The sequence below is a fragment of the Xenopus laevis genome, chromosome 5S (assembly GCF_017654675.1).
Source record: "Xenopus laevis strain J_2021 chromosome 5S, Xenopus_laevis_v10.1, whole genome shotgun sequence".
NCBI classification, from domain to species: domain Eukaryota; kingdom Metazoa; phylum Chordata; class Amphibia; order Anura; family Pipidae; genus Xenopus; species Xenopus laevis.
In genome coordinates, this window is record NC_054380.1 from 22,785,090 (window position 1) to 22,929,268 (window position 144,179).

Here is a 144,179-nt window from a genome sequence, read left to right on the forward strand (position 1 = left end):
ATGGCCTACTCTCATTACAATTAGCTGTAGATAGGGCTACATGTAATAGACTGTATAGACCTACGGTGGAAATCTGAAGGGGCTTATAAGAATTGTCCTAGGCTAGTTCATATTAAGGCCAGGCCCTACTGGTGGATTATTTAGCCTTGTTAAAGCTCTGTGTAGGAAACTATTGCAACTGAATTATATTCTTCCCTCTAAGTTCTGTAGTCATGTGAGCAAACACAACATATGAGCCAAGAGGCATTAGATTGTGGAGCTCATAGAAATATTTATCCACAGACTATTAATTAATAGCATGGACCCACCCACCATTCTGCCACAAAGAATCTAAGAGGTCCACACAAAAGGTCCACGTGTGACCCACAAGAAATTATAGGGGACAATATCCTATGGAAAACCACACTGCAAGCACATTTTAACACCCACGGGGGCAGAAGCTTAACTATGGAAGAAAGCTTTACTATTAATTATACAGGCTATTGATCAGTCACTTAGCAAGGCAGTGAAGGCCTTAATATTCTAACATGAATACATTAGTGAGACACTATTATTATTAGTGCTTATAAAATTAGGAATCTCTGAGAATATAATAGATTGGTAAAGGTTGATTAGCAATCCTATGCATTTGTATATTAAAAATACAGCACTGCTTAATATGTTTATGTCTTTATAAACACATGTTAACAAAAATAAATAGTTATTAACTGTACACTGAGCAGTTGCCCTACAGAGCTTACAATTTATATTTAGTAACTGAGGCAAAGGGAGCTCAAGGTCTAAAACCACAAGAACCTGATACAAGTATAGGACCTGTTATCCATCATGCTCGGGACCTGGGGTTTTACGGGAAATGGATCTTTCCATATTTTGGATCTTCAAACCTTAAGTCTACTAGAAAATCATGTTAACATTAAATAAAGCCAAGAAGGATTAATTATATCTTAGTTGGGATCAAGTAAAAGCTACTGTTTTATTATTAAAGAGAAAAAGCTAATCACTTTTAAAAATGTGGATTATTTGGATAAAATGGAGTCTATGGGAGACAACCTTTCCATAATTCTAAACTTTCTGGATAACGGGTTTCCGGATAATGGATCCTATACCTGTACAAAAAGAAACCCAGTTCATCCTAAATGTCTAAGGTCCCATTCTTTCCTGTTTGACCCATTGTTTTCTGTCTCTTCCCCATCTCTGTATATCTGTGATTTTATATCAACTCAGCTCTCTTTGTAGCTTCCTTATAAACTCATTGACTAATCCACAGTTCTACTCCCTGCAAGTCATTGTGTTAGAAGCAATTATCATATAGGTAAATGAAGAAAGCCGTTTCGGTTAACGGAGGTGTTTTATTGCTCCCTTTCAAGTATCTCATAAAATAAAAACGACAGCAAATGTCGAGGGAGATAATGAGTTCCCTGGGAATGAATTTTCTAATGTTTATGGAACTATGTTTGAGAACCCAATATCCCAGTCCAATGAATTTTCATTCAGCGTAGTTACGAAAAAAAAATCAACAATAGCACAGAATTACCATTAAATTTTAATAGCCGTTCCACTGAAAATACGACTGCTGCCAACCTAGCCATCCAAATGGAGCGTCTCTCAAATGCCGGAAACTCGGAAAAGCATGAACATTGTTGGTCTCTGTCTTTAGTTCTCTAGTGATGATTGGTGGAGAGCTCCACTAACCTGTTTAGGGGAGTAGAATGTAGATGCCAGTATGGCATTGAGCCCCCATATATTGTTAAAGTAGGACTACAATTTTTATCATACACTGGGATGGTATACACTAAGGTAAAGCACTGCGTATCTTGTCGGCGCTATATAGATAAATGATGATGATAAATGATGGTATGAAGGCCATTTATGTATGACAAGTATGTCAGGTGGTGGAGCATATTATTGATGATGGAGCTATAATTTTTTCTCTATGTTCCCAGGTTAGCAGGAAAATGGATTTGTGTCCAGATCGTGGGGTAGGAGAAACCATAGGCTGCTATGGGTAACTGCACTGCGGTAGTCTTACAACCATGTTCAAAAATGAGCCCCTTAATCACTTACAGTAATGCAGCTTCTCTGCTTGGAATGGAAGGAAAACAAAATCACTTTATTTTTATTATTTTAATGGCAAGAGGTTGGCTGCTAAAACGTTTAACAAACACCGCTCATCATTCCTGGGTTTTGAAAAAACAATTAAAATAAGACAAGCACATCCACACTCAAGTGATTTTGTACTGGAGGAAAAATATAAATCAAAACAGAAGCAACGTCTCACATTTCCCCCGCTCTGCCCTGTTCCATAAATGTCCTACCGTGTCAGAGACAAGCAAAAGAATAGAAACAGCAAATCTGTGTGATCTCTTTCTCATATTGTTTGCCATGGTTCTGGGTAGTTTGCTTTTTATGTAACCATGGCGATACCAATTAAAATTGTGTTTTGTCTATTGTAAAAAGATCTAGACATCTCTAAGAAGGAAGAAACTTATTTGGGGTTACCTAAGTGGTCACCTTAGCTGGTAAACACACAAGCAGGGCAATTAGAGGATATAGAGAGGAGCCATGCAGACTTGTTTCTCATGTGGGCTTCTGCATGGAATATACAAAGTAAGGAACATTTACTATGAGCAGGGCACTTTGCACACTGCATTGCACATAGGAGAATTTACACATTTCTCTGCACTCCAAAAATGGACACAGAGACCTGCCTTCGGTCCATGAAGACAGTGTTGCCTGCATTTTGCAGTGTTGTATTCCCGAGAGGCATGTGGGGGGTATTTACGTGCATAGCCCTCTCTGCCCATACCCTAGTTTGCATGCCATTCAGTCAGTACTAGATAAGGAGCACCGGTGGGCACAGACCACAGTGGAGGGCTGTATTTACAATCAACTATATGACAGACAGCCTTGCACCCACTGGTGCTGTTCTTTGAACCTCACTCTGGTTTTCATATCTGGCACAAGGTGCAGAGTGCAACCAAGTCCTGGGAACCAAGTGCTTCTTGAATGAACGATGGCACAGAATTGCAACTAGTGATGGTCGAATTTGTGAAACGCCCGTGAAAATTCGGAGAAAAACGGATGCTGGCACCGAAAACGGACATCAGCGTCGGATATAACGGGCACCGGCGTAAAAAACTGACGCCAGCGCCGTTTCGCGAATTTTTCGCCGTTTCGCAAATTTTTTTTTTAGTGTATTACGGTACCTCATTTCCTATGCTTGACTGAAGAACAAGAAGTTCTGTCTTTCCATTAAAGGACTAAAACAAGTTTGGGAGCAACTGATGGCCGGGTCAAAAACCAACAGTATCGAAAGTACAGAAGAGAATGTAAAAGAGTAGTCAAAATACAATCAAAGGTCGGGCAGCAGACTTGGGAGGATCAGGGACAGGTAAGGTCAAGGAACAAGATCAGAAAACTAGAAATGCACCTAGGAGATAGACCTACATTGGGCATCATATATTTGGCAACAATGCACAATGACGTCAGACGCAGCACATTATTCACTGAATAATGCTTGAGGGGAGCAGATGCGGTGGGCATCCCCGCCACACCACCACTGGACCACTAGGTATTCTCACAAGTATAGATGAGGATGCATAAGTGAGTATGTATTTATATTTACCAGTTAATGAGGTAGAGGGGGCCCAAAAATTGTTATGCTTAGGACCCCAGGGCCAGTGAGTTACGTCCCTGCCAAATTAAATCTGCTATCGTTCGTCACCCTGTCCCCTCCCCTTTATTAATGCAAATTTTCGGAGCAATGGGGATTGGCACACAGGAAGTTTAAAAAAATATTGTATCTCCTGCCCATCTCCAGTGTTTCTAAAACAATGTGGGTGTGATTGGGCAGCATGCCGCCCCCTAAAATCTTGCCCCCCTAGGCCCAGGCCTTGGTGGCCTTTCCACAAATCTGGGCCTGACTGTGCATTGATTCAAAGTGTCCATGAATATATCAATTGATCTGGAAACTTTACCTTAGATACACAATATGGGGCGAGCTAGTTAAGTAATAGCCATCATAACTAAAATAAATTGCTCCATATATTGAGGAGAGAAGGATCTAATAACTTCAGTATCCACCACTAAGCGAATTTATTTCCCACTCCCCTCACAGTCATGGGGGCTGCTTCCCCTATAACTACTCTGCCATTATCCAGGGAGTACCTGGCAGCTTATGATTAAAACCATATTATATATAACAGTAGCTAATGAATCCCAGAGAGATCGCTTCCCCGTTGTATGACTGATATGTCTATAGGAACAATCAACTGACCGTTCCACTTGGATCAGTGTAATTGGTATCAAAGTCAGACCACTTCCCATTTGAGGGATAAATTGGTAATAACTCTATGATTAATGCAAGTGGCTCTATCAGAATCATTAGTGAACTTCAGCACTCCATTAAATTGTTCTAAACCAGCAAATACCAAGATAAATGTATTTCCTCTGGGGAAAAAGAAGAACATATAAACAGATACAATCAATCATCCTGACATCCTTGGGAAATATGTTTAAATTGAAGGAAGGAATGGAGAATAGTCGATGGGGAAAAAAACCATATTTCCTATAAAGTATTTGATTTTGTTATTGGTAAAGCAGTGGGATAAACTGCAAAGGTCATGTACCCAATCTAGCAAATCTGTAAAAGAATATATTTTTCCACCTGAAGGATCACAGGCATCTTGCTTTACACCAAACCTCATGCACCCCTGCTTTAAGTTAATAACAGAGGCTGGTTGGTCATCATCTCAACACTTCGGGATTTGTACAGGATTATATGCTCTGCCGACGGTGCAGTCATTTAAATCAAGCATCCAATCAGAGCGCAGAATAACTTGTTTAAAGAAACTAGTCAACTGAATGATGTTTGTATTTCACACATACATTTGTTTTTTTTAAAGGGGCCAAAAGAAATGTATTCAGCGCCTGACATGATTGACTCTGGTAACCTAACCAACAGTATGGTATAAAACATGAACAAACTCTCTGGAATTCTAGACCTATGATCCCCAACCAGTGGATCATGTGCACCGTGTTGCTCACCAACCCCTTGGATGTTGCTCTCAGTGGCCTCAAAGCAGGTGCTTATTTTTGAATTCCAGACTTGGAGACAAGTTTTGGTTGCATAGTGTCAGGCTCTGCTGGGGTCTGATCCTGGGACCTCCTGGCTGCTCACCCTAACTACTGGGCCAGGAGAGCTGTGAGCCAGGTTTAATTTGCTATTTTGCTGGGTCTCAGGTTTAGCTATTTCACCCCAGCATTATTTTTGGCTGACACTGCCCAAGATAAGGTCAGCCCTCTTCACCACCAATGGCTGAGCATTGTCCTAACTTGAGTACAGAGGCTCTGTCCCTAGCTCTTGTCCCCTGCTCTTGCCCCTGTCTGCTCCTTTGCTATGCCTCATCTAGTTTCTATCCTGTTCCTGCTCCATCCCTCTCTGTCCTGCTCTTTTCCAGTCCTTTTTCTGTCTCTACACCCACACTGTCCCATCCATCCTGCCCTATTCCTGTCTCTACTCTCGCACTGTCCCAACTCTTCACCCTGTTCCTGTCTGCACAGCATCAGTCATTGCCTTAAAGACTGATCTTTCCTACCTCTGCCTCCTCAACTCCCCCTACTTATCCCTGACAGACAGAAACCAAACAGAACCTCCTGTAGGTATAGGGGCTACCAAATAGCCAATCATAGCCCTTCTATGGCATCACCAGGGGCATTTTTCATGCTTGTTTTGTTCCCTAAAGTATTTTTATATTTGTGTTGCTCACAGCTAAAAAAAAGGTTGGGGACCCCTGTTCTAGATCCTTCTTCAGGGAAGTTTTGCAGATAATAGTAAGTATGCCCTTATATAACTGCTGCATGCTCTTTGGGTAAGATCTTTAAATTTGGTAGACTGGATGGTGTACATGTACTTGTTTAGAATACCTTTTCCCTGATATTTTTGTATGAAACTGGAACTAATTATATTGGACCTCAAGTTTCTTCTTTACTTCTTTACTACTTTACCACTTGCTACAATCTTACAAACTTTTCTTGGGACCATCCAAACACTTTATTAATCTTGTAGTTCCCTTGACATGGGGAACCCTCTTGCACTGATTTAGTTAAAAAAAAGGCTCCTGCTGAAAAATTTGTTAAGATAAATTGATATTGAAAGCCTTTATGAGCCTTAAAAAGTTCAGGTACTTAGTTCAGGTACCTTATAATTAAGCAAAGTTCCCAGTCCATGTACTACAGAGCAAACCCATCATATTTAGAGCATGCGCCCCTGTGAGAAGGATGAAGATACTTTGCACAGGTATTTGCATTTTTAGGAACCTCAGGAGTCTTATTCCAGCCCAGCTGCACCTGCCAATAATACAGGCCAATGCCTCTCAATGAAGAACATGCCACAGAATAGACAGCTACAAATCAACCTACTGAGACTTACAACATGCAATTGGGGCATTAAAAGCTCAGTATATAAACAGGTCGACAGTAATACAACCAAGGCTAAATGCCATATAATACAGTAGAGGGATATCGAAACAAGGCAAGGATCCTAATCAACAGCCCAGTAGATGCAGAAGTCTGTAGCTTGTCTTCTTAGCTCAAAGGTTAGTGTTAAATAGCTGGGATTCTGCAGCTTCTGAGTTCCAACCAAGATACAGGTGGGTACCATGCAGGCAGTTGGTATGGACAGTGGCATTGGCCTGACTGCATGATGTGTGAGACAAAACAGTTCCATAATACTGAAGGTCATCTGCTGATAAGAACCACTAAGAATAAGGTCCTAGTGTATAAGACCAGCCATACTGTTCTCACTGTTCCCTACATAGAAACAGCTGCCTAAGGATTAAAAGATTTAACTTTCTACTTTCTATAGCCCCTGAATATATTGTCAGTAAAAATGCTTGGCCCTCTACGTTCAAGACTGGCAGAAATGTCATTGCCTGACACAGAAATCAAATCTGCATTGCAATAAAAGCTCATTTTTGAGTCACATTGAGGAGAGAGTTATAAATCTAAGAGTTGTGCATTGTTTGTGGCATAGCTGTACAGATGGATCCCCTGCAGATTTCCAATTATGCCCCATTATGTCCACTGTAACAGTAATGTTTTGCAAACTACTACAAGTTAGAATGATATCAATCACCCTGTCATAGCACCATTGAAGCACTCCTCCTCCCTTGTTATAATGTCGTATGCACTATAGTTCAGCTTGGTTACGCACCACAAAGACGTAAAAGCCATCAGCTCATTTAACGTTTGCCTTAGTTCCATGCCATAGCACTGTGTATTCCTACTGAAAAATTAACTATTAATTTCATTATACAACCCAAAAACCTACTACTGATTTTCTTTTAATTGCATGGGGTACATTTGTACCCATCAAGGTTTAAAAGAAGATAAGTCTACTCATGTCCACACAAACTCAACTCCTCGTTTACATTGCTTAAACGTCCACACAAGGCCTTACAAATCCATAAAGTCCCATAAGAACTTAATCTTATACAAGGTTCCAAAACCGTGGATAGGAATCCCAACCTGAAGTCCAATTAGGGTGCAATTTAAGAAGAAGCCTTACTTGTTCATGAAAACTGTTCTTGTTAGGAAAGAGCAGTAGACAATTTCCCTTTAAGAGATTGTCTCTTTCCAAGGGCACATTGCACCATTTTTGGGTGATAATTGCCTGTAGAGAGGCCCAAGCACTTCCCAATCATCTCACTTGAAGGTTCGATGGTTGTTGACAGGTGTTTTGATAACAGCTACATGTGTGACTTGGCATAGCAATATGTTTGTGAAGATTCTCCATCCAGGTCATGATATGTCTGTAGAAATAAGTTAAATGAACTGGACTGGCTGCGTTTTTATCTTGAAGACGTTTCACCGGTCATCCAACTGGCTTTCTCAATTCAGAATAACTTGAGAATTGAGAAAGCCAGTTGGATGACTGGTGAAATGTCTTCCAGTCCAGTTCATTTGACTTATTGCTACAGATATTGGCATAACCATTTTACCGGCCAATGACATATGGGGGAAATGCAGAGAGAGAGAAACAGAGTCATTATGTTTCAAGGGTGGAGATGTGACTTTTTTAGGTGCTGGCTAGGCTTCAGATTTGGTGAGTAGGCAGTATTTTTTGCTGGTAAATTTGTAATACCAGTCTGAACATGGCTAGTATCTAACCAGCTAGGCTGGTGAAATATTGGCCAGGTGGCAACCCTATTAATATACCGTTAACTCTACTGCAAGACAACACACAATCAAACCAAAAATTGATGGTGGCTCTGTGGGTCAGTCAATATACTCAAACTGAACGCTTGGTGGTCTTACTCATGTTTTCAGAGGAAATTTCTTCTTCCTTTGTACAGACTCCCGATCCTGGGCCATGTAACAACACTACAGGTATGGGATCTATTATCTGGAAACCCGTTATCTAGAAAGCTCCAAATTACAGGGTGTCCATCTCCCACGGACTCCATTTTATGCAAATCATTCGGATTCCTTTTTCTCTGTAATAATAAAACAGTAGCTTGTACTAAGATATAATTATTCTCTAGTAGCCATCCTACTAGTGTTAATTAATATTTAAATTATATTTTAGTAAAATTAGTCAAATTATGGAAAGACTCCTTATCTGGAAAGTCCAGAGCCTTCTGAATAACAGATTCTATACCTGTACATACTAACTAGGTATTTTACAGCTTGCCTTACATAATGCTGATAGATTGGTGGTGAGAGCAAGTAAGCAGAAGGCACCTATAAAAAGGAAAGAGAGTAACAACAGAGAAATACCCTAAATGCATTAACAAATTATGTAGTTTAGGAGTAGAATTAACCTTTCATTTATTATTTCTGACCTTTCTGATATTAACGTTTCTTTCATGAAGGCTAAGATTTTTCATGAATACATATACAATAGATGAGTTAGGTAATCTAACAAATCTCACCAAAAATAAAAACAAAAATGTATAATTCCTGCTTGAGTGTGCAGGTTAAGAATTCATGAGCAGGTCTCAGAGGTTTTTTTGGAACCTGCACATTAAACATACTCTATTTCCTATAAAGCAAGTCATTTTGCTGATAAAGCATTTAAACAATGTTACTGCGGAGAGGAACATGAGGATTCAGTGCCTGATAACAGCGTCTAATACATCATCTGCCTCAGGATATCTTCTTGTTCAAAGGCTTCCGTAATTTCTGACAAAAAGCTGTACAAAAATGGTAAATCTATCATTTGAGTTTTTTTACTAAATTATCATGGAAGTGTTTACATCTTGGCATATTAATGGTATATTAATGGATATTTATATATAATTAGAAGAGAAAAAATTATCTTGTGGTTTGTATCATGAAATCATGAAAGTCAGGAATCAGGAATTGCATTGGGAGACATGTTTTCTCATTGGATTGATTCCAATATAATGTAGGGGAGTAAAAGTAGGGGAGACATTTATGCAAGCTGTTTAACCCATAGCAACTAATCATATGTCTACTTTCAGACAGAAGAACAGTGAACTTTATCTGCCTTTGATCTACTATGGGTTACCACTTATTATACACTAAGGGGCCGATTCACCAAGGGTCGAATATCGAGGGTTAATTAACCCTCGATATTCGACTGGGATTTAAAATCCTTCGACTTCGAATATCGAAGTCGAAGGATTTTAGCGCAAATAGTTCGATCGAACGATTAAATCCTTCGAATCGAACGATTCGAAGGATTTTAATCCAACGATCGAAGGATTATCCTTCGACCAAAAAAACTTAGCCAAGCATATGGGGACCTTCCCCATAGGCTAACATTGAGTTCGGTAGGTTTTAGGTGGCGAACTAGGGGGTCAAAGTTTTTTCTTAAAGAGACAGTACTTCGACTATCGAATGGTCGAATAGTCGAACGATTTTTAGTTTGAATCCTACAATTCAAAGTCGTAGTCGAAGTCGAAGGTCGAAGTAGCCCATTCGATGGTCGAAGTAGCCCAAAAAACACTTTTTACTTCGAATCCTTCACTCGAAGTTAGTGAATCGGCCCCTAAAATTGCCTTCTCAAATATTAAAATAGTGATAGATGGAGGATATGCAGAGTCAACTCCAGAAACAAGCTCTAATGGGCAGCTATTTTAGCCAGTTCAGTGCCTTAGTAGTAAAAATTGGTCTAGCACAGTGATCCCCAACCAGTGGCTGGTGAGCAACATGTTGCTCTCCAATCTCTTGTATGTTGCTCCTAGTGGCCTTAATGCAAGTGCTTATTTTTGAATTCCAGGTTTGGAGGCAAGTTTTGGTTGCCATGTTTACTGACAACCAAAGCCTCCTTTAGACTGCCATATAGGGTCTACCAATTAGCCAATCACAGCACATTTTTGGCACCCCATAGGAACTTGTTTCATGCTTGTGTTGCTCCTAAACTCTTTTTACATTTGAATGTGGTTCACGGGATAAAAAGGTTGGGGAACCTTGGTCTAGAATCTTCGAAATTTGACTCTAGACAGATTAAGGTCAATGTTTCAGATATTCATGTTCAAATAAAATGATCTTAATTTCTGAACTCTCTTAAGAGCATGCTACACCTTATGTATAAACATATGGAATATTTTTGGGTATATTTGTTCTGTAGACTTGCTGTACGCGCTCGCTTCTTGTTTTGTCCACCGTTGCGTGTTACATCATCATGCCTTGGCACGAAATTCAAATATTTAAAGGGGCAAATTCTCACTGCCCAATGTAAGGTCTATTTCATAGTTCCTGGGTGCTTTTCTTGTGTGTTCCTGATCTGTTGTTGACCCTGCCTGTCCTTAACTTTATCTAGTTTGCTGCCTGTCCTGACCCTTGACTTTTTATGACTACTCTCTTGGATCCTGTTCTGTATTGCAATATCTGTGTTTTTGACCTGGCCTGTGACCCCAACTATTCCTTTATCTCCTGTATTTGTACCAAATTGTCTGACTGATTGTCTGACTTTTACCGACCCGGCCTGGCTTTCGACAACACTTCATGTTTCCCGTTGTATTACCTCACGCTTGGTTCCCTTGCTCACGCAGAACTCTCTCCTTGGGCCTCTCACGTTAAGACCTAGTGGCATCCGAGTAGTGGAGGGTTTGTCCCGAAGCCAAAGGTGGTTGTTCTAGGCAGAAGAGTGAGCCGCGACCAGATCCTTGGCGTCTGTCCTGAGTTTGGGATATCCTGTGTAACACTTACATTGAGTTTGGGGGGAAAAACTCTTTAAAACCCTTAACTTACTTAAAAAGTTTGCTAGCTATTAATGTATTTTTTGTCTCCTTCCTTTAGACCTGGGCAACCAAAGACTTCCATGGCAAATCCAGAGTTCTTTCTTGCTACGATGAGGAACAAGCAGGTGCTGAGATCACTGCCCTACTGGTGGGCATGCCTTTTGGGATTCTGGGGCCAGTCTGGCTGGAAAGGTCCCAGAGTGTCAATCATGACATTCCAAAATTGTGCATGTTTGAGCAACTCACCACATATTGCTGATGTATCATTACTTGATAAAGGGCCTTGCCCGAAACATGTTGTACAAATAAAATTATTTGCAGTTGAGTGCCTGGCTCTACTTCCTTTACACTGATTGACCTGCCTAATCTGGACTAAGGCAGAGCTTTAAGGCACATTAAGGCATAATTGGAACCAGTATACATATACAAGATTATCCATATAGTCACAAGTCATGGACATGGTTTCACTGGAAATGCTTGACTTGCATATCAGTCGTTAGTCCTTATTTGGTCCTTATTTCAGTTTGACCTTCTTAGCCTAAATAAGCTTTGGCCACATGCAGCTCTGTAATTGTACATCCTATCACGTATAAGAGTGTTGGTTCTATTAGGCATATGAAAGAAGCTGAATTTTCTAAGCCTTGCTTTGTGGAAATATATACATCATTTGCATCTGCAAAATCAGCCGCAGCTGTGTAGCCGTTTTCTTGACTTCTGACCAAGTACTGGGCTAGAAACAGATTTCTGCCTCATAAGACTTTGCAACAAATAAAAATGACTAGAATAAAAGAATAATCCTTCAAATCAGTTTGCATTTTTATATGATATAAGGTGCTTTGCATAAACTGATTAAACTATTCCCATTGGAAAGGTTGGATTAAGATCTCTGCGCTGTTAGAGGACATCAAGTTCCTCCAGTATAATTCAATGTCCTAAACAGCCTGGTTGGCAGCTACATGAAAGTATGAGAGCGCAACCAATATTTAAGTTCTAGTTTTAATCTAAATAGGTAAGTTTCTTATATACAACCCTTGCATAATGTAAATAACCTATTTGAGGGTAGTTCCCAAGTCTACCCAAGCATAAAGTTATAACTGGGTGGTATTAAGTTTAAATATCCCATATGACCTCTCCATAATAGAATCAGAGAAAAATATTATATACTAGTCCTGTTGGGTTGCCCTGCAATTAAAGGTACTGCTCTTGAAGAATTGACAGCTGGACTAAATATAGTGCTTGGGTTTTATGACGGTGCCAGCCTAGGGTAGATACAATCTGGACAGATGGACAATTAACAGGCAAGTGGAGCACTAGACTTTATATACCAGCTTGTGGACTGAACAGATGCACCTGAAGATAAACACACAACATCTGTTTGGTTTAGAAGAAGAAGAAGAAGACATTGCTTGGCTGGAAGGTGTGGAGCAATAAAGTTGCAAGGGCAGATGGGCCATAATTTGGATTATTCATTGAGTTCTGAAATGTTTTGTAGGGGTACAATGGGGAATTAGGTTCATATAACCTTATTCGCTAATTAATAATGTGTTTTCCTCGCACACATTTCCCAGGACATTCAATTTCAAGGCATCATATAGATTCCAAGGCCATTAATAATAAACACGGAGGCCCATCGTCTTCAGATGCAAAACCACATGTTTTCAGGAAAGATGAGCACAATTGCATAAAACAGCCCATGCTGAAGGACATAAAGTGGGCAACAAAGCGAGCATTGAGAGACATGCTCTTGAGGTATAAGAGAAATAGAGGTGTAGAATAGAAGTGTATACAAAATTCCACAAGGCCATAGCATGGATTTTACTTCCAAGAATGAGTGTTACCTATAACTGCAGCTCAGTAACAAATATTGTGGACATATAAGTGCTTGCAGGATGCTAGATGCCTCTATACATTTTGCCACCTGGCAGCTCAATTACCAAAGCCAAATAGATGTCTATTTTTATAGATGCCTAATACAAGATCATGCATGTATGGGCGAGGTGTTTCCTATTCCTTTGCTTTGACCATTACACAACTATTGATGCCGTCTGCAGATACAGAGCACGATGATTGTTGTTTGTGAAGACTCTTCATCAGGTCTTATGGAACCAATAAACTAAAGTAGGGTTGTCCAAAAATACAGCATTCTGCCCAGAATCCATGCAAACTGTCTCCACAAACTACTGTGCCAGCTGTTAGATACCAACTATTAAACGTACGTGCAATTAAATCAATATTATTATTATTATTATTGTTGTTGTTCAGCATTAAATAAGGACTTGCTGAAATGAATGTAGAGGGCATGGTGGCACCATTGAATAGGTCTCTTGTGAGTACCAGGCATTTTCTGTTTTTGAATTGTGCAAAAAAAATACAGAATAGTGGTGATTTATTTAAAGATGTGCTTTTCATTGGGTGACCAGTAAATTTTACAGTTGTACAAGAAATGTATATGAACACTAAGGATGATGAGTTGCACCCCGTTTGTGAATCATTTTTACAAGGATTAATGGTGCATGAAATTGATATGATCGTTTTTGACCTCCTGCTTTAAATAAAAGAGTGATATATAAGACTATATGACATTTAAAATCACGTAGAGCGAGAGCTTGTGATATTTCTGGGTACAGCAGGAGCATTTTTATATCCGCTTCTAAGGAAGATGCTGATCAGTAATGGCATTACCTACACGCCTGGCACTGTGTTAAAGCTGAATCATTGTGATAGAAATGCACACACTGAGCTTAAACACATTTTATTGGGAGTAGTAAACAGGAAGTAGCCAAAATAACCAATATATAAAGTAACATGTATGGAGCTGTCACAACTCAACTCCAATAAGGATTAATTATATCTTATTTGGGATCAAGTACAAGGTATTGTTTTATTATTACAGAGAAAAAGGAAATAATTTTTTTTAAAATGTTGATTATTTGATTTAAATGAGGTTTCTGGATAAATGGGTTGAAGATAATGGATTCTGTGTAAATATAGATACATAAAATCTGCATTTCAGAGGCCATGAAGGAGGGTTGATATCCTCATGGTATATAAAGTATATATAGACTCTAGAGCAGGGGTCTACAGCCTTTTTTTTAACCGTGAGCTACATTCAAATGTAAAAATTATTGGGGAGCAACACAAGCATCCTAAATGTTCCAGGGGTACCAAATAAGGGCCATATAGGGACCAAATAAGGACTGGCAGCTTACAGGAGAATGAGGCTCTGTTTGGCAGTATAACTGGTTATAAATGCAACCAAAAGCCTCCAAGCCTCAAATTCAAAAATAAGCACCTGCTTTGAGGACCCTGGGAGTAACATCCGAAGGGTTGGTGAGCTGAGCAACATGAGCCACTGGTTAGGGATCACTACTCTAGAGTAACATTACAGTAACAGTACAGTGTTATCCATCATTTACTATGTGGTGGGCTACTTTCCAACAAACCATAATTTTACGGGTCCGATTATAATGGTGACGTATAATATGCTATAGACTATGCTGGATGCTAATAAATCTCTTGGAGAGCTACTTATGATATGTGTGCATCCAGTAGGATGCCATTGTACAAAAGAATTGTAGGGGGTGTAAGGGGTCAATCATCCCTATAATGAAGAAGTGTAAGCCAAACCCTGGGAGAGGGATGGGTTTCCAGTTGACCCAAGGGTAGTAATAGTTGTCTATGTTCCCTAATATACAGAAGGAGAAGCAGCACGTGGTTATGTCTCCACTCCAACCTCAACAAGGTTTTTGTAGATGTTGCTGTAGAGCCTGGGGGATGTAGGCTTCAGTAAGAAGAAGATTGCCTCTCTAGCTATAGTTAAGTTAGAGGATAAAGGGCCCTGTGAAGCTAATGGCATGTTCTAGGAGTATTAGGCAGACAGTGTGAGCTAATGAGAGTAACGTTGTGCTCCCCTGAGGAGGCTTAGTGAGGGATAGATCCACAGGTGACACTCACCAGATTGTAAGGACTCAAGTGGATAGGACTCAGACAAAAATTCCTGTTTGCCCTTAAAGTACCCTTTTTTGTAAACTGGAGCAGCCACATGTGGTGTGAGCAATATTGTTTGTGAGTACAATGTGTTATTGAGCCACAAAAGGACAGGGCTGGATTTATTAACTGGGTTCCCCTAGGCTGGATCCGGGTCGTCGCCCCTCCCCTTCCCTGTCCGAGTCTACATCTGTGCGTCCCCTCCTTGACGCCGTCCTGGTTCACCTCCCCTCCCTGTTTTTTGCATGGATATGTGCATGTGAACATCTGCGCACAGTCACATCCGGAGCAGCACTGAGACTGGTGTCTCTAGTGCTAGACTTGAACCCAAATGCGGCTGGGCAGCATGCCACCCCTGAAATTCTGTGCCCTAGGCCGGGCCTATGTGGCCTTGCCACAAATCTAGGCCTGACAAAGGAAGGACCTCTGTGGTCAATAAACCTACTGTTCCTGTTGAAGAACCACCGGCACCTAAGTTTCTTTGTGAAGGTAAATGTGTTGAGAGTTACAGTTCAGCCTTCCTGCAAAACTTCTGCCAGGGCCCAGCTGAGGTGAAGCATTGGATATAGCTGTGCAGTAACCTTGATATCTCAATTGTACATGTAAAAAATATGTAAAATAATAAAGGAAATGTACGTTTAATGGCATAACCCCCATTGGCACTGAGAATTTTTGCAACAACCTGTAAATCAGTTCATAATTAAATCTCCCTTCCATTTTCAAAGCATAAACTTCTTTAAAGAGGCTTTGTTTTCTCTCAATGTGTCTCTTTTTTCAGACACTGTTAACATACTGTACAGTGGTGCTTGAAAGTTTGTGATCCCTTTAAATTCTCTATATTTTTATATAAAATTGACCTAAAACATCATCTGGTTTTCAAACAAGTCCTATTGGAGGATTGTGCTCCTCCGAGTTGATGTGCAGGACTGATCAACAGTTACCCCAAATGTTTAGTTGTACTTAATGCTGCAGAAGGGGGTCACACCAAATACATGACCAAATATAATAATTTTTGTTTCATTTGTTGGAGATGGAGTTATCTTTAATGGTAGACCACTTCTGGGTAGGGTGACAACAGTCTTGAGTTTCCTCCATTTGTGCACAATCTGTCTGACTGTTGATTGGTGGTGTCCAAGCTCTTTAAAAAATAGTCTTTTCCAGCTTTATGGGCATCAACAACTCTTTTTCTGAGGTCCTCAGACACTTCTTTTGTTGGAGCCGTGATACTCATCCACAAATGTTTTGTATGTGTGATCAGGCTTTGCTGGATCCCCTGTTCTTTAACTAAAACACGATCTCTCACTCACACCTGATTGTCATTCCATTGACTAAAAACACCAGACTCTGATTTCACCTTCAAATGATATGGTAATCCTAAAGATTCACTTATTTTTGCCACGCGTAGAAATGTTATTGGATATTTTTTTCCAATAAATACATGAGCAAATGTAATCTTTTTGTTTTAATTTTGGATTCGGCCAAACCCCCAAATCCTTTGCCAAAGATTCGGCCGAATACCGAAACAAATCTGAATCCAAATTTGCATATGCAAATTCGGGCGGGGAAGGGGAAAACATTGTTTATTTTCTTGTTTTGTGACAAAACATCATGAGATTTCCCTCCCCGCCCCTAATTTGCACATGCAAATTTGGATTCAGATTCGGTTCTACCAGACAGAAGCATTCGGCCGAATCCGAATCCTGCTGAAAAAGGCCGAATCCCGAACCAAATCCTGGATTCAGTGCATCCCTATTTTAATTGTATAAGGGCTCTTACAGACGGGCATTTTTACCTGCGCTCCTCTGCGTTCCGGTTTCATGCGCTCACCCGCAGGGGAGCACAGGAGTAGACACACTGAATTCTTTTCAATGTGACTGTACTTACACAGACGCATGTAAGCTTATATGCGTCTGTGTGAGTACAGCCCCATTGAAAAGAATTCAGTGCATCTACTCCTGTGCTCCCCTGCGGGTGAGCGCATGAAACCGGAACGTAGGCGAGCACAGCGGAGCGCAGCTAAAAACGCTCGTCTATAAGAGGTTTTCTTCATCTACTTTTAGAACTTGTTTGAAAATCAGAATATGTTGTAGGTCACATTCATATAAGAATCTAGAAAATTTTAAAGAGTTCACAAGCTTTCAAGCACCACTGTATATGTGTTAATATTTTTATTTCAGCAAAGTGACAGTCCCATTGTGGAACCAAATGTAGCTGCCAGGCGTCAAACTAAAGCAGAATGTTTCTCTGCAGTAATGATCTTCGATAATAGAAGAGCTTTGAGTCACCCTGGATACAGTCATTGAGTCGGACACGTGCAACTTCATTAACGCCTATCGCCCAATGCAAACAGTTAATTTATACAGAACATATTGATTTCTGCACGGAAATATTTCCATGAACCCTTGAGCCTCGGCAAACCTTGTTATTGTGATAAGCCACATGGCAGCGATTCCTGGTAGAGCCCAACTGCCCCACGTATTGCTCTGTAGTTGCATGTGGAAACAAAACCACACAAAGATTGCAAAAGTACTTTAACCCACTGGAATATCAGCATCTTGCACTGGTAAATAAGCAAATAGCACAGGTAGGAACTTTCCTTATTCTTTCTATTACTACTTTTTACAAAAATGGGCTTTTGCAACATGAAAAGGCTACTGCTATATACTTTAGCTTTAATATTGCTGTGTTATTTTCTGCCTCATTATATGATTTAGTGTGTGTCTAGCGTACTTACATAGTTCTGTTTACTTTGCCTTAGCTAAGCCTCCTTATCTCCTCTGCTGTCATTGTTTCTTTAGCTACAGGCATCTCTGAGCTTTACAAACAGGGTAACTGGTCCTATTTTGTCATGTGGGACCCTGAATCTGGAATTATTGTGGTCACATATTGAGTGCAGGTTCAGGGTCCACAGTGTAATGCATTTTCCTGAATTGCTGCTCCACCTGTATGTGCACCATGAATATGGTACTGCCAGCATTTGGCACAGTCTCTTTGATGGGCGGATGAACGCACTTCGATTCATGACCCCCACACGTCCCCTAATGTGCACACTATTCAGACATGCAAGTTAGGGAGTGTTTGAAGGTGCAGATCCCAACAGAGCCCTAGTCTTACCTCCTGGCCTCTGGGATGAAGGACGAGGCTGCTTTGTGTGCCGAGTGCAACCAGACACCCGATACAAGAGGAATATTCCTTAGTGCTCTAGCACTTGCATCAGGGGTCACATTAAATGACCCCTTATATCTAGAATCTATTTGCATAAGTACAGAGGAAGCAAACCCTATGGCTGCAGGGAAAGGTTTCCTGGGTGTGTCCTTTGTTGCTGGGCCTGTGGGTGACTTGCAGTGCATGTAAAATTGTGATTTACCCACATTTTTTTTGCATTGCAGATAACCTGCAACTTCAAGTGTGCTGCAGCTCATCCAAGATTTGCTGGGGGAGGCTTGGGCCACCATAGTTACGCCACTGCTACAATCCCTGCCATATTTCAAGACATGACCTCCGTTGCTTTCCATTTGAGCCATATCATATAAGTGACAGGAAACAGATTCCCTCACCAAAAGCACAAAGAGACCAGAACTTCTTCCAGAACCTCTGATTTATACAATATAACCCATTGTACAAGGGAAAAAGATGCTGCCGGTTTCCCTTTGAAGGAGTAACTTTTATCACTGTACAACAGTGTTGGACTGGGACACCAGGGGCCCACCAAAAACCCTTGGACCAGGGGCCCACCCAAACACCTTTAGACCAGGGGCCCACTCTGTGAGACATTTATAAGAACCGTCACATTTCCTTGGAACATTCTGTATTTTGAATTAATAATAAAGGGAATCCTTGCCTAAAAGGACAATTAGTGGAAAAAGAACAATGGAAATAAAGAGAAGGACAAAAAGTGACGGCAAATGGATCAAGTTGAGTGATGTAAATTTGATATGATGTCTCAGTGATGCAGTTGATACAGAACATGATGGAACTGAGGGCTCCTCAGCTTCAGAGCTTCAAATTGTGACTGTATTCCCATTTCAATTCTCTACAGAGACAGCTTGAAAAATGATACCTGCCTGGATTTCATCTGACTTAATGAGCCATGTCCACCTCCCCCAAGTCCTCTACATTAAAGGGGCAGAACACCCCCTTGTTAAACTTGAGCTAAATAAATTGGGATGCAATTTTCTTCTCTAGGCTTTTATTGCATTGAGAATCTTAATTGCGCATTGTGAACCTTTAACACCTGCTCTGGAGTGTAGTTAAATATTTTGTCCCGAAAAATGGTTTGCGATTGCAAAATTTTTATTACATACACTGCAAACATTCGCAAAAGCAATTTGGTCACAAACTTTGCAAGGAAGTCGTTGAGGTCTTTAATAGGTCAAAAAATCGTGCAAACATGGTCGCTAACATTTACAGGTGTTTGCAAATGTTTTTTGCTCTAACAAAACATATTACATCCCCCATTAGATTTTTCTTCAAAACAGACACAACAAAGAGGGAAAGAAGAAGAAGGTTATCTACAGGTAATGTAATTTTCTACCTCGCATGAACCAAACATGAAGTGGTTTCAGTTTGTCTGTTTGTTCTGTTTAGCTCAAGAAATTACAAAACCATTAGATGTAGAAATAAAAAAATTATAAGTTAGTGGTTGAAAGACCTTTCCAACCCTCCAAACTGAGCCTGTTTCTATCTATCCAGATCTACTTCTTAATCGAACTGATAGCACCAATTTCTTCTTCTGAAAAATTGCCCGGGATTTGGCCAAAAATACTTTCTTCTGCATTTCTAGGTAAAACATTCCAATTTGTTTGTTCTGCTAAAGGCAAAATACATGTAAACCTAATGTTTCAAAAAACTTTTAACCCAAACTGTTTGTAACGGCTGAAGCCTACATGTGAACTATGAGTTGCATTTGAGGCCTGAAACAAAGGAACATGAGGACACCGGGTGTGTGGAGCATCAATCACATAGCGCTGGCAGGTGTTAGATGGAGGTCATCAACTTATGCTGAAAGTTGGCCAAATGTAAAGACAGGTCAACCTCTGATTGGAAGACACCAAAGTCAATTAACTGCCCAACCTAGAAATGCAAAGGTGACACTGCCCTATGGTCAATATGATCAGTGTAGTATGTACATTTGTGGTCAACTTGCACTTCCATTCGATAATAATTCCCTCAACGTGTGTGTGCCATCTTAAAGAGCGAAGCCAGTCTGGTGTCACCAAAAGGCAGAGATCATATGTGAGTTGTTCATGAATAAACTTATGTCTTATTTTACATGGACAGGAATATACATTGCATGGCAAGGAGAAGGGATATAAATCAGCAGATTAATATATAAAGAAGAAGAAAAAAATCACTGTCTGGCCATGGGGGGAAAAAACTGTTGATGATTTATTTGGCCTTTTATATAAAGTGCTTTAAACACAGAGATTTAATTCTTCATTTAAAGAAGGGAAAACGCTTTGTTGATGCACAGCGGAGAGGGGGGTACTTTATTCATTATAATACACAAGCTTTAGTGAGTCATATGGCAAAAATGACATCACTACTCGCCGTTTATAACTGATGACATCACTAGTCACCGTTTATAAGGATATCGTTTACAAGATGTTTATGGCTTTTGTGTATTATATAGATATAATATAGAAAAGCCATGGATATCTTGTAAATTATATCCTTATAAATGGTGAGTTCTGATGTCATCAGTTATAAACGGTGAGTTCTGATGTCATTTCAGAGGCCTGAAAGGCCTCCTGTTTTTATATGAAACTCCTCGGTAATTTATAATACTTTATTCATTATCTATTTCCAAAGTAGGTGGTGCACATTCTCTGGAAAGCAGAGGAACTTCAAGTACCATGATCCTTCACTTCTAGTAATGAGCGATATCTGTCGCCAGGTTTCACTGGGAAAATTACACCTATAGACTCTAAAACATATATTGCTTACACATGCAACTCGGTAAAAAATGTCAGTCTCTTAGGTATTCCTTGCCGATCCCTTCACAGTCACTCAGCTGTAAATGAAAGTCCAGAGCATGTATATATGTATCCCCTAGGGGATGTATATAAGGAGATCAGCGCCTGTGGCAACAGAAATTAGAAACAAGCATAGCGTAATATGTTCAATTAAAGGGAATATCACTCTGTGCGTATACAAAAAAGATTTCTCAGAGGTGTGCTCCCCTTTTTTTTGGGCAGCTATTGGTTCGAGAAAGAGAAAGAAAAAATGGATCCAAGTGAATATAAAAACAAGAGGTAACCTTCCTTGTATAAAAAAGGTGCAATCCGATAGTGAAGCGCCTCCACACTATGTATAAAATGCCTACTTACAAACCACTACTGTGGCGTTGTGCATATCAAAAGAATTCTTTCCGATCCTTGGGTAATACGCATTCAGTCCCACAAAGTTTGAGTGTGCTCCCTTGGGGCGGTCCTGCCGATTCTTTTGGACTCCCCTGTGGTGCCTCTCCTGGGTCCAAAGCGTACCCCAAACGTACCTAACGCGTTTCGCTGTTGTTATGGTCAGCTTCCTCAGAGGTATAATCCGTGTGAGTTCCTATTTCATCTTTTAAAGGTCTGTTCCGGTGCTGTATCATGGCTCCTGCTCCCACTTCCGGTCCGTGCGTTCCACTTGATGCGTTCCAGCGTGCTCACTTCCCCTCCAGCGCATCCGATGTTGAATTTTTCCTCATTTCACAGAATTTACATGATCGATCATACTGTCCTTCTCATGCTGGTGATTATAACAGTTTGGTCCCACAATCCTCATCTATTGCAAGTATCTATCTCAACAGGATATTATGCAAATACTTTATACTCACATTCACCACCATGTAATAGTAATAACAGGGGCTTCTGGGAGGTGTAGTTCCTTCTGAGTCCCCTTCTGTCTTTTGTTTTTACTGCTTTTTTCTTTTTTTCATATCTTTCTCATGTGTGGCTAAATGTTGTTATTCCCTTATTGCCTCCCTTTTTTTAAAAGTTTTTAACCCTTTAGTTCCCAGTTAGAAGTTTCCTTAGAATGTTTCTATTGAAAAGTGCCCTCAATGAAATATAACTCGTGTTATGACTCTAGTTTTTTCTCCTTTTCATCTACCACTCTCTTTCTTTTGTTTTCTGTGTTTTTTCTTTCGGTGTTTTTTCATTTTTAGTTTTCATAAAAACGCCCTTAAATTTATATCTATATTTAACCCTTGTGGGGTGAGGGTCTGTATTTTATAAATCCATTTGCTCTCCTCTTGTAGTGTTTTCTTTGTTAGATCCCCCCCTCTCCAATCCCTTTTTACTGTGCTTATGCCCCAAAATCTTAAATCCTTAGCTTTCTGATTGTGATATTCCTTGAAATGTCTTGACACACTGTGATTTGTCACCCCCTTTTCTATGTTTCTCACATGTTCATTAATTCTCTCCCTTAACTTTCTGTTTGTCTTTCCGATGTATTGGAGACCACAGGGGCATTCTAGACAGTATATTAAATTTTGTGTCGTGCACTTGATACAGTGTTCAATATTGTGTTCCCTTTTTGTGACGTTTGATATAAATTGTATCTTTTTCTTTCCATACTTGCAAGCTTTGCATAGTGCACATGGAAAGAAACCTTTCCATTCCCCTTTTTGTTTCTTATTTTGTGTTTTATCTGTTGGGATGAAGTTACGTACTAGCATTTGACTTAAGTTATTCGCTCTCTTATATATTACTTTGGGTTTTTGTGGGATTTTTCCTTTTAGTAGTTCGTCCCCCTCTAGGATGTTCCAATGTCTGTTCAGAATTCTTTTTATTTCTTGTGCTCCCGTGGTATAGGTAGTTATGAATGACAAGCCTACTTGTTCGTCGGTTGTTACTTTTTTGCTCTTTTCTTTTAGTAAGTCTGTCCTTTCTATTTCTTTTAGTTTCTCCCTTGATTTTAGGATAAGTTTATTTTTGTATCCTCTTTGTTTGAATCTCTCGGATACATAATCCAATTGATTTTCTAACTCCACGGGATTGGAGCAGTTTTTCTTTAGTCGACAAAATTGTCCATATGGGATATTTTTAAGCCAAGTGGGATTGTGGTTGCTAGTGTTTAATACATAGTTACAGACATCAACCTTTTTGAAATAGGTTCTGAAGTCTAGAAGGTCGTTGTTCTTACTTTTGTTTATTTCTAGGTCTAGGAAATTGATCGTTTCTTGACTATAAGAAAATGTAAACTCTAAATTTAGGTCATTTTTATTTATATCATTAACAAATTTTATCATTTCTGATTCGGTTCCTTGCCATAAAAAGACTATGTCATCTATGAAGCGTCGCCATAGGACGAGGTCGCCCCCCAGCTTCGATATTATGTTATGCTGTTCCCAGTACCCCAGGAACAGATTTGCATAGCTGGGGGCGAACCTCGTTCCCATGGCGGTCCCCCATATCTGCACATAATATTTATCCCCGAACCAGAAATAGTTATGGTTTAATATGTAGGAGATGGCCTCTATTACAAATTCCTTCTGATTTGTTGGCAAGGTTGGATCTCTTTCTAAATAGTGCGATACTGCTCTTATTCCCAGTCCATGTTGTATCGATGTGTACAACGCCTTAATGTCCAATGTACACAGAAAGGTCTCCTGTTTTATTCTCACTTGTTGTAGGTCTCTAATTGCTTGGGTTGAATCTTTTAAATAACTAGGCAGGCTACCTACATAATTTTGTAGTATTTTATCTACATACTCTGACATGTTACATGATATCGAATTTATGCCAGACACAATCGGTCTGCCCGGTGGATTTTGCATGTCTTTGTGTATTTTAGGCAAACAATAGAAGACTGGGATTTTAGGGTTTTTTGTATATAGGTATTCCCTTTCCCTAGCATCTAGAATGTCCTCCTGGGCCGCTTTATCGATTATTGTTTTTATTTTCTTATTGAAGGTTTCTGTGGGATCCCCTGTTAACAATCGATAAGTATTACTATCCGAAATTAGGTCCAGACTTTTGTTCTATACTTATCGGTATCCATCACTACCAAGCCGCCCCCCTTATCGGCCGGCTTGATTGTGATGTTGGTGTTGTTTTTTAAACTTTCTAAGGCCTCTTTTTCTTTTTTTGTAATATTGTACTTTATTGGCTTTTTTACCCATTTTTTTTGTAGTGTGTTTAGATCTCGTTTGATCAAATTTTCATATAATTGAATATAAGGGCCCTTCTCATCCTTCGGAATGTATTCTGACTTTTTCTTCAAACCCGTATGGTAGTATCGGGGTTGTTCGGATCTGTTTTGTAGGGGAGGGTTTCTGTTTATGATCTCACTATTTGTAAATGCTCTGTTTAGGCTCAATTTCCTAATGTGTTTTTCCGCATCCACGAACAGGTCAAACCCATTGGGCCTGCTGGTGGGTGCGAATGTCAACCCCTTGTTTAGGATATTTTGTTCATGTATCGATAATGTTATACTGCTGAGATTAAAAATTCCTATTTGTTTCATGTCTCTACTTGTCTTCTCCAGTCGTTTAGATTTTGTGCCTCCCTTTTTTCCTCTCTTTCTTTCCTGTGTTTTGATTTCCATGTTTCCTTTCCTTGATATCTTTCCCATTGTCGAATTTGCCCCTCCTCTCTGTGATAGTGCTGCCCCCCCGAATGGTTGTTCTGGTGTCTGTCCCTCACTATTCCTCCTGGTGTTTGTGGATACCAATAACCCTGTTCTTTCCAGATAAAATACTACAAAATTATGTAGGTAGCCTGCCTAGTTATTTAAAAGATTCAACCCAAGCAATTAGAGACCTACAACAAGTGAGAATAAAACAGGAGACCTTTCTGTGTACATTGGACGTTAAGGCGTTGTACACATCGATACAACATGGACTGGGAATAAGAGCAGTATCGCACTATTTAGAAAGAGATCCAACCTTGCCAACAAATCAGAAGGAATTTGTAATAGAGGCCATCTCCTACATATTAAACCATAACTATTTCTGGTTCGGGGATTAATATTATGTGCAGATATGGGGGACCGCCATGGGAACGAGGTTCGCCCCCAGCTATGCAAATCTGTTCCTGGGGTACTGGGAACAGCATAACATAATACCGAAGCTGGGGGGCGACCTCGTCCTATGGCGACGCTTCATAGATGACATAGTCTTTTTATGGCAAGGAACCGAATCAGAAATGATAAAATTTGTTAATGATATAAATAAAAATGACCTAAATTTAGAGTTTACATTTTCTTATAGTCAAGAAACGATCAATTTCCTAGACCTAGAAATAAACAAAAGTAAGAACAACGACCTTCTAGACTTCAGAACCTATTTCAAAAAGGTTGATGTCTGTAACTATGTATTAAACACTAGCAACCACAATCCCACTTGGCTTAAAAATATCCCATATGGACAATTTTGTCGACTAAAGAAAAACTGCTCCAATCCCGTGGAGTTAGAAAATCAATTGGATTATGTATCCGAGAGATTCAAACAAAGAGGATACAAAAATAAACTTATCCAAAAATCAAGGGAGAAACTAAAAGAAATAGAAAGGACAGACTTACTAAAAGAAAAGAGCAAAAAAGTAACAACCGACGAACAAGTAGGCTTGTCATTCATAACTACCTATACCACGGGAGCACAAGAAATAAAAAGAATTCTGAACAGACATTGGAACATCCTAGAGGGGGACGAACTACTAAAAGGAAAAATCCCACAAAAACCCAAAGTAATATATAAGAGAGCGAATAACTTAAGTCAAATGCTAGTACGTAACTTCATCCCAACAGATAAAACACAAAATAAGAAACAAAAAGGGGAATGGAAAGGTTTCTTTCCATGTGCACTATGCAAAGCTTGCAAGTATGGAAAGAAAAAGATACAATTTATATCAAACGTCACAAAAAGGGAACACAATATTGAACACTGTATCAAGTGCACGACACAAAATGTAATATACTGTCTAGAATGCCCCTGTGGTCTCCAATACATCGGAAAGACAAACAGAAAGTTAAGGGAGAGAATTAATGAACATGTGAGAAACATAGAAAAGGGGGTGACAAATCACAGTGTGTCAAGACATTTCAAGGAATATCACAATCAGAAAGCTAAGGATTTAAGATTTTGGGGCATAAGCACAGTAAAAAGGGATTGGAGAGGGGGGGATCTAACAAAGAAAACACTACAAGAGGAGAGCAAATGGATTTATAAAATACAGACCCTCACCCCACAAGGGTTAAATATAGATATAAATTTAAGGGCGTTTTTATGAAAACTAAAAATGAAAAAACACCGAAAGAAAAAACACAGAAAACAAAAGAAAGAGAGTGGTAGATGAAAAGGAGAAAAAACTAGAGTCATAACACGAGTTATATTTCATTGAGGGCACTTTTCAATAGAAACACTCTAAGGAAACTTCTAACTGGGAACTAAAGGGTTAAAAACTTTTAAAAAAGGGAGGCAATAAGGGAATAACAACATTTAGCCACACATGAGAAAGATATGAAAAAAAGAAAAAAGCAGTAAAAACAAAAGACAGAAGGGGACTCAGAAGGAACTACACCTCCCAGAAGCCCCTGTTATTACTATTACATGGTGGTGAATGTGAGTATAAAGTATTTGCATAATATCCTGTTGAGATAGATACTTGCAATAGATGAGGATTGTGGGACCAAACTGTTATAATCACCAGCATGAGAAGGACAGTATGATCGATCATGTAAATTCTGTGAAATGAGGAAAAATTCAACATCGGATGCGCTGGAGGGGAAGTGAGCACGCTGGAACGCATCAAGTGGAACGCACGGACCGGAAGTGGGAGCAGGAGCCATGATACAGCACCGGAACAGACCTTTAAAAGACGAAATAGGAACTCACACGGATTATACCTCTGAGGAAGCTGACCATAACAACAGCGAAACGCGTTAGGTACGTTTGGGGTACACTTTGGACCCAGGAGAGGCACCACAGGGGAGTCCAAAAGAATCGGCAGGACCGCCCCAAGGGAGCACACTCAAACTTTGTGGGACTGAATGCGTATTACCCAAGAGGGTAAATGTGAGTGTATTTTTTACTTGTTTTTAATTATGTTTTAATAAAAGCGGTATTACACTATCCTCGGTTCCTATTTCTAATCCGGAGTCTGGCAGGAGCGGTGAATTGGAGGAGGGATCGGAAAGAATTCTTTTGATATGCACAACGCCACAGTAGTGGTTTGTAAGTAGGCATTTTTTACATAGTGTGGAGGCGCTTCACTATCGGATTGCACCTTTTTTATACAAGGAAGGTTACCTCTTGTTTTTATATTCACTTGGATCCATTTTTTCTTTCTCTTTCTCGAACCAATAGCTGCCCAAAAAAAAGGGGAGCACACCTCTGAGAAATCTTTTTTGTATACGCACAGAGTGATATTCCCTTTAATTGAACGTATTACGCTATGCTTGTTTCTAATTTCTGTTGCCACAGGCGCTGATCTCCTTATATACATCCCCTAGGGGATACATATATACATGCTCAGGACCTATAGACTCTAATGGAAGGAAAAAATGAAAAACCCTGTGAAACTGAAAAGTCTTTCTGCTGGAGAAGGTATAAGTATCACTGTCACTTTAAATTGAATCCCATTAGTTTCATTTTGCAGAATTTCAGCAGCAGTCCATTACAGCTTTCTGTGTTCTGCCAGCAAATCCCACCGGAGGCTTCAAATTTATTATACAAACTGCGTCTCTAGAAAGCTTCAATATGGGAGGATTGTGCTGCAAGTTTTTTATATGATCAGGTACAGAGGCCCAACACATGCAAAGAAACACTTTATCTGTTTTTGGACATTGTCCCCTACTGGCAGAAACCGATCACTGATACATTTGGTTTTCATTAAAGTCAAGCGAGTTTGTATTTCATTTGTGTGTAATAAACCTGGAATATGTATATACTGTATGTATATATCACATAATATGATCAATTTAATTTCAGTTTTTTAGGGATTATTTATTGTATTGGAAAAGGGAACACAGGGTTGACCTAGATTCATTGTCCTAGGGGCCGATTTATGAGCGCTCATTTCTCCAGATTGTACTTTTTAGTGGAAATGAACAAATATTTCACATACTTATTAATCCACGATTTTTTCATAATTCATCAAATGTAAAGACTATAGAATCTACAAATGCAAAAGTACGGAAAATCACTAATATTTAGGTCATGTCCACAATGACCACACAACCATACCTTTGATGTTCCTCAAGCCATAAATAAGAGTTTTTTCAAGATGTTGTTACTTCTTCATCCAACAGTGAAGGCCTCATCCAGGCTTTCAGCTGTAGAGCAAAGGTCCCTCCAAGGTGGATTCCCCAGGGATCCTCGGCTTGAACGAGTCTACACTGTTGAGTCCCTATACTGGTCAGTTGAATAGCCCCCATTACCTAGAACAGGAGTATTATTTGGCCTACATATAAATGTTACTCACTCTTCACTAGGGCCTTCCCAACATCAGGCTCCTGGCACTTCCCAAGATTGCGCCTGGGGTTGATCCCTGATTGCTGGGGGTTGATCCCTGAAAGCTTGTGCCACATTCTGCTGAATAAATGATCTAAAGGCATTGCCGAATGTATTGTTGTGTTTCCTCCCTATGTGAAATCAAATTCAAAAACCTAACATTTCTACCCCTGTCTTTTATACAACCAGGGGGAGGCCACCTGACCCACTTGTTCCAATGGGGCTTCAGTTGTAAGACTACATTTCTACTCCCCTTTGTTTATTAAAGGAGGGTTAAACCTAAAATATGGTAAAATCACGGTTTTCCTGCCCACTCTTCCACTCTAGAGCAATGGCTTGTGGTACATCAAGGGTATGGTTGTGTGGTCATTGGGAACATGACCTATATTTTAGTGGTTTTCCATTTAGGAACATTAATATGTATGGGGGTTCATTTACTAAGACCCCTGGACACGGGGGGGGGGGTGCATAGAGCCTTGACCCCTGATGTTATCTTTGTTTTGGCGTTTACATGCATCCTATAATCGTTTGTTGCTAAAAGTGCAAGCAGTGGGATTGTGGGGCAGAAACGTGTTACTTTTGCTCTTTTATCTTCAGAAATGTCACCTTGGAACTGGCTCTCTACAGCAGTCGCATCTACTTGACGAATCTATTTCATCCTCAGCCCTGTGTGCTTTGTCACGCTTGCGACATTAAAGGATATTTATCTCTAGTCTAAGCAGTTTTTCAAATAAATGTAAATATTTAATAACTTTACTCCTCACTCACGCGGGCGAATGACACATATTGTGCTTATATTTATGCACGCCGCATGGCATTCTCCATTGCAAAGTGAGTTTTTATTTTAAGAAAATAGGGGAATTAGTCACCGTCACATTTTAATATGTGTATATTGGCTGCTTCTTCTTTCCATTTGCCCTGGGACCCAGGTCTTAAAACTCTTGGTAACAACAAAATTCTCAAACAGGTATGTATTACAGGTGTGGGATCCCTTATCCGGAAACCTGTTATCAAGATAGCTCCAAATTATGGGAAGGCCATCTCCCATAGACTCCATTCAAACAAATAATTAAAATTTTAACAAAATGATTTCTTTTTTCTGTGTAATAATAAAACAGTAGCTTGTACTTGATCCCAACTAAGATATAATTAATCCTATTGGAAGCAAAACAATCCAAGAGGGTTTCATTTATGTTTATATGATTTTTTTAGACGCCTTAAAGTAAGGAAATTATGGACCCCTGGTCTTGAGCATTCTGGATAACAGGTCCCATACTTGTATTACATTGGGGATGTATGCTTTGTTCTATTGATTGTGATTTATTTACCCAACATGGCACAATGGTATTGGTGCAAGAATAGTGGCATCAGTCATCTCTTTGTCTGTCCATAGTACACATTTTGTTTAGTAGTAAACTAAATCTACCCCCAATCTACTGTTTACTGTGCCCCAATATTGGAGCGGTCCCCTGTGCAAAATCTGTTTAATACTTCCATAGCCTAGTGCTACCCTAATACAGTTCTGCACAGCCTACTGTTCTACCAGTGCAACACACCCATAGTCCATTGTGTAGCAAATACTGTGACCCCACAACATACCATGTGCTGAGTACAATGTCCCCAAAATACATTAAAGAGTGCCCAAGAGTACCCACACTGTGCAGTGCACCCCAACTGCAGTGCCTCTTTGGACAAATGTGCTCCAATTCCAGTATGTTATATTATAATGATTAATGAATACTTGTCCCAGTCCAGCCACCAACCAGACTTGTTCCTTCTATGATCCAGTGACCAGGCAGCCGGTTATGTGGTGTCCTGGGCTCCCTTATTCGAATAATACATACCGTGGTCCATATGTTAGGAAGTGTTTGCCACACTGTAGCACCAAATAAACTGCAGTTCCATGAATGCAAGAATGAATGAATTATTATTTTTATTATTATCAGAATTCAGCACAATTATTTAACACTTATTCTCCTCACTCATGACAGTTGGGGTTTTCCCAGACTTTTGGGGATGCTGCACCTTATTGCAGATCTTCAGCAAAGGGGTCAGTCATACTTTCTATTACACTAGGCCCTACATACCCTAGTCCCTGTCCTCCTGGTCCCTAACTGGATGATACTGTTGGAACAAAACAGGAGAAGGCTTGCTATACTCCCCAATATAGCCTCTCCTTGGGAATTCCACTTAGAGTCCTGCAGCAGGGTGTGGGATCCCTTATCCGGAAACCTGTTATCAAGATAGCTCCAAATTATGGGAAGGCCGTCTCCCATAGACTCCATTCAAACAAATAATTCAAATTTTAATAAAATGATTTCCTTTTTCTGTGTAATAATAAAACAGTAGCTTGTACTTGATCCCAACTAAGATATAATTAATCCTATTGGAAGCAAAACAATCCAAGAGGGTTTCATTTATGTTTATATGATTTTTTTAGACGCCTTAAAGTAAGGAAATTATGGACCCCTGGTCTTGAGCATTCTGGATAACAGGTCCCATACTTGTATTACATTGGGGATGTATGCTTTGTTCTATTGATTGTGATTTATTTACCCAACATGGCACAATGGTATTGGTGCAAGAATAGTGGCATCAGTCATCTCTTTGTCTGTCCATAGTACACATTTTGTTTAGTAGTAAACTAAATCTACCCCCAATCTACTGTTTACTGTGCCCCAATATTGGAGCGGTCCCCTGTGCAAAATCTGTTTAATGCTTCCATAGCCTAGTGCTACCCTAATACAGTTCTGCACAGCCTACTGTTCTACCAGTGCAACACACCCATAGTCTGCACCTTATTGCAGATCTTCAGCAAAGGGGTCAGTCATACTTTCTATTACACTAGGCCCTACATACCCTAGTCCCTGTCCTCCTGGTCCCTAACTGGATGATACTGTTGGAACAAAACAGGAGAAGGCTTGCTATACTCCCCAATATAGCCTCTCCTTGGGAATTCCACTTAGAGTCCTGCAGCAGGGTCCCCGTGGGTTACCCGCAAAAAAAGTGGGTACCCTGAGGAATGAGGGTAGGATTTTCAGGTGTGGGTATAGATGTGGGTTGCAGGTCTGTGGGTTGCAGGTCTGCGGGTCTCATCTAAATTTCTTATCGCTCACTCCCGGTTTGGAGCAACATCACTTCCTGTTTGATGGTGGTCAGCGGGTTGCAGGTTGGGTTATTGATAAGGCAGTAGCATGTCCGGGCCGGGTAGAAGATCAAAGTGGGTAAACAAGCGGGTTGCGGTTCAGGTCGCACACTGCGGGTTACGGATTTGGGTCGGGTCCAGGTCTTGGAAATTGGTTCCAGGACTCTAATTCCATTTCCCAACTGCACAGCCTGGTGGCTGAACCAAAAATAACGGTAATTAAAAGCACTTTTCCACTCCTTACAAGCCTACTCAACCTCCTGCAAGTCATGCAGAGCAGCTGGCTGGTTGCTGCATTCAGGAAGCCTACTGCAGAAGGCCAGGCCTATATTTACATTTCTGACATAACAACTACCACATTCCTATAAGATATGCAATATGTAACCATACAACATGCCTCTAATAAATGGCACATGACTTGTATGTTGTGTCTGTTCTCTAAATTTCACATTTCTAATGGGTCAATGTTTTGTGTTCATGAGGGTTTCTGGTAAGATACCCGGCTGGCACCACAATTAATAGTACAGTCACGGCTTATGTTTGGGAACTTGTAAGGGTACCAAGGGGTTAATTTACCAGTGTTACCATGGTTACCCCTGATGCTTCCCAAAGTTGTTTAAAGGTCTTTCTGATTGTCCTCCTGAAGAATAGAAGTCCACACCACTAGTCTAAATAAAGAATTATTTATTTGGTACACTTCCTTACATCAGTTGGTTCACTTCACACTCCAGGGCAAACAGGCATTCACACCACAATTTACTTAAGAAAATTCTCCCACACTTGCTAAGCAAATCTTCTCTTTATGGTTAGGTTCCCCATCTGAGATTTCCAGACACATCCCTTTCCAGGGCTCACCCACCTCTCACTCCTGGCAGCAATCATATACACTACCCCCTGCATAACCCCGGGTAGGAATTTTCTGTGACACCTTCCGGTCCTACCAGTCCATACACTCTATGCCCCTCTGGCCTACTCCAGTTAGGAATTTTCTGTACCCCTCCTTCAGGATGTTCTTTTGCCTCACTATCACTTACACCCTAACTGGCTTATCCTTGGCTCATACGCCACTACCTCCTTGTTGGGGCCACAGCTGCACGAACTAGCCGTTAGCCGTCACTGTCTACATCCATAGTCAAAGAACCCCACCCTGGGTGTGTCCTCTCCTTAAATACCCTTCTTTTCCACTTCCCTCTAGTGGCTGGGGGACGAACTGCACCGAAACACAAAAGTTATCCTTTGCTGCCCTCCTGTGGTGACACTTACAAATTACATTTTAATTTACAAACATTTTACAACTTTCCACAACTAATTCCACAGTTACATTTTTGACCAACACTTGTTCACCATCTCACACACTCATTACACTCAGGTCACAACTCCACATTCACAAGTTTTTTATTCTGTGGCAAATACACCAGCTGGTTTTTAAACCAGACCATTACTCCAGAACTCACTGCACAAAGCAAGACAAAAGCATTCGATCAGGCCTTCAGATCAATTGCTCTCCTATTATAAGCCTGGATCATCGCACTTATTGACAAAAGGACTAATGAGCTGTTGAATAAATCATGTATTGATATTGTCTACTTGCCGTCTCAGCATTTACCCTGTGACCTGTGAAGTGGAGAGAGGAACAAGCAGGGGAGCATAGGATTACAGAGGGGCGTCACTGCAGAACCAACACTGGGACATTCAGCTCCAAACTTAAAAGGAAAGGGACAGGCTCAGGTTCCAGTAAGTTTGGTGCAAACATCATGGATCATGTTTACTACAAAGTGCAAAATACTGGAGCAACTTGCCTTAGTTTTTCCACAATGTACTAGCCAGATATCACTGCATAATTTGGCATGTGCAACCAAGTGTCAGCTATGCAAGAACATTGCCATTGTAACTGGCACATGCAGTTTGCAGCCACACCATTTTCTGTGTCCAATGGTGAAATCACGTGGGCCCTAATACCGTTTTGAACAAGAACTCCAGAAGTGCTGCAATACTTACTCTAAAGACCTTAGCCGCAACTTGCACCCTATTTATGACCCTGCACATGCTCAGTTGTGTCTGTTTTGATGCACTGGAATTCTGGGAGGGGGAATTGAATTGTGGGTAAATAACATAGAAAATTGCATCTGAAAAATTGCTTTGCGCACTGCGCCAAGTAAGTGAATGTCCCTTTGGGATCATGGCTGCAATTATACTGGAATTCTAAGGGGGAATGTTGCATTGTGGGAAAAATACATGGAGAATTGTGTTTAAATTTTTACATTTGCTTTCCTTCTGTAATAATAAAACAGTATCTGGTACTTGATGGTAACTAAGCTGCATGAATTCATATTGCTGGCAAATAATGTTGGGCTAATCTGACCAGTTTCGATTCGCAGAAAATTTGCCAAATGCATTGAAGCCTACGGGCGACAATTTCTTTTGGACGTGCCACAATTTTTTTGGCACGTAACTCATTAGAGTCTATGGGCACCAACTGGAGAAAATTTTCCACTAGTGGCAAAACAATCCTATTGGGTTTATTTCATGTTTAAATGATTTTTAGTAGGAATAAAAGGGTATTGTTGTGGGAAAACATGTTTTTTTTTTCAAAATGCTTCAGTTAATAGTGCTGCTCCAGCAGATTTCTGAACTGAAATCCATTTTTCAAAAGAGCAAACAGATTTTTTTTATGTTTAATTTTGAAATCTGACATGGGGCTAAACATATTGTCAATTTCCCAGCTGCCCCCTTTCATGTGACTTGTGCTCTGATAAACTTCTGTCACTCTGTTCTGCTGCACTGCAAGTAAGAGTGATATCTTCCCCTCCCTTTAATGTAGGTGACCCAAATTACAGAAAGATCCTTTATCGGGAACAGCCCAGGCACCAAGCATTCTGGATAATCCATACCTGTAGCTATTTGCTACTACGGCACAATTAAAAAGCCAACTTGAAACTTTTCTTTTGAGACTGAATTGATTTATTTTCTCCTCCAATAATAAACTCCAGCCTAGAGAGATAATCACATTACTCTGTTAATAAGTCTCAAGCTTTATACAAACAGGAAGTCGTCAGCATAATTACTTCGCAGGTGCCCACAAATTAGCAACAGTGAAGAGAGGACAAAATACAACATGTTGCAGCCTCCCCATTGCCTTGTGCATGTCATTAAATCCTCCCACTCACTGCCTCGGCCAAATAATTCATGGGTTATCCCACAGCGACAAACCAGGTGATTCCGCCATCTCTGCATTAAACTATTTACCAAATTTCACTAGACTGCAGCAAATGTACATAATTCTGAGTGCCGAGAAACAGCAGAAAATGAAGCACAGCCAGTCTGGCTCAATTCCTGTATATATGACTCCGTTTGCTCTGTTTTGCACACTAAACCAGTTCCGTGCTCTTCTTAAAGGAGACCTAAACCCAAAAATACAAGTTTTTCTGCTGAAAGAAACTGGAACTTTCAGCAACTTTTATATATAAATGAAATGCCTATTGACAGCAGTCTGTTTCTGTTCTCTGTCCTGGTGATTCTGACAGCAAACGCTGACTACATTGTTTCAAGAAACAGAAGCAGCAGTGCAGAGACGGGCAGCCAGATACTGCTTTCACTTGCAATTACATTTACAAATTTATATTTAAAGTTTAAAACTGCGTCCTAACGAGAATGTTAACCTGACGCAGGCCCCCCATACACCTATATTGGTACCCACAATTTCAGTACTGTCTGCCTATTGGAGGCATGTTGGTTTTTTCTCACTATACCATGAAATATTTTAATGTGTTTTTTTGTGATTGTTTCCCTTAGCTAGTCAGTCATATTAAGATGCCCTTTACTGGCCTATCAGGATCCATCTGTTTAGTCTTACCTAATGGGCAAAACTTTATCATTACCGATACCCAACGGACAAAACATTTTCGGTACCCATAACCAATGAACAGCACATTATTGTTACCCATAGTCATCGGACATAAGAATGGAACTTTGAGTGCCTTTATAGTAGGATCATAGCAAGTTAAGTCTACCACTTACATCAAGGAACATCTTGCAAATCCTACTAGTACTCTTCTCTTTTATAAGATGAATTTCACTTAACATTTAAAAGGAGCATCCTTCAAATCTGTTGAACTGTATCCTCTTTAGGTCAATGACAGCAGTCCTGGCCTCAGGTCTTCTTGCTGTGACTCGGTGGCTTTTCAGTTTTCTTCCTCCTCAATCCAACCAAGCAAACACTGGATTGGCCTGATGAGGCGCGGGTCAAGCAGCCAGTTAATTAAAGCCTGTGGCAACACATTTATATTCATTATGTTATCAATGATGGGACAGATATCCTCACCCATTTTATTATTCTTTATTTAAATGCCTACATATAATGAATGGATTGATAGTGTGGTAGACACAAAGAAAAAAAGGAAAGTTATCAGGATACATGATGATGATGATGATTTATATAGATTGCAGACATTAAAGTCAGCCTGGTTTAGCAAGGTTGCAGTGTAAATAGTTGTGTTGCAATTACAAAAAAAAGTCTTGAAGGCATCAGGAACATGAGGTTGGTTGGTGAGAACATTGTGCAGATCAGTTTCCATTGATAAGTATGAGCTTTCTAAATATTATAGATAGTAGAAATCGGGAATATACTTTTCTTATTTAATGATGACAATAATTCATACAATAATTCAGTTATAGTATTTCAGCAACCTCCGTGGAACCCCCATGATCTTAGGCAGCAGTTGGCAAACTTCTTCAGTTCAAGTCCCCTTTGGAGGTCCAACCTTTGGTCAGGAATCCCCCGAAATGGTACAGATTTGGGGAAATATCAGTCATTTAGCCACAACTTCAGAAATATCTAGGGTAGCAAATTTATAGTCGCCCCAAATTTTACCCTTACTGACCTTCAAGCTGGGCTCTCAGGGGAGCAAATGGTCATTGTCATCAATGTTCAACTGGCTTTTAGCCTTGAGTCCCCCTTCCCCTATGCCAAGTCCTCCGAGTGGGCTCAGACTCACAGTTTGGAAACCACTGATCTAAGGATAGCACTCAATCCATAAATTTGTAATAACAATCACACACGTGCTTTATATTCCAGAGAGAACTATTACAATATGGGTTATACCCCCAGATCAGTCAGACAATTCACTAACAACCAACATGCAAATATTAAATTCATCTATGCTAAGACCCTGAAAATGTATAAGAAGGTATGAAAGAGTAAGATAAACCCAGGCCAGTCAAGTGCAGAACATTAACAGTACAGTTTCACAAGGAAGCAAAGCAGGGGTGGATTAGGGAGTGACCAAAATGTTCACATTACAAATAAATTCCAACAAATATCAGAAAAGCAAATTATGGAGCTTGAGGAACCATGGTGACTGAGTGGATGGGAGTGTGTGTAAGCACAAATGGAGAGACTAAGCAGAGAGAAAGACTGAGAAACTGGAGTTCATGGACATTACAAAGGGGAAATAGGAGGAAAGACATGATAAGGTTCATATAAGTGTATAAGCGCGTGACAATGATATAATGCAAACAGACTTCATCCCTAGAAAACGTCACAGTGGCCACAACAATGAGGATGTTAATGCTGAATGTTAATACTAACACCATCAGACACCGCAAACCGCTACACCCGCTACCAGGAACGATCCAGCTAATTGGCAGCATGGAACTGAAAACAAGCCTAGAGGCATCTGAAAGTGCAAGCTCATTATAAAACGACTTTGTTTAAACGTAATGAAAATTAGCATTATAACTGGTGAACATTGTTCACCAGCATTAGGTTAAGGACACATTGGGTGTTTTGGGGAGATTTGGTTGCCGACGCTAATCACACGCGGCGATTCATTTTCCGAAGTCGTCCGAACTTTCCTCTTGAGGCAACTTCGGGCGACTTCGGAAAACGAATTGCCGCATGCGATTAGCGCCGGCATCTTTCCATTTTAGCTGGCGCAGAGTCAGGGAAGGCTTTTGGGGAGATTGGTCGCCGCAAAGACGAGGCGATTAGTCGCCAGGCGACCAAATCTCCCCAAAACGCCCAGTGTGACCTAACCCTAAGAGGCAGATCAAACAAACTCAAAAATGTATACTCAAGTAGTTGTTCACCTTCAAATGAACTTTTAGTATTATGTAGGGTGACAATCTACAACAATTTGACTTATGGCCTTCATTTTTCAATAATTTGGGTTTTGAGTTATTTAGCTTTTTATTCAGCAGTTTTTGGGTTTGCAATTTCAGCAGTCTCGTTGCTAGGGTTCCACATTTCCCTAACAACCATGCATTGATTTGAATAAGAGACTGGAATATGAATATCAGAGGCCTGAACAGAAAGAGGAAGAATAAAAAGTAGCAATAACAATAAGAGGCAGATTTACTAAAGTTCGAATGCTAAATTTAAATTTTTTTTTGGCCAAAACTCACAAATTTGAATTTAAAAACCACCAACTCTAATTTGAATTCGAATGTAAGATTTATCACATCTCGACCCTGGAAACAGTTCTAATTTGACTATGCTCCACCTAAAACCTGCCGAGTTCATGTAGAAGTCAATGGCAGAGGTGCCATTGAATTTTTTGAAGATGTTAATAGTAGTGATGAGCCAAATTTTTGCCAAGTTTTTCTTAGAAAATGACACCCATAAACTCCAATGGGGGAAAAATGTCGACAAAAGTCAAATTTTTTTTTTACTATTTTATTATTACAGAGAAAAAGGAAATCATTTTTAAAAACCTGGATTATTTGCTTATAATGGAGTCTATGGGAGACAGCTAGTGATTTGCCAGATGCGAATTCCCCTGTGATTAGCCGCCGGCGAATAAATTTGCGAAACCACCACAACGGGACATTTGCTCATCACTACCCATCATAAGCTGTTAATAATCAGCCACCCATAGAAGTTCAGGTTGGAAAAGCTTCAACCATGTATTATTATACTGTACATTATGTAAAATTGATGAGAGTGATATTCTAAGAACTTTTGCAATTTCCAATCATTATTTATTTTACATTTTCCCCAGGATATTAAGGGAAATGTGTTGCATTAATATGAATTAATTTTGTTTCACCTGCTGGTCAGTTTCCGACCAGTCTGACCACCAAGTAGTCAAGGAAGTTGTCAGGAGAAAGAAAAAGATTCTGCGTAGAAGAGCAGCCTCTTTCTTTTTCCTGAAAGAAAAATCGTGAAAAAATCTAAATCGTACGATTTTTTGGATTTTATGCCCGTAAGACTCAGAAAACCGCAAATTATTCAGACCCAGCGCAGACCATGATATCTTCCAATTGTAAATGACACATCTGCCATTAACTTCTACAAGACCTTGGCAGGTTTGAGATGGAGTATGTTTTTATTCTGACTTTTAACAGCGTTGGGGTGTAATAAATCATGAAAAATTCCCAAAAAATTTTTTTCCCCTTTAAAACTACGACCAGAAAATATCAGACAGGGAAACATGTTTTAAGATGATTAAGTTGTATATTCAGTGTTTCTGTGCTGCACATCTGTGTTGTATGGACTCCACCAACTTCCAACAACAACAATTCATTTGCATTTCTTGCTTTTGCCTCACAAACACCAGTTTTCATGTCACCACACAAGTTTTCTATTGGATTGGGGGATTGGGCCACTCCATAACATCAATCTTGTTGGTGTAGAACCAAGATGTTGCTGGTTTACTGGTGTGTTTGGGCTCATTGTCTTGTTGAATCCCCCATTTCAAGGGCATTTCCTCATTGGCATAAGGCAACATGACCTCTTCAAGTATTTGGATTGAAACTGATCCATGATCCCTGGAATGGGATAAATAGACCCAACACAATAGTATGAGAAACATCCCCATATCATGATGCTTGTGCCTCTGTCTTCACTGGCTTCACTCTGTACTGTGACTTGAATTTAGTTTTGGGGAACGTTTGACAAACTGTCTGTGGCCCCTAGACCCAAAAAGAGCAATCTTGTTTTCATCAGTCCCCAAAATGTTGCACCATTTCTTTTAAGGCCAGTCAATGTGTTCTTTGGCAAACTGTAAGCTTTTCAGCACGTCTTTTTTTAACAATGGGACTTTGTGGGGGCTTCTTGCCGATAGCTTGACTTCACATAGTCTTTTAATTGTAACAGTATCACACAGGGCCGGATCTAGGGGTAGGCAGAAGAGGCACGTGCCTAGGGTGCAACTAAGGGGGGCGCCAAGCACGTATCTCTCTTGCCTATCCCTGGTCCGGACCCTTGTTCTGCATTAACACGCCTCTTTGCTTGCTCTGTGCATGCTCTGCTCTCCCTCTCCCTCACCGGCAGGCAATCGCATACTCGCAGAGTCTTTGCATTTTGTCTATTCTTTTTTCCATTCCAATGGCCCTTTTCTTTCACGTCAGTTTTGGTGCCATTTGAGATCATTCTAGCTGAGCAGCATCATTTTCTGCACTTCTTTATATGTTTTCCCCTTTCCAATCAACTTTTGAATCAAAGTCAGCTGTTTTGCTGAACAATGTCTGGAAGCAGCAATTTGAGTCAGATTATTAGAGAGAAATGCACTATAACCAGCAGCACAACATTTGCTTATTCCTTCATTAAATAAGGGTTAGAATTGACTCCTGTTTATTCACAGAATGAATGAGCTCAATAATTGAACCCCACAGTGCTATTATTTGTAGCGATGAATGATTCAATGACAGAATCAATGACACAGAATCAGCAGCATGGCATGACTGTAATGAATTGTCATGCAGAATTAGAAATTCTACCAAAAACAATGATTGATCAGGTTAGTGATGTTGCACTGCTATTGTTCTGAATACAACTGTATATATATTTGGATGTGGGTGTAACGGGCGCACTGCAGACTTCAAAATGTCATGAAAAATAAAAAATATTTATTGGGTTTGGGACCTTGCTCAAGACAGGGACTGAAACGCTGAAAATAAATATTTTTATTTTTCATGACATTATGAGTGCATCTGTGAACTGTTGTGTCTGCATATATTTTTCAAGACAGCACCTGGGCATGTGAAATCATTACTTTGAGTGCACCATGCATGGGACTATATATATAGTGAATAAAGTACCCCCTCTTGTAAAATATAAGGATATTATAAGTTACCGAGGAGTTTCATGACCATATAAAAACACGAGGCCGAAGGCCGAGTGTTTTTATACAGGTCATGGAACTCCGAGGTAACTTATAATATCCTCATATTTTACAACTGGGGGTACTTTATTAATTATAATACACAAATTTTAGTGAGTCATGTGACAGAAATTACATCACTACTCACCGTTTATAACTGATGACATCACTACTCACCGTTTATAAGGATATATTTTATGGCTTTTGTGTATTATAAATATATACCCAACCCCTTTCTCATATATCTTGCCATGGAGTGTAACATAAAAGTTATTGCACAACATCCAATATGAACAACCTCCATGTTCTGCCATCTCAGCACTGAATGTGAATAAACACTGATTAGGGGGCCCATTTACTTAGCTCGAGTGAAGGAATAGAAGAAAAAAAACTTCGAATTTTTTTTTGGCTACTTCGACCATCAAATTGGCTACTTCGACCTTCGACTAGGACTTTGACTTCGAATAGAAAATTGTTCGTCTATTCGACCATTCGATAGTCGAAGTACTGTCTCTTTAAAAAAAAACTTTGACCACCTAAAACCTACCGAGGTGCCATGTTAGACTATGGGGGAAGGTCCCCATGGGCTTTCTAACAATTTTTAGATTCGAAGGATTTAATCGTTCAACCGAACGATTTTTCGTTCGATCGAACTATTTGCGGTAAATCCTTCGACTTCGATATTCGAAGTCGAAGGATTTACATTTGGCAGTCGAATATCGAGGGTTAATTAACCCTCGATATTCGACCCTATGTAAATCTGCCCCTAAGAGTTATGTAGATCCTGGGCTGCCAATGCTGAGGCTTTTGTTATTGTTACATAACGCCGGCACTTCCATTCTTTTTTGTTTTTTTGCATTAGCCATTCAGCAGCCAGGCCTCTGGAGGAGCCGTCTCATTCCAGCCTTTGACGTCATGGTAAGTTTTTCCAATTTTCCAGCCTTATTAAAGCAGAAGTGGAGTGCAAAATGCCAGCATCCAATTTAAATAAGCAAGCTGACATTTGTGTAAGTACAGGGGGGCAGAGCTGACAAAATGAGAAGCTCATACTATGCTTTATGTTTTTTTTATTTTTCAGCCTGTCACCACAGCTGTGCACCAAGTATATAATGCAATGTCACTGGGCTATGAAAGCAACGGGATTATTCCTTTCCACATATTTCAACTTTCAAGTGTTTCCCATAAAATACCTAATGAACATGCTCTACACACAAAGCATTATTAAGCTGGCATTCTTAAAGGAGTTGTTCACCTTTGAGATAACTGTTAGTATGATGTAGAGAGGGATCTTCTGAGACAATTTGCAATTGGTTTTCATTTTTTATTATTTGTGGTTTTTGAGTTATTTAGCTTCTCATTCAGCAGCTCTCCAGTTTGTAATTTCAGCCATCAGGTGGCCAGGGTCCTAATTTCCCTGTAATTGATGCATGGATTTGAATAAGAGTCTGGAAAATGAATATGAATATAAATAGAAAAATGAGTAATAAAAAGTAACAATAACAATAACATTTTAGCCTCAGTAATTGTTTTAGTGGTCTGTCGGGGTCAGTGACCCTCATCTGAAAGACAGGGCAGGAAGGCAAATAGTTAACTATAATAAACATAAACAATGAAGACCAATTGCGAAGTTGCTTAGGGCTCTTACATATGAGCGTTTTTACCTGCGCTCCCCTGCGTTCCGTTTTTCGGCGTTCAGCCGCAGGGGAGAGCAGGAATAGACACATTTAATTATTTCAAATGGGGCTGTACTCACACAGGCGCATGTAGGCGCCGAACGCAGGAAAAATGCAGCATGTTGCGTCTCAACCTGCGTTCGGCGCCTACATGTGCCTGTGTGAGTACAGCCCCATTTGAAATAATTAAATGCGTCTATTCCTGCGCTCCCCTGCGGCTGAACGCCAAAAAACGGAACGCTGGGGAGCGCAGGTAAAAACGCTCATGTGTAAGAACCTTAAGCTACCAAGACCAAGTCAGCATTTCACCAAAAATTAGACAGATCTTCATAAGGCAGGTTTTTGGTTTGCTGGAAGGATGTCCCCTCTTCTCAGGACGGCTACAAACAACTCAAAATTGATCCCAGGACATTTCCCATTGACTAAAACAGCAATTTGCCAGGTGCCAAATAGTTGAATTTGAGTTCTTAAAGGGCCAGTGTGCGATAAATCTTGAAAATCAAATTCGAATTTTTTTAAAAAAACTCAAATCAAATTTGAACAATTACCTAGTCGAAGTTAACAGTTTTGGCCAAAAAAAAAACTTGAAAATACAAATTCGAAATTTCAATTCGAACCTTGATAAAACTGGCCCTTAGGATTGCTGACACTCTGACCATCAACAGCTGTTGAGACGAAAAGCCTGGTATTAGTTTAAAGCCACTAATATTACAGAAACCCGTTAAAAACAGAAACATAAAAACATTTTTGGGTTTCCTTCCCTTTTAATCAAGCGAATAACACCACTAGTGTGTCACTCATTAGCAAGTAGATGTAGACCAGGGACATTTCTCTGCCCATGAAAGTATCTCTAAACATTTCTGGGATGATCTTGGCAGTCCGTCTCCCTCAGCCTCAGCCTTAAAAGCCCCTGTCACGTTGTGTAAGTGATACTGGAGATACTGTGAGCAAGGTCGGCCTGATCCTGACTTGCGGCTTCACGTCACTGTCGGAGGCAGTTGGGATCCATAAAGACTTTCAGGAGCGGATCAGTTCTAGACTAAGGGGCAGATTTATTAATGGTAAATTTGAATTACAATTTTCGAGTTGTATTTTTGGTCAAAACTCACAAATTCGATTTGGGGAAAATCCAAACACGAATTCGAATTTGAGATTTATCATACCTGGACCCTGGAAACAACTCGAAATCGATAGTACGCCACCTAAAACCTTCTGAGTTTATGTAGTACAGGTCCAGTGACCCATTTGAAGATGTTAATTGCCTTCCTCATATTTTAGTTATTGTCGGAGAAAAGAATCGAATCAAGTTCGGTTCAAGTTCGATTTAAGTTTTCAGGTCGGTAATATTCGTTGGCGTTTTTGAAGTTTTTTCTTAACATACCATTCGAGTTTCCAGGCCATTCAAGGTTGAAAAAAAAACTCTATCACTCCACGTTTGATGTACAGGTATGGAATCCGTTATCCGGAAATCCATTATCCAGAAAGCTCCGAATTACAGAAAAGCCATCTTCCATATACTCTATTTTATCCAAATATTCCAGATTTTTTTTCTGTGTAATAATAAAACAGTAGCTTGTACTTAATCCCAACTAAAATATAATTAATCCCTATTGGAAGCAAAACGAGTTTATTGGTCTTATTTAGGGGCTGATTCACTAACTTCGAGTGAAGGATTCGAAGTAAAAAAACTTCGAATTTCGAAGGTTTTTTTTGGGCTACTTCGACCATCGAATGTGCTACTTCGACCTTCGACTACGACTTCGAAACGAAGGATTCGAACTAAAAATCGTTCGACTATTCGACCATTCGATAGTCGAAGTACTGTCTCTTTAAAAAAAACTTCGACCCCCTAGTTCGGCAGATAAAAGCTACCGAAGTGAATGTTAGCCTATGGAGAAGGTCCCCATAAGCTTGCCTAACTTTTTTTGATCGAAGGATATTCCTTCGATCGTTGGATTAAAATCCTTCGAATCGTTCGATTTGAAGGATTTAATCGTTTGATCGAAGGAATAATCCTTAGATCGTTCGATCGAATTTTCTGCGCTAAATCCTTCGACTTCGATATTCGAAGTCGAAGGATTTCAATTCCTAGTCGAATATCGAGGGTTAATTAACCCTCGATATTCGACCCATAGTGAATCAGCCCCTTAATGTTTAAATGATTTTCTAGTAGACTTAAAGTATGAAGATCCAAATCTTCTATATGATATCCAGAAAGCCCCAGGTCCTGAGAATTCTGGATAACAAGTCCCATACCTGTATATACCCCTTACTGTATTGTTTCTTACACTGATCACTGCCAAAATATTGTTATAAAACTTGATATATATACAGTAATTATAGGTGTATTTATCCCCTGCCGCTGTGCAGTGATCTTTACCCACCAGGCTGATGCCCAAAACTGCAGCAAATCTGTCTGTGCTCCCTTGGTCAGTTCGTGGATCATTGCAGAATTCCTTTCTCTACTGATGATGCTACACATTCATACTTTAGCCATTCAGACCTATATATTGAAGTGAGACATATAAGGATATATATTCAGCAAATGACGATGGTTCGGAAGCACTGGGGGTTCAGCTCTGCGTTGCTGCTGGCTGTGCCGTGTGCATGGGATATATATATATATATATACTGTATATAGCAGTGATTGCATGTGACACATGTCTCTCTGAATCTGGTCATACAAAGACTCAGGCAACACTGACTGATCTATGGGACACTTTCACAGTTTCTAAAGGGCTTGTGGCACCTGTCTGTATAAATTATAAGAATTGACATTATTGGGAGGCCGTGTAGAAGGACTTGGATTTTGTTTGCTCCAGTCTAATCTTTTAGTGGGATTATGAGGTTGACTGTAGTCTTAAAGGAGAACTAAAGCCTAACTAAAGAAGTAGCTAAAAATGTTGTTCATGATATTTTGTGTTTCTGTAAAAGCCCAAGGCAACCACAGCCCTTTAGCAGTAAAGATCTGTGTCTCCAAAGATGCCCCAGTAGCTCCCCATCTTCTTTTCTGCTGATTAACTGCACATGCTCTGTGCTCTGTACTGAGCTTAGGGATCCACTCTCAATATACAGTACACATAGGGGCCCATTCACTAAGTTCGAGTGAAGGAATAGAGGAAAAATAGTTTGATTTTCGAATGTTTTTTTGGCTACTTCGACCATCGAATTGGCTACTTCGACTACGACCTTCGACTTCGAATCGAACGATTCGAACTAAAAATCGTTCAACTATTCGACCATTCGATAATCGAAGTACTGTCTCTTTAAAAATTTCTTCGACCCCCTAGTTCGCCACCTAAAACCTACCGAGGCCAATGTAAGCCTATGGGGAAGGTCCCCATGGGCTTTCCAAGTTTTTTATGATCGAAGGATAATCCTTCGATCGATGGATTAAAATCCTTCGAAACGTTTGATTCGAAGGATTTAATCGTTCGATCAAACGATTATTCCTTCGATCGTTCGATTGAAGGAATTGCGCAAAATCCTTCGACTTCAATAGCCGAAGTCGAAGGATTTTAATTCGCCAGTCGAATATCGAAGGTTAATTAACTCTCGATATTCGACCCTTAATACATCTGCCCCATAGAATAGAAATGTCACAATATAAGGCTGATTAGTAATTAATATAGATAATTACTACATGGCAGCACAGAAACCAGTGCCAATTATTTATCCAATAATACAATTTTTTTTTAAATATTTTTTTTTTCTGTGTAATAATAAAACAGTAGCTTGTACTTGATCCCAACTAAGATAATTAATCCTTATTGGAGGCAAAACCAGCCTATTGGGTTTATTTCATGTTTATATGATTTTCTAGTAGACTTTAGGCATGAAGATCCAAATTATGGAAAGATCCATTAACTTGAAAACCCCAATTCCTGAGCATTCTGGATAAAAGGTCCTATACCTGTAATTTTTTTGTTTTTAGAAAAAAAACCTCTAATTACCTTATTTTGATAAACAGGCCTCTAAGGGGTTGATTTATTGAAGTTCATATTTTTTTTCCCAACTCAAACTTTTTAGAGCTATCATGTATCATGCATGTGAAGAATAGTTTTAAAATACAAATGTTTGCTTTTTTATTCCCCGTAAAAACCACAAAAACCGCTTGAGTTTTTCGTAAAAAAATTTTCTCCATTTGTAAACGCATGAAAATGTTGGATCAAAGGAGGATTTTGGGGTATTCATATTGCAATTCTCATGCTTTTAATGCTTTTTATATTCATGCTTTTTATTAAATAAGAAAAACATTTGTGCTTTTTAAAATTGTTTCTTCATGGCAGAAAAAAAACCTCTAAAACTGGCCAAATTCTTATTATGATAAACAGGGCTTCCCATCTTCCCATTTAAAATGTGGAGACAGGAATGCATGCAGGATTAGTGCCAGTGCTGTAGAAATGATCTTGGTTATTTACCCCTGGAAGTGCCCACCGGGACAGGCCACCTGCACCAAGACTGTTACTGGCCTTTCCCTCCCTTTTATAAAGATGATTTTTATTCTGTATCTCCATATGAAAATGGTATTCATATACTGTATACAGACACACCAGATGCAAGAGCACAAAGGGGTGCAAAAGTGCCAAGGGATAAGTAGAGGGAATTTCATTTTTATTGTCCTTGCACACTGGTATCACTGGGTAAACAGTAGTGAAGTTATCCCTAAGCACCTGGGGGTTCATTTACATCCAAAAGTGCAGTTGCGGTCTTTGCAATCTCCCCGCACTCAGTTGCATGTAAAACCACCTAAAGGTACTTGTGTCCAAATGTGCTCGGTGCACTTCCGTTTATTGTGATTGGCGCCACTCCGTCCTTCCCGCTTTCTGTTGCAACTGCAGGGTTCCCTTTGCACCCAGGCATGGCACACTTGGGGCTAAAGAATGGGGCACAGAAGTCACTAGCACTCTGATCACTGGAAAATGATGCCAGACAGAGTTCCAAAAAATCAAAGTGTTTAATAATGACAATATAATGCAGTGTTGCCCTCCACTGGTAAAACTGGTGTGTTTGCTTCAGAAAATCTACTATAGTTTATATAAACAAGCTGCTGTGTAGCCATGGGGGCAGCCATTCAAGCACAGGATACACAGTAGATAACAGATAAGTACTACTATAGTTTATATAAACAAGCTGCTCTGTAGCCATGGGGCAGCCATTCAAACACAGGATACACAGTAGATAACAGATAAGTACTACTATAGTTTATATAAACAAGCTGCTGTGTAGCTATGGGGGCAGCCATTCAAGCACAGGATACACAGTAGATAACAGATAAGTACTACTATAGTTTATATAAACAAGCTGCTGTGTAGCCATGGGGGCAGCCATTCAAGCACAGGATACACAGTAGATAACAGATAAGCACTATTATAGTTTATATAAACAAGCTGCTGTGTAGTCATGGGGGCAGCCATTCAAGCAAAGGATATACAGTAGATAACAGATAAGCACTACTATAGTTTATATAAACAAGTTGCTGTGTAGCCATGGGTGCAGCCATTCAAACACAGAATACACTGTAGATAACAGATCAGTACTACTATAGTTTAAATAAAGAAGCTCCTGTGTAGACATGGGGGGCAGCCATTCAAGCACAGGATATACAGTAGAAAATATGATTTTCTAGTAGACAAGGTATGAAGCTCCAAATTACAGGAAGATCTGTTATCCAGAAAACCCCAGTTCCTGAGCATTCCAGATAATAGATCCCATACCTGTAGATAGAGAGGTAGGATCCAGCAGGATATTCCCAGGAAAAAGTCCTGGAACTAGGGGTAGGCAGACGAGGCAAGTGTCTAAGGCACATAGGTAAAGGGGTGCCAGTCATGTACCTCTTCTACGATATTAACCTAGTTTGGGCCTTTGTGTTTCCCAATGAATGTCGGAATGTGAATAGGCACTTCTGAGCACGTAACCAGCGGGTTACATAAGGGCACCCGACCCTCTGGATGCGGCACTGCCAGGCAAGCCAGAGAAACACTGGATACAAAAGATAATTATATATATATATATATATATATATATATATATATATATATATATATATATATATATATATATATATATATATATATTTGCTGTTCCCTTTGCAACTGACTGTGCCTCCTCGTTTATTTTATTTCTACACGGCTGTCATCGATTATCTTTATTATTATTATTATTATTAAAATACTGTATCCATTTTCTCCTGATACTGTAAAGGGCAAAATATTTTCTCTTACCTACAAGCAGAAGTGAACTTATGGAAGTGGAATGGCCCCGGCCTCTGAAAATGTCGCTATAGTGCAGGCGATTGGGGAACAGCACCGGATGAGCAGCGAAGAGAAAGTGAAGGAGACGTGAGCAGAAGGTGTGTGTGCGAGTGGGTAGAGGTTCGAGCAGGGGGTGTATAGGATGGAGTGGGGGGACAATAGGGTGCAAGTGGCCTAAGGAAACAACAGCGTTATATCCTGACCTGTATGTGTTACCAATTCTCAATGGTTTTAAAGTTATTTGCAAAGGCAGTATCTGCTTATCCCTTTCTTTTTATGGTACATTATGACAAGGCTTTTTCTCAGCCTGTTGATAAACGTAGACTGAGAAACAGCCTGATGTGTCTGTCCCTGCAGGAATGGATCAGTCTGGGACACACAGAGCAAACATGTGAAAATGATGTGCCAAACCCCCTTACATGTGACTGCGCCCAGCCAAACGCCATGTTTTCCTCTCTCAATAGAACTGACCGGCAGGTGGCATTGTTGTTACACAATTCATTATATTAGCAGATAATAAACTGCTTAACAGAAAACATAAATACTCAGAAAAGCACCCTGAGCAATTATACATGATCTGTACAAGTGTTACATATCCTATAGAGATAAGGAATAAGTCTTGCAGCTAGCCTTAATTACGGGAGATATTAACTGAGTGCAGTACAGCCATCACACTGAATGAAAGCAAGTTTTTAATTTGCTGCATGATAAATTCTTGTAATAGAGTGTAGGGATGTAGCGAACGGCGGAAAAAATGTTCGCGAACATATTCGCGAACTTGCGTCAAAAATGCGAACGGTTCGCGAACGTCGCGAACCCCATAGACTTCAATTGGAAGGCGAATTTTAAAAGCTAGAAAAGACATTTCTGGCCAGAAAAATGATTTTAAAGTTGTTTAAAGGGTGCAACGACCTGGACAGTGGCATGCCAGAGGGGGATCAAGGGCAAAAATGTATCTGAAAAATACATTGTTGACACAGCGCTGCGTTTTGTGCTGTAAAGGGCAGAAATCACACTACGTCACTCAGGTGATGTTTCTGGACACGGAATGTGAAAAAGCTCACACAGCTAGGTGGCACTTGGTTAAAGACTGGGCAAACAATGCCTGCAAGGGCAACGTATACAGTAGTGGATACGGAATATATTATTGCTGCTGTATCACTCAGGTGATGTTTACGGACACAGAATTATTATTGTTATTTAGACAGAATGTGAAAAAGCTCACACAGCTAGGTGGCACTTGCATACCTCCCAACTGTCCCTCTTTTGACCACTCAACCCCCTGTCCCTCTTTTGTACTGGAAAGTCCCTCTTTTCTCTGAACTGAACAGCTAACTTAATTAGCTTTTGGCAAAGAGCTCAGAACAGCTAACAGGTGCAAATAAGATACTTTGTAACAATTCTGACTCTGGTTGGTGCTGGTAGTGGTGAACTACTAGGAGGAGCAGCACACCAGTCCCACTCCCCAACACAGCTAGACTAATAGCACTGGGCTCTTATAGTAGCAAAGTAAAAAAACAAAAAAGAAAATAAAAGCAGTCCTTACAAGGACTATTGGGTTACAGGCAGCAGTCAGCAGATGAGATCAGAAGCAGGACAGCTGCCCACAGCAGCTACATACAGAGCACTGCAGTAGAAGGTAGATTACTAGCCAGCAAAGCTACCTAACCTAAAATGTCCCTCAAATCCCTGCAGAGTTCTGTCCCTACAATACAGAGCAGTATCAAGTAGATTACCAGCCAGCAAAGTTACTATCAACTGTCCCTCAAATCACTAACCAGCTCTCTCCCTACACTAGCTCTTCCAAGCACACACAGGCAGAATGAAAAAACGCTGCAGGGCTTCAGTTTATATATGGAAGGGGAGTGGTCCAGGGGGTGTAGGGGTGGTCCAGGAGGGAGAGCTTCCTGATTGGCTGCCATGTATCTGCTGGTCTGGGGTGAGAGGTCAAAAATAAGCGCCAGCTAAGGCGAACCCAAATTGGCGAACGTCGCGCGACGTTCGCGAACATTCGGCGGACGCGAACAGTCGATGTTCGCGCGAATTAGTTCGCAGGCGAACAGTCCGCGACATCCCTAATAGAGTGTTCTGGACTCACCTAGATATGATACAGACAGTACAGAGAGATCTACAATGAGAACGACACCTCCGTTCCACCTCTGACATGCCCTACCACCCAGACCACCCTGCCACAGCTTTGCAGGGGGTATAAATAGGGGTCACTGCTGACAAATCTGGTTCTGATACAGTAACGGGTTAAAGGGGCGGTTCTCCTTTAACCTAACTTTTAGTATTTTATAGAACGGCAATTGGTCTTTATTATTTCTTTTTTATAGGATTTTTTTTTTTTTAAATTATTTATGTCTTTGCAGCTTTGAAATGGGGGTCACTGAACCCATCTAAAAAATAAATAAGGCTACAAATGTATTGTTATTGCCACTTTTCATTACTCATCTTTCTATTCAGGCCTCTCCTATTCATATTCCAGTCTGTTATTCAAATCAATGTATGGTTGAGTAATTTGGACCCTAGCAACCAGACTGCTGAAATTGCAAACTAGAGAGACGCTGAATAAAAAGCTAAATAACTCAAAAACCACCAATAATAAAAAATGAAAACCAATTGCAGATTGTCTCAGAATACCTCTCTATACATCATACTAACAGTTAATTTAAAGGTGAACAACCATTTTAAAGAAGCACTGGATGAGTTTACAGATGAGCTCTAGATGACGGGGTCTCGGGGCTGCCAGCATTAAATCTATGTGTGAATAATAATATATTCTGTTTGTTTCTTGAAACAACTCAGGGACGTGGCATATTACTGGCATCCAAAGGTTCTTCTCTTGCTGCCAAGTGCGGATGTCTTTTTTATGGAAATGAGTGGCAGCTGCTGATGAATAGAATACCAGGAACAGCACAGTTTGCAGGTTCCATGATTTAGTTGCTATGACAAGTAGTTCAAATTAAATTTTACTTTGCTGAAAGTTGCATATCTGCCTTGCAAATGAAATATAATTACACTTGATAAGGGCAAAGCCAACCAATGAAATCACAATAGGGCTCATTCGTGACCCTGGGGCACAAGGGCAAGAGCACTAAAGGGCACAAGAGCGGTGGCATAACTACTGGGGGTGCCCTCCAGAGAAGTAAGAACTACGCAGCCTCTTTGAACACTCTCTGCTGGTAAGAGAATTCGTATCTAGAGGGGGCCCAGTTGCACATTCTGCACCCAGGTCCGGTCTGGGTTAGTTACGTTACTGCACAAGAGTGTACTCCTCAGAGCTCCTGGGCTAAATGTTCTTTGCACTGAGCACTAGATTTTAGCAAAGAGTGGCATCAGGGGGAGCACCCTAGCCCTGTCTGCATCAATGAGAGCTGTTTCTTCTTCTGCTCTCTACTTTGTACAGGTAGACAAGAGTGGAGGACACCTATGTGTCTATGAAAAAGAGCGACTTTTTGCACAATGCCCCACACAGTGCAAAAATGCAGTTTGCACTTTACACATGATGTAGGTCGATGTGCATGATCCCTATTATTTATAATGCTTTAATATATACATGGAGGCAAATTCTAACAACATTGCTCCTCTTTTTTGATAACTGCACCGGCCAGGGTTCTATTGTGGGCTTCCTCCCTGGACAGTACACACACGCAATAGAGTAAAATCAGGATTTAGAAACTAAAAGATGAACCTCTTGATCTTTTCATGTGTGTGACAACATAGCAGAAGCATGATACAACAGTATTGCCAGTAACACTGCTACTTTTACTATTCCTACGACACAGGAATCATCTCTTGCGGCAAACTGTAGGGGCTAAAATGTATCCATGGCTCCCAGGATTCTGTCCCACCTGCTCTACCAGTTCTGCATTATTTCTTTTTTTTTTCTTTTATGCAAAATTCACAGAATCCACCCTGTCTGGTGTAAGGCGCCAGAGTGAAGAAAACTGGTAATTATTGGTTCATATTATTTATAAACAGGAGGGTTGAATCTAAAAGCAAACTGTAATATAAGGGCAAGGCCAGACGTGGCGTTTTTGCAGCGTTTTTACGTTGCATTTTTAAAAAAGAACAGCCAGGCGTAAATACGCCACTGAAACCACATGCGACCGTCAACATGCGTTTTTCAGCATGAAGGATTCTTTTCCCAACATGCACTTCTCATTGTTTTCATTGTTCTCATTGAGAATTTGGACGCCATATTCAAAACAAACAGTGTGGTTTCAAAACAAACAGTGTGGTTTCAAACGTGCAGATCCCATAGAGTCTATTGATTTGGTAGTTTCTTGACATATTGGCGTTTCTGCTAAAAAACGCCAATACTGGTGTCCTGTGGCTAATTTCAGCTTGCAAGCGCCCTGTTTGAATTGCCATAGTGCGTTTTCCATTCGTTTCAGTGGTAGTGTAGCTTATGCATATTTAAGCCTGGCTGTTCTGTTTTAAAAACGCAACGTAAAAACGTTGCAAAAACGCCACGTCTGGCTTTGCCCTCAGGGGCCTCATTTTCTAGGAAGAAAGGGCTAAGTTCAATTTTGCTGTTTTATTCTGATAAGGCAGCAAAATTCACCACTAAAATGTGTGCCTGTTGCTCGTTGAAGCTGCTTGAACCTGGGAGTAAAAAACGACAATTATATCAATTATGTGGGTGGCACATGGGCATGTACTTGCCAAAACTAGTGCAAGTGGGCACAGTGGGCTCACCACATGGTCAGTGGACGGTGTTACGTACAGACCCAAAAATGTTTAGGGACTAGGGTTGCCATCTTTTCTGGAAAAAAATACCAGCCTTCCTATATATTTATTTTTTTTCCCTATTAATAACATTGGGACCATCATTTATACCGGCCAGGCCAGTAAAATACCGGGCAGGTGGCAACCCTATTAGGGAGCTTAGACTGTAAGCTCCACTGGTGCAGGGACTGATGTAAAAGATCACACAATCTCTGTAATAAATGTAAAATAAAATAAACTGCATACTGCTGTTATATAAATAACGGGTGATAAAGTATGAAATGATGGCTGCGCTTCTGAAGAGCACAGTTTCGCATGGTAATGTTTCGTTAGCAATTGTCATGCAGCTTTTGCTCCCCCTGGTGGGCTTAATGAAACACTCACGCACATCCATCACAGCAGAAACTAAAGGTGGCCATAGACGCACAGATAATATCGTGCAAAACTAATTTTCGTCTGATATTCGTTGCGTGTATGGTGGAAAAAGAGCCGATATCGTCAGAAGACTTGGATATCGGTCGGCTCGTCGATCGAGCTGGACGGAGAATTTTGATCGGGTGCCTTTGAAGGGACCCAAACATCGGCCATTGTTAGTGCTGAATCGTCAGATACAGGTAGAATTCTATTGTTTCTACCTGTATAGCTGACGATTCAGCTCTACACGTGTGTATTGAAACAAACGATCTTTCTTGGAAAGATCTTTTCCAAGAAAGATCGTAATTGTTAAGTCTATGGCCACCTTAACAGAATTCTATTTCACAGACACAACACAGAGATGTGTCACAGGTAAACAGCAAACTGGTTACACTTTCATGTTCTGCCCTTTGCCGGCAAGACTGTAAAATCCCCTTGTGTCGATGAGCAATTATTATAAAACTGGATTAGACACAATCTTCACAATAGCTCGGCTTCAGCCCGTCAATACTATTGATAAGAACAATCTATTGGAAGCATCACTATCAGCTCCTGTGCTAATGAAGGCAGCCATCTATCACAGTTTATGGCACAAGTCTGCGCTCAGCAAGGCCAACTGTAAAAACAATGATGTTGGCGTTAAATAATATTTGCTTTCGAACCTTGACTGCCGTCGAGTTACAGAGCAGAATTCTAAAATCATCCTTCATCTGCCATCTGAATGACCAGGCAATGTCACAATATGGACTGACGGAACAATGTATTGCTTTGTACAGGTATGGGAAACCTCTTATCCAGAATTGCAGAATGACTGTTTCCCATAGACTCCATTTTATCCAAATAATCCAAATTTTTAAAACTGATTTTCTTTTTCTCTGTAATAATAAAACAGGAGCTTGTACTTGATCCCAACGAAGATATAATTAACCCTTATTGGAAGCAAAACCAGCCTATTGGGTTTATTTAATGTTTACATGATTTTCTAGTAGACCTAAGATATGAAGACCCAAATTACAGAAAGATATCTGAGAGACCCCAGGCATTCTGGATAACGGGTCCCATACCTGTACTTTGATTCAAAAAAAAAAGTCTCACTGCAGCATGTGTGCATTTCTTTTGCACATTCGCCAAATATCCTTATAATGTCTACATGATTTTCAAGTAGACTAAAGGTATGAAGATCCAAATTACGGAAAAGACTCCCATGTCCCAAGTATTCTGGATAACAGGTTCCATACCTGTATAATGTAGTTTCAGGAGCTTTATTTTCTTCCCTGTGGTTTTTGGCCTTAAAGGATAAGTAAAGCTTTAGAATGTAAAACTGATGAGAGTGCTACTCTAAGAACTTTTGCAATTTATATTCATTATTTATTTTCTTCTTTTCCCAAGATATAAAGAGAAATATGTACTTTCATTATGAATGAATTTTGTTATAACAGCACCACCTGCTGGTCAGTTTCCAACCAGTCTGAGTCAAGGAAGTTAAACAAAAGATAAATATAGGGACGCACACTCAAAATTTTACATTTTGAGTGTGTAGTCCCTATATTTATCTTTTGTTTGATTATTTTTTGGAGACTTTATATGGGCGGTCTTCATGGGACAAGCACCTCACTATCAAATTGAAATTGGGTGTGCGCCTTCTAAAAAATCTAATTTGAGTCAAGGAAGTTGTCAGGAGAAAAAAAGAGTCTGCTCTGATGTTCTTCTGCTTAGGAATAAAATTAGAAACCTTTCTCAAATCTTTCCTAAGCAGAAGAACCTCAGAGCAGCCTCTTTCTTTCTCCTGACAACTTCCTTGACTACGTGGTGGTCAGACTGGTGGGAAACTGACCAGCAGGTGGTGCTGTTGTAACAAAATTCATTCATATTAACAGTACGTATTTCCCTTAATATCTTGAGGAAAAAAGAAAATAAATAAATGTAAATTACAAAAATTCTTAGAATAACACTTATCAATTTTACATTCACATATTTTATAGTGTTTACTTATCCTTTAACGAACACAACTGGTTAAAGAGCCGTCAAATATGTGAATGTTTTCTTAAATTGTATAAGCAGCCTGTGACGGCAATTCTACTGCTCTGTGTTTACTGTTACAGCGTCGTGCAATATGCTGGCGCTATAAAAATACATGATAATCATAATAATGTCAAGGAAAAAAAAACACTCAACTGTGACCTCTAGTGGTCATTTCCCTAACTGTGCTAGTGAATCTCATGCTTATATAAATGCATTGGGCTCTATCTATCGATATACTGATCTGCATAAAGAGTAACGTAATTCCTTATGTGCATATTGAGTATATAGTGTAGCATCTGCAGGGGGACAAGAATAAACTTGTGTAGTATCCAGTGTACTAAGTAAAACTGTTATACAAAAGTTTCCTTTTCCCTAAAGGGGAGGTTTACCTTTAAAGGGATTCTGTCATGATTTTTATGGTGTCGTTTTTATTTCTAAATTATACTGTTTACACTGCAAATAATTCACTCTACCATGTAACTTAACATTTAATTCCTAACCCAACAAGTGTATATTTAGTTGTAATATTGGTGTGTAGGTGCATCTCAGGTCATTTTGCCTGGTCATGTGCTTTCAGAAAGAGCCAGTGCTGCACTATGGAACTGCTTTGTGACAGGCTATTGTTTCTCCTACTCAATGTAACTGAAAGAGTCGCAGTGGGACTTAGATTATACTATTGAGTGTTGTTCTTATATCTACCAGGCAGCTGTTATCTGGTTACCTTCCCATTGTTCTGCTGATGGGCTGCTGGGGAGGGGGCGACTTGCAGTACAGCAGTTAAGAGTGACTGAAGTTTATCAGAGTACAAGTCACATGACTGGGGGCACCTGAGAAACTGACAATATGTCTAGCCCCATGTCAGAGTTCAAAATTAAATGTAAAAAAAAAAACGTTTGCTCTTTTGAAAAACAGATTTCAGTGCAGAAGTCTGCTGGAGCAGCACTATTAACTGATGTTTGGAAAAAAAGAAAACATGTTTTCCCGTGACAGTATTCCTTTAATTTACATTTAGTATGTTATAGAATGGTTACTTCTAGGCAGCTTCTGAATTAGTCTTCATATTTTTCTAGTTTTGGAATTGGTGCCTCCTTCCAGTTTTCAACTGGGGGTCACTGACCCCATCTAAAAAGCAAATTCTCAGCAAGGCTACAGGCTACTGCATAGTTGTCCAGGGGAATTTGGATCCTAGATACCAGATTGCTGAAATTTTGAACTGCTGAATAAAAAGTTAAGTAATTCAAAAACCACAAATAATAAAAACCAATTGCAAATTGTCTCCAAATATCAAGCTCTACATCATACTAAAAGTTAAAGGTGAACAACCCCTTTAATATCCCTTGTGCCTCAGAGCTGCGGCTTTCTTACATTAGAGACAATGGGGTTGGGGGAGTGGAGAAATTCCTGGGCAACAAGCGACGTCATGTCAAGAGTCGGACCCAGTATTAAGGGCACCAAATGAATCTGCCGTCGCCCCAATACATCACAAGAAGCAAACTCCCTAACTAAAGAAGTAGCTAGAAATGTTGTACATGATGTTTTGTGCTTCTGTACCAGCCCAAGGCAACCAAATCCCTTTAGCAGTAAAGATCTGTGTCTCCAAAGATGCCCCAGTAGCTCCCCATCTTCTTTTCTGCTGATTCACTGCACATGCTCTGTGCTGCTGTCACTTACTGAGCTTAGGGACCCACTCACAATATACAGTACACATAGAATAGAAATGTCACAGTATAAGGCTGATTAGTAATTAATACAGATAATTACTACATGGCAGCACAGAAACCAGTGCAATTAGCATCAGAATTTAATAATCAGCCCTGTAGCATCAGTGCCACTGACACGACTAACAAAATCCAAGATGGCAAACTCCTGTGACAATTTGGAAGTCCTGGATCATTACTACTATAGAGATGCTGAACTTTCAAGCTGGGCCAATAAGTTCTGTTTAAAATAAATATGGCATTTCTATCCATATTCCATAGGGTTTAGTTCTTCTTTAAAGGCATGTTAACCTTTTTTTTTAGCAGTCCCTGTGAAAGTTACACATGCAATTGTCTTGTGTATCAGCTTTTTGCTTCTGTTAGTGTCTATGTTTAGTCTAAATCCATGTTCTGATATACACTCTCTCTAGCTTGGGCTTTTCTATGTAAGAGAGGGGGGCTGAGGTCCCTATTACTGGCAAGTGCTTCTTTGGTGTGTAATAGGGGAGATGAAATAATAAGGGTTGTTGGAGATTGTTCTTGGGACTGACTGGTCTCTATGCCCCAAGCCTCTGTATGGTTCTATCACTTTCCCAATTAATGATCCACCTGAGTTACCCCATGTATGTGCAAACACCTATTGTTGCTATGGAACATAAGCACAGTTACGAAAACTGGGTTTGAGGCAGTTTATGTACCATTTTACGCTCCAGTATATTCATCCCTCTGTAGCAGACGTTTAGTTCCCTGCGCAGACTGGAACGAGTGGCGTCTTATTTGGAGACTGAGGATTCAGGACTTAATACAGTTTTGCCTTTACCTACATAGTTGAATTTATTAAATATAATGTACAATTTGTTTCATATTTACAGCATTATCAGGACAGTCTAATGAAGATTGCAAATAAAAAAAAAAAAAGTAATAATATCTATGTAGAAAAACCAAACTGTTGGGTAGGAACAAACAAAGTGTTCTCATTGGCTTAGAAGAACAATCTCAAATCCATTGATATAATCATAGTGAGCTACTGGGAAGAACTGGTTAAGACCCAAACACTAGCCCTTGTGTTCAATCTTATAAAGATGTTGTTCTGTTTAGGCCTAGAGATCACTAGTCCTGTCCATTTCTCCCCATTTACTCACCCTCCCCCAGGCCAGAGACTGCTTGCACTAATTGTATAGGGTGTGCAGTGTAGCACATACAGCAGCAGTGGGGTTGTCAAACTGTGCCAGGACACAAAGCCTTAAGCTGGCCATAGACGCAAAGATCCGATCATACGAATCCTCGATTCATACGATTTTCTGACCATTTGTGGAGAGTCACGATATTTTTCATCCCATGGAGATCGGTTGTTCAGACGGTCGGGCAGCTTAAAAGATTTCTGTCGGCTGCCGATAATATCTCTGCATGTATTGCCGATTTTCAGTGGGAGACTGTCACCAGCTTTTTTGTACATAAACTTTCATACGATTGCGGTCTGATATGTTCTTTTACTACTTTATTTAAAATGAAGGTTAGTAGCAGGACGGGAGATGGGAAAGTCCGATCGTTCGAACGATCGGATCTTTGCGTCTATGGCCAGCTTTAGCCTATTAACTCTCAGCAACCAATCCCAAGGCTCAATACATAATGAAATCCTGCCACAGTCACTATGAATTCTGCTTTGCATATAAAAGTGCAATACACCGGCATCACTATCGCACAATATAAAGTCAGTTGGCATTGACTGTATGTTTAAAAGAATATGAAACGCTACCTTTGGGGTAAAGACATAAGTAAAACCTACAAACTCTCAGGGGCTCCATAGTAATTTTACAATAAAAAACTAGTTAATATCTCATCCTGCTTAAGACAATTACAGAGCTGCCTGTAATCCCTGTGTGAGTTTATCAGAGTTGGCCTCCAACATTTACATCATAATGGGGGGTCCTAGGAAGATGAGGGCTTCATCAGGCTGTTATGGCCCATCCCCAGCAGGTTCATGGTTGTTGGGCAGCCAATAGGCTGCAGGTTTTCTCAAGCACCTTTTTTTAATGTTCCTTCTTTAGAATCCAGCAAGCTTCTGCCATCACTAATTTTCTTTGTTGTGTCTCTTGTTAGACCAGCCTTCCGCCGACGGCCAAGCTACACAACCTGCTGCAGATACTTTAATAACTTGTCCCATGTCTGTGTGTGTTTATTCACAAGGCTGCGTTCCACACGAGTATGATCTAATAAACTTTATTTCTTAAAAATGACCATATTTCCATTTTTTTTCTTTCCTAGGAAATTAAACTTTTTTTTTTGTGTTTGTTTGTTTACCTACCCTCTACATAATGGTTATTGAATACTCCACAATATATTAAGTCTAGATGTTATGGTACATGCATACACTTTCAGGCTGTTTGATTACCCACTGTCACCAATACATAGAAATGGGGGGGGGGGGTGTGGGGAATAAAGCAATGGAACGGTATGGGGACTGTATAGAATATGCTCAATCAGGAAATCTCTGTATATTCCCAAAATTTATACAAGGTCTACGCTGTCCAAAAAAAATATGAACAGCAATAATGGAGCAACAGTAAACTTTAAAGTAAAGTTACCACCTGCCAGGGTGAGTGAGGGAAGATCCAGACACGGCTTCAGTGCATCTCATAAATATCTCCTACAGAACACGCTGTATATGAATTGTATCTGGATATGAAGACTGATCCAGGGGGGGGGGGCGCGAGAGAAAGGGGGGAAAAAAAAGGAGACAACATTCTAACTTTTTCTAAAGATAAACCAGAAAAATAGCTGGATTAAAGATTAGTGTTTTTCTCTTTCATAGAAAGAACGTAGATACTGGGGACATGAGTACAACTTACAGCGAGTCTATGGTGCACTAACAGGGACACATTCAAGTACAATAAAGTTTTGCTTGAAATAAAAAAAAAACTACAAGATTAAAGCATTAAAATATCTCAATCTGAATAAATGTTTTTAAAAAAAAAAAAAAAAAATGAAAAGAAATGGAGAAGTGCTAGCTCACGTTTAACCATGTTACAAAAAGCAATTGGTACCCATGTCCATGAAGGCAGCAGTGACGACTGTCCGTTTGTAGTTCTACTGCAAACTGATTGTCCGTCTGTAGTACTACTACTGCAAACCGACTGCCTCTCGCTGCTACTCGCAAGAACGCCAGTGGGTGGCGCCTGTACAATTCTGTAGCTTATTTCTCTCCTCTTTCCTCCATCTTGCACAGAGTAATGCTAAAAAAAAAAAAAAGCCCATTCCTTCCTTGTTCTCCTGAGTCAATATACTGCCTCGTCCATCTCTCCCTCTCGTGTTTGGCATGTTGAAATTCACAATATCAACATTAGTCTCGCACCAAAAAATGGGCCATTTTCAATTTTCTCCAAAGAAAAAGTCTAACTGTTTCGAGTGGCAGGACTTTCCCACGGTAAAGGAGTTGGATCAGTTGTGTTGCAAAGTATTTGATTCTATAGGCGGAGCAGAGTCATATAGTGTATCTGTATCATGGGTCGGTTCTCCGGCTAATGTACACGGATTGGACAGTGTTCCGGCCCCGCAGTCACAGAAAAACCTGTGCGAGGAAGAAAAGTGGAGAACACAATTAAGAATGAAATCGAGAGTGCGCACACATGTGTAACAGTATACACACGTTAAAGCACACGCATGTAAAAGCACACCCACCTATCATGTCTAATAAACTCTACATCGTGCCCTTGGTGGCATTTCTTTATGCAGTTGACGCAGATGGCATTGCGGTCGGTGGTGTTGCAGGTGTGACATCTGGAAACAGAAGGAAAAGTCGTTATGTTTCAATTTCACTACAATCTGTCTAAATGGCAGTGAGTTGGGAGTTTTCTAAACTGAGAAGGATCCAAAGGTTTTTGTTTATAACAAGTTGTCTAATTCCAGGCAGTGTCATTCTGTGGCCACTAAAGCAGATAAAGTTCTGTCTTGCATAAAAAAGGGCATTAACTCAAGGGATGAAAACATAATTATGCCTCTTTATAGGTCCCTGGTAAGGCCTCATCTGGAGTATGCAGTGCAGTTTTGGACTCCAGTCCTTAACAGGGATATAAATGAGCTGGAGAGAGTGCAGAGACTAAGAGCAACTAAATTGGTTAGAGGGAGGGAAGACAAATTATGAGGGTAGACTGTCAAGGTTGGGGTTGTTTTCTCTGGAAAAAAAGGCGCTTGCGAGGGGACATGATTACACTTTACAAGTACATTAGAGGACATTATAGACAAATAGCAGGTGACCTTTTAACCCATAAAGTGTATCACTGTACCAGAGGCCAACCCTTCAGACTAGAAGAAAAGAACTTTAATTTGAAGCAACGTAGGGGGTTCTTCACAGTGAGGTCAGCGAGGTTGGGGAATGCACTGCAGGGTGATGTTATGGCTGAATCTGTTAATGCCTTTAAAGGAGAAATCAACCTATGGGGAAAAACCCCCTACCCCACACCCCAGGTAGCAATCCCTCCCCCCCCCCCGTGGAGATGCCCCACACTCCATACTTACCCCTCGGCGCAGATTCTTCCAACGAAGCTCCACACGTTCATCTTCCGGCTCCTCGGTAAGTAGACTGAGAGATCGTCAATTTCCGTGTAATTTGGCACACTGCTCGCAGAAATGCTGATCTCTCAGTCATCTTACAGAGGAGCTGGAAGATGGACGCGTGGAACTTCGCTGGAAGAATCTGTGCTGAGGGGTAAGTATGGAGTATGGGGCATCTCCCCTGGGGGGGAGGAGTAGGTTTTTTTCCCCCACAGGTTGATTTCTCCTTTAAGAGGGACTTGGATCATTTCTTGGACAAACAGAATATCCAAGGCTATTGTGATATAAAATCTATAGTAGTATATGAGTATATATAGTTTGTATGTGTGTATGGATACTGGGTTTCATTTGGAGGGGTTGAACTCGATGGACTTTGGTCTTTTTTCAACCCAACTTAACTATGCAACGGTTTGAGCGGCAATTCTATTCCCTGACAAATAATCAGTATATATAAATACATAGTTATGGGGCCAATTATAATAAGGTGGGGGTTGGGGGCTACAAAAATCTCTTGAAGGGCCAAATGCAGCCCACAGTGCCTAAAGCACAAGAACAGCTGCTTATTTTTCCTGAAGTGCCAACATGAACCGCATACAAGTAAATATATTTGCAGCCAACAACTGCAGCATGGCAGATAGAGTAGGGTTTAGCCTGGCTTTGGCTTTCTTACCGTATGATCTCTACTAATGAAAGATGAACAAGACAGCGGATACTTTACCTGTAGAAGTCGTGCATTGGATAGCTGGTATAACTGGATATCTTGTATAGACACTGGCCTCTGCTCACTGCTTTTTCTATGGCATCTTGATTGTTGGATATTTTATTATCTGTAAGTGGTTTAAACCGATACATATATATTTATATAATTAGCACGGATTTGTGTAATCACTATTTACACAGCATTTTGTTAAGGCAGCCCACAAAAAAACATGGATGCAGGGGCCAGGTCTGCAATTTGTCAGTAATATTATACCTTACTCTAAAGGTGGTCATAACACAGGCAGAATTAAGCCTCTGTCCTTTAGACTGATTCAGCATCTTATCTGCCTGTGCATGGGGACTTCTGAGGCCCCCCCCCCCCCCCGACATATATCTGAATTGGGCTGATATCGATCAGGCAGGTTTGATTTTTCTCTACAATCTAGGACTGCATCTGCTAGTTGTTCTGTTAGTATCCCTCGTCCTGTCGGCGCCTATTCCCATTGTTTTAATCCGATCATCTGGACATAGCATTAGCCAGATTTCTACCTGCCTTTGGTAGGCATATCAAAGGAAAGATCTGGCTTTCTGCAGTCCTTGGAAGATTTATGGCTGACCTGGCTGCTGCCCTTACAGCTGCTATAAATCACGGCTGATCACATAATACTACCCACACACTCTCTGAACCCAAACAGGCAGGAATGCAAGGAGGGAGAACAGTGCAGGCCCCCATGAAGCCAGAGAAACTAACTTCAGCAGTAAAGGCAGCAGCCAGGTCAGCCATAAATTTTCCAAGGTCAGCAGAAAGCCCCAACAAAGTCAGCTGAAATGCACTCACTCCCTCACAAAGAAATAGCAAAATAGCCAGCTATCAGGAGACAGTAGCGCGCACGTAAGAGCTGGTTCAAGTGCTCGTCGCCCTATCGCCTTTTTCAGCAACAGCAGTACAACTGGAAGAGGGATTTCCTGTCATTATTTAGGTGGAAAATTTTTTAAAGATTGTTAACCCTGTCAAGGCCAGATGTGTTGTTAGAGGTGAGTAGAAGGGACTTTTTACATTAATTTTTTTGTGTTACTGGTCCTTTAAGTGTGTGTTTTGATCCAGAACCTACAAAAATGTCCTATTGTATATTAGAGGGTTTTCAGTTTGTTGTCCTATATGACATTTGACTCCGCTTGAAAGGCTTCTGTAACTGCGGCCCCCACAAAGTATTGTTGGACAAACCCCAGCACACTTTATCATTTTATCCAGAAAAACTTAAAATGACACATACACCCAGGTAATAATTCCAATATAGATCTATATGGCTAATACAGCAGACCAGGGCTCACAAGCACTTGCTTTAGCCACCATGTTCTGCCTGGGCAAAGCTGTGGTCATAATGAAACTTGTGCCATATTTATTTCACTGTATTTTTCCAGAGGAGTGAGGAGGAGCGCAGGTGAGCAGTCAATACCTTTCATGGTAACGTTGACCCCAGACGCTAGAAATAACCCTCCAAAGCGATTGTTGAAGATCTGATTCCCTTCTAGCGTTGCTGTGGCGTGATTGGTAATCTCAATACCTGGAAGGATAAAGATGTGGAGTTAAATATGTAGAATGAAATGCTGCAGAACTCCACTGTCAGAACACAAACTACAACCATCCCCTCAATTTGTGTCCAATCTAAATTGTACAAACAGTCTGTGTGAATGTCCAGCAAGAATTCTGCAGACAATTTCCAAAACATCTACTACCAAACAAGGCCCCCTGCTGGACCAGAATCCCAAAGTATGGGAGCGCACTTCCAGGGTCACAGATTGGTCGCTTCAACTTTTCAGTAAAAAATTACTTTTATTTAAACATTGGTTAAAAAAGAATTACATCAGTTTATGGTCTGGCGCGTTTCGTATAGACATACTTCATCGGAGACCTAAACAAACTTCCATCACTTCAACTATTTATACCCACACACGTGACCTTCCCCCCACAATGCAACACTTCAGCTAATTCACTGATTAGTATCACCTATACAAAAAGTCCCTGCTGGACCAATCTAGGGAGAATTGTCATTAATGTAATATTCCTGTCTACATGGAAAAACTTCTGAACTCCGCATGGGACTGCCTTTCATCAGTGTTGTTTATACTATGTTCCCTTAAAGGAGTAGGAAAGCTACTGAGGAAGTTTATTGCCAATAGAATAACCACAATAGTGCAGCTAGAATGCTGTATTTATTCTGCAGAATGCGTTACCATAAAAAAAGCTGTTTGTTTAGGATAGCAGCTGCGATTTAAACTTGGTGTGACATCACTTCCTGCCTGAGTCTCTTCCTACTCACTCATAACTCTGGGATCAGATTACAGCAGGGAGGGGAGGGGGAGAGGAGCATGCTCAAGCCCAAGCCCTAGAGGCTTAAGCTGAAAACAGAAAGTCTGATACTGAAGCCCATGTATACACAATAAAAGGAAAGAAATGTTTATTTTGACAGAAGACTCAGAGCAACATTACTTTGAGGATTTACGAATATATCTATATAGACCTTTCTGCTAATGCTTACTTAACCTTTCATTTTCCTTTAAACAGCAAATATATCTGTACCTCGAACTGTGCCTCAGTGCACACAAGCCATGGAGCCTCGCTCAGGGAAATGAGAGCCAACGTTTTTTAACACTTTTTTTTTTTTTTTTTTGCACACCACAAATGTTCCAATTGTGATAATTTCCCTTCACATTATCCCCTCCACTAACCTGCTGCAAATCCATCAAATATTCGGTTTTTCCTTAAAATCGGGTGGCTGTTGGTGCTGATAAGTACGCCGGCTTGGGCGTTTCGGAAAATGTCGTTCTCCTCGAGAAGTCCTGTAAAAAAAAAGTCACGATAATTTATACGTTTTATTATAAATTTTCATATCAATGTTCCAGTAGTCGCCAGCTGTTGTGCTGCATTGCTGCTCTGTGATTTTCAGCCGATATTAAGGGTAAACGAGAAGCTTTCATTGTAATATTACTTTACATAAGTGTGTTTTATATCCTTGGGAGCTGCCACACTGTCTGCCTTCTCTGTAGCCTTTATTACACTGCAAATGACAGAGTGCTGTTGCGACTCTTTAGACCTTGGGTTATTAAAAACAAGTATATAATAGAAGTCACTCTTCCATGACATATCATTTCCTTATAGTTTGGAGTAGGGTATAGGGAAATGGGGAGTAGGCAAACAGAAGTCAGCGCAAGAAACTGGAGCTTTAATCCGTCATCTGTGCACAGCTATGTGACTAATGGTGGCTTATATAGGGAACTATGTAACCCCTTTAGTGAAGAAATTTCCACTACCATATAAAAGCATATTTGGAGTACAGAATCTGTGCACTTCGCAGCAGTTCCCTGAAATGGAGCAGGCACAGAGCCTGTGTGTGTGCTGTAAGCCTAGCAACCAGCTGCATAGTGATCTCAGGGCTGCAGGAAGTGAAAGCAGCCTGGAAGTGGCAGACAGGAAGAGGAAGCGGCAGAGCCTGGCAGAGGAAGCAACATGGTAGGCAGAGAGAGAGAGAAAGAGGAACTGCTAGCGGGCCCAGAGAGCTGGAAGGCAACACCAAAAGCTGTTATTTGGATCAGGCTGGCACAGGAAAACCAGACAATGTGCCTGGAGAGACAGAGGAGCTCATTTATAAACACTGGGCAAATTTGCAACTGGGCAGTAACCCATCGCAACCAATCAGTTATTAGCTTTTTTCAGTCAGCTGCAGGTTGAACACTAAAAGCAATCTGATTGATGGCCATGGGTTACTGCCCAGGAGCAAATTTGCTCAGTGTTTACAAATGAGCCCCAGAGAGTGACAGAGAAGCCCAGATTGGAAGAATCAGCACTTTCAGGGGATTTCCATCCGAGTATCCAAAGGGGCTGGAGTTGCACTGTGTGTCCATAAGTGCTTGACTCACCTGAAGAGTGATCGTAAAGTATCCTAAGAAACTGGGACATGAGAATTATCCTTATCCATAGCAAACGAGCGCTCGAAGGTTACAGAAACTGTGTTTGTGGGACTGAGTTAATGGACTTTCCTTCTTTTAGTTAGAGAGATAGTTGTGCTGTCCCTGGTTAGTTAGTGAAGCCCCGATTGCCACCTGTTAGGAGTGCGGTTTGTATTAGTTGGCCATTTACTTTTGGCTAAAAAGTTATTTCGTTTACCAACTACTATGTTTGACTTATTACGGTTTCCTAGTGTGGCCACCCATAGGTGCACTCCCGGATACCACTAGGTGGAGGCACTGCGCTAGTACCAGGCACCCAGTATCTCCTAATACCACTGCAGAGCGGCTCAGGTTTGTCCCATGGGATCAGGTAAGTGCCACACATGGAGTGTAACACCAGCAAAAGGGGTGTCGAAAGGGTTTCAAGCACAGGGTTGAATAGCCTTATTTTTTACAATTTTGGATACATAATTCCCTATGAAGGACCCACTTGAAACATTCTGAATTTAAAGCTTGTACGCATTAAGTTTAAAATGTTCCTATAAGCAAAGTCTAGTACCTCTGCCTCCATTAAATATACAGATTCCTCCATCTCTTCCATCGTGGATTTTATTTCTCCGTAAGGTGGGGTTGCTGTCTGTTTTGATCCAGACGCCGGCCATTGCATTGTCAAATATTTCATTGTCTTCTATAAATCCAAGACCTGGACAGAAGACAAGAAGCAGCAGTTATATTCTGTTCAAGAAACACATTATATGAAGTAAAACTAAATTATAAACAGTTATGTGTGTCGCTACGTACCAGAATTATATACAAGGATACCGCCATTCTGACCTCCCCAGATTTTATTCCGCCTTATTTTAGGGTTGCTTCCAGTTCTGCAAACAAACAGGTTATCTTTGTGAGTCAACATTTCCAACTATATAAACATTGCAAGGCGGCCTCTCAATTAGCATACCGGTCAGGGTGCTACTACCTCAGACCAGCTCCCTGGCACAAGTGGTGCATGTGCAATACAGATCTTTTAAATAAACTTTTCTACTGCTCCTGGGCAAAAAACTGAATAGGCACAGTGGATACCTTAAAAGATGGCAGCAGCCTAACCCACATGGGAACTACTCCACATAGGTAACAGAAAAGAAAGGGAGCCATAACAGAGCAACCTTGTGATGCCTCAAAGCAAATGGCAGTTATGGAGACCAAAACAAAATACATTTGTTAAAATACAATTTTTGAAAAAAAATAAGTATCAGTCAAGGCCTTTTTTGGTGGTTCTAGACCTTAATCAATTTAGGTAACAAAAGTGCAAAACTGCACTGGCCCTGTCACCCAAAACAATCAATTAGTTTTGAATAGGTTAACTACAAGTCAAAAATGAAAGCAGAAATCCAGTTGGTTGCTACTGAAACTAGTGTACAGTAATGACAATGTACATTAGCCTCTTTATTGGTCATCCTTAATGCTAAAGAACAAAGCCTTACCGTATCTGTACCCCAGAATACATGTGATTATAAATGTCGTTGTCTTCTAGGACTCCGTGGCCATTGTCATAAAAGTACACTCCGACCTTAGAAGCAAACACGGAAACATTAGCTAAGATTTTGCCTAATCGAGAATTACTTCTAGGTTTCCCTTTATGCTTCAATCATCCAGTTCCCGTTCCCTTTTATTCACCTGCTTTCCACTGTGTATTCTGTTTCGCCTTAACACGGGGGTGCTTCCGGTTGTCACCCAGACACCAGCCAACGTATTACTGTAAACTTCATTTTCTTCAATTACTCCCTGGCCCTTTTCATGCTTTGGTTTGACGTGAAAATGAAAAACAAGTTTAGCTCACGGTCAAGCAGCTTTTGGCACACGAGCTGCTGTGGAACTACAGCACTAAGAGTTGCCAATACATGGCAGAGCTTTTTCTCCGTTTCATTACATTGAAAATGTCACTCACCACATAGATCCCACCGTGCTGCCCATCATGAATTTTATTGTGCCTGACAATGGGGCAACTGTTTGTACGAATCTGAATTCCTGCTAAAGCATTTCCTAGAAACACACAAAAATACACAAGTTTACAATACTGGAGTAAAAAAAAAAAACAGCAAAACGGAGCTTTAAAGGTAATCAGTAACAAAAAAATGTAAGCATTTTAAAGCATTTTAAAGGCATGACAATATAATGTATTATTGCCCTGCGTTGGTAAAAACTCTACTATAGTTTATATTAACAAGCTGCTGTGTAGCCATGGTGGCAGCCATTCAAGCTCTGAAGAATACCATTGTATACTATTGTATACAATCTTTTATCAACTGTATATCCTGTGCTTGAATGGCTACTCAGCAGCTTGTTTATATAAACTATAGTAGTACTTTAATATAGTGTGTATCCTGTGCTTGAATGTCTGCACCCATGACTACAGAGGAGCTTGTTTATATAAACTATAGTAGTACTTATATGTTGTGTACTGTGTATCTCGTGCTTGAATAGCTGCCCCCATGACTACACAGCAGCTTGTTTATATAAACTATAATGGAGCTTCAAGAGCAAACACACCACTTGTACCAGTGCAGCGCAATCAGTACATTATATATTCATTACTTTAATTCACTTTTGGTTCCTTTTAAAAGGAAAACAAAGTACCATATATGTCGTTTTCTTCTATAAGGCCTCTTCCATCACCAAAGATATAGACTCCCCCTTGGTTTCCATTAAAAATTGCATTTCCCCTGCAAAATAAAACAGCATTTTAGAAGATAAACACAAGGGGTGGCAACCGAAAGCCATAAGTCCAGACATGGAAAGTAACCAGGATCCTTGCCAGCACTATGCTGCATACAGTGACAGTGAGGGTCATTTATCAACACTGGGCAAATTTGCCCATGGACAGTAACCCATGGCAACCAAGCAGATTGCTGCATTCATTGTCCTACTTGCAGCTTGCTTCAAAAAGCTAATCACTGATTGGTTGCTTTAGGTAACTGCCCGTGGGCAAATTTGCCCAGTGTTGATAAATGAGCCACAGTGTGGTGTTGGACAACATCATTTAGAAATTATACACTGAAGTAGGGGGTAAATTTCAATAAATCAAGCTTTTCATTTACTTATTAATCGTCAGAATGTGGTTTCTTGTGACACAGAATATTCCTTCATTATATTCAGCGAAACTGCAACCAGTGGCCAAAAATAGAGGGTTCTGTTTTACGGTGTTCTATCAAAAGTCAAACTACAGACCACCACTCAAGCCTTTCTGTTTAATCAGAACTAAAAGGCCACAGCGTGGAAGGAGAATAGACAATTTATTGTTTTTAAAGGATAAGTGAACCTTTAAAATAAGTGAATGTAAAATTGATGAGTGCTATTCTAAGATCTTTGGCATTGTACATTATTTATTTTCTCCCCCCCCCAAGATATTAAGGGAAATATAGATGAACCTCAATTTTTCACCACCTTAGGTTTTCCCTCATTTAACATACTATATATATATATATATATATATATATATATATATATATATATATATATATATATATATATATATATATATATATATATATATATATATATCGTGTATAAGCCGACCCGCGTATAAGCCGAGGTACCTAATTTTACCTAGGAAAACTGGGAACCTGTATTGACTCGTGTATAAGCCTATACTACACTTTTGCCTGCACAGCTACATTTTACTAAAAGCTGCTCCCCCCTCCCCCTGCAAAAAAGTAGCCACACTGTCTTCTCAGTGCTGAGCTCAGCCTCAGCTCTTTCTTCCTAGTGTCAAAAGCACTGCTCTGCAGCAGAACAGCTTCCTTCCCCTCTCTCTCTCCTACACCCCTCTGTGAGCCTGTGTGAGCGCAGAAGAAGTCAGAGAAGAGAAGGTTTACCATGTGGTCGTGGTGGGTGGCAGCAGACTGCAGCAGGCAGTCTCTCCCTCTCTCAGAGTCTCCCCACACAAAGCAGGCACATAGTTGGAGTCCGACTCCAGCCAGCAAAGCCACGGGGGAAGGGGCGTGCATAATTGTCCGGGCGTGCATAATTGTCCCGACGTCCACACTCTGTCTCTCCCCACCCAGTCACTAAACTTTATTGTCACTACGAGCAGCACAAACTGACACTGGGGGCAGGACGGAAATCTGATGGAGTGCGGAGAGCTCGGCTGTTATTGTGACAGGCAGGTATGTGAGGCAATAGATCAACTTCCACTCACCAACCCTCCGCCTCCTCCAGATCTCCGTCCCTCCCGGCAATCAGCGCCCCCCAACCCCTGTCTCTGATGTGTGGGGAGAGAGCAGGAAGTACCCGAACTCAAAACCCAGAAGTAGCAAGATGCCGCTGCCCATGCCGGATCCAACAACAAGAACAGCCGGCACGGGTCTGCGGGACATCTTTGCTACTATGCGCAGGCACAGGAAATAGTGACTGTCCCGCGGGACAGTTGGGAGGTATGGCGGCTTGTCTGATACTGGGCACGAGCACGCAGCAGCAGGGGAAAGACTCGTTCATTTTAGAATAAATAATATACAATGAACTAATTAAAAAGTCGGCGATCGCAAACACGGTGATTGTTGCACACAAAACGCTGGTTTCTTTTTTCCTCAATATTTATTAAATATATGCTTAGAATAGCACCCTCATCAATTTTACATTCACTTATTTTAAAGGATTACTTATCTTTTAACCATAACTCATTTTAGTAGTAACTATTCATGAAAACATGATAAAAAGGGTATATAGGGGACAAGGACTACAAATGATCCATTACAGAAAATCACACGACAGGGATGTGGAATAAAGTGTTAAACTTGGGAAAACTTAGCCTTTAGGAACCCGTGCTTACCTTATCGTCGGGTCACTATTTGAGGTAATCCACACACCGGCAAAATTGTTTGCATAGATTTTGTTCTCTAAAAACTGTCCTCTCCCTTTTTCATGGACGTAGATCCCTCCGGTCTGGCCGTGGTGGATTTCACACCGAACCACAGTGGGGTTGGCGTAGGCTTTGACCTCGAAACCTGCTATTCTGTTTCTGTGTATGTTGCAGCTTTCGAAATAGCCCTGTAAAACCGTGCAAAGCAAACTTGTAACGAGAATTATTCAACAAATCAGAAAGGGTTGTGTAAAAACACTGAGGCACAAACGCGTCAATTTAAAGAAAAAAATCGGTGGGAGGGGGATTTCAAAAATACAGAGGAAACAGACCCTGCTTCCTCTATATTTATGCCGGTGTCTGCGCCGGTGTCTGCGCAGGTCCAGTCCACGGAGTTCACAGACGCTATCTTCTTCCACGCGATCTTCTTCCTGCTTTGACCGGCGTTTTTGGCGCATGCGCAGTAGGAGCATTTCGCCGGTACAGATCTACTGCGCATGTGCCAAAAGTCATGAAAACTTCGCCAGTCAAAGCAGGAAGAAGATCGCGTGGAAGAAGATAGCGTCTGTAACCTCCGTGGACTGGACCTGCGCAGAGGGGTAAGTAACAAGTTAGGGGCATTTGCCCAGCGGGACAGGTAGGCCAAGGGGGAGGAGGAGCAACACAGGGGAGGGGGGAGGGTTTTTGCACCCAGGGTGTTTCCTTCTCCTTTAAGGAAAAGATCTTATTACAATGAAGCCAGTACTCACCATTCCATGGTCAAATGTGAAAACACCAACATCTCGCCCATGATGAATGTGATTCCTTCTTATAATGGGGTTGCCGTGATTTTTAACCCATATCCCAGCTAGTGCATTATTGGAGATCTCATTGTCCTCGTAGATCCCCTATGTGAGAAATGGATGGAAAAGGATCAAGAACTATTCTAGGACTACTGAAAGGATTAAACAGAAAGAAGTGTGCCGGTACCTGTGCGTGGTCTGTGATGTAGAGTCCTACATTCTCACAGTCGCTAATGTTGCACTGCTTGATCGTGGGACAGGCCCCTTGACCGCTGACACAAACCGCAGAACCCACTGCAACGCAAGGAAAGTCATATGTGAGATGCCTTGAATGCACTTAATTAATAGAGTCAAGCAGAAGCTTACTATTTGCAAAAATAGTATATTCATGAAAAACATGTTACTAAAGGAGAATTGGAGCTTAAAGGGATTCTGTCATGATTTTTATGGTGTCTTTTTTATTTCTAAATGACACTGTTTATACTGCAAATAATTCACTCTACCATGTAAAATTTAATTCCTAAGCCAACAAGTGTATGTACTTTTTTTAAGTGTAATATTGGTGTGTAGGTGCATCTCAGGTCATTTTGCCTGGTCATGTGCTTTCAGAAAGAGCCAGTGCTGCACTATGGAACTGCTTTCTGACAGGCTATTGTTTCTCCTACTCAATGTAACTGAAGGAGTCGCAGTGGGACATGGATTTTTACTATTGAGTGATGTTCTTATATCTACCAAGGAGCTGTTATCTGGTTACCTTCCCATTGTTCAGTGGATATCACTCCAACTTGCAATACAGCAGTAAAGTATGACTGAAGTTTATCGAAGCACAAGTCACATGAATGGGGGCATCTGGGAAACTGACAATATGTCTATGCCCCATGTCAGATTTCATAGAGCAGCACTATGAACTTTGGGGGGGGGGGGAACATTCCCTATGAAGACAATATACAGTACCTGTGCAAGTACTTCGAATGATACAGAAATCAATGACCGGGCTGCAGTTTACGGTGATCTCTAAGCAGTGATGAGCATTATGATGCTGGGCTGATTTATCGTCCGGATTAAACTGAAAGAAAGACGAAATGCACAGCTTTTACCTTGAAAAAAAAAAAAATGGGAAAATCCTGCAAAGGTGCCGTACTTTGTGCTTTTGGGCCGAGCAGCAGTTTCCGATGAAAAATTCCGGGTCAGGCACAGCAATATATAATATATACTCCTGCTGAGCAACACTTTAATGGCGCTTACCAGTCAATTACAGCAAACATCATACTCTGTACATTTCTTTTATTTACACCCCCCCCCCCAACACTAATTTACAGGTCGGCAGATTTACAACAATTCTGTGGGTTTAATAATATCCACCAGTTACAGTGGGCGTTGTATCTGAGGGTGGTGGTAGACAGGGAGATTAGTCGCCCATCGACAAATCTTCTCTACTGCAGGCAACTAATCTCCCCGAAATGTCTTCCCACCGGCAAGAATACTAATCACTGGCGGGATGGCATATGAATGGCTTTGGATTTCCAAAGTCAGCCACAGTTGCCTTACAAAACTTCGGGTGACTTCCATATGTGATCCCGCCATCGGTTCATATTCCTGCCAGTGGGAAGGCATTTCGGGGTGATTAGTTGCCCGCAGAAGAGAAGATTTGTTGCTGGGTGACTAATCTGAAAACCACCCTAAGGGTTGTGACATGTTTCAACAGGGGTAGGGGAGCTGTCAAGGCCAAAGCTAGAACTCCCTATAGCTGGACCCACTGCCTAAGTAGTAGCGCTATTGTCACTGTTAATCTATTCCAGCAAGCACAACAGTAAAAAAAAACAAAGGCACTTTAAAGGGGTTGTTCACTTTCAAGTTAACTTTTAGTATGTTATAGAATGGCTACTTTAAACCTTTACAATAAGTGAATGTAAAATTAAAGAGGGTGCTATTCTAAGAAGTTTTGCAATTTACATTCATTATTTATTTTCTTTTTTCCCCCCAAGATATTAAGGGATACTTGTACTGTTAATATGAATGAATTTTGTTACAACAGCACCACCTGCTGGTCAATTTAGACAGGTCTGGCCACCAAGTAGCCAAGGAAGTTGTCAGGAGAAAGAAAGAGGCTGCTCTGATGTTCTTCTGCTTAGGAAAGATGCAAGAGGTTTGTAATTTTTTTCCTAAGCAGAAGAACATCAGAGCAGCCTCTTTCTTTCTCCTGACAACTTCTTTGGCTACTTGGTGCTCAGACCCTTTGGAAACTGACCAGCAGGCGGCGCTGTTATTAACAAAATTTCTTTATATTAACAGTACATGTATCCCTTGAAAAAATAAATAATGAATGTTAACTGCAAAAGTTCTTAGAATAGCACTCTCGTCAATTTTACTTTCACTTATTTTAAACGTTTACTTATCCTTTATGTACATCATTTTACAGGCTATGATAACCTTTAAAACAAATGAATGTAAAACTGGTCAAGGTGCTTTTCTAAGCACTTCTGTAACTTATTAGCAGCGAATAGAATGAATTTTGGTCAATATTGACCCCTGCTGGTCAGTTCCTCTACTTTGTATGGCTGAAGAGAAATTGCAGAAGGGAAAACTTAGAAGACCGTTCCCATCTTTCCTGAGCAGAGAAACATCAGAAGAGTTACAAGTTTTCTGATATCTCTTTTGTTTTCCTTCTTCAGCTACAGACAGGAGATCTTTCAGGCAGATGGCGCTGTTCTCATAAAATTAATTCTGTTCATATTAATAAGCAGCTAAATATATTTGAAACCGGAACAAAAATTAATGAAAAGCTTTAAAAAAAAAAAACACCCTGATTAAATTATATTAAGGCTTGCATATCCTTTAATAGTTATTTGTATTTGAGAGATGGTTTGCCTCACCATAAACAGCATAGGTACCCATTTTTGGGTCTTGATTAATAAAGGTTTAGATTGTAAGCTCTACAGGGCAGGGATAGTCTTGTACTTGTTAAACACTCAGCACTTAAACTTGAATGTAACTATATTATGCATCCTCTTTTTATTTTACTTACCCATTTGTTCTATTAATGTTTTATTCTACTATACAGTGCATAGAACACTTTATAAAAAGATATACACGAAATCTCTAAATTAAATGAAATCATAAGCATTTTACATTTATAATGAACTGCAATAATCTTGGAATTAGAACACTGTTCTTCAACTTAATTTCATAAAATGCCTAAAAAGATGAGTCCTGCAATATTTAAAAGACATTCTAGTAAAACAAGTATTAGTGGCATAAACAAAGGAAACTCACCCGTATTGTCATGTAACCGACATAGGCGTCCTCTGATCCCTCCATAAATACAAATGTGGAATCTCTTGTATTCTCAATAATTACCTTGTCTGCTACTTTCCCTGGTGCTGTAGACAAATCAAAGAAAATATTACCTCTGTATTTGCAGTGTAAAACTCACACTTCTAGTTTATACTCACTTTATTTTATACATTCCTTAAAATAGTTTGTGTTTTCTTTTTATGATGCTCCTCTTATTGCAATGGGGATATTTAATATTTATGGCTGTCACGCAGCAAAGTATTAACTCTGTTCTGATTATGACAGCATCAGCAGAGTTAGAAATTAAATTTGACCTCCATTACACAAATATATTTTACACTTTGCCCCTAATTTTTTTACTCACCCCTCCGTACAGATTCTGTCTTTTTCAGAAGTTTCGGCGCATGCGCAGTTGGGATTAAAATTCCGGTCCCGAACCATTGCGCATGAACCGAAGATCGCGATGCATGTGCAGTTGTTCGGGACCGGAGATTTACTCCAAATGCACATGCACCGAAAATGCCGTCAAGACAAAGATTACCGGAGGAGAAGAAGAAGAAGGGGCGAGTAAAAAAATGAGGGGCATTTGCCCGGGGGTGGGTGTTTATTACAGGTTGTATTCTCCTTTAAAAATGTTATTTTGCAAAAAAAAAAAAAAAAAAAGGAGAGGATAAGAAGGGTGATATTAGAAGGGCATCGCTACATTTTTTATTAAACCCTTATGTCAGTGGTTATGCAACTTTAAGATTTAGGCTCCGCTTTATTACATCTGTTAAGAACAAAGTTGGCATTCTCTAAAGAGAGATGATGATGCGTGTGTGTGTGTGTGTGTGTATAAAGATAGATACACAGAGAGATAGATGATGGACATAGATATAGAGATAGAGATAGATAGATATATATATAGAGAGAGAGATATATAGAGAGAGAGATATATAGAGAGAGAGATATATAGAGAGAGAGATATATAGAGAGAGAGAGATATAGAGAGAGAGAGATATAGAGAGAGAGAGATATAGAGAGAGAGAGAGATATAGAGAGAGAGAGAGATATAGAGAGAGAGAGATATAGAGAGAGAGAGATATAGAGAGAGAGAGATATAGAGAGATAGAGAGAGAGAGAGATATAGAGAGAGAGAGAGAGATATAGAGAGAGAGGAGAGATATAGAGAGAGAGAGAGAGATATAGAGAGAGAGAGAGAGATATAGAGAGAGAGAGAGAGAAGAGAGAGAGAGAGATATAGAGAGAGAGAGAGAGATATAGAGAGAGAGAGAGAGAGAGAGAGATATAGAGGAGAGAGATAGAGAGAGAGAGATATAGAGAGAGAGAGATATAGAGAGAGAAGAGATATAGAGAGAGAGATATAATAGAGAGAGATATAAGAGAGAGAGATTATAGAGAGAGGAGAGAGAGAGAGATATATAGAGAGAGAGAGAGAGAGAGATATATAGAGAGAGAGAGAGAGAGAGATATATAGAGAGAGAGAGAGAGAGAGATATATAGAGAGAGAGAGAGAGAGAGATATATAGAGAGAGAGAGAGAGAGGATATATAGAGAGAGAGAGAGAGAGAGATATAGTAGAGAGAGAGAGAGAGAGAGATATATATGAGAGAGAGAGAGAGAGAGATATATAGAGAGAGAGAGAGAGAGAGATATATAGAGAGAGAGAGAGAGAGAGATATATAGAGAGAGAGAGAGAGAGAGATATATAGAGAGAGAGAGAGAGAGAGATATATAGAGAGAGAGAGAGAGAGAGATATATAGAGAGAGAGAGAGAGAGAGATATATAGAGAGAGAGAGAGAGAGAGAATATAGAGAGAGAGAGAGAGAGAGAGAGATATAGAGAGAGAGAGAGAGAGAGAGAGATATAGAGAGAGAGAGAGAGAGAGAGAGAGATATAGAGAGAGAGAGGAGAGAGAGAGAGATATAGAGAGAGAGAGAGAGAGAGAGAGATATAGAGAGAGAGAGAGAGAGAGAGAGAGATATAGAGAGAGAGAGAGAGAGAGAGAGATATAGAGAGAGAGAGAGAGAGAGAGATATAGAGAGAGAGAGAGAGAGATATAGAGAGAGAGAGAGAGAGATATAGAGAGAGAGAGAGAGATATAGAGAGAGAGATATAGAGAGAGAGAGAGATAATAGAGAGAGAGATGAGAAGAGAGAGAGAGAGAGAGAGAGAGAGAGAGAAGAGAGAGAGAGAGAGAGAGAGAGAGAGAGAGAGAGAGAGAGAGAGAGAGAGAGAGAGAGAGAGAGATAGAGATAGATAGATATATATATATATATATAGAGATAGATATATAGATATATAGATATATTTATTATCTATCTATCTATCTATCTAGATTATATAGTGAATAAAGTACCCCCTTTTGTAAAATATAAGGATATTATAAGTTACCGAGGAGTTTCATGACCATATAAAAACACGAGGCCGAAGGCCGAGTGTTTTTATACAGGTCATGGAACTCCGAGGTAACTTCTAATATCCTCATATTTTACAACTGGGGGTACTTTATTTATTATAATACACAAATTTTGGTGAGTCATGTGACAGAAATTACATCAGAACTCACCGTTTATAACTGATGACATCAGAACTCACCGTTTATAAGGATATAATTTACAAGATATTCATGGCTTTTGTGTATTATATAGATATAGACACACACATCTGACCAACTCAATATTGATGTTTTATTACCTGCACCAATCATGGTTATTGGGGACTCAATATATATCCATTCATCTGTGTAGATGCCAGAATGCACAAAGATTAGCCCGTCGAAATGCGCTTCCTGAACACCACCAAGTGCATCTTCGATAGTATCATAATACTGTAAAACAGAAATAGTGCTGATCTTCAGCGTCTGACAAGAATCTTCTTCCATGACAGAAAGAAACTATGGTGTACTCACCAACATATTCTCTCTTCCTTTGTATCGTGTGGGATTACTATAGAAGTGTTCTGCAAAGCCTGGTTTAACGTGCGCACCTTTGTACTGTAAAAAGAAAAAAAAAAAGTATTAGAAAGTGCCCCTTTATGAACTCAGAGAGATTTAATTCTTTAGATATGGTTTGTAAGCAAAAGAGAGCCGCAAAGCTGGTTAAAGTATTAATGGCACAAAAGGAGCCCAGAGTGAATCAATCAATTCATGGCTCCCTAAAATACACATTTGCAGAAAGTTCCCTTATAAGCCCTTTTGCAAAGTACATACAATCGGATTTAACACTGCCAGCTCTACCAGCAAGCCATAGTATCACTGCAGCTCTAGTGGCTGAACATTTATCCCCCAAACACAAGGTCTGTGTTATATGAAGTCTCCGACGTAAGCGATACCCACGCAGCACATCACACAATCACAGAAAAACTGCCAATTCATATGCAGGTATGGGACCTGTTATCCAGAATGCTCGGGGCCTGGAGTTTTCCAGATAATGTGTCTACTAGAAAAACATGTAAACATTAAATAACCCCAATAGGCTGGTTTTGCTTCCAGTAAGGATAACTGCATATACTCGTGTATAAGCCGAGTTTTTCAGCACCAAAAATGTGCTGACAAACTCTACCTCGGCTTATACTCGAGTCAGTACGTAAAAAACCGAAAGGAGCTGTGACGTGACATACAGGGGCAGTAGTAATTAGGCATGGTACACAGCTCCTAACACAAAATGGAGGCTTTAAATGAGAATGAAAGGCTGGAGACACTTGGGGGTGCCAAACGGTAGGCACCCCCAAGTGATTGTAGCGACTTACCAAAAACCCAGGGCCTATAGGAGTGAGCACCACGGAGAAAGCTAACGGTACTTCTGTCTTCACGCAGCTGCGCATGCGCATTAGAACGAAAAGCCGAACTTTAACTGTAAAGTCGGCTTTTCGTTCAAATGTGCATGCGCCAGTACAGGGAAATGCGCAGCTGCATGCTTTCTCCGTGGTGCTCACTCCTATAGGTCCTGGGTTTTTGGTAAGTCGCTACAATCACTTGGGGATGCCTAACGTTTGGCACCCCCAAGTGTCTCCAGCCTTTCTTTCTCCTTTAAAGCCTCCATTTTGTGTTAGGAGCGGTGTACCATGCCTAATTACTGCTGCCCCTGTATGGCACACACCATCTCTTCACTGATGGATACACATAGCTAGACTGAGGCACCATAAATATGTGTAATGTGTGTGTACAAGAGACTTCAACCCATTCTCCATTGCTGACAAACTGCCTTGGCTTAGACTTGTGAAATGTACCGATTTCTTTAACCCACTCACCCTAGGCTTATACTAGAGCAGGGGTCCCCAACCTTTTTTACTAGTGAGCCACATTTAAATGTAAAAAAGAGTTGGGGAGCAACACAAGCATGAAAAAGTCCATGGGGATGTCAACTAAGGGCTGTTATTGGCTGTTTGGTAGCCCCTATCTGGACTGGTAGCCTTCAGGAGTCTCTGTTTGGCAGTACACATGGTTTTTATGCAGCCAAAACTTGCCTCCAAGCCAGTAATTTAAAAATAAGCACCTGCTTTGAGGCCACTGAGAGCAACAGCCAAAGGGTTGGAGAGCAACATGTTGCTCGCGAGCTACTGGTTGGGGACCACTGTACTAGAGTATATACGGTAATTATATCTTAGTTAGGATCAAGTACAAGCTACTGTTTATTATAGAGAAAAGGGAAATCATTTTTTAAAATTTGGATTACAGTATTTAGATAAAATGGAGTCTATGGGAGATGACTATTCCATAATTCTGAGCTTTCTGGATAGCGGGTTTCCAGATAACAGATCCCACACCTGTAGTAATGGAGTGAATTTAGTTTACAATTTTACAGGCAAGTCGGTTGATTAAATTCACCCTATTGTGAGTGAATGTGACAAGGAATTAGGATTATAAATGGAGATGGGGCAGGGACTGATGTAAATGATGTACAATAAAGGCTCTGGTGTTAATGATCAGCACTATAATAAAAGACAATATAACAAAATGTCTGTTATATATTTAGAGTTTAAATAAAAGAAATAATAAAGCCATACCAACTGCTGAAAGCTTTCTTTCCATGGATTTGGGTGTTCATATTCTTCAGGGTTAATTGGGTAGAACTTCCCTGGTTCAGGGTGCATCATTGGACGTGTATATTCAAATACTTCCATGTATAAACGTTTCCTAAAACCAAAACAAAAAGTAATTAACAAGAAGTAAAAATTGGGATTTTGTTACTCAGCGTTAAACGGTTTTATCTTCAGTCATCTGTGGGACACCGGAACCATGGGGTATAGAAACTATTTACACTCAAGTAGATCAAACTGGCAATAGATAATCCAGATAATAGATAACCCAGATCCCCAGCACTTCCAGGGTGGGAAGTTACCTTGGAGTCCTGCATCGGTCAGGTAGTCGCAAAAACGGCAGGTTTAGGGCAAAAAGTTTGGGTACCCAGCGGGTTATCATGGGTAACCCGGCTGGGTACCCCACAAAGGCGTGGGCCTGATCCCTCCAACATTCCCTTGTGGTTGTGCCATTTGTTTTTTGTGTACATTTGACTTCAGAGTGATGTTACTACCGGTTTCGTGTGTCCACCGGGTTGGAATGTTAGTTGACCTATTGCAGGTCACGAGTATCAGACTGGGCCAGATACGGGTATCAAAAAACAGAACGGCGCAGGACTCTAGGTCGTGTGTCCTCATAGTTGACTGAAGCAACACAAAATTGCAAAATCTGTGGGACACAGGGACCACTGGAGACATACCAAAACCATCCCCTTATAATAGGGATGGAGGAAGCAAGGCTGAGAGGCAAGTTTAAAAAAAAAAAATGTGGCCTGCAGTACCTTCCTGACAAAGACCCTGAGTGCAGCTACATGGAGTCGAGATCGACCTGAATACATCTGCTTTTACATTTTTCTGGTGCCAGTGTCTGGTATTGTAGTAAGCTTCCATTGGTTTTTAGAGATCCCAAGCAGAGACCATTTCCAGACCCTGTGATATTTCTTGAACGAAACTGGTTTTCGGGCTGAAAATTACCCTTAGAGAAAATAATTTATGTTGGAGGACTAGGGACTTAAAATCCATTGGAAAAATTATATTTTATATTTATTATATATTTTATTTTGAAATTTTCCGTTTGGCTTCCCAGGTGCCCTCAGCCATGTGACTGTGATAAACTTGTCTCTCTCTGCTGCACTGCAAGTTAAAGGGGTGGTCCACCTTCGAACAACTAGTTGTTTTTTGATAGATCACCAGAAATAATGACTTTTTCGCTGACCCTGTAAACTGTTCTAAATGGATACATTTAGTTGATACAATTTTTATTTGTGTCCCTGCTGAGCAGAATCTCTGGGTTTCATTACAGGCAGCTGTTAGAGAACGGATACAATAGTTGCTAGTACTCCAGAGATGCTCCTGCATGTAGAGAGACATGATGTCTGGTGATTTTTATAGAGTGAGCTCTAATGCATCTTCTTAGCAAAAGGAGCCCACCTATAAGATATATTGGATCTAACAGTCAATGAATATCTGACACCCAACTCCTGAATGAAGACAGAATGAAGAGAAAAAGATGCAGAGAGAGGGATATTAAAGATAAACTTGATTATTTCAGAACCTGAACAGAATTTTTAGAAAGTTTCTTATTTCAGTATGATGACTCTCATTTTGCGATAGTTCCCCTTTAAGCTTGGACAGCTAGGAGAAGCCATTGTCGAGAAGGAATTTGACCCACTCCCCTTTAATATGCTAAAAAAATCCAAAACTTCTTTGCATTTTACATTTATAGATCAGATATACAAAATCATCTTAAGCCTGAAAAGAGTAACATAGAACTTCCACTCACCATAAAATCGGATCATTGGCAAGTTCGCTGAAGCGTTTGCAAACACAAGCTGCTCTGCACAGGTCCTGCTCCAGTAGGTAGGAGAAGATCTTTAGGACCACCTCATCCGGAAGCTTCTCCTGAAGATACTGCTCTGCGGGGGCTGCTGTAAAAGAATCATACGAATTGAGCGCAGGCTTCACAGGACACATATTGCCAAATTGCTGCCGATTACCAATGCAAACTACTGCAACTAACACCACAATGTTTACACTTGTGCATTACAATATCTGAGACGATAAATGTAAAGTGAAGTCCATACCAGGGACGGACAACTAAGTTTGTCAGGACTAGCGCCACCTGCTGGCCAGTTTCCATCAGACCTGACCACCAAGTAGTGAGTGAAGTTGACCCGCCACACACTGTCTGAAAATTGTACGAATCGAGGATTCGTACGATCGGATCTTTCCGTCTATGGCCAATACGCTTGTGTGAATGCTGAACGAATTCAGGAGTCAGATCAGGATTCGGCCAAATCCAAACTGATTTTAGCAGGATTCAGATTCAACAATTCCAAGAATCTTTAAAGGCTAAATACTGGGAAAATACCAGCATTATAATTTCATGTAACGTTACTGGGAAGCATTTTGCTTCCTATATGCCCTTTCAAATGTTTACAGTGAAGCTGGTCATACACCTAAAGATCTTAGCCTGATTTGGCCAACACAGACCTGTTAGGAGATGCAGTCCTTACCTGATGAGGAAATGAGGGATGGCCCCATGCAAAAACCAATACAATTTGAAATTGGCAGATAAAACATTAATGTATGGCCACTTTAAAGGGTTTGCTCACCAGAAATAAAGACTTTACCCAATTACATTCTATTTGTGACCATTTTTTTAAAATTGAAATGTGAAGTTTAACTTTTCGACTTCTAAAGCAGCTCGCGGGGGGTCGTCGACACTGTAGCTGTTCCAGATTGATATATTTAGTTGATACATTTATCATCTTTGGCACTGCTGAGCAGAATCGATGAGTTTCTTTAAAGGCAGCAGTTACAATTGATACAATAGCGGCACTTATATTCCCCATAGATCCTACTGAGAAATGGAGCAACTACTGTTGCAAAATTGTAACAGTTTTAGAGTCTGAGCCTGAATTACTGAGCTGCCTGACTCAACCACCAGAGACAGGAACATTCAGCTTTAAAAAAACTGGATTGAATAGAGTGTATTATTGGTGAACAATCAGAAAACTCAGCTGAATAAAGTGTTTATACTGAACAATTCCTTTAAAGGGGTTGCTCACTTTTCAAAAATAAAAACTGGGTGACTGGGTGTCTACCATAATAGCCAGAAAACTACTTTATGCTTTTCAACTCTCTTGGTTTCCACTGATTAGTTACTGCCTGGTTACCAATAATATAATGTAATGTTGCCCTGCACTGGTAAAACTGGTGTGTTTGCTTCAGAGACAAAACTATAGTCATTCAAACAAAGCCATTCAAAGCTTAAAATGGAGAAAAGGCAAAGGATACACAGCAGATAAGCTATTATACAATGGGATTCTTCAGAACTTATCTGTTATCTACTGTGTATTCTGTGCTTCAATGGCTGCCCTTGTGGCTACACAGCAGCTTGTTTATATAAACTATAGTAGTACTTATCTGTTATCTACTGTGTATCCTGTGCTTGAATGGCTGCCCCCATGGCTACACAGCAGCTTGTTTATATAAACTATAGTAGTACTTATCTGTTATCTACTGTGTATCCTGTGCTAGAATGGCTGCCCCCATGGCTACACAGCAGCTTGTTTATATAAACTACAGTAGTACTTATTTGTGATCTACGGTGTATCCTGTGCTTGAATGGCTGCCCTCATGACTACACAGCAGCTTATTTATATAAACTATAGTAGAATTTCTGAATCAAACACACCAGTTGTATCAGTGCTGCACAACACTACATTATATTGTCATTACTTGGAAAACAGGATTTTTGATACTCACCGTTAAATCTGTTTCTCTGTGGTCGATAGGGGGACACAGGGACTATGGGGTTAAGCTCCACCCTCCAGGAGGCAGGACACTTATTCAATGAAAAAAGGGGCGTGCCAGTACTGTGGCTTAACCCCAGGCTAGAGCCAATGTATTCAGTTGGTACCAAAGACCTGCTAACCAAAGAACATAAGTAATGCTCATAAAAATATATTAACGGCAGAACAGATAACTCAGGAAGAAATTCCACACAGACCAACATGGTCAAACTCGCATAGGGCGGGAAGCCCTGTGTCCCCCTATCGACCACAGAGAAACAGATTTAACGGTGAGTATCAAAAATCCTGTTTTCTCTGTTGTCTCAAGGGGGACACAGGGACTATGGGGACCTAACAAAGCAGTCCCAGAACAGCAGGGTGGGAGCGAGAGAAAAGACACATTATTGCACCACAGAGTGCAACACCTTGCGGCCAAAAGCGGCTTCCGCAGAGGAAAACGTGTCAATTTTGTAAAATTTTGTGAAGGTGTGAACGGAGGACCAGGTAGCCGCTCTGCAGATCTGGTCCAAAGAAGCCGAGTTGCGCCAAGCCCAGGAGGCTCCCACCGACCTCGTGGAATGGGCTCGGACGCCCTCCGGCGGAGATTTACCTTTGGCTAGGTAAGCCTGACGAATGGTCTCCCGTAACCATCGAGCAATGGAGGTCTTGGATGCTGCCAGACCGCGGCGGGCCCCAGAGGGCAGTACGAAAAGATTTTGAGACAGTCGAAAATCCTTGGATCTCTGAATATACCAGCGAGGAGCCCGGACAACGTCCAGACCATGAAGTCTGCGTTCCTTGTCGTTCTTGGGATCCGGGCAGAGTGAGGGTAGAACGATCTCCTGATTTATGTGGAAGGATGAAACCACCTTAGGCAGAAAGGACGGTAAGGTGCGGAGCACCGCTTTGTCTTTGTGGAAGACGAGGAAGGCAGGATCGCAGGATAAGGCACCGAGTTCAGACACTCTCCGAGTTGATGATATTGCCACGAGGAAGACAACTTTCCAGGTAAGCCATTGTTCAGAGACAGTCCCGAGAGGTTCGAAGGGGGGATCCAAGAGAGCATCCAAAACAGTATTCAGGTCCCAGCCGGGGACTGGTGGACGGAATGGAGGACTGATGTGTGCTACACCCTGCAGAAAAGTGCGGACGGAATCATCCAGAGCCAAACGGTGTTGGAACAAGACAGATAGAGCAGAAACTTGAACTTTCAAGGAACTGAGCTTCAGGCCCAACTGCAGACCCCGTTGGAGAAAAGACAGCACTCTAGGGATGTTACAGTCCGTGAAGGAAAAGGGGCTGGATATGGGAATGGCGGTGTCGTTGCACCAATTCCAATAGTTGCGCCAAACTCTGTGATAAGCTTTAGACGAAGTGGGCTTGCGTGATTGCAGCATAGTAGCAATGACATCCTCCGCTATTCCCTGTCGTTGCCAGATGGCCGCCTCAATAGCCAACCCGTCAAAACGAAGAGGCCCGAGCATCGACTGTAGGGGGCATAGACCATTTGTCCACCAATTCCTTGGAGAAGGGATAGGATTTGGAGAATTTACGAGTGGCTTGAAATTTTCGTTCCGGAAAATTCCACTCTTCTTGTATGATAGCTAAGAGCTGATCGTGAGATGGGAAACAAACCGAGGATTTGTGTTGTCTTTTGAACAAGCTGGAAGTTTGCGCCTGTTCCTTTGACTGAGAAACTTTTAACACCTCAGTAACACCTTTGATGATATGTTCGATATCGTGTTGGACATCGTGGCCTTTAGCCTCATCCTCAAGTTCCTCTTCATCCTCCGACGACACCTCTGAGGGGAGAAGTTCGCCCTCTGAATGGGAGGAATCCCCTCCCACAGTTGAACCATCAGAGGGAGTGTGGGTCCCTGTGCGTGGTCTGGAAGGCTCTGGTCTCTTGCGTTTTCCGCTGGACTTATGCCCCAGTCTGGTCAAGGCTTTACCCAAATTATCTGCGAGGGCAGGTAGATTTTGCAGGGAGGCCAGAGACTGTGAGAGTTGCAGAGCCCACAGAGGAGCAGGGGGTTCTGAAGATGGCCCGGCTGCGTTGTCTTGAGGAGTGTCGTCTCCTGATGGGGGGCCCGATAGTTCTGTGTGAGGGAGGTGAGAGCCCCCTGAACCAGGTACAACAGAAGCTCCCTTGGAGCAAGATCTGCAAAGGGGTTCCCCCTGTCCCCCTGGGATTTTGGATTGGCAATTCTTGCAGGCAAAATAGGTGATTTGTCCTGCTGTTGCTGGTGCTCTGCCCCCCCCAGCCCTGGGGAATAGTCCCCCAGACTTACCTTCTGCCATAAGCAGTGTCTGTGGTACCTGCTGAATAACTGGCTGTGTGCACTGGAGTAAGGTAGCTTTGTCCCCAAAAGTATAGGCTGCTGCAAGGGCAATGCGCTGCAAAAACGGACTCTGTAGAGGCACTAGAGAGAAGGATGCGCTCAATAGTTACTAAAGGGAAGGAGAGAAGCTTGTTGAGGAGCGCAAAATGGCCGCCGCAATGGAAAGGGCGCGAGATGCGGCATGAGAGAGAGGCTTGGAACGCGGTTCCGCCCCCTCCTCACCCATGCGTTCCAGGGGAAGCGCGCTGAAGCGCTAATGGCGCCAACAGTAAGGAGACGCCTAAACAGTACCCCTGGAGCAGCGTGTTCCTAGAAGATAAACCTTCCCCACATGCAGCACAACAGCCAGAGCAGAAATAGATTGGGTAGGGGGGAGAGCAACCACAGCGTGAGGTAAAAGTAGCCTTTATACTCACATGCAGCCACACTGTAAGGCCCTCTGCTCCCCCTCAAGGAGTGCAGGCATGCCTAACCGAGTCTGTTATAGCCTATGGGCCAGGGAATGACTCCAGTGGGCCTCCCACGGAGGGGGTGTACACAACAGATACAGGTAACCCTGATTGTGGTAGCACCCCTGTCTACTTGAAGCTTGAAAACTTGGAGCTTGCAGGTTGTCCATCCTCCTAGTAAGCAGGACACTTAAAAACTGAATACATTGGCTCTAGCCTGGGGTTAAGCCACAGTACTGGCACGCCCCTTTTTTCATTGAATAAGTGTCCTGCCTCCTGGAGGGTGGAGCTTAACCCCATAGTCCCTGTGTCCCCCTTGAGACAACAGAGAAACAATCATTTTTTGGTGTTGCTGCTCCTTTGACACAAAGCAAAGGGCTCTTGCAGTATTGTGCCTTTTATCTGCTGTCAGGTCACAGCCCCACTGGGTAAGAATTTTTAAGCAAGAGGTGGCCTTTAACTGCTTATTTTACACAGTTCTCTTTTACTAGAGCAATAACAGCACAACAACAACTTGCCCTTATTTGGGGGATCTACACACAGGCTTAATCATCAGTGGAGCCTCTTGCCCCGGCCTCTGAACCTATCAAAATAATGGAGCTCCACCCCAGCCCTTTACAAAAATGAAGAAGTCACCATTCTGTCACATGGACATTCCCTAAGCACTTCAATACACCCTATCACCAGTAGGGTACGGTTGGTTTGACTTCTTTGATTTAAATGCAGCCACGAGTAGAATGTCTTTCAAAAAATCCAGTAGAATGGCTATAAAACCATTTTTTGAAATAAAATGGTTAGCTATAAAGACATTTGGGAAAATGTCATGAATATGAACCATCTAAGGCTTAAAAGAGAACTAAAGCCTAACTAAAGTAGCTAGAAATGTTGTACATTATGTTTTGTGATTCTGTACCAGCCAAAGAAATCACAGCCCTTTAGTAGGGAAGATCTGTGTCTCCAAAGTAGCTCCCCCATCTTCTTTTCTGCTGATTCACTGCACATGCTCTGTGCTGGTGTCACTTACTGAGCTTAGGGACCCACAATATACAGTACACATAGAATAGAAATGTCACAATATGAGGCTGATTAGTAATTAATACAGATAATTACCACATGGCAGCACAGAAACCAGTGCAATTAGCATCAGAATTTAATAATCAGCCCTGTAGCATCAGCTTACATTACAGCCCAACCTCATTTTCTGCTGGATAATTTGTGACGACCCCTAAGCTTAGCTTCTCAACAGCTGCTCAGAGCCCACTGAGCATGTGAGTGTCACAGACACTTTCCAAGATGGTGACCCCCTGTGACCAGTTTGAAGTCCAGGATCATTGCTGCTATTGACAAGCTGAAACTTTAGGCTGGTGCAATAAGTCCATTATAATACACAAAAGCCATGAATATCCTTATAAACGGTGAGTTCTGATGTCATTTCTGTCACATGACTCAATGAAGTGAATGAATGATGTGTATTATAATAAATAAAGTACCCCCAGTTGTAAAATATGAGGATTATTAGAAGTTACCTCTGAGTTCCATGACCTCGGTAATTTATAATATCCTTATATTTTACAAGAGGGGGTACTTTATTCACTATATAAAAAAAGATGGCATTTTTAGCCACATTCATTTTTAGGGCTTAGTTCTCCTTTAAGTGAACACAACAGATCAGATGAATCAACAATAAAATTATAAAATCATTTGGAGAAAAAATAACCCGAGTTAAAACGAACTTACTCGGCAAATCCTGTGATTTTCCAGATACCCTGGCACGTTTTGCTCTGTGGCCAAAGTTTTCAGTTGCTGAAGTAGAAGCACCCTTCAGGGGGAGAAGAAAAAAAAATCACATGAAAATCTGAACTATATATACATTTCTTCCGTGTCATTCTCAGCTCACAAGAAATTTAAATGCTTATCTTGTTTGGTCTCGGTTTCAGTGTTGTGCACTGTTGAATTGGTGTGAAATGCCTAATTTTGTATTTATTCAAACACACCCACCGCTCTGCACACACAGTTTCCTGAAAGTGCACATGAAAGAAAGCAGCCACAAAGAAAATCAAATTCTATTTTGTTTTATAGGAGATGCCCAACTTTGCAAATTACAATAGTTTAAGCAAATTACAATAGTTTAAACAAAAAAAATGTCTCATTGTATCAACAATTAAAATCAGTCAGGGGGTAGCAATGATCAATGAGGACATGGCTTTAAAAGACTACTGTGCATGCCCCAGCTATTGTCATTCACTTGCATAGTATTAGCCCTACTGGCTGCCAGCGGGATCAATGGTATGTATATGAGCCACGTTATCCATGCACCAGTCATGCTCAGAAGCGCCAAGAACTGCTATATCCTGACTAATGACTTCTGCCTGATCCCATCCTAGTGTAAACTTGCTTTTAAAGGAACTGTAAGACCAAAAAATAAGTGTTCTTAAGGGATATGGCCATGGGATAAAATGTTTTTTCAAAACGCATCAGTTAATAGTGCTGCTCCAGCAGAATTCTGCACTGAAATCCGTTTTTCAAAAAAGCTAACTTTTTTTATATTTATATTTTTGAAATCCGACATGGGGTTAGACATATTTTCAGTTTCTCTGGCGCACCCAGTCATGTGACTTGTGGTCTGATAAACTTCAGTCACTCTTTGCTGCTGTACTGCAAGTTGGAGTGATATCACCCCATCCCATAGCAGCCTAACAACAGAACAATGGAAAGGTAACCAGATAACAGCTGCCTGGTAAGAACAGCACTCAATAGTAAAAATGTCTCAGTGTGACTCCTTCAGTTATATTGAGTAGAAGAAACTAGCCTGCCAGAAAGCAGTTCCATAGTACAGCACTGGCTCTTTCTGAAAGCACATGACCAGGCAAAATGACCTGAGATGCACCTACACACCAATATTACAACTAAAAATAAAAACACTTGTTGGGTTAGGAATGAAATTTTACATGGTAGAGTGAATTATTTTAAATGTAAACACTTAGAAATAAGAACACCATAAAAATAATGACAGAATCCCTTTAATAAGCCAAAAAAATACCTAAAATTCAAATGTAAAAATTCGCCTTCTAAAAGCAGGTGAGGTCATGTTGAAGTCAATGGGAGTTGTCCTAGGCACAGATCAAGTTTTTGTGGTTGATTTGAGGGGTTGTATCCGAAAATTCGATCATTAGAGTTTTGGTTTTTTTTCCCCTGTGGTTTTTCATGTGAGTTTTTGACATTAGCATTTTTGCAGTCCCTTAAGCTAATTAAGATAATATAGTGTTGCCCTGCACTGGTACAACTGTCGTGTTTGCTTCAGAAAAAAAAGAAAAGGCACAGGATACACAGCACATAACAGATAAGCCCTAACCAATACAGTGGTGTTTTATCGGTTATCTGCTGTGTACCCTGTTCTTGAATGGCTGTGCCCATGGCTACACATCAGCTTATTTATATAAACTATAGTAGTTCTTATCCGTTATCTACTGTGTATCCTGTGCTTGAATGTCTGCCCCATGGCTACACAGCAGCTTGTTTATATATAAACTATAGTAGTACTTATCTGTTATCTACTGTGTATCCTGTGTTTGAATGGCTGCCCCCATGACTACACAGCAGCTTGTTTATATAAACTATAGTAGAGTTTATGATGCAAACACAGCAGTTTTACCAGTGCAGGGCAAAAACTATTATATTTTTATTACTGTAAAACACTTCCATGTTTGATGTTACTGTTCCTTTAACTGGTGTGCCTGGGTATCATTGCTGTACAAATGTTGAATAAGCAAAATGTAAACACATTGGGCTCACGTAATATCCAAGAAAGGATACAATTAAGTCATCCAAGTTTTCAGTCAGGAAAAAGAGACTTGGAACAGCGTATCAAAAAAAACTTGCAACAAATAAACAAATGTACCACTGGGATCTACCTGAATATTATAGGTATAAATACCTTGGGCTCACGGTAAGATGTGCAGGTAAATTTAGAAGCTGACAAAGTAATTATGCTCACAATGGTCGATGGGTGGTCTGGGAGTGTAAGCCCTGAGGCTGTAGCTTCAGAAGGCAAAGACTTCAAATGCAAAGTGGCTTTTGTGTACCAGTTGGCCAGCAGAATGTCACTTAAAATTTGATGTTATTTATCCATTAAGGCCATTATGCCGGATGCATTTCGTGCACAAGGTAACTTAATCATGGCCATGCTTGATAAACGGGCAGCGCCATTGCTTACTCACCTCCATGCTGCTTTTTGCTGGACAAGCGGTTCTTTTGGGAACGAGAGTTTTTCTGCGGAGTTGATATGGACTATTCTGTGCACCAGGACCTGATTCTTCTGCAACCATGTCTGCAGCCACTTCATCTGTAGAGGGCAAAAAAAAATAAAAATCTATCATAAACTGCGAATCTAAAAATGTACAAGATCTTGCAGATGTAACACTTCGATCACAAACATATAAATAGCAGAAGAATAGTTATAGATCTTCTTAATATTAAGTAACAAAAACCATTGGTATTTCTAATGAATAACTAACAGAACTGGCCACTGCAACGGTTCTCAATTTAAACAGACACTATACCGTTAAACTACTACAGCAGACATACTTCTTGGTAACATATATGGTTGCATCCATGCTAAAATCCTGCAATTGCCCTAGACTGCTATGGTAATTAACATGTATTCATAGAGATGACATATTAGCAGGGCTGCAACTAGGGATGCACCAAATCCAGGATTCGGTTCGGGATGCGGCCTTTTTCAGCAGGATTCGGATTCGGCCAAATCCTTCTTCCCAGGCCGAACTGAATAAAAATCCTAATTTGCATATGTCACAAATCGTGTGACTTTTTGTGACAAAACAAGGAAGTAAAAACGGTCTTCCCCTTCTCACCCCTAATTTGCATATGCAAATTAGGATTTGGTTCGGTATTCGGCAAAATCTTTAGTGAAGGATTCGGGGATTCGGCAGAATCCAAAATAGTGGATTCGTTGCATCCCTAGCTGCAACAGAAGAGTATATACATAAAACACACAGATGACATACAAACACTGGCCAATACAGGAGGCACATCAAACAAGGACCACCACTGTCAGATGGGATTGTGAAACCCGGTTGATATCTTGCCAGTTTTTGGAAGATATTGGTCAGGCAGGCCCGGCGATGTGCCCCATATATGGGTCAATAAGCTGCTGACGTGGTCTGTGGGGAATGAGTCAGCCGCCTTTTAGTTAACTTTTAGTATGTTATGGAATACCTAATTCTAAGCAAATTTTCAATTGGTCTTTATTTTTATATATAGTTTTTAAAGGGGAACTATGGCAAAAATAAAAATTCAAGATAAGCTTCGGCATACTGAAAGAAGAAGTTTTCTAAATATAATCAATTGAAAATTCTGTAATGTTTCTGAAATTATCAAGTTTATGTTCACTATCCTTCTCTCTGCATCTGTTTCTTTTCATTCTCTCTTCATGCAGCAGTTGGGTGTCAGATATTCATTGACAGTTAGATCAAAATCAGTATCACAGACCAAGAAAGTAGTACCGTATATACTCGAGTATAAGCCGACCCGAGTATAAGCCGAGGTACCTAATTTTACCTACGAAAACTGGGAAAACTTATTGACTCTAGTATAAGCCTAGACACAACTACAGCCCTGTCTCCCAGCAGCGCACATTCTGCCAAAGCGACCCCCCCAGCGATCAACCGGACTTCTTTGCAAAGTTGATGGTGACAGAGAAACGGATTACTGTGTGCATTGTCCCACTGTCCCACTACCATGTGCAGAGGGTGCTGTTTGATATTGCCATCACTGTTAATCTTTCGTATAACCAACAGATGGCGCTGTGTGATATTGCAGTCACTGTTATTCTTTCATATAACCAACAGAGGGCGCTGTGTGATATTGCAGTCACTGTTAATCTTTCATATAACCAACAGATGGCGCTGTATGATATTGCAGTCACTGTTATTCTTTCATATAACCAACAGAGGGCGCTGTGTGATATTGCAGTCACTGTTAATCTTTCATATAACCAACAGATGGCGCTGTATGATATTGCAGTCACTGTTATTCTTTCATATAACCAACAGAGGGCACTGTGTGATATTGCAGTCACTGTTCTTTCATATAACCAGAGGGCGCACTGTTATTCTTTCATATAACCAACAGAGGGTGCTGTGTGATATTGCAGTCACTGTTATTCTTTAATATAACCAACAGAGGGGGCACCCAACCAACAGATGGCGCTGTGTGATATTGCAGTCACTGTTAATCTTTCATATAACCAACAGAGGGCGCACGGTTATTCTTTCATACAACCAACAGATGGCGCTGTGTGATATTGCAGTCACTGTTATTCTTTCATATAACCAACAGATGGCGCTGTGTGATATTGCAGTCACTGTTATTCTTTCATATAAACAGATGGCGCTGTGTGATATTGAAGTCACTGTTAATCTTTCATATAACCAACAGAGGGCGCACTGTTATTCTTTCATATAACCAACAGAGGGCATTGTGGGATATTGCAGTCTCTCCCCAAGTGTACTGTTGGTATAGGAATGATTAAAAGTGACTGCAATCTCAGCTACGCGGGTGGGATACCGCTGACCCGAGTATAAGCCGAGGTAGACTTTTTCAGCACATTTTGGATGCTGAAAAACTCGGCTTATACTCGGGTATATACGGTAAATCAGCCAAGAGAAGAATATTTCATTAACATCGACAGGTGGCGGATCCCACTGATGTTCCTAGTGCAATGTTTGTCTAATCATGCAGTAATTAAATGGAGAAAACATATACCTGTGTGTCTGTGCGTGTGTATATATATGTGACCTGTTATCCTGAATGCTCGAGAGCTGTGGTTTAACGGATAAGGGATCTTTCTGTACTTTGGATCTTCATACCATAGGTCTACTAGAAAATCATGTAAACATTAAATAAAACCAATAGTCTGGTTTTGCTTCCAATAATGATTAATTATATCTTAGTTGGGATCAAGTACAAGCTACTGTTTTATTATTACACAGAAAAAAGGAAATTGTTTTTAAATATTTGGATTATTTAGATAAAACTGAGTCTAACGGAGCTTTCTGTATAACGGGTTTATGGATAATGGTTCCCATATCTGTATATCTATCTATATACATTGTAGCGGACACCAGGGCTGGGTCCTTGACCGGAGTTATATTTCCCCATTATTTAAGCAGTGTGTGTGTGTGTCAGGGAAGGAGTCTGGGGATTATTTGGCAGCACCACTAGTTGCTGTGTTTTCTTAGTTTTTCAGGGCCCGGACTCTGGAATGGGAGGGAAAGTACAGGGTGGGCCTTCCCATTCCACCCAGGTACACACCTGGCTTTTACTGCAGCAGAGAAATAAGGGGTAAAGCTGGCCATAGATGTTGAGATTTTTAAAAGATCAGATCCTGATTGTGAGACCACGATCTTCTCAGAACAATCGTATGAATTTACCATCAACTAAAAAGACCAATTTGCCAGGAAAACAAAGGGGAGCTGCCTGCTTGGCCCTGCAAACATAGAGAGATTGCACTGGGACCGACAAAGTTTTTTGACCTGGCCGATCAATTTCCTGAGAGATGTCGGCCGAAAAATCGTAAGATGTACAATCGTTCGAATCCCACTAACCGCACGATAATTTCGAAGGATTGGTCGGACTTCCCTAAAATTGGTCGTTCGGCAAGAAGAATCGTCGCGAGAGAGAGAGATATGTGTGTGTGTGTGTGTGTGTGTGTGTGTGTGTGTGTGTGTGTGTGTGTGTGTGTGTGTGTGTGTGTGTGTGTGTTTATATATATATATATATATATATATATATATATATATATATATATATATATATATATATATATATATATATATATATATATATATATATATATATATATATATATATATATAGTGTGTCGGATTTTCAAATATGATGAATATTAACTATAAGAATATTCAGGTTTATTAATGATAACGTATGATTATTTTACTCAATAGAATACATATTTATGATTGATATTATGCATATTTGATTAATCATATAGTGTTGAGTAATGAATGTTATATTTTGTTTTATATATAAATAGATAGATATATGTAGATATATAGATAGATATATTAGATATATATATGAGGTGAGTAAATTTGTATTTTTTTTTCTATATTAAACATGAATTTAACAAGGATCATTCTCTACAAAAACTCGTTAATCTAGTCACATATACACATGATCATAGGTAGAAAGCGTACCTCCCCAAGGTCCCAACAGCACTGGTTTCACAATCTACCTATCACTGAGTCTATTTCTTCTGCACTTGCCAGTTGTAATGCCCTATAAACAGGCTCTGTTCAACATACAGCATCTTCCTTTCACACTCGCTGCAGTGTACAGATTGAACAGCAACAGCCTAGCGTTTATTCAGTGTGCAATTGCAGGGAACTAAACACACAAGCAACAAACTGGAACATCAACACAACATGTTGTTAGGCTACCGGCCGAAATCCATGCACCGGGCAATGTTAGGGCAGAGTGGCCAGGTCGCTAGAGCAATAAACACAAAACGTACAAGAGACAACAGCACATTCCCCTGTTTGTATCAACAGCTCCAACAACCACACAGGACACTCACTCAATAGCTTTTCCTCAATTCATAAAGTCTAGTGGTTACTGTGCACAGCAAATTAGGTAAGGATGCACGAAATCCACTATTTTGGATTCGGCCGAACCCCCGAATCCTTCGCAAAAGATCCGGCCGAATACCTAACCGAATCAGAATCCTAATTTGCATATGCAAATTAGGGGTGGGAAGGGGAATACATACTTCCTTGTTTTGTGCCAAAAAGTCCCCCAATTCCCTCCCTGCCCATAATTTGCATACGCAAATTAAGATTCGGTTCGGCCGAATCTGAATCCTGCTGAAAAAGGCTGAAAATCCTGTATTCGATGCATCCCTAATATTAGGGATGCCGACTTGCTGCTATACACACACTACTGTATAATTTATTGTACAGGTATGGGACCTGTTATCCAGAAAGCTCTGGACCTGGGGTTTTCCGGATAACGGATATTTCCGTGATTTGGGTCTTCATGCCTTAAGTCTACTAGAAATTCATTTAAAACATTAAATAAACCCAATAGGCTGGTTTTGCTTCCAACTTTTTATTCAGCAGCTCTCCAGTTTGCACTTTCATCTTCCATCTGGTTGCTAGGGTCGAAATTCCCCTAACAACTATGCATTGATTTGAATAAGAGACTGGAATATGAATAGGAGAGGCTTATGAGTAATAAAAATTAGCAATAACAATACATGTGTAGCCTTACAGAGCATTTGTTTTTAGAAGGGGTCAGTGACTCCCATTTTAAAGCTGGAAAGAGTCAGAAGAAGAAGCAAAATAATTAAACTATAAAAAAAATAAATGATGAAGACCAATTAAAAAAAGTTGATTAGAATTGGCCATACTATAACATATTATAAGTTAACTTAAAGGTAAACCACTTCTTTAAACACCATAAACACCAGTGTAATGAATGTATGTAGCAAAGCTGATTAAAATTATGTTTTCTTAGGCTAAAAAAATATTTTTTGGGGGGCCAACATTACATTTAACAAGAAAGTGTGCGAGTGGACATTTGCAATGGTGACTTGTGCAGGGAATGTTGGCGTCCATACACCATTATGTGAGTAACCTACGCTCAGGCTTATTACAGCACGATGAGCTAAAATGTGCTCTGAAAGTAGTGTTTGTTTTAGTCCGGGGCCAGATGTGAGTCTCTCCCAGTGCCTGCTGGGCTGCATGAGTAACTGTCAGCTGATTTAGTCGCTGGGGAATGTTACAGGCAGCTTTCCCAAACAGGCACCTGTTGGTCACTCACGGAATGCCAGTGATTTCTTGCACCCGACTTCACATGAGAGTAAAAGACCATTTCTGCCACCCCGGCTGCCAGTGCACCCAAAAATCACTGCACTCTTATCTGCTCAGGGTTTATAACTCAGACCTACATCTCATAACAAGAGGAATAGATAGGGGGGAAAAGTGAAGATTGATGGGGCGCATAGGCGGATGCAGATTTTTTTGTTTGGGGAGGCTAAAATGTGTCATGACTACAATGACCGTTACCATGCTAGACTTACCAAAAAAATTTTATCCCACACATTATTAACTATATTCTGTTGGTAGCAGTGTAATTGAAATACAGGTATGGGATCTGTTATCTGGAAACCCACTACCCAGAAAGACCTGAATTAAGGAAAGGCCATCTCCCATAGACGCCATTTTATTCAAATAAAAAGGACATTTTTAAAAATGTAGGTTGTCCGTAATAAAACAGTAGCTTCTATTGTACTTGATCCCAACTAAGATATAATTTATCCTTATTGAAAGCAGGACCAGCCTATTGGGTTTATTTCATGTTTACATGATTTTCTAGTAGACCTAAGGTACAAAGAACTAAATAAGAAAAGATCTGTTATCCGGAAAGCCCCAGGTCCCAAACATTCTGTATAACAGGTCCCATACATGTACCCAATTTTGTTTTAGTGATGTTGGTCCTTTAAAATTGGGATTTTTTCAACTACATTCAGGCCTATAGCTCTTCCTCTAAATGAGCACCTGATGTATGATGATGAATTCCATAACAACAGCTGGGAAGGAAGACAGGCAAGAGCAGCAGAGTCTGAGCTGAAGAAGAGTCCTTTGCCAGCAAGGTGGAGAACACTGTGGCTCGATTATTACGGTCTTCCACTTGCATCCCTTCACTTCTTAACCCTCCCCATAGAACGCTGACCAATGCACTGCCAGTGTATGCTTTTAACCTGTTGCGTCCCTCGTGTTTATAAGTTAAAGGGGACCCGTCACCCAACAAAATTATTCAAAATTCTATTCTATCATGTTAGTCAAGCAAAATTAACTTTTAATACACTATTAAAATTATTTGAATCTTGTTGGGATGCACCGAATCTAGGATTGGGTTCAGGATTCGGCCTAATCCTTCTGCCCGGCCGAACCAAATCCAAATCCTAATTTGCATATGCAAATTACGGACAAGGAGCGAAATTGCGTGACTTTTTGTCACAAAACAAGGAAGTAAAAAAGGTTTTCCCCTTCCCCCTAATTTGCATATGCAAATTAGGATTCAGATTCGGATCGGTAATCGGCCAAATCTTTCACAAAGGATTCGGGGTTCGGCCGAATCCAAAATCGTGGATTCGGGGCATCCCTCGTTTCCTTCAGTCTAGGAACTCATAATTATAACAAGCAGGCAGGAGCCATTTTGTGGACACTTATCAAGACAAGCCTTGTATCATCTCAGAATCTTGTTTGTGCACCAGAATGGGGGACCTGCTGTCCATCCCCATGCCCTGACTACACAATTAAAGGAAAACTATTCCCCCCAAACAATGTATGTCTCTATAAAAAGATATTGCATAAAACAGCTCATATGTAAAATCCTGCTTCATGTAAATAAACCATTTTCATAATAATATACTTTACTAGTAGTGTGTGCCATTGGGTAATCATAAATAGAAAATTGCCATTTTAAAAAATAAGGGCCGCCTCTTGAGATCGTAGGATTCACTGTACTCACAAACATACCAACAAACCATACATGTTAGGTCACATGAGCCAATTAACAGACAGAGTTGTGTCTTTTGCTTCCACACTTCTTCCTGTTACAGTTAGAGCTGCAGTATTTCTGGTCAGGTGATCTCTGAGGCAGCACACAGACCATCACGAAATGGTGGCTCAAGGCAAGAGATGTAAAAGGGCAATATTTACTTAAATATATATTCCAGTTTGGTAAGATTCTTTAATATGCCACTTAATATGATATGAACTGTTGCTTAAGTGTTCATTTTGGGGGTATAGTTTTCCTTTAAATGGTGAAGAGTACTGGGGAATGTGTGGAGAGCAGTGACATGTAGGAAGTAATGAATAGAAATTGAAAGCAATTGTCTGCCCAACCTCTATGCCCATGGCATAGAGGAGGGGCAGATAATATTTGATTGACAGCTGAGATTTTTAAATGAGCTTACAACAGCTATGAATGCTTTAATAAAAAATAGAAATTGGATTTCATGTTTAATTCGAAAAGGACTTTTATTATACAGATGTTTGTGTCTGGGTGACAGGTCCACTTTAAACACCTGTGTAGTATAATGCTGCAGGCTTAATTCAATTTACTGGGGAATTAGGGCCTCCCCAAACCTTCATTAAAATCCACCTATGATGGGGCGGATCAACAAAAAGAATAGAATAAGATTCCAATAGATTTCTTGTAGCAACTCTATGTAATGAGAACGGGTTCCCCTGCCCCTGACATCACCACTTACACTCATTGTGAGAAGCAAAAGTATTCACCCCCCTGCACTGGCACAAATCACAAAACCGCACCTATTCCACATGAACAAAGAAACACACACTAATGAAGGAACGATTTTAGCAAATACCTTTTTTTTTTAAGCAAACAGTAAAAGGAGATCAAAGTACAGGATCTGGAAAGTGTGGGACCTGGGGTTTTCTGGATAAAGGATCTTTAAATAATTTTTTAGCACGTGTAGTGATCTAAATTATGGAAAGGGGTGGTTCACCTTTTTAACTTTTAGTATGTTATATAATGACTGGTTGTAAAGGTCCCCATAGAGGAAAAGATTTTTCTTTGGTGAACGACCAATTTTAGGGAAAATTCCACAATTTGTCTAATTATCGTGAAGTTAGTGGGAATTAGGGATGCACTGAATCCACTATTTTAGATTCGGCCGATCCCCCGAATCCTTCGCAAAAGATTTGAATACCGAACCCAAATTTGCATGTGCAAATTAGGGTTGGAAAGGGGAAACCATTTTTACTTCCTTGTTTTGTAACAAAAAGTCACGAGATTTCCTTCCCGGCCCCTAATCCTTCCTGTATTTGGTGCATCCCTAGTGGGAATCGTACAAATCAAGATTTTTCGTCCGACAGAAAAATCGATTGGCCAAGTAACGTTTTTATCGGTCCTAGTACAAACTATCTATGTTTTCTGGGTCAAGCAGGCAGCTACCCTCAGTTTTCCTGGCAATATCGCCTGAAATGGTCTTTGTAGTTGGACGACAAATCAAACATTTAAACTATCGTTTCGAGATAATCGTGGTCTCACGAGAACAAAAAGATCTTTTAGAGATCTTTACATCTATGGCCAATTCTTCAGTTGGTTTTCAATGCTTTTTTTTTTTTTTTTGAATTACTGTATTTGCTTTTTCTTATGACCTTTCCAACATTCAAATAGGGGGGTCACTATCTAATAAAACAAATGCTCTGTAAGGCTACAAACATTGTTATTGCAACTTTTGATTCCTCCTCTTTCTATTTAGGCCTCTCCTATTCATATTCCAGTCTCTTATTCAAATCAATACATAGTTGCTAAGGTAATTTGGACCCTAGCAACCAGATTGCTGAAAATGGAGAGCTGCTGAATAAAAAGCTCAATAACAGAACAAAAATTATAAAAAAACAAACAAACTGCAAATTGTCTCAGAATATCACTTTCTACATTATAAAGGTATGGGACCTGTTATTCAGAATGCTCGGACCTGGGGTTTTCCTGATATCTTTCTGTAATTTGGATCTTCATACCTTATGTCTACTAGAAAATCATGTCAACATTTAGTAAACCCAATAGACTGATCCCAACTAAGATATAATTAATCCTTATTGGAAGCAAAACCAAACTATTACAGAGAAAAAGGAAATCATTTTCAAAAATGTGGATTATTTGGATTAAGTGGAGTCTATGGTGAAACAGCCTTTTCGTATCTTTCTGGATAATGGATTTCCAGATAACGGATCCAATACAGGTACTAAAAGTCAAAGGTGAACAACCCATTTAAACATAAAATAAACCCACCATCAACATGGATTCATGCAGTTTCATTACTATCAAAAACAAGGTACTGCTTTGAATATTAGAGAAAAAGGAAATCATTTTTAAAAAAAATTTAATTGTTTACTTAAAATGGCCCCTGGATATCCGGTTCCTGGATAATGGATCCCAAACCATATACATATGAAAAATGATGTGAAACACATTATACGGAATTCTCCAATTGGGAAAGGTCACTGCTCAACCACAAAGGCTTCTCTGTTACAAAGTGTCTCGCCCTCTGCTCCAGGTTATAAGAAGTTATTCCAGTAACACAGGATTCACTGCTGCCCCCTAATAGCAGCTGTTTGGGTGCAACACAAGGCGCATTCCTAAGCTATTTGCCGTCTACTTAACAACGAAGCAAAAGTAGTTTTTTTTTTTTTAACAAAAGGCTAACAGTATCCTTGGACCGCTCTATGCAGCTTTTGTTTGGTCAATGAAAGCTAAGGGGGGGGCCCTCATAAAGTAGACTTGGAAAGACTTCTTTGCCCAATATTTTAAAATTATCTGGCCACCGAAAATGTGTGTGTGTGTGTGGGGGGGGGGGAAATCTTTAATTTCCTGCATCATTAAATTAGGCTTTGCTGTATAATCGGGGCACTTGTTACACATTCATATTAGAACTGCAAAAACTGCTCATATCATGAAATCTAAAAAAAAAAAAAAACAAACTTTGTGTAGATTGCAGCAGTGTGCAGTGGAGCATGTTTACATAAAGTTACACAGCTGGGTGTGTGTTCCTGTTACAGGCAGACGGCCATATGCCAGAGCAGGGGTCCTTGAACTTTTTTTTTTAACAGGGGGCCAGACTATAGTTTGAAAAAAAAAAAAAAAAAAATTTCCATGCACACTGCACATTTGTAGTACAAAAAAACATGAAAGAACAATACAATACACAACTACTTTGTCAGTTCAGGGGGGGGCTGACTAATCCAGGAAACGCAGCACGGCCGGGTCCCCCTTAAAATATAAAAGCCGTCGGGCCCTGATGGCAGCCCTGCACACCTAACTACGCATCTGTCTCATCCCGAGAGCGGGGATTGGTTGACCGTTCGTTCCCCTGTAACCCTGCAAGAGGAGTACCTGGAGCAGGTGAGTGGCACACTTCTACTAAGATGCAGCTTGCAGATCCTCTCTTTTCCTCTGCCCCAGGGCATCACGTCACCGCGTCCCCTCTGCGTACGCCAACGATGCTGGACGCGGCCGCAACGGGTAAATAAAGTGGGCCATAGTTTGAGGAACTAGATTGCCATACAAGCGGATCATTCACCAATATGCCCAGGTAGATATCAGGCTGTAATCCAATCATTGGCCCTGGAGTCAAACAATTAGTTAACAATGGGTATATGAGCAGTTGGAGCAAGGTTCGCATCGACTAGCTGATGCGGTCCCCAATCTGTTGGGAAAATCAAACCTGCTTATCAACATCTGGCCAATATTTTGCTAGATATCAGTCAGGTGGGCCTGTCAGAGGTCCCCATACGCATTCGGTCTACAGGTGACCATACACAATAAGATGCGCTCTTTGGCGAGATTTTCCCTAGGGCCAAACATTCTAATTATAAAGAAGGAAACGGGCACCGACGGGTCATAGGACCGCATCAACTAGCGGATGCAGTCCTCGATCGCAGAAAGAAAGCAAACCTGCCCGATCGATATCTTGCCGATATTTGGCCTGACCGATCAAAGAGACCCGTGAGAAGCCCCCACACATGGGCAGATAAGCTGCTGAATGGGTCTAAAGGACATATATCGGTAGCATTAGTCTGCTCGTGTATGGCCACCTTTAAAGGCGGCCATAGATTTAAGAGATCCGCTTGTTTGGCGACATCGACAAACGAGCAGATCTCTCCCCGAGGTGCCCTCATTGAAGTGGGCGATATCGGCTGATCCCTTTGTGGGCCCTAGGGCCCAACGATCAGATCATAATTGATCCGGTACTTGCGGATTGCGGGACCGCATACACGCATAGATGCGGCCGTGATGCGGGAAGGGATTTTTTAACATGCCCGATCGAGATCTGGCTGATTTTTGGACAGATATCATTCAGGGGAAGCCCGTAGGATGGCCCCGCACACGGGCCAATAAACTGCTGACTCGGTCTGTCGGCAGCTTTTATTGGTCCGTGTATGGGAGGGAGCCTTAAGTCCGAACTGGCAGATTAAATCTACTAATGTATGGCCATCTTTAAAGTTTCATCTTTCAGATCTGCTGGATCGTCAAACTCCCAGTGCAGAATTTGAGCCCATTTAGAAGTGATCCAAAATCACTGCTGGACACTCTCCCTGAAGAAACTGCTGATAGCACCCCTTTCACTTGGAAACTGTGTCACATCAGCAATCCAGCCCTGATCTGATACACTGAGTCAAATACATAGGGTGCTATTAATGATCAAGTCAATGTCATATCACGGACATGATCTGATCTTTCATCCCAGGACAACTGTCTGCGACCAGAGACACCTCTTTGCTGGGGGGGGGGGGGGGTGCCACTTCTTCCATTCACAGCCCAGCAGATCAACAGCAAATGCCAACAGCCTGTGCAGGGGGGGGGGGGTTGAGTAATGCTGCAGTACTGTCAGCACAAAATAGGCTTGCAAAGCTTTCAGAACCGGCTGAAAAAAAGGAAACCTCTATCAAGGTCTAACATCAATTTAAACTAGTAAATTGCTAATATATATATCTTTTTAGGTTATGACCTTCACTGGTATATGAACGATGGAATGATCATGGAACTAGCGGAGGCTACACAACTGCAGACAGATCGTAGCCAAATTGCACACACTTCCGTCATTCGCTGATCACAAGACATGATTTAAGTCTGTGCTAATGGAATTTCAGGACACTTGGAATTGTAAAAAGAAAAAAAAATGTTTACCCTCTTTTACATCATTTTTTTCAGAAATATTGTTGCGGTAAAAAATATTGCAGAGATATTGTTTTTGTAATGACATTATCTATATAATAGGGCTGCATCAAATCCAGGATTTGGTTCGTTATTCTGCCGAACCCTCGTGTGCCTGGAAGAACCAAAAAAAATGAAGTCAAAAAGTTACTTTTTCTCTCCCCTCTCCTTATTTGCATATGCAAACTAGGGTTCAGTTTGGTATTCAGCAAAAGATTTGGGGGTTCAGCCAAATACAAAATAGTGGATTCAGTGCATCCCTACTATATATCACAGATAAAGAGGCAAAGAGTTTTATACAGCAGAACCCCTATTTTTTTTTTTTTATATAGTTTTTGAATTATTTGGCTTCTTCTGACTCTTTCCGGCTTTTTAACGAGGGGTCACTTACCATGTTTAATAAAAACAAATTATATTTAAGGCTACAAATTTACTGTTATGGCTACTACTTTCTATTCAGGCCTCTCTCATTCATATTCCAGTCTCTTATTCAAATCAATGTATGGTTGATAGGCTACTTTGGACCCTAGCAAACAGATTACTTAAAATGCAAACTGGAAAGCTGCTGAATAAAAAGCTAAATGCAAAAACCAAAAATAATAAATGAAAACCAACAGCAAATTGGTTCAGAATATCACTCTCTGTATCATACGAACAGTCAAAAGGTGAACAACCCATTTAAACATAAATAAACCCAATAAGATTGTTATACCACCAACATGGATCTAAGCAGCTTCTTACTATCAAATACAAGGTAAATGTACGGACGTTATCCAGAATGCTCAGGTAATGGATCTTTTCGTAATTTGGATCTTCATTCCTTAAATCTACCAGAAAATCATATAAACATTAAATAAACACAATAGGTTGGCTTTGCTTCCAATAAGGATTAATTATATGTTTGTTGGAATCAAGTACAAGCTACTGTTTTATTATTACAGAGAAAAAGGAAATCCTTTTTAAAAATCTGGATTATTTTGGATAAAATGGAGTCTATGGGAGACGGCCTTTACGTAACTCGGATCTTTCTAGATAACTGGTTTCCACAAAATGGACCCGTCCCTGTACTGCTTCATTATTAGAGAAAATGTAAATCATTTTTAAAAATTTGATTTACTTAAAATGGACTCATCTTTCTCTCCTGGCCTCTTCTATTGACATTTTAGTCTCCTTTTCAAATCAATGCATGATTGCTAGGGTAATTTGGACCCTAGAAACCAGAATGCTGAAATTCCAAACTGGAGAGCCTGCTGAATAAAAAAACTCCTGATTGAAAAACGGCAAATAACAAAAACAGAAAACCAATTGCAAATTGTCTAACAATATCTCTGTCTACATCATATTTAAAGGGGTAGTTCACCTTCAAACAACTAGTTGTTTTCAGATAGATCACCAGAAATAACTTTTTCCAATGGCTTTCTATTAGTCACCGTTTTTGTAATATTGAAATGTAAAGTGTCAGGTTTCACCTTCTGAAACAACTTTGAGAGGGGGGGGGTCGCTGACCCTGTAAACTGTTCTAAATTGATACATTTAGTTGATACATTTCTTATCTTTGTCCCTGCTGAGCAGAATCTCTGGGTTTCATTACAGACAGCTGTTAGAATTGATACAATAGTTGCTAATACTCCAGAGATGCTGCTGAGAAATGGATCAACTCAATCTTGTGAAATTTTAACAGTTTAGAGTCTGCGCCTGAATTACTCAAACACCAGAGACACAAATATTCAACTTTAAACTTAGATTTAGGAAAAACAGTAACAAATAAATAATGGAAAGTGATTGAAAAAAGTCTTTATTTCCGGGTAACAATCTAAAAACAACTGAAAAAAAGTGTATGGAAGGTGAACAACCCCTTTAAAGTCTATTTAAAGGTGAAGAACCCCTTTCAAATCGGGATGTTAAAGTGAGGTTTCACTGTATGTACCTGCTCTGAAAGGTACAGATCCATGACAATATAAGCAGCTATCAGCAGGTAAGCATAGTAGCTGATGTCAGTAGATAAGTGCACATTTCATTTGTATAATATACTATAAATTATTAAAGTGAACGGAGGAAACTGGAGAGGTCTGGGCTCCACTCATCAAAGCAAAGAGTTGGCGAGAAGAAAGGCCTGTGCAAAAGGGAAAGTGCTGTGCTTATTCCAACACTGGAAGGAAATTAAAGGGACAGCACCGGCAAAAATAATGTTTGTATCTGTGCTGGAAAATAATAAGGAAAGCTTAGAAAAGCACATTCAGGGTCAGACTCGGCCTGCGGCACATCTGGGAAAAACTCCGGTGGGCCACAGCCCTAAAGGGGCAGTGCATGCTGTCACGCAGCGAAAGTAAGGGAGGACGGCCCGTGTTGACTGGCAGGAGGGCCCCCAATGCATCAGTCCGACCCTGAGTGCATTTGAATTCAAATAAAGGCTAGGCAGCACGGCCACATTGGATCACTTTGCGGACAGGAGAAAATATGCCAAGCGCATCATCCGCCTTCTGAAATACGTGTGTTGACTGCCGCAGTGGCTGCTGCATCTGTCCCTGAGAAAACAGCGGTGTTCCAAATGCCACATAGGCCTTTACTGGATTCATCAGCAGTTATTGTGACAAGGCAGATTAGTAAAGAAAAAATATTTATTTAAAATAAAAGTTTGTTTTTTAAAAGTGGGAAAACAGGAAACAATAGGCCTGTAGTATACTTTTAAAAGTCAATATCAAGACTTGGGGCATATTTATCAAGAACAAATGTGAAATTCGTGAGTTTTCCTACCTCCAATAAATTCAAATTTCGAATGTTTGTGTATTTATGGAAAAATCTGAATGCCAAAACTCGATTGCAAAACAGGAGGGAAAAAAATGTAATGAACAAAATTCATATCCCGCAAATACTTTAATCGATCAAACTTATGTCCTGAAAACTCAAATTGATCGAGTTTTTGGATAAAAACCCTCAAATCAACCACAAAAACTTTAGCTTTGCCTAGGACAATGTCCACTGACTTCCATGTGCCCTTGCCAGCTTTTAGATGCCAAAATTTTACTTTCTAGTTTAAGATTTTTGCTCATTAACTCAGAAATTCAAATCAAATAAGTTTTTTGATAAATCTGCCCCTTAAATAACATTTTGTTTAATAAAAGAAATTTTAAGGCACTTTCAAATACACATACTTCATTTTTATTCAATAATTTTTATTGAGGACATGTTAATGCAATTGCAAATGAAAGCTGTGCTGCCTTACGCATTTCTCTAATTATCTTAAAGTGGACCCGTCACCCAGACACAAAAATCTGTATAATAAAAGTCCTTTTCAAATTAAATATGAAATCCAATTTCAGTGTTTTATTAAAGCATTCATAGCTGTTGGAAGCTCATGTAAAAATCTCAGCTGTCAATCAAATATTTTCTGCCCCTCCTCTATGCCTTAGGCATAAAGGCGGGGCAGACAATTACTTTCACTTTCCATTCAGCACTTCCTAGATGTCACTGCTCTCCACTCATTCCCCCGTTCTCTTCACCGTTTAATTGTGTAACCAGGGCATGGGGATGGACATCAGGTCCCCCATTCTGGTGCACAAACAAGGTTCTGGGATGATGCAAGGCTTGTCTTAATAACAGTGTCCACAAAATGGCTTCTGCCTTCTTGCTATAATTATGAATTCCAAGTCTGACAGAAACAAGATTCAAATAATTTATATTTAATTATTTAATTACAGTTAATTTTGCTTGACTAATGTGATAATAGGATTTTGAATAATTTTTTTGGGTGACGGGTCCCCTTTAAGGGTGGTGGCACACGCTGCTACTGGGGGAGATTAGTCGCCCAGCAACAATTCGCCTCTTCTTTGGGCAACTTATCTCCCCAAATGTCTTCCCGCCGTTAGCATGTAAATCGCCGGCGGGATGGCACTCCGCATGCTTCACTTTCCGAAGTTGCCTCACAAGAAATTTCGAGCAACTTCGGAAAGTGAGGCGATTTACATTCTAGCCAGTGGGAAGGCAATTAGGGGAGATTAGTCGCCCAAAGAAGAGGAGATTTGTCGCTGGGCCTCGCCCCCAGTAGCCTCGTGTGCCACCACCAAGTGTTGCAAAAACCAGCTCTCCTCAAAAAAAGACAGGTCTGCTTGGTATTAAGTCACAGCCACCAGGGCAACGTATACAAAGGGACAGCCAGAAATTGCTTCTGGTACCATTACATTTATATAACTTGAAAGGAGATGTTCACCTTTAAATGAACGGTTAGTATGATGTAGATAGACTGTGATATTCTGAGATAATTTGCAATTGGTTTTAATTTTTTATTATTTGTGGATTTTGAATTATTTCGTTTTTTATTCAGAAGCTTGCAGTTTCAGCAATCTAGTTACTAGGGTAGAAATTACCTAGCAACCATGCATTGCTTTGAATAAGAGACTGGAATATGAATAGGAGAAGGACTAGGGTAATTTGGACCCTAGCAACCAGATTGATGAAACTGGAGAGCTGAGAACTAAATAACTCAAAAAACTAATTATAAATGAAAAACTGCAAATTGTCTCAGAATATCACTTTTTACATTAAAAAAAAAAAGGTTATGGGACCTAGAATGCACGGCACCTGGGGTTTTCCGGATAGTGGATCTTTATGTAATTTGGATCTTCATACCTTAAGTCTACTAGAAAATCATGTAAACATTAAATAAACCCAATAGGCTGGTTTTGCTTCCAATAAGGATTATATCTTAGTTGGGATCCAGTACAAGCTACTGTTTTATTATTACAGAGAAAAAGGATATGTTTAAACATTTGGATTATGTGATTATAATGGAGTCTATGGGAGACGTCCTTTGTGTAATTTGGAGCTTTCTGGATAATGGGTTTCCGGATAACAGATCCCATACCTCTACATGGTAAATTTAGTTGTGGTCAGGGCTCCTTCACTAAACTTTTATTTTACATATAGATCTTTAGTGCCGCGTTCGCTATTCCTACTGAACAATTATTTTATAAACCTAGACAGGTTTGTTCCTATTCTGTAGATACACGTGTAGATAGAAGTAATAATAGGTAGGACTTTACATGTTTCCATTTGCAATGCTATAACCAAACCTCACTCTTCGTTTTGATGTTGTAATTAAAAGTATGAACAGATCAAGGCAGATACGGGCAGTAGAAGACGTTCAGCAAGGGCATCATGACCTTACACACTACTACTATACACTACTGCGCATGCACTGGCTGCCCTTGTTCACTTGCATTCATTTTATTGGACGTCAGTAAGATTAATAGTACTCAAATAAATTATATAGGGACCACGCATGCGCAGTGCCTCCCTGTTCATTTGTAGCCGCTGCCGATTTTGGCATTCACAGTAGTCCAGGTCAGAGGGTCCCTTATTCCAGATGGTGAAACCTTATACATATTTAAAATTTAGAAATGCACCGAATCCAGGATGCGGTTCGGGATTCGGCCGAACCGAATCCGAACCCTAATGTGCATATGCAAATGAGGGGCGGGGAGGGAAGTCTATGACTGTCACAAAACAAGGAAGTAAAAAATGCTCTCCGCTTCCCACCCCTAATTTGCATATGCAGATTTGGTTCGGAAATTTGGGGTTCGGCCAAATCCAAAATAGTGGATTCGGTGCATCCCTATTAAAATTGCCCATATTCTATTCATTCCTATGGGATTTTTAGAAGTGTTTTTATGACAGAGTTTACCATTTAATAAATATGTTTGTAAAAATCAATAGGAAATAAATAGAAAGTGGGTACGGGGGTTTTTTTTGTGCTAAACAAAAGTGCTTCCATGGTGTTGCTGACCATTCGATCAGCCTTGTGGGTCAGATTTATGGCAACTGTCCATGCACCTTAAATAACACTCATTGGTGAGGTTGGCACACAAGCAGATTGCCCGATTTACCCTCCGGGCCAAATTAGGCTGATCGTTGGGCCTCTAGACCAACCAATTGGATTATAAAGGGGCACCTATGCTGACCCGTCGATAGAGGATTACATTAGCGAAGAGATGTGGTACTCACGCAAAGTTATTTTGAAAACTGTGCAAAAGATACCTGCCTGTATTTTAAGCCACATATCAGGTAGATACCATACATGGGTAGCTAAGGTGTCAACTCTGTTAGGGTCAAACCTCCACCTTAAATGTGCCGACGTATGGCAAGGTTTAGTTTAGTTGAGCCTATGATTAGGTGTTTATCACGAATTTTATCTGCCTGGTGGAAGATTGCCTTCATTGAGTGCCTGCTCCAAAAAGTTTTCGGCTTGTCTGCTCCCCGTGCTGAGGGCTCAGGGCGGTGCACCTGGGCCTCTTCCCTAATGTGATGAGTTATCAATTACTACTTGCAGACCATAAAACTACAGATCTATCAAGGTTTAGTTTACAGCCAATTATCTGCTAACAAAAGCTGCTTTCAGGTAGTGTAGTCCTATGCTGAGCCAAGTGTATCACAGTTTAGGTAGTTTTTATTTTTCCCCAAAGAGGAATGCCTTGCTTTATCTCTTCCCAACTCTTCCCACAATTTTCCATCATCACAGCAAAAGGGATCCAACGGCTTGTGCCAACTTCCATACCCAAACCAATGGTGGGTAGGGGAGACTCGTGTAAGAGGACAGGGAATTCCAGTTAACTGAATCTGAATGTGGAGAGATTACTTTCACTACTTTCAAAGTAAAAAAAAAAAAAAAAATTCAAGCCCAAAATAATTTGCTCAATAAAAGAAAACATAATTGTAAGCAACTTTCCAATATACATTAAAAATGGTCATTGCTTTAAAGTTATTAGTAAAAACCATTACTATTGAAAGCAGGGTTTGCTTAACTCCTGATTTTTATTTTTTTAAACAATGTTGAAAGTCTTAGTTCCCCAGCAGCAAAGACAGGTCTGTTAATCAGCTGCCTTGTCTTAAATTATATCAACAGTCTGAACCAGCAGTGCAGAAAATTGAAAGGGACAGAGGCTGCTTTTAGTAGCAATACATATACACACAACTTAACAACCAGACACAATGTGTAATGGAAGTATATAGCAAAGTTGCTTAGGATTAGAATCGTGTTTATTAGGCAAAATTAATTTTTTTGCAATGACATTCCCTTTAAATATCTTGAAGTATATCAACTATTTAATGGTATACAGTTGCATCAAAAAAAAAAAAAAAAAAAAAAAAGCAGACAGTCCTAAAAATAATGTAATTCAAAATTCTGCAGTGTGTGGCACTTCCATGTTAGGTGGTTATACACAGGGCGATAGAAGATGTGAGTACATAGTTTCTGGGCCTATGGATGTGGTCAATCTGACAGCCCACATGACCAATATGTGGGCAAAAAACTGCCAGATATCTTTTGGGTAGATTATAAAGCCATTTCCCTTAGGAGAGGACAGCACAGTCTTAATGATACAGGTATGGGATCTGTTAACTGGAAACCGGTTATCCAGAAAGCTCAAAAAAAAAAAAGGCTGCCCTCCATAAACTCCATTGGATTAACCAGATATCACCCTGCCTTTGGTGGGCGTATTGTGTTAAGACCCACTCACTTGGCAACCTAGCCAAATGAGCGGATCTTATTGTGTATGGTGGCCACCTCAAGTCTTTTAAAGCTCTCTAAAACTGAAATCGACGAATTCATGTACAGAGTTCATACTTTTTTGTATCTTTCTCAAATTTAAATATACAAATACAGAGAGTTTGGTAACCAACCAAATTGTTATTGAAGGATTTCATGTTCAGATGAATTTGGGTGGATTGGATGATCTCTAGATTCTGCACAGTGGTCCTATTCGAACACTCAGGGTTTGTAGTCCTACATATTATTTTGCACCCCACCACCGCCTTTAATAAAGCTTATTTATTGTGCGCCATCTGGTCTGCAGGTGCTTATTTAGATATGCACGAGTGTGTTGGGGGAGCAACAGACAAAATAATTTGCATGGAAATCATAAAGGAAAATGTATTCCATACAGGGCTGCTGTACTTGACAGTTAGTAGAAAAGCTATATGCCTGATCACATGTTAAAAATTACAGTGAAACCTAATATATTCCCTGATTTTACACTTTTTTTGGGTCCAACCAATATATTATTTCTGCATGTATTTTACCCCATTTTTTCTGGGCCACAGAAAAACATAAAATGGGGTTTCTATGGTAAACAGTACAAGATTACCACGCTTGCACACCCTGGCTCTCCACAATAGATGACCCGGTGCACTGTGATGGAGGCCTCGGCAACCTCAACGATACGAATACAGGAAGAATTCACTGGCACTCGAGGGTTCTTTCTAGCAGGTACAAGCCCTTGCTATATTTTATTTGCAGAAGTGCAACGTTTCGGGGTAAACCCCTTTATCAAGCATATGGTAAATACATCTCTGGTGCTCTAAGGACAATTGAATGGTTTAACCTCAAAGATGTTCAATCTTTGGATAATGGTATCACAAATGTCATGCACAATGCTATTTTCTCTTCTTTGAATACTTCCCACTTTCAAACTCCGTCAATGATTCCTAGGTAACTAGGCACAATCCAGTATGTGATGATGTAAACCCCAATGCAAATTACAAGCATATTAATAGGTCAATAAATAGTTCTGCTAGAAGAAGGCCAAAGACAGTGCAGCTTTATGTAGGTCACCTGGATGAAAGGGGACTTCTAACATCATTACAAACCCCATGTTTAAATCTGAACTATTTGAATTTAAACTTGTGTTATGCTTGAAATAAAAAAAGAAAATAGTTCCAATTACTTATCCAAAGCTTTAAAGGGATTATGATACGGGAAAATGGTGCTGCTCCAGCAGACTTCTGCACTGAAATCCGTGAAAGGATTTTTTTACATTTAATTTTGAAATCTGACAATCTAGACAGATTGTCAATTTCCCAGGTACCCCCAGTCATGCGACTTGCGCTCTGATAAACGTCAGTCACTCTTTACTGCTGCACTGCAAGCTGGAGTGAGATCTCCTCCTCCCTTCCTCCCCAGCAGCCTAAAGCTGGCCATAGATGTAAAGATTTTTAAAAAAACTGAGACCACGATTATCTCGAAACGATTGTACGAATTGTCCATCAACTAAAAAGACAATTGGCCAGGAAAACAAAGGGGAGCTGCCTGCTTGGCCCTGCAAACATAGATAGATTGCACTGGGTCAGATAAAGACTTTTTAACCTGGCCGATCAATTTTCTGACAGATGTCAGCCGAAAAATCGTAAGATGTACGATCGTTTAAATCCCACTAACTTCACCATAATTTCGACTGACTCGTCGGACTTCGCTAAAATCGGTCGTTCGGCAAGAGAAATCTTTGCGTCTATGGGGAGCTTAACAATAGAAAAATGGGAAGGTAACGAGATAACTAAATCCATGTACCACTGCGACCCCTCCAGTTACATCGAGTAAGAGAAACAATAGCCTGTCAGAAAGCAGTTTCATCAGGAAGTACTGACTCTTACGGAAAGCACAGGATCACAATAAAATTTTAATATAATAAAATATACTGCTCGGTTGAGGAATTAAAATTTATATGGTAGAGTGAATAATTTGCAGTGTAAACAATGTAATTTAGAAAAAAACTACACCATAAAAATCATGACAGTACACCTTTAAAGTCACATGACAAAGCTCAGATTCCGTTTGGTATAGCAGTCAAATACATATCTCATATCTGGTGGAGGGATCAAGAAAGATCCAAAACCAAATCCTGGACTTGGGATGCTTCTCTAGAGAAAGGTTACCATATCATCTTCTAGAACTAGCAGGAAGAACTTACAATCTAGGTTCCTCATTACAGTCACACAACACAGTAGAGGCAACTGTATCAGGAGTCGATTAACCTGAATGTTTTTAATAGTGTTGGAGGAAACTGGAGTACCAACAAGCAACCGATGGAGAAGAACCGAGGGAAGAACATACAAACTGCCATCAACGCAGTCTTGCTAAACGCATTTATAAGACGTGTCTCTGAATTTTTAGCAGAGCCAGTAACCTTACCTAAGACTACATTAGCTCATAAAATACACTAGTATTAGCTGTATACCAGTACTGTAGTAAGTAGATAATAGGGCAGATTGTGTGTCCATTTCACAAATTATAATGGCATTATAAAGAAACCTAGGCAAGTCTACAAGCTGCTGGGGGCAGAAAAAAATCCTTTTAGGGTTGCATCTGGCCCACAGGCCTCCAGTTGTACAATCCTGTTTCAGACAAAGTAAATAAAACATTTACTAATAACAGAAGTCTGGTTATGGTATCCTGTTGGCATGCATGCTTAAGCTTACAGGTAGAAGGTTCTTTTATCAAGTCACATCTAAAGGGGTCTCACGAAAACTGGCTGCATATAAACGGTTGTTGATATTGCTCACCCACCCAGGCATGTACACTTGCAGCTCCCATCTCTAGTGATTACTTCAGTTAGCACTGCCACAATAGGACCGTTAATAAGCAAATTTACCCTCTGGCCCTGGCAGAACGTCATACAATTAAAGCACAACAATAAGCCTGCGTATAAAAATTCTTCTTTCCTGGATCTAAATATGAGAAAATGCATACATATACAGAAATGTGGAAAAAAAATAAACATTATCAGGACTTTCTGCAATATAGGCGAGAAGCTATTGTTTTACCATCAGGCTGCTAGCACCAATTCTATACATGAGAAATGAATAATATGCACAAATATACCTATGGAGTCCACCATATCAACTACAGAGCTCATTTTCCTGCTGACAAGTGAACGTCTGTAGCATTACTTACTATAAAGAGATCCATGAGGTATTAAAGAATATTTTAAAGTTATTTGTTAAAGGGACCCTGTCATGAAAAAAAAAAAAAAAAAGTTTTTTTTTTTTTTTAAAGCATCAGTTAATAGTGTTGCTCCAGCAGAATTCTGCACCAAGATATTTTTCTCAAAAAAAAGCAAACAATTTTTTTTACATTTAATTTTGAAATCTGACATGGGGCTAGACATGTCAGTTTCCCAGGTGCCTCCAGTCATGTGACTTGTTCTCTGATAAACTTCAGTCAGTCTTTACTGCAAGTTGGAGTGATATCACCCCCACCCAACCCTAACAAAAGAACAATGGGAAGGTAACCAGATAGCAGCTCCCTAACACAACGCTCCCTGATAGATATAAATACAGCACTCAATAGTAAAATCCAGGCCCCACATTCAGTTACATTGAGTAAGAGAAAAAACAGCCTGTCAGAAAGCAGTTCCAGCACATGACCAGGCAAAATGACCCGAGATGCACCTACACACCAATATTACAAAATAAAAAATACACTTGCTAGTTCAGGAATGAAATTGTATATTGTAGAATGAATTATTTACAGTGTAAACAGTGTTATTTAGAAATAAAATGTAAAGTACCTGCAATTGAAAGCAATATTTGTGACTTTCTACATTTGCTAGTTCCTTTTCTGGAAACAATGTAGCACAAAGTCTGCCTTGATTGCCTCTTCATAGGTTTCCATAAGAAACACATTGCAACCTAGGACCCTCAAAACGGATGCAACTTCCTTTCCCAAAACCACCCTGCTTCCATGCACTCACTAGTCTTTCTAAAACTGGCCCTACATGTGCAGATTTTATTTGTTGTGTGGCGAATGTTCAGATATTGAGCGTACATTTTCATGCAATGATTTGAAAAGAACTTTCAGGTTGAAATTGTAGGAAGTCCTAAAAATAACAAATATGACAATGTTTTGGCCACTAATAATGGCAATTGTAAGAAAGTCACGTCCAAGAAATACATTGTAAGTCACCCATGGATATCATTACAACATGCACAGATATCATCAATACAGTAAATACGTTTTCTGACCTGTCTGATCGCAGTGGTACAGACATTTTTAGGGACAATAATTTGGAGTCCACATACAATTATATCTGTGCGTCTATGGCCAGCTTTAGGCAGAGTTGCATGGAGGAGTTGGCAACACAGTCAACCCCTTAAAGGGCAAGGAAAGAGTTCTGATGCCTAACATACTATATTGAAGGCCTCATTTACCAATATCTCATCCTTTATATTTCTGAAATAGTCCTTGGGTCTCACAGTCTGCTTCGGAGCATTACTATGATCCCCCTTTGTTGGGGACGCCATATTAGACAGGATAATGTGTTAAAGGAAAACTAAACCCTAAAAATAAATGTGGCTAAAAATCCCTTATTTTATATACTGAACTAATAATTGCACCAGCCAAAAGTTTCAGCTTGTCAATAGCAGCAACCATCCAGGACTTCAAACCTGTCATAGGTGGTCACCATCTTGGAAAGTGTCTGTGACAGTGGGCTCTGAGCAGCTGTTGAGAAGCTAAGCTTAGGGCTCGTCACAAATTATCAAGCAGAAAATGAGGTTGGCCTGTAATATAAGCCGATGCTACAAGGCTGATTATTAAATTCTGATGCTAATTGCATGGGTTTCTGTGCTGCCAAGTAGTAATTATCTGTATTAATTACTAATCAAGTATATTGTGACATTTCTATTCTAAGTGTACTGTATATTGTGAGTGGGTCCCTAAGCTCAGTAAGTGACAGCAGCACAGAGCATGTGCAGTGAATCAGCAGAAAGATGGGGAGCTACTGGGGCATCTTTGGAGACACAGATCTTCCATGCTAAAGGGCTGTGGTTGCCTTGGGCTGGTATAGAAGTGCAAAACATAATGTATAACATTTCTAGCGAATTCTTTAGTTAAGCTTTAGTTCTACTTTAAACATGGCGCTGCTTTACTAAATGCACATGTACCAAGCTAATGAGTGATTGCTCCTTGCCGTTCTGTGAAAACATGCTCACAATCCCTTTACAATACGTATGTGCTGCCTTCTAGACTAAACAACTGCGCATGTATCCTAGTCATGATCTTGGTGCAGGAGCGTTGCACCATGGGTATTTTGCTGCGGGAACTTAGCTGTTTTTTAAATTTACCGCTGGAGATCGCACAAACGGCTTAATAAAGGGACTACTTAAATGTAAGGACTACACCACTGGAGGTATGCCTCTTAAAGGAAATTAAGTCTGTGTTGCCCTTTCCTTGCCCTTTAACTTCTGCTTGCTCTGATTGCAAAAGATAGACAGATGTGCTGGAAGCCCACAAAGTCCTGGCTTGTAGCCTGTTGCTGGTTACAGATAGGCACCATGGGGTGGATGTAAACAGGCTGCATTTGATGGGAGGAACAACTCCCCCTTAGAGACTGGTACAGAGGGAGCAGAGCCGATTGCATGCACCCTTCTTTATCTGACACAGGGGTACTAAGGATCAAGATGGAGGGAGTGCACTCCAATTAAGTACCACAGGATAGTGTGTCTTTAATGACCTGTACCACCAGCCAGGGGTAAAATTTAGGGGAGGGGTGTCCAAAAGGTGCATTGGGATCTACCAGTAGACCTTTAGTTGATGATCAATAGATCTCAAGACTGTCAACAAACAGCTCAACAAAACGACCCTTCTGCTTTCACTCTTTTCATTCAGATATTCTGATTACATAAAGAAAAGTTGTTTTCTTGTGTAGTATAAATTCCCTGCAAAATCAGTATAATAATTAAGTAATATTTTCCATGGAACAGAATGCCAACAATGCTATTACAGATGTAGATCATAATGGGACAACATCACTAAAAGTAGACCTCGATTAGAAAAAGCTCCTGATTTAGGGATTCATTTGGTTTTATGGGTGAAACCTTGCAGAGCTATTAGTGGCAGTTACTTGGCTACAAAATAGACAATAGTGAGAATTGGCTTCGCTGAGACACTGTGTGTGTTTAGTAGAGGCAATTCTCAGTATTGTCTTTGGAATTTTGTAGCGACAACACGTAGCTGTTTGTCCTCACCCTAAAGGAGAATGAAAACTCCAATTGATAAGGGTGCCAACTGCCTTCCCCCTGCTATAATAAAAAAAGCCAGCGCAATGGCATTCGCAACGCTTCGATTTCTTAAGTTGAAACTTCAGGCGACTTCTGAAATCAAAGCGCCACAACTACATTGGCGCTAGCATTTTGACATTATAGCAGGCGGCAAGCACGGCGAAGGCAGTTCAGGGAGATTGTCGTCCATCAGAAGAAGTGATCAGTCGCCAGGCAACTAAATCTCCCCGAATCTGTCTGTGCGCCCCTGCCCTAAAGGAGAATGAAAACTCCAATTGATAAGGGCGCCAAATGTTAAGGGTACCCCCCCCCCAAAGGATTGTAATTACTTAAGTTGGCCATAGACACATACAAATAGAAGTTTTGTATGATTTTCAGACCGGGTGTGGATAGTTCTGACATTTTTTGTACCATCGCTTCCAGTCGTTTAGTCGATGGGACAGGTTAGAAATTTCAGTCGACTAACGCTAATATCTCTGCATGATTGACCTTATCAATGGGCGACTGTCACTTCTATTTGTCAGACATAACTTTCCTATGATTGCCGTCACTGCCAGAACATTGTCTGATTTGTTCTTTTATTACTTTATTTCGTCTGAACGGTTAGTGGCAGGTCGGAAGATTGCGTTGCCCGATCGTATGTCGGATACGAGGCTAAAATCTGCTTGGCCCGTAGGGTTGCCATCTGGTTGATATTTTACCGGCCTGGAAGGTATATTACCGGCCTGGCCGTTAAAAATTATGGTTGATCCCAATGTTATTAATAGGGGGAAAAGATAAATATTTAGGAAGGCCGGTATTTTTTTGCAGAACCCTATCTATGGCTGGTTTTACCAGATACCCCCAGGCTGGTGCCCCCCAGCTGAAAACTGCACCCTCTTCCTCCCTTTGTATTTCTCCAGCAGCAGCTGAATGCACAATGGGGGCATAAAAACTGACATTTATGTTAAAGTCTGCCTTTTAACTTGCACAAAGAAAGAAGGGAAGGAGCGGGTGTCTGTAGGGCCCCAGGAGGGGTCAGTTGTGCTGAGGAGGAGCCCGGGGTATCAGGGGAGTCATTCGAATCCTGTGGGGGGAGGGGGGACTATGAATCGCAGCGTTCGTTCGCCTTTAAGAGCAGCGAATAAATACAAAAGCGCAGTAGAAAGGAGCTACGGGCAGTTTAAATATGAGCCTTTGATTGTCAGGGCCGAATATGGGGGGGACACGGTAAAGGCTCGCTAGTTGCTGAATGCGCTGCGGTTACTGGGCCGCACTCTCCGCTCCCCTCACAGACAAAGCGAGGCCCGAACCCTGGGACGAGCCGCGCACTTTCCTGGCAGCGCCCCCCAGAGGCGAAGGTGTGTAGCCTGACAGTCAGGGGATGTCGCTATAAAAGAATGTCCGGGACCCCCCACACTCCTCCTCCTCCCCCCACAGCTTACCCCGTTCCCCGGCGTTGTTTCTCTCCGGCTGCACCGGGCGCGGCCTCGACACTCGCCTGGGTCTCCTGTTCGCTGCTCTGACCGAGTTCATTTGCTGACTGTCGGGTAAAGGCCGCACACCGGGCTCCTGCTGGCTGGGCTCGCCCTGTCCGTCCGCCTGAGTCGGTGCCAAGCGGGTGCGGGGAGAATCAATGCGCGACTCGATTACAATTCCGCCCCCTCCCTGCGCTGCTTTGTCCTTAGTTCCTTAAGCTCCGTCTTCTTCCAGCCGGTAGTGCGTCGCTCTTCTCCTCACAGCAACCCCGATGAGATCCCCTCCCGTAAGCCCCGTCTGTCCGCGGCAGGAGGAGCCATTGACACCGCCAGAGACACAGTCACACAGCGGGGGGAGGAGGAACGATGCAATGGGGGATGACGCGTAGTCGCTGCCTTTCCTTTACTTCTACCAATGGCAAAGCGCGACACAACGTTTACATTCTCCGTCCACCAATAAGAGCCAGCGACGCTGCAAGAGCCCGCGGCCGGGGCCAATCACAAGCGGCGTCTCTTTCTCGTTGCCTGTGCTTTTGCTGAGGGAAGATGGCGGCTGGGGTGGAGTTGTGTTGAGGGAGTCTTCGCTCACTGCGGCTTTTTTTTTTTTTTTCAGTCGTGGTGGACTACAACTCCCAGCATCTGCCGACTATTCTCCGGGGGGAGCAGCGTCTTATAATTCCCCAGGGAACAGAAGGTTGAGAGAGAGAGAGAAAGCGCCGTGAGGGCAGTACGTGGGCGTTGCTGTAGCTGACTGTCTGTGACGGACTTTATAATGGGTTACTGCGGGGATAGAGTCTGTGCTAGTGCCCTGTGCTACTTTATCGCTTTTGTCTGCTTCTCTGGGGCCTGTGGGACATTCCTAATTGATCCTGTGGGGTTTGTTGCAGGTGCAGAGAACAGGCTGAAGCCCAGGCCTTGTTGTGGCCCTGAAAACGAAAAACAATGACATTTTAGTGAGGGAGCAGAACTCCTAAACCATTACCATATTCAGCAGGGGATACTGGGCAGACTTAAAGGGGTTGTTCACCTTTGCAGTAACTGTGAGCAATCTGTAGAGAGAGATATTCCGAGACCATTTGCAATTGGTTTCTATTATTTATTATTGCTGGCTTTTGAGTTATTTCGCTTTTTATTCAGCAGCTCTCCCATTTGCAGTTTCAGCCATCTGGTTGCTAGGGTCCAAATTAGCCCAGCAACCATGCACTGATTTGAAAAAGAGACAGGAATGTGAATAGGAGAGGCCTGGATAGAAAGATAAGCAAGAGCAAAAGTAGTCCTAGCAATAGAGTTGTAATCTTATAGAGCATTTGTTTTTGTGTTTTTTTAGAAGGGGGTCAGTGACCCCCATTTGAAAGCTGGAAAGAGTCAGTAGAAGAAGAAGGCAAATAATTAAAAAAAACTATAAAATCTAAACAATGACAACCAATTGAAAAGTGCTAAGAGTTAACTTAAAAGTGAACCACCCCTATAACACCGGTGTACCACCCCCTTGTGCCAACATCTCCGTCACTGACTCGCCCGCTGCTGTTCCCCCGATCGCCGGCACTTTACCCCATTTCAGATGCCACCCCCTGAACATTGGTCCGAGCCTTTATTGCCTGCTCACAATTCCGGGCCTGAGCGGGCACTTCAGAGAGGCATGTGGCACTGTGTTGGAAAGCCTGAGCCACAAAGCTGCTTGTGAGAGTGGGGATCCTGGAGTAGACCCTGGCTCTATCCTTGCACTATTGGCCCTTAATCTTATAAAAAATAAAGGGGTTCTGCTAGAAGTGAGTTTGTGTTGGCATCTTTGGGTATGGGTAATAGGTTACTTTCATTTAAAAGTGTCCTCTTGGTAACGTAGTACAGGTAGAGGATCCGTTTACCAGAATCCTATGAATTATTGAAGGGCCATAGACTCCATTTTATCCAAATAATCCAAATTTTAAAAAGTGATATCCTTTTTCGCTGTAATAATAAAACAATAGCTTGTACTTCATCCTAACTAAGATACAGTAGAACGTTTTTCAGGGGACCAGAAAAAAATGGTGAATCCAGGAAGATGTAAAATCAGGAACTGTATTATGCATAATATATAGGTGGGACCACACAACACCAATGTAAAATGAGGAAAACTTAAAATCAGGGGATGTAAAATTGAGGTTCTACTGTATAATTAATACTTATTGGAAACAGAACCAGCCTATTGGGTTTATTTAATGTTTACATGATTTTCAAGTAAATTTAAGGTATGAAGATCCAAATAATGGAAAGATCCGTTAAACGGAAAACTCCAGGTCCTGAGCATTCTGAATAACAGGTCCCATACCTGTACCTTACTTTAGTTCACCGTTGTTTTTTTAATTGCAGGTGCCATTAGCAAACTATATGGCCCAGTCATTGCTTTGGCCCCAAAAGCTATCACATTTAAGCGAGGGGTCAGAACACCCAACCTAGTGCCATATTTGGGAGGGGGTGCAAATGTAACGGGCCCTACTGAGAAGCCTTTGGCACTGTGTTAAGTAGCCCATGTGACCCAAAAAAGGCTGCTGCAAAGCATCTTGTGAGAGTAGGGATTGTGTTGTAACTATAGACCTGGGTTCCCCACCTTTTTTTTTACCCGTGAGCCACATTCAAATGTAAAAGAATTGGGGAACAACACAAGCATTAGAAAATGCCTCTGGGGATGCCAAATAGGGGCTGTGATTGGCTATTTGGTAACCCTTATGTGGACTGTCAGACTACAGAAGGCTCTGTTTGGCAGTACACCTGGTTTTTATGCAACCAAAACTTGCCTCCAAGCCAGGAATTCAAAAATAAGTGCCTGCTTTGTGGCCACTTGGAGCAACATCCACTAGGTTGGTGAGTAACATGTTGCTTGCACGCTACAGGTTGGGGATCCTTGCTATAGACCTAAGTCTATCCTTGCGCTGTTATGGGGTGGCGCTACAAGAAATGGGTTAGAGTTGACATTGCTGGGTATGGTACATAGGATGCCATCTGTATGAAGTGTCATCAGAGAGTTACTGGTGAAGTTGGAGGGAGAATTAGTTGTAGCAGTAGTAATATAAATATTAGTGTAGGGAGATGTAGTTGAGATACTATTCATTCTGTAGCATTATTTAAACCTGCAAGTGTGCACTAAAAATCAACACACACTGGGGAAACGGACATCGTGTTTTAATATTTGTATTATCTAGAAGTGCACCAGTCTGTTGAAAGTAAATTCTGGGGGATTGTGCATAATTTAGAACAGTACATTTGCATACACCTGAGAGATAATAGCAAGTTTAATGATAACAGGACACTCCCTGAAGAACACTAAGGTGCTTACAATAGTTCCAAACAGTCAGTTCTGTAAAGGAACAGAAATACCAATAAATAAAACTGTTTTAAAGGACTGACAATATTATGTACTGTTGCCCTGCACTGGTAAAACCGGTGTGTTCAGGAAAACAACTGTACTTTATATAAATAAGCTGCTGTGTAGCCATGGGGGCAGCCATTCAAGCACAGGATACACAGTAGATAACAGATAAGTACTAATATAGTTTATATAAACAAGCTGCTGTGTAGCCTTGGGGCCAGCCATTCAAGCACAGGATATACAGTAGATAACAGATAAGTAGTACTATAGTTTATATAAACAAGCTGATGTGTAGCCATTGGGGCAGCCATTCAAACACAGGATACAAGTAGATAACAGATAAGTACTACTATAGTTTATATAAACAAGCTGCTGTGTAGCCATTGGGGCAGACATTCAAACACAGGATACACAGTAGATAACAGATAAGTACTACAGGTATGGGACCTGTTATCCAGAATGCTCGGGACCTGGGGGTTTCCGGATAAGGCATATTTCCGTAATTTGGATCTTCGTACCTCAAGTCTACTAGAAAATCATGTAAACATCAAATAAACCCAATAGGCTGGTTTTGCTTCCAATAAGGATTAATTATATCTTAGTTGGGATCAAGTACAAGCTACTGTTTTATTATTACAGAGAAAAAGGAAATAATTAAAAAAAAAATTGGATTATCTGATTATAATGGAGTCTATGGGAGACAGCCTTTCTGTAATTCTGAGCTTTCTGGAGAACGTGTTTCCGGATATCGGATCCTATACCTGTACTATAGTTTATATAAACAGGCTGCTATGTAGCGATGGGGGCAGCTATTCAAGCACAGGATACACAGTAGATAACAGATAAGTTCTGAAGAATCCCTTTGTATACTGTAGAGCTTATCTGTTATCTACTGTGTATCCTGCGCTTGAATGGCTGCCCCCCATGGCTACACAGCAGCTTGTTTATATAAACTATAGTAGTACTTATCTGTTATCTACTGTGTATCCTGTGCTTGAATGGCTGCCCCCATGGCTACACAGCAGCTTGTTTATATAAACTATGGTAGAGCTTCTAAAGAAAACACCAGTTTTTTGGTGTTACTGTTTTACTTTAAAATCTCTTGGTCTGCATTCATAGAAATTGGTTGGTGGTTGATTGATTGAGAATGTTATATTTGGAAGTTCAGTATGTGACCAACATGGCGAAAGTTTCTCTTTCTGCTCAATTTCAAACAGCAGTGTATGCTTCAGAACTGCAGGAGTAATCCAAAGTAACTTTCAGTAGCTGCTGCTTTATAAATTGCCCATAGGGGTGGCTCATGCTGGGAGCACTTGTTGGCAATATTCAAATCCTTGTGGTCATGCTTTGGAGGCAATGGTCACATCTCTGCAGAGGTAACTGCTAAGAGTCAAACCTATTGCTTTTGCGAGGGTTACTGTGCCAGGGGAAATGTATTGTTGTTTAAGGTCATGATCATCACATAGCCCATGGTGAATAATAGATGGGTTATGATTATAATTAGAGATGAAATGTATTGGTAACCTTAATAATAGATCCATCTTTGTGTCTGGTGTGTGTGTGATAGGTTCACCTTTAAGTTAACTTTTAATATGTTATATAGTAATTTGTTAATTGGTTTCCATTATTTATAATCAAATGCTCTGTAAGCCTACACGTTTATTGTTATTGCTACTTTTTATTACTCACTTCTCTATTCAGGCCGCTCCTATTCATATCCCAGTCTCTTATTCCTATCAGTGCATGGATGCTAGGGTAAATTGGCCCCCCAACCAGAATGCTGAAATTGCAAACTGGAGAACTGCTGAATAAAAATCTAAATAACTCAAAAACCACAAATAATAATGAAATGAAAGCCAATTGCAAATTGTCTCATAATATCACTCTCTACATCATAGTAAAAGTTAACCCCCTTTAAAGTAGGGTTTTGAGAATTCAACCTTCATATAATCCACCTAATGTTTGTATAACTTTATTTATAAAGCGCAGTTAAGGAGCCACAGTACTGTACAATGCATAAATGTACAATATATACGTACGATCGGACAATCAACGTACGATCGGACTTTCCCATCTCCCGACCCTCCACTAACCATTCAGATCAAAGTCTTTACCATTCCGATCAAATAAGAACAGATCAGCCAATGTTCTGCCCCTGACAGCAATCGTACGATACTTATGTCTGACAACACTAGTGACAGTCTCCCACTGAAAATCGTACGATCGGCAATACACGCAGCGATATTATCGGCAGGCGACAGAAATTTTCTAACCTGTCCGATCGACCAAACGACCGATCTCCGACGGACTCCACGATTCGTACGATCGGATCTTTGCGTCTATGGCCAGCTTCAGAGCTTACAGTCTAAGACTAATCATAGATGTGTTCTAACACAGTAAAAGGCATACTGCAGTTACCTGTCAGATCCGCCAAGCTCAGGACTGCACGCCCAATTTATGGGTATTGTTTGCAGGGGCGATTCTGATGCTGTCCCCTCCACGCTTAAAAATCAGCATCAAAGGGGGCAGCATCGCTAGTGCATTGAGCGCAATAGTGATTTCTGCACTAGCGGAGCAGAATCTCTTTATCAAATTCTGGAAATTCGTCTCTTAAAGGAGAAGGAAAGGTACAGAAGCAGTTTATTGTTAATATATAAGCCACTATAGTGCAAGTTATAACACTATATTTATTCGTCAGAATGCTTTACCATACCTGAGTAAACAGCTCTAGAAGCTATCTGTTTGTTTAGGATAGCAGCTGCCATATTCACTTGGTGTGACATCACATCAGGCCTGAGTTTCCCTGCTCAGTCATAGCTCTGGACTCAGATTACAGCAGGGAGGGGGAGAGGAGCAAACTGAGCATGCTCAAGCCCTAGCCCTGGAGGTTTAAGATGAAAACAGGAAGTCTGATACAGAAGCCCATGTGTACACAATAGAAGGAAAGAAATGTGGTGTTTCTTTTGACAGAGGACTCAACAGTAGCATTACTTTGAGGGTTTACTGGTGTATTTACAGTATATAGACCTTTCTTATAAAGCTTACTTAATTTTAGCCTTCCTCCTTTAAAGGTACAAGAAGCGGCTTTTTCCCTACCCCTTGTAATCGGCCACTTGAGCCGCCTGAGGCAAGGTTCTCACCTCATGGCAGGAGCGGCCCTGATTGGTTGACAATTTGCAAATCAGATTGGAGGGTGTTGTCAACTGCCCTAAGCAGCCAGCAGAAATCCACATGACTAGGTGTTGCTAGAACATTTTTGTAAGTGTTTAATTACAATAGCCCAAACAATAGCTTTCCTTTGCATGCCGGAAGAAGAACACCACATTCCAAGAAAAACACCTGCTACCTACTGTCAAATTTGGTGGAGTTTCCATCATGCTGTGGGGTTGTGTGGCTAGTTCAGGGACTTGGGCCCTTGTTAAAGTCCCTTGTTGGGTCAACCCAATTGTTGGGTCAACCCAATATCAACAAATTCTTCAGGATAATGTCCAAGCATTAGTCACAAAGTTGAAGTTACGCAGGGGTTGGATATTCCAACAAGACAATGACCCTAAACACACTTGGAAATCTACAAAGACTTTTATGCAGAGGGCAAAGTGCAATATTCTGGAATGGCCGTCGCAGTCCCCCAACTTGAATATCATGGAATATCTATGGGATGATTTAAAGCAGGCTGTCCATTCTCAGCAGCCATTAAATTTAACTGAACTAAAGAGATATTGTATGGACGAATGGTCAAAAATACCCACATCCAGAATCCAGACACTCATCAAAGGCTAAAGGAGGAGTCTAGAGGCTGTTACAAGGAGCTCAACTAAGTATTGATGTAATATTTCTTTTGGGGTGCCCAAATTTATGCACCTGTCTAATTTTGTTATGATGCATATTGCATATTTTCTGTTAATCCAATAAACTTTATGTCACTGCTGAAATACTACTGTTACCATATATTAAAAGGAAGTTGCTACTTTGAAAGCTCTGCCAATGATAAATAAGACTCCAAAGAATTAAAAGGGGTTCCCAAGCTTTTTCATATAACCGTAACTACATGTATCAAGTCACATCCTAGTTAGCACGGTATGTACGAAGTCATTTTGACACATATCCAAATACCAGCAAAACTAGTGTACATGTATTTTGCATTCCCTGTTTGTTTCATGAATTGCTTGTTATAGGGCAACCCTTTTGAAATAAAAAATAACAAAGTGGTATAAAGGTGATATTTTTTGACTATTGATATTTTTATTGACTAATGTAATCATAGCGAGCTTTCAGAACGTTTTAGTTCCTTTTTCAAGCTGATTACAATGTAGTTGTGGTCTCTAGTATACATACAACATTCAGCTCATAGGTCAAATGATGAACAAAAAGGAATATCAATCTATGTGTGAGGTGTTAGTCATTTGCAAGGGGAATTGCTTTGACTGATTCTGATAAACACAAGCATCACTGAAAAGGCCTGGTATACAAGAAGGTTGCTATGAAGATATGAGAATGCTCAGTTTGATTGAAAGCAGAGGATTCAAATGCTACTAAGACGACCAGAAAAGAGACAGATATATGACTATAGCAGCACTGGTAGTAACAAACACCATAACCAGCAGTACCAACAGAAATGTTCGACTACCTGAGTTCCGCACACTGACAAGATCAGAGCAAGGTAGGCTGATGATTGTACTGGCAGTGAAAGGTTAACTTTGTCAAATGTGCTTAGATCAGGTTGTCAAGCTCCCAAGAAACAGACCATGGTCATGTAATAAGGAACAAGCAATGAATCAACAGTAATGCACAGGAGCAGAATTCGGCTAGAAGATATAGGATGAAAACCCTTAATATAATTAATTGCTCTCCTTCTCAAATAATCGTCTTCATGATCACCTACCACAATACAACCACAATTCATACTTTACTCTCATCAGCTAACAAATGACATTGAGAAGGTAAGTCCAGGGACCTGTTCTGGATCTGTGCATAAAGGCTTTGAGTTTAACCTGATTATTTAAAAAAAAAATCCTAACAAGCCATGGCTACTTTCAATGGAGAAGAATTAATTTGCCTATTGGGGCGTTAAGCCAAGGCCACCAGACTTAAGTGGAGGAAGACAAGCAGTCAGATGCAAATACAACGTGATTTCAATCACAGATCCAGGAATATGAACCATACAAGAAAACCAGGGCATTAAAGCCATAAAAGTAGAAGAAAGGGACATTTCGAGAAATGATGACTGTTGTTTCTGGGAAATGCTTTTGCTTGTGGAACAGCAAACTAATGATGGGAGAATCTGATCTGTGTTTTTGAAACTGCAAAAAATATACATTGAAGTCAATGGGCTTTTTTTTAACATTTTTGAAACCACGCAACTTTTTTTTTACTATACAATGGGCATTTTTCACAGTGAAAAAGTTCACTCATCTCTACAGCAAACCCAAGAAAGAAGAAGACGGAAGAAGATCTCTCAGTGGTGCTGGCTAGAAAAACCCCCGGGCAGTTTTCTGCCGATAGGAGCAGCGGCCCAGGGTTTCAGGTAAGTAAATACATTCACTTGGGGGTGCCTATCATTTGGCACCCTAAATGCAAACAGACTTTCCTTCTCCTTTAACATCCAAAATTTTTATAAAAACAAACATCACCCATCTTGCAGCATTGCAAAACCTCAAAATAATAATACTCCCAAATTTCCGAGAGTACAAATTAAATTTATCTTCTTAAATTATAAAAACCACTAATACATTTTGAGCCAGGGATAAATGTTTTCATCATTCCCATTCAAAGTGCCTAGACCCTAAGGGGCAGATTTATTAAGGGTCAAATAGTAAATTCAAATTTTTGATTTGTTTTTGGTGTCAGAATTCACACATTTGAATTTTAATCCCCCTATTCGAATGTGAATTCGAATTTGAGATTTATCGTACCTTGACCATGGAAACAGTCCTAATTCAAATATTCGCCACCTAAAGCCTACTGAGTTCTGGGACAAGTCAATAGCAGAGGTCCATTGAGAAAAACTAGATTCGTACGATTCAAATACGATTCAAAATTTTGGGTCGGAACTATTCGAACAAATATTAGACATTCAATTTTTTTCTTAAACTCCCAGTTTAATTGTGGGTATATTCGAATTTATTAGAGTAAGAAAAAAATCACATGAATTCGGAACTTTGATAAATGGGCCTCTCTATGTAACATAAATGACAATAAGTAGCTACAGCCTAACTATTATAGTATTGAAAAGTAAAGTCAGACTAATGTAAAGAAGAAATGACTGTAGTTCACACTAGGGATGCAGCGAATCCACTATTTTGGATTCGGCCGAACCCCCAAATCCTTTGTGAAAGATTCGGCCGAACCAAATCCGAACCCTAATTTGCATATGCAAATTAGGGATGGGAAGGGGGAAAACATTTTACTTCCTTGTTTTGTGTCCAAAAGTCACGCTATTTCCCTCCCCACCCCTAATTTGCATATGCAAATTAGAATTCGGTTCAGCCAGGCAGAAGGATTCGGCCGAACCCTACTGAAAAAGGCCGAATCCTGAATTTGGTGCATCCCTAGTTTACTTTTTTATTGTAGTGACAGAATATATCATTCTAGACAAATTTCTAATAAACATTTACAGAGGTTTTAAAGTTATTATATGTAATTGAAAGCAGTGTGTATATTTACTTTGCTGTCTTGGATTTGACAGTGTTGCAAGACAGCTGATTAAAAAGACCTAGAGGAGACCTGACTCCTATTCCATTGTTTTAAGATTCAGACCCAGGGAACAGAGGAATAAACATGGTATTTTTCAGGGTGATAGGCTGCAAAAGATCGTACATTTTTTGGGGTACCCGGCTTCCCCCCTACATTTCCTAACATATGGCACATAAATTATGCAATGGGCTCATGTGTAGGGCAATATAACAACTCTATTTTATTTTATTAAGGTTCCCTGGGCTTGTGTAGTGTAATGTATTTGCTGCAACATATATGTCCATTCAACTTTAACTTCCCGCCGTATGCAAATTAGCCAACGCTAGTGCAACTTCGCTTCACTTGGGGCAGTAACGCTGGCGCAACTTCGCCTGCGTTTGATGCCCTGGACGCAACTTTGGATTATAGTGAATTTTAGTGAATTATCGTTGTCCTGGCAAAGTGTTGTGATGTGAGCGAAGCTGTCTCTGGCGAATTTTCGGGGGTTAGTGAATTTGCCCCCTTGTGTCTATGCACAGACGATGTCCACACTCATAGCAATTAAATAGCACTATACACAGCAAGAAGAGTTTGCTGAGATCAAGCAACTAATAATGAACAAAAATAGAATAAATTGGGTGCAGTTTAAAATGACCAGCAAAAGCACAGCAGGTGAACACCAAACTTTTAAAACATATTTTAAGATATTAGTGTTCTAGCAAGGCTACACTAACCTTTTAAGGTTGATGGCACACATGGACTTTAGGTGCCGCGATAAATCAACTCTACTGCTGACGACTTATCTGAAAATGCTTTTCCACAGGCAATAATGAAGATCACCGGAGGGAAAACATATGCATCACTTTGTTTTTCTGAAGTTTCCTTGCGAGGCAACCCGGAAAAATGAAGCAACACAATCGTTTTCTACTTGAGATTTAAATTATCACTGTGAAAGCAATTTCAGGAGATTGATTGGCCATGGTAGAGTGGATGTGTCGTGGGTGACTAATCTGCACATGTGCTATAGACCTAAACACTGTGAGGGAAATTAAGCGAAATAAAGCTTGCTAACCAGCCAGAGCCCTAAGGGCTCTTACACACGGGCGTTCCGACCTGCGCTCCCCTGCGTTCCGTTTTTTGGCGTTCAGCCGCAGGGTAGTGCAGGAATAGACGCAAGTCATTATTTGAAATGGGCCTGTACTCACTCAGGCGCGTGTAGGTGCCGAACGCAGGAAAAATGCAGCATGTTGCGTCTGAACCTGCGTTCGGCGCCTACACGCGCCTGAGTGAGTACAGCCCCATTTCAAATAATGACTTGCGTCTATTCCTGCGCTCCCCTGCGGCTGAACGCCAAAAAACGGAACGCAGGGGAGCGCAGGTCGGAACGCCCGTGTGTAAGAGCCCTAAAGCTGGCCATAGACGCAAAGATTTGATCTTACGAATCTCCGTGTCATACAATATACGGGCCGTGTGGAGTGTCCCGACATTTTTAGTGCCATGGTGATCAATCGTTGAGATGATCAGACACGATCAGATGATCGGCTACTGATAATATCTCTGCATGCATTGTCGATCTGATAATAGAGGGAGACTATCACCAGGTTTTGTTGGACATACTGTAACTTATTGTACGATTGCTGTTAGGGGTAGAACATCGGCTGATCTTTTCTTTTACTACTTTATTTGATCTGAATGGTTAGTGGCACTGAATGATCATTCGTCCCATACGAAGGTAAATCTGCCAGCTATGGCCAGCTTAAACCCCACCGCCATGGTTGATCATTGGTTGTTACTGAGTAATTTTGTGCTGGGAGTCACAGTGCTGTTCTTTACTAGAGGGGGTTGCTGGGGTCGCAGTGTCTTTTTATGCTGGCAGCAAGAGTGCTGTTCTGTGCTGGGCTCTTGCTGAGGTCCATCTGCTCTCCTATGTTGGAAGTTGTTGGGAGTCACAGCATGGTCCTATGCTAGGGGTTGCTGCAGGTCACGGTGTCATGCAGGGATGTGATAGGAGGTTAATGCTGGTACTTGATGGATATCACAGTGTCATTCTACTGGAATGTACTGAAAGTCACAGTTCTGTGACACGGACACTGGAGCAATGCCATTTTATGATGGGATTGACATTATCATTTTATGCTAGTGTATGCTGGGTGTGCACATCTGTTTGTTGCCGGGGGTTTCTGGCAGTTGCTGTGCCATAAAAGATTTGGGTGTAACTGTGTCATTGTTTCCTGGGATTATGTACTGGAATGAATGCAGAAGGGTCATGCTTGTTACTTGAAAGAAATACTTCTGGGGGGGTGCACCTACTGCTTGAGGGGGGCACCTTCTGCTTGTGAGACATAGCTATTGTGGCTAGTCAATCACTGACTAGTAGAATCTCAGTATGGAATTGCTGTCATCAGTCTGGGGGTTTCACAAGCAGTGTGTAAATTGCCTGTTGTGATATGTTAGCTCCATAAACAGGCAGTTATGTCAGAGCATAGAACAGTATGTAATCGCCTCCAGCAATCTATCTGTCCCACAAGCCGTGTGCTTTTGCTACTAGTATAATGTCAGTCCCAGAAATAGTGTGCTATTGCCTTCGGAGGTATGTGTGTCCCATAAGCAGTATGTTATTTCATTTAGTGTGTCAGTTATGGCCTTGGCCCTTTGGCATGTGCCCCACACAAATGCTTTAGGCAATATACGACCATAATGTGTTTTTGTGGGAAAGCAGCTATATGTCTTTTACTAAATATGTTATTGCTCTCAGGGCTTTTCACACATCCAAGGTGCATCTAGGTGCAAAACACACTACATTCCCTTTCCTGAACCCCTCTCCAGCCTGGCAGCAGCTTAGCAAAAACCATTGGGAAGCACATGTCCAGAGATGTTAAATATCAAAAAGAAAAAACACACAAACTTAACACAATATACTAGCAAAATATATGGAAATATGCAAACTGCTTTATTATAGATGTTTATGTGTCAGGGTCTTACTCTCAGTAACAAATAAATAATATACAGTAAATAACATAAATATTAAATTGGTTACAGCAAACATTAAGGGGCAGATTTATTGAAGTTCAAAATGTTCGAGATGTCATTCGTATTTTCAAAATTTATAAACTAGAACTCGCCAATGCGAGTTTCGAGAACCGGGAACTCCAAATTTGAATACATAAATCCGAAACGCGAAAGTTTTAATTCAAATTCGAGAATCATCCAATTTCTATCAGTTTTTTTCTACTGTTTTGACCTACTGAGTTCTTTGAGACACTACAATAATTAGAATATTCGAATTTTAAAATTTCGCAATCTTGATCTAGAGGCTATCTATCCTTATGGTTCAGGAAATGGTTAAAAGCTGCATGGAATGCTGAGAAACACTAGGCCACCAGTAAAACCCCTCACCTGATGCATTTTAGTTTGAAAGAGAGTGTTTGGAATCAAGATGGTTTGGGCGAGAAATTATTATCCGTCGCTTTTGTTTGCCATAGCAATTATTGCTGGACAGCACTAGGAGCAATATGCCCCTTTGATTCCTGTTAGGAACAGGCAGCCTCGTCAGTTCAGGAGGCCAATACTTTCTCTTGACCAGATACCTGATGATGAAGTAGTGAAGATGTACCTCGTGAGCCATGCTGCCATCTTCCTTGCCCCTACTGTGGGACCCCCTCTCTGACCTGCTCAGCTCCTCCTCCCCCCAAGCACCCCTGCCTCTCACTCCCCAAATTCCCTCCAACTTCCTCTCTGTCCCCCCTTTTGCGGCCACTGAGATCCCACACACTGCGGGACCTAGTGACCCTTGCCCCCAAGATGTAACCGGAAACTCAAATACACTCTCCAAGTGGTGCAGCAGAAAACTCGATTTGAATTTAAAGCAATTTAAATACAACCTTTTTGATCGAATTTGCTCAATTCAACCTTATTCATAAATATGATCATAGTCAATTTAAAAATATAAACTAATTTAAATGGGTTTCACTCAACCCTAAAATTCCCATGATAATAAATCTGCCCTAAGTGACAAGTGTTGGCTGTAATGTGGGAAAGAGTTGCCCTAAAGAGCTCATACTAGGGCCAAAAGCTGTGTTTTGTTGACAGGTGGCAAGAAGCGGAGTCATTTTATCTGGAATTCAGTTCATCCCTAATTATAAGTCATATCTCTTTTCATAAATATTGCGATTTCTCCTGAATTCTCAGATAGCTTGAGAATGCATGGAATGTTGAAAATTCATTTATGTAATCGGGATTTAACTAAGGTTACCATCTGGATGGTACTCCACCGGCCTAGCTGGTAAAATAGCAGCCAGGCCCAGGCCTGTTATTACACATTTACCTGCAATGTACTTGCTGGTAAATTTGTAATGTCTGGTTGTTATACCTCTAGCCTGCCTCTAATCCTGCCATCCTATTCCCCCTCTATCCCACCAATCATCAGCCTCCTCACACTTCTTTGTCTGCTTCAGCCTCAGATGCCACGGCCCACCCCTGGTGTGTCCAGAGACCAGCCACCTTTCTTTTCCGCCTACCACTCCTACATCATCATTATCAAGTAGGCAATGAAATTTGGCAACCCAATATTGTATTTAAAGCCCATGATTACTGCGGGACATGAAGGTGGTGATGCAACTTTGAATATAATATTTTATTTTTGTGACCCTTTTTGGAATCCTCTGGAGTGCCCATTTCGGGGCAGGTGCACCCAGACCACATTTCCTACTTGGTGAGAGTGTCAACGTTTTGGTCCTTGTCCGCTGTTTCTTTCTTCACTTGGTAAACCCTATATTTAACTAGTTTCAACTTTTTCTTAAATACAGTCAGATATGAGTAAAATTGACATTCTTATAGAGATTGCCAAGATTAATCATAATTATATGTGAATAATTAACACAAATGCACAGATGTTATTAAATGTGCCTCTGTTTATGATCTATCCCCAAACGTCTTTCAAACATAAATTACACGTAAACGTGTACCGTTTTTTGCAAAGGAAATTTAAGACTCAGTAAACATTATGAGGGATGTACTGATATCCCTGCAGTTAGAGAGACACATAGCTAGTTTTAGCCACTGAGCTGTACTGTACAATGCGGATACAGCTGCTCTGCCCATTCCTCCACCGCACAGAGAAATCTTTGCCATATCAAAAGTGTTAGAGCTTTCTCACAAAATTCATAACAGTTGTCTTTTCACTATATGCCAAATATACCATTGGTAGGCCCCCGAGGAACCAAATTGCACTTCTGCAGAATCCTTTTTCCTGAACTAGCGCCTTCTGATCCCCACATGATTTTGCAGAGGGGACTGGCATATTAAAGGGATACTGTCATGGGAAAATTTTTTTTTTTCAAAATGAATCAGTTAATAGTGCTGCTCCAACAGAATTCTGCACTGAAATCCATTTCTCAAAAGAGCAAACAGCAAAGTGTATGCTGATATCTGGTGAATATGTCACTTAATTTTTCTGTATTAGAACTGTCATTAAACATAAAATAATTGAAACAGTAGTAATGCAAGTGCCAAGCATGTTGGTTTGCTTTATTTGTATTTGTTGTTTGTTTTGAAAATGCAAAATAAAAACCTTTAAAAAAAAAGAGCAAACAGATTTTTTTTTTTTTTTTTTCAAATAGCTGTTTATTATTTTCCAAAAATAGCAGAAGGGGTACAGAAAAAAGAAAAGGGGTACATTGAGCAACATGTTATCTGTACATATTCATAAACAAAATATAACTTGTCCAAAGATACAATCATAATAGAATGAGCCCCTGGGTAGAAGAAGGTGGGGGGGGGAAGAGAAACAAAGAGACCCTTGGATGGAGGCATTGGAGTTATACTACAGGGCAGTAGTCCTATAAAAGTCAGTTTCTTTAAACGAAACCCACCGAAACCACATAGAAATATGTTCCTGAGAACGTTCAGCCCCGAACAAAGAAAGTTCTTCGAACCTGTGGAGTTCATCCACTTTTTTATACCATTCTCTTAATGTCGGGGTCGCGGTTTGTTTCCATTTTAACGGGATTAAAAGTTTTGCAGCATTTAAAAGATGTGGTTCTATGGTAGACAGAAAGACCTTGAGAGTTGTATCAGAATGAAAAAGAAGCACGTACGCAGGATCGTCAGGTATATCGTATGTTAGTATAAGTTTCATGGCGTGCCTGATATCTTCCCAAAACACTTTTATAAGCGGGCATGTCCAAAAAATGTGCAATAGAGAACCAGCTTCTACTCCACAACAAACAGATTTTTTGATATTCAATTTTGAAATCTGACATGGGACTAGACATTTTGTCAATTTCCCAGCTGCCCAAAGTCATGTGACTTGTGCTCTGATAAACTTCAATCACTCTTTACTGCTGTACTGCAAGTTAGAGTGATATCACCCCCCTCCCTTTTTCCCCCCAGCAGCCAAACAAAAGAACAATGAGAAGGTAACCAGATAGCAGCTCCCTAACACAAGATAACAGCTGCCTGGTAGATCTAAGAACAACACTCAATAGTAAAAACCCATGTCCCACTGAGACACATTCAGTTACATTGAGAAGGGAAAACAGCAGCCTGCCAGAAAGCATTTCTCTCCTAAAGTGCAGGCACAAGTCACATGACCAGGGGCAGCCGGGAAATTGACAAAATGTCTAGCCCCATGTCAGATTTCAAAATTGAATAAAAAAAAATCTGTTTGCTCTTTTGAGAAATGGATTTCAGTGCAGAATTCTGCTGGAGTAGCACTATTAACTGATGCATTTTGAAAAAAACATGTTTTCTGATGACGGGATCCCTTTAAAGTTATGTTACTGCTTGTCCCTGACAGTGGTAATTCCAGGTCCCTCTGCATCGATGGCCAGACTTGAGTATGATTTATCAGAAGTGGCAGGAGAGATGTATTTGCTTTTATGGATGTGCAGAGACTGTTTGGATGGAGTCACCTTTTATGAATAGTGTCGATTAGTGATAAGCGAAACTGCAAAGAAATTTGCGAAAACACATGGAAGTCAGTAGGTGTCAACATCATCAACATCATCAAAATGCATTAACGTCAACGGGTGTTTTTCTTGTGGTGACCTTTTTGTCCAAATGCATTTTTTCAGAGGGTGTTTTTTCTTATGGTGACTTTTTTGTCTTGGCGATAATCTTGTCTTGGCGATTGTTTTCGCTAATTCATGCCTGCTGAAAAAATTCGCTCATCACTAGTGTTCAATTTTTGGAGGATTTCAATAAAAAGTTGTTCTCTATGAAATGGCTGATGGTGGGCTTTGGGGGAAATGCTCCTTTTGCCCATTGAAGCAGCATTATGTGCATTTTTAGGCTGTAATTAACTGAAGCAAAACAGCTGGTGCTTTTGTGCAGTTCCACTTGAACACAATGCTAGGGAGCAATTTAGCAACCCCTGTCATGGTGACAACCGTTTTTTGGGCACATAAAAGCAGATTGGGAAAAATGCAGAAAAAAATCATCACGTGACATTGACCTAAGACTGACAAAAGGTCACCATAGACGTTAAGATTTTCTTTCATTAACAATAGATTTTAGTGCTATCCGACAAATCCGTCAAATTCTCGTGAGGTTTAGTGGGCACCAAACGATCGGGCATCTAACAATTTTTCGTCCAGCGCCGGTCAGAAAATCACTTGGGCAGCTTAGAGGATTTTCATCGTTCGCAGTGAAATGTAATTGTCCAATTGTTTGCTGGGCCAAGCAGGCAGCTACACACAGTTTTCCAGGCTTCAACTAGATGATTTATCGCTTGAAATGGTCGTTTTAGTTGAAATCAATCGTTTCCAGGTAAGCTTGGTCTTACGATAATGAAAACGTAACATCCATAAACACTTTTGCCAATAATTACCCCAAAAATTTCTATTAAAAGAATTTAAAGGGCTTTTGTCTTGCAAATGTTTAGTAAACACAAAGTCAACAATAAGATTTTCCACCTTCAATTCCCTTGCACCCCGGTAGAATCCCCTCCACCTAGGAATCCTTCAGTTTCCACTCGCCCTTTAAGAAATGTAAAACACCTTTAATTAGAGGTGGCTAGCCTTAGGGGAAAGCGACTTCTGAAAGAGAGTTCATGTGCATTCATTGCACACATCTGCATATATATAGCACACATACCTGTATTCACTGGGAAAAAAATACTCTGTGCCGCCGGATCTTACTGAAATGTATTCGGCTACATGTAGTTGTGTCTCCTGTTTAATGTCAGCACTTGTGCTAGAGACACCCGGGAGAAGAGTTTTATGAAGTTACAGGTAGCCCCACAGGTATCTCACTATCATAATATAGGTATAGGATCCCTTATCCAGAAACCTGATATCCCATAGACTCCATTTTATCCAAATAATCCAAATTTTTAAAAATAATTACCTTTTTCTCTGTAATAATAAAACAGTAGCTTGTACTTGATCCCAGCTACGATATAATTAATCCTTATTGGAAGCAAAACCAGCCTATTGGGTTTATTTAATGTTTACATGAATTTCTAGTAGACATAAGGCATGAAGACCCAAATTACGGAAAGATCCGTTATCCGGAAAACCCCAGGTCCCAAGCATTCTGGATAACATGTCCCATACCTATAAAATATTGAAATAAAATATTGGAATAAAATCTTATAATAAAATATTGGAATACAATATTATAAAAAAATGTTGGAATAAAATCTTATAATAAAATATTGGAATAAAATCTTATAATAAAATATTGGAATACAATATTATAAAAAAATGTTGGAATAAAATCTTATAATAAAATCTTATAATAAAATATTGGAATAAAATCTTATAATAAAATATTGGAATGAAATATTATAAAATATCTTGCTTCCTTCAGTATGGGAATTAATAATCATAGCAAGCAGGCAGGAGCCATTTTGTGGACACTGTAATTAAGACAAGTCTTGTATCATCTCAGAATCTTGTTTGTGCACCAGAATGGGGGACCTGATGTCCATCCCCATGCCCTGGCTACACAATTAAATGGTGAAGAGAACGGGGGAATGTGTGGAGAGCAGTGACATCTAAGAAGTGCTGAATGGAAAGTGAAAGTAATTGTCTGCCCCGCCTCTATGCTCAGGGCATAGAGGAGGGGCAGACAATATTTGATTGACAGCTGAGATTTTTAAATGAGCTTACAGCAGCTAAGAATGCTTTAATAAAAAATCAAAAAAATTAAGTGATTCGGGAAAAAGCCAAAAAATAAATAAATCAAGCAATTCAAGAAAAAAATTGTACTATTTAGGTTTTTGCTCGATTATATATAGTTTTTCCCCAATTAAATCAAGCTTTTTTAATAATGAAAGAGGTCAAATTGTGGATTCTAGTTTGGTCAGATTTTTTTAAATTAAATAATCAGAAAAATGTGGATTTTCATAAGTCTGTCGGAACATGCTGAGTTGGTCCAAGTCAGCAATTGGCTGCAACTGCACATGCTCCTGCAGAGACAAGAAAGAATGGGAACAGGCAGAAGATGGTGCCGGGGAACTGCTCTGCATTATAGGGTCAGGTTTTTCTCAGGGGCACCAGTACTGGGAGGGAGAGGGTAGGATAGCAATGCCAGGCAGTTAAAGGAGTAATGCACTTTTAAATTATTAACTTTTAGTATGATGTAGAGAGGGATATTCTGAGACAATTTGCAATTGGTTTTCATTTTTTATTATTTGTGGTTTTTGAGTTATTGAGCTTTTTATTCAGCAGCTCTCTCATTTCCAGTTTCAGCAATCTGGTTGCTAGGGTCCAAATAACCCTAGCAACCATGCATCGGTTTAAATAAGAAACTGGAATATGAATAGGAGAGGCCTGAATAGAAAAACACATAATAAAAAGTAGCAATTACAATACATTTGTAGCCTTACAGAGCATTCGTTTTAGGTGCAGTGCAAGAGTGCAGTTTGTGGGTCACAAAGTGGGACATTCACTAAGATTCGTAGTTGCGCCAGGCATAACTTTGCCGCACTTCGCCAGGCGTAGTTTCGCCAGCGCTTCGCAAATTCACTAAAATCCGAAGTTGCGCTCAGGGGTAGCGTAAGGTTGCGAAGTTGTGCTAGCGTTGATTCGCTAAGCGAAGCGAAGTTATACTAGCGATGGCTAATTTGCATACGGCGCCAAATTCAAGTTACAATGGAGGAATACGTAGAATCACTACAAATGCCTGAGAAACCTTCAAAACAGCAAATAAAATGTTTATTTTGCCCTACACATGTGCCCACTGTATAGTTAAGTTGCCATGAGTTAGGAAATGTAGGGGGGAAGGAGGGGAGCCCCAAAAATTTTTTCGATCTTTTTCAGCCTATCACCCATAATATAGAAAAAACACCAGCGTTTTTTGGAACTTAGAAAACATTTTAACTTTTTGTGAAGAAATCCCTATCTACTCTATTGCGCTTCAACTGGTCTGAGGTGGCGAAGGAAGTTTAGCGTAAAAGGTAGCGTTCAGAACAATGCGCGCGTTAGTGAATTTGCGTAGTTACGTCCGTTGCGCAAATTCGCCAGGTGTAAGGGTGCAAAGTTACACCAGCGTCCTTTACGAAAATGGCCAACGCTAGCGAATTGACGCTAGCGTTAGGCGCTTCGGCGCATAGTGAATTTGCCCCGGCCCTTGCAGGGTTGAGGATTTTTGGCATAACGAGGAGTGGTCAGTGGTCATACACATGCAAAATGAGCACCAATCTCCTAAACAAATATATAAAAAGGTGTAGAAATTTGTAATCTGTAAATTAGTGTTACTTGGTTACAAATGTTTTAGTTCTATTTACTTTCAGAAGGAAAGAAAACAACAGTCCGAAGAAAAAGGCAAATAATTGAAAACATTTTAAAAAAAAAGAAATGATGAAGGTCAATTGAAAAGTTGCTTAGTATTAGCCATTCTATAACACACTCAAAGTTAGCTTAAAGGGGAACCACCCCTTTAAGGGGGCTGTTGTTACGGGGGGGGTTCTACTTTAACGGAATTGTTCAGTGTAAAAATAAAAACTGGGTAAATAGATAGGTTGTGCAAAATAAAGAATGTTATTAATATAGTTAGTTAGCCAAAAATGTAATGTATAAAGGCTGGAGTGACTGGATGTGTAACATAATAGCCAGAACACTACTTCCTGCTTTTCAGCTCTCTTGGTTTCCACTGATCAGAGACTTGAGGGGGTGCCACATGGGTCATATCTGTTGCTTTTGAATCTGAGCTGAATGCTGAGGATCCATTACAAACTCACTGAACAGAAATGTACCATGTGGCCCCCCCTTATAGTCACTGACTAAAGCTCCCCATAGACGCGACGATTCTTCTTGCCGAACGACCGATTTTAGGGAAGCCCGACCAATTATCGTGTGGTTAGTGGTAGTCGAACGATCGTACATCTTACGATTTTTCGGCCGACATCTGTCGGGAAATTGATCAGCCAGGTCAAAAAATCTTTGTCGGTCCCAGTGCAATCTCTCTATGTTTGCAGGGCCAAGCAGGCAGCTCCCCTTTGTTTTCCTGGTAAATTGGTCTTTTTAGTTGATGGTAAATTCGTACGATCGTACGATCGTTCTGAGAAGATCGTGGTCTCACCATCAGGATCTGATCTTTTAAAAATCTCAACATCTATGGCCAGCTTAACTCAGAGTTAGAGAGCTGAAAAGCAGGAATTAGTTTTACATTTTTGCATAACTAACTATATCAGAAACACTTTTTATTTTACACAGCATCTAGTTACCCAGTTTTTATTTTTACACTGTTCCTTTAAAACCATTTTACACACGATTATAAATATGCTCCTTAGATAATAATTGAAGCATCTCTTGCCTTTGAGTTCCAACTTCATTCCAGTTAGTAGAGTTTCTCAAATGAAAGAGCTTTTGCTTGTATATGAGTCGGCATTCTGTAGGGCGTATTTGAGAACACGCTACACATAGTATAAAATTGCCATTTTTACCCTACAATGTTTTTTTTTAAACAGAATTCGCGCTTCTTAGCAGCCTTGTACTAATTGGAATTGTGATGGTGCACCAGTCATGCTCAAGTGACGCCTATGATGTGCGTTAGAATGGCATCACTTACGAAACACTGCTGGTTTAGCAACATTACTTTGCAATCCATTTGCAACGGGGTTCAGCAGTGTAATCCAGATGTTATGTTGAATTTTAATTCACATTACTGGTCCATGTGATTTCAGTGAAACATTTTAAGGTTCAGGGCACACAGATTCGGGGAGATTAGTCACCCGGTGACAAATCTCCTTTTCTTCGGGGCAACTAATCTCCCCTAACTGCCTTCCCGCCGGCTAAAATGTAAATCAGCCGGCGGGATGGCACTCGGAGCGATTCGTTTTCTGAAGTCGCCTGAAATTGCCTCACGAGGAAGGCAGGGGAGGCAGTTCCGCCCCGAAGAAAAGGAGGAGATTTTTCGCCGGGCGACTAATCTCCCTGAATCTGCTTATGTGCCCTGACCCTGAAAGCTCAGTGGATTTCTTTGCTCTGATACAAATTTTATAGCTTCTACTTTTGTTTAGACACAGATCTCCCCAGGCAACACTGCAGTGAATATAAATAAATCTGTTAGATAAAGGGCAATTAATCCTGCTCTTTGTCTTGTAAAACAAGTGCCCTGATCATAAGCCTATTCCTAAACTCCCTGCCATAAAGCAAGACAGGGCTGTTGTTTTCTTTCCTTCTGAAAGCAAATATAACTAAAACATTTGTAACCAAGTAACACTGCTTTACAGATTACACATTTCTACACCTTTTTATATATTTGTTTAGGAGATTGGTGCTCATTTTGCATGTGTATGACCACTGACCACTCCCCATTATGCCAAAAATCTTCCACCCAAACCTGCTCCAAGGTTAGCGACGGTGCTGCACCGTTACAATTACAATTGCCTTTTTCTGTAAAGAACACTATCTCCTTTTAGTTTTGGTCTTTATACAGGTATGGGATCCATTATCCAGAAGCCCATTATCTAGAAAGCTTCAAATTATGGGAACACCATCTCCCATAGACTCCATTTTACTCAAATGATTCAAAATATCTTTGAAACATTAAATAAACACAAGAGGAATGTTTTGCCTCCAATAAGGATGAATTCATTATATCTTAGTACTGGATGCAAACTAAGATATAGTTAATCCTTATTGGAGGCAAACTATTAATCTTGTGTTTATTTAATGTTTTAAAGATATTTCGGTAGGCTTAAGGCAAGGAGATCCAAATTACGGAAGATCCTTTATCTGGCAAACCTCAGATCCCAAGAATTCTGGATTTCATACATGTAGTTCTAGTTTTTATGGTTAAATAAATATTCCAACCCTGTTATGCTCTATGAATTAAAGGTGACGCTTGGGAAGCATCTTGGGAAAATATAACAGCTGGTTTCCCTGTGAAACTTTGTCTGACGTCGGCCCTTTTAGGCCAGTGCCTGAACTAATGACCCGTATGGAGGCGGATTTTCCTTTAGATAACATTTTTGAATCTTGATGAGACAACAGTCTTTATATTAAATTTGCATCAATGTTGCCTTTTGCAAAGCCAAGTCATCTATAAGACTTATGCTCTGCCAGCACTGTGCATCGGCTGCCACGCAAAGGCCAGGGCCAGAAAATCCGCTGCCCGGCTGCTCATCTTCCCTTCTACAGGCACAGCAGATTTTTTTTCAAAATGTCGCGTTTCGGAGCTGAAATCCGTTGTGTCTGTCTGCACCTCAGCGGAGAACATGCTTCCAGATTCTTGGCCTTTCTCCATAGGCCGAGATCCACAGTCTTGTAGCCCTAGCCTAAACTCTTTGCTGAGCCTCAAAGAACAAGCATAGCAAACGACAGGGCCACCACCAAAAATCACGGGGCCCCATACAACAAAAAATCCTGGACCCTGACCACCACCACAGGCCCCGCCCTAGACCTCACACACCCCAAAGCACTTTAAAAAAGCCACAGAAAACATGGGCACTAAAAAAACTACCCCCCCACCGCTATAAGTTAAACAAAAAAAAACAATTGGTGAACAGGGGACCCCCATAAAAGTTAAAAAAAAAATGTCATTGGTGGCCAAGACCACCCTACAAGTTAGAAAAACCCATTGATGTCCAGGTCCCCCTTACAAGTTAAAAAAAACCATTGGCATTTTTTTTTAAAAAAATTTGGTGGCCAAGACTCCCCCTTTACAAGTTAAAAATATAATTGGTGGTCAGGGGCCCCGTAGAAAATGTAAAAAAAACAATAGTGGCCCAGGGCCTATTAAAATATTACATTAAAATAATACATTGGTGGCCAGGGTTTAATAAAATGTCCTTGGCGATGGCTGCTTTTTTTTTTTTTTTCCGGCTCCTTTCGTGGTTTTGGGTCTTTTTGCGGCTTCTTGGCTTCAGTTTCAATTCCTTGACTTTGGGTCTTTTCGTGACTTCAGCTTCGGTTCCTTTCGCAGCTTCAGGTCCTTGGCACTTCAAGTCTTAGGCACCTTGGGCCCTGTACCCCCCTGATGGTGGCACTGGCGAAAGATACAGAAGGCACATGTATGTTCCACAAGTGCAGTTTTGGTCCTCACCATTTCCCTTCTGTGATTTGTTCATAAAACCACTTTTGTTACTTGCATCAACATGTGCTCCATGCAGTAACTCCAGGGTTCCCTCAGCACCCTGTGTCAGTCGCTGTAGTTCAGTTGTGAAGAAAGAATAAGGTGTACATGTCACTCACACACTGGAAATGACGAAGGCAAATTTCAAAAATAT

The 144,179-nt window shown here is 40.5% G+C and overlaps 1 protein-coding gene across 2 annotated transcripts; it reads right to left on the reverse strand.

The window, feature by feature from the left end:
• Positions 1-59,879: 59,879 nt before the first annotated feature.
• Positions 59,880-120,352, reverse strand: fbxo11.S (F-box protein 11 S homeolog). 2 transcript variants are annotated; one of them, XM_018265044.2, is made up of 23 exons: positions 119,452-120,352; positions 91,630-91,754; positions 89,150-89,231; positions 82,608-82,749; positions 80,813-80,942; positions 78,717-78,800; positions 78,503-78,635; positions 75,784-75,890; positions 73,465-73,576; positions 72,698-72,804; positions 72,478-72,615; positions 71,699-71,916; positions 69,508-69,593; positions 68,819-68,913; positions 68,548-68,670; positions 68,355-68,440; positions 67,675-67,751; positions 67,433-67,576; positions 65,656-65,766; positions 64,383-64,490; positions 62,945-63,053; positions 61,354-61,452; positions 59,880-61,243 (listed from the first exon to the last, which is right to left on the reverse strand). In XM_018265044.2, the coding sequence occupies exons 1-23, from the start codon at positions 119,540-119,542 to the stop codon at positions 61,114-61,116; spliced, it is 2,637 nt and encodes an 878-aa protein (XP_018120533.1). In that variant the 5' UTR covers positions 119,543-120,352; the 3' UTR covers positions 59,880-61,113. The 2 variants fall into 2 exon arrangements, with proteins under 2 accessions (XP_018120533.1, XP_018120532.1); XM_018265043.2 differs by having other exon boundaries at positions 82,608-82,752; positions 119,452-120,351.
• Between the last annotated feature and the right edge of the window lie 23,827 nt (positions 120,353-144,179).

Bases quoted from the DNA above. Each gene is read 5' to 3' on its own strand.
- fbxo11.S (XM_018265043.2), bottom strand. From the start codon at position 119,542: ATGAACTCGGTCAGAGCAGCGAACAGGAGACCCAGGCGAGTGTCGAGG. The intron at 68,914-69,507 runs GTACTTTGTTTT...GTGTGTTTCTAG, and splicing joins AGAAGAAAACGACATATATG to GAAATGCTTTAGCAGGAATT. The intron at 67,752-68,354 runs GTAAGGCTTTGT...GTTTGTTTGCAG, and splicing joins TATTCTGGGGTACAGATACG to AACTGGAAGCAACCCTAAAA.